At 36.9% G+C, this 144,179-nt stretch overlaps 1 protein-coding gene and 1 pseudogene across 2 annotated transcripts; both read right to left on the bottom strand.

The window, feature by feature from the left end:
• Positions 1-25,712: 25,712 nt before the first annotated feature.
• LOC109267407 (small nuclear ribonucleoprotein F-like) lies at positions 25,713-26,013 on the bottom strand (annotated as a pseudogene).
• Positions 26,014-51,250: 25,237 nt separating this feature from the next.
• On the bottom strand, positions 51,251-120,757 carry PJA2 (praja ring finger ubiquitin ligase 2). 2 transcript variants are annotated; one of them, XM_019450527.2, is made up of 10 exons: positions 120,532-120,645; positions 101,760-101,877; positions 99,613-99,813; positions 96,958-98,011; positions 87,298-87,483; positions 75,686-75,871; positions 70,318-70,429; positions 56,961-57,075; positions 56,457-56,578; positions 51,251-54,587 (listed from the first exon to the last, which is right to left on the bottom strand). In XM_019450527.2, the coding sequence occupies exons 2-10, from the start codon at positions 101,788-101,790 to the stop codon at positions 54,462-54,464; spliced, it is 2,133 nt and encodes a 710-aa protein (XP_019306072.1). In that variant the 5' UTR covers positions 101,791-101,877; positions 120,532-120,645; the 3' UTR covers positions 51,251-54,461. The 2 variants fall into 2 exon arrangements, with proteins under 2 accessions (XP_019306072.1, XP_019306071.1); XM_019450526.2 differs by lacking the exon at positions 101,760-101,877 and having other exon boundaries at positions 120,532-120,757.
• Between the last annotated feature and the right edge of the window lie 23,422 nt (positions 120,758-144,179).

Here is a 144,179-nt window from a genome sequence, read left to right as displayed (position 1 = left end):
TGGTTTATATTAAGTTTGCAACAAGGGAACAATGAACTCCTTGTCCAGTGTCACACAAATAAGGAACAAGGTACCTTAGCATAAGATGCCTTGGGAGCCATGGGGAAAAGTTTGCATTGACTTCTGCCAAGAATTTCTGCCCCGACTCCACATAAACCATCTATGCAGCTGTACAATGGGAGCCCAAAATCAAAATCTGTGCTCAAAAATACCTGAAAGGAGAGAATAAAGTCTGCTGTTTTTGGAACAATGACTTACGGTCTTGTTTAAATGATGTTACAGTTGGATTCAGATGAAATACCTTAGCTTCCCCATCCACAACCAGAAATTAAGAAGAGGAAGAAGAAGGAGAAGGAGAAGAACAACAACACACCCTTATTAAAGGTTATTTGCAAAGAAAAAAAAAATTAGGTGTCAATTTCCCTTCTGTAAAAGTCAGCACTGTACAATAAAGTGGAGACAAATATGAAAGTAACAGATAAAAGGAATACATGCAAACAACAGATCACAGAATTTCCACATTGTATGTTTCTAAATCAGTCATACTGCTCTGAGATAAACTACCCCAAAACAATGGACACTGGTGCCTGGAACTTCACAGAACAAGAACGGAAATAAGAAATCTTCAGACTGCTGGGGGCCACGCTTTTCTGGCTACTGACCAGACACCAAAAACCCACCCTATTTGCTGCGTTAATCAAGATCCAGTGTGTCACTTCACGGGACAGTGTCAATACCTGTATGGATGGAGCTGTCTTTAGTAGACCTTCTCTAGGAGTTCCCACGAGGCCTTCCTTTCCCTCCTTCTCCAGGACATCCACAGTGGCCTGTCCCTACTTTGATCTCTACTTTTGACAGGATCTTGGGAAGGATTTAGTTCATTATAGCAGCCCTTTCAGCTTTTCTCAGAGGCAAATTGATTGGTCTGTTGTGACTTAATTTTAGCTATTGCTTTCTGAGGAAGCAGAACAGCTTTTATCCTTCCTTCTGAGGAAATATCAGAAACTATATGTTTTGAAATACTAGGTGGTGTTATCTTTCAAGGTTGATGTCACCTTCAGGCTGAGAGTGGGGACATTGAGTGTTTGCCAGAAGTGCCCCCAGACCTCCAGACCAGCGTAAAACTTGGGAGCCCTTAAACGGAAAGAATGCTTTTTACCAAGATGACACAAAGAAAGAATAAAGGGGATAATTGAAGTGTTTCCTGCTAGTGAGGAACTGGATCTATAGTAGGTGCCTAGGCCTGTCACATAGTAGGTGCTTGAAGACTGTTGCTCAAATGTATCTACTGTGCAGAGGAGTTGCGTTTTTATTGCCACTTCCAACAAGAATCCCTCAGTGTCAGACCAGGGCACATAGGAGTCAGGGGTGGCCATGGACCCAAGAGCTAATCAATCTATTCAATAACACCTGGAATAGTCTATTCACTACAAGGTCTTCAGTGGAGCTTAGGAACTTTCTGACTGTTTACATTCTTCCACCAATGCCACAACCTTCACCTTTTTCTCTATTCTGACTTCATTCCTGTTGGTTTAGCTTTCTTTTTTTTAATTTTTAATTTAAATTCCTGTTAGTTAATATACAGTGTAACATTAGTTTCAGTTATACAATATAATGACTCAACACTTCCATACATCACCCAGTGCTCATCATGACACGTGCACTCTGCTTTTTTTTTAAGTTTATTTATTTCTTTTGAGAGGGAGAGAAAGAACGTGAGCAGGTGAGACACAGAGAGAGAGGGACAGAGAGAATCCCAAGCAGGCTCCAGGTTGTCAGCGCAAAGCCCAACTTGGGGCTTGAACTCACAAAACATGAGATCGTCACCGGAGCTGAAATCAAGAGTCGATGCTTAACTGACTTTAACCCATATCCCTAACCCATCTCCCCACTAGTAACCATCAGTTTGTTCTCTAAGGTTAAGAGTGTGTTTCTTGGTCTGCATTCTCTTTTTTTCCCCTTTTGCTTATTTGTTTCTTAAATTCCACATAAGTAAAATCATAAGGTATTTGTCTTTTGCTGAGTGACTTATTTCTGTCAGCATTATATTCTCTAGCTCTGTCCATGTCATTGCAAATGGCAAGATTTCATTCTTTTTTGTGGCTGAATAATGGTCCATTGTGTGTATATATATATATATATATATATATATATATACACACTATATATATATATATATATATATATATATATATATACTACATCTTCAAATGTCAGCTTGCTTAGTCCCCTTTCGCTTAATGCAGGCCCAAATCATAGACTTTGGGAGAAAAAAAGAAACATTAGTGCATTCATTTATGTATGAAAAAATCAAGGATCAATTACAGGATTTGCTCAAAACCACATAGCTGGTAAGTAATATTTATGATAGTTAACACTTGAATATTTACTATGTGCCAGGCACTATTAAAGTGATTTACAGATACACTTTATCCTTACAATCACTTGTGTTGTAGGTACTTGTGATGTGTCAACTTGGCTAGGTTACAGTTATGTTATATGAACAAATGCTAATCTAGGTGTCGCTAGGAAGATATTTTGTAGATTTAATTAAAGTCCATAATCAGCTGACTTTAAGTAAAGGGAGATTGTCATGGATAATCTGGATGGATTTTTGGAATTGCTTAGCCAGCACCCACAGATGTATAACCCAATTCCATATAATAAATATACATCCTACTGATTCAGTTTCTCTGGTTGAACCCTGACTGATACATGACAGCAATTATATTCATTTTTTAGATAAAGAAACTAAGGAAGTGTAGAATTCAATTAACTTGTCCAAAGTCTCACAGGTAAATAGTACAGTGAGGGTTGAAAGTTCAGCATCCTGATTCCAAATCCTGGGTCTTATCCACTTCTGCCTATCCAGACCACAAAATAAGATAAATAAACTCTCTTGTTCCTGATTTTTTTCACACAAAAAGGAGTTTATTAGTTATACAACAGCAAGAGTAAATTGTCCATTATTTTGAGCTGTTATGTTACCCTTTTCCTGATATAAACAGGAGCCACTTTGTCTTCACTCACTGATGAGTTTATATTTCTGCTTTCTAATAGACTATAAACAATACCCTCTAAGAGAAATATCACTGGGTTGTCTTTCATTCAATTTATTTAAAAAGAACAGATCTGAGAAGTCAACATGGTGGAGAAGTAGGGGGACCTGAAGTTTCCTCATCCCTCAAACACAGTAGTATTGAGGCCAGAAGGCTTGGAATTTCAGGAATCCAGGCTACAGAGTGACAGAAACATCTCCAGGGGTGCACGGGGACAACTTGGTGGGCCATAGATGTGTCATCGTGAATTAGGAGAGATAAAACAGGTGATGTAGGCATGGAGGCATGGAGGGAAGAGATCCCCTTCTGTGGAGAAACAAAAGGAAGACAAAGAGAGGCTGAAGAGTTATAGGATTGTATTTGGACAAGAGAAAAACCATGGACCAGGGAACAGAAAAAAAAAAAAAAAAAAACAGAGAAAGAACAAATTTCTAACTCAATCCAGGGTTGCGGGGCTTTCTCTGGACTGGGGCCTGACATCCTGTTTGTGTTGTGTGCCTGGAGGGGAGGGGAGGGGAACCCAGCCCGGGCTCATTAGTGATCTCAGAGGCACAGTCATAGAGAGAAATCCCCTCCTTTGGGAAGAAGGAATATAGCCACTCCAAGGACAAAAGACCCTGCAGGCACCAGCCAGAGTCCCTTTGTTGGCTGGCAGAGCAGGGTGGTACTACCCCAGAACTGGGGCACATAGGGAGGGATCCTTTAAGACATCAGGGTTTGAATCCCACCTGAGCACCTGGGAGGTGTGGAGACTATGGAATGGGAGAAGCCGGCTTGCTTGTGCCCATGTGGCACTGTAAGGAGCCGGAGACCCTTTGTCAGTTGGTCAGAGAGGTACTTCCCTGGAACCAGGGCGCATGGATCAGGATCCTTTAAGACATTAGGGTTTGAATCCCAGCCAACCACCTGGGAGGTGCCGGAGACTAGAGCAGGACAAACTGTATCGCTTGCACTTGCTTGTACTGTGAGGATGGCCTAGACAGACTGGTTTGGGACACCCAGTCCAGGGAAGAGAGACTGGGGTGTCACCATTTTTCTCCCCATCACCAACAAGGTGGGGTGTCAGACAGCAGGCCCACAGTGGAGGCGGGACTCGCCTACACCAAACCATGCCCCTCTGCACCTGGTAACTATGCAGTTACCGCAGCAAGATTGAGACTGTAGAGACCAGACAGCCCCTCCTCCAGACCAGCACAGCCACCCGCTCCAAGGCACCAACACATACCAGTCCAATGGTTTGGCATTTTCTGATTTCATTCTTGGTCAATTCTTATTTTATATATATATTTTTTTCTTCCTTTCTTCCCTTCTCTATTCTGATTGTTGGTTTGTTTAAGCAGACATTTTTAATCTATTCTTTTTACTCCTCTTATGTATCTCCTTCTTCTTTATTTTCTTCTCTATCTGGATTAAGTGGTATAGTTTCCCTGTTTTGCTGCCTGCTTAATTCTTTTTTCTCTTCTTTTTCCCCACCCCTGTCATTTCTCTCTTTGTATGAGATAAGGCTTCGTCCACCTCCACCCACTTTCTTAATTTTTTCCAGGGCTACTTAATGAATAAATCAAAGCACACCTGGTGGAAGGTCCAAACCACCACTACGAGTAGGGAGATAAAGCAACTAAAGTCACAACAAAAGAGAGCATGCAACACATGCCAAAACACTTCCTGAATGGCCAGGCCCTGGACAGTGTTTGACCCTTTTTTAATATAGCAGTGCCCACAGGTGTATGACACAATACAAGCTATTAAAACACGTAAAGGACAGAAAACTAGCCAAAATGATGCAACAGAAGAATTCTCTTCAGAAGAAATTCCAGGAATAAATGGCAGCTAAAAAATTGCTCAAAACAGATATAAACAATATATCTGATCAAGAATTTAGGATAATAGTCATAAGATGAATAGCTGGGCTTGAAAAAAAGCATAGAAGACAGCAGAGAATCTATTCCTGTGGAGATCAAGGAGTTAAGAAATAGTCATGATGAATTAAGAAATGTTGTAAATGAGGTGCAAAATAAACTAGATGCATTGACAGCAAGGATGGAGGAAGTAGAGGAGAGAATAATTGAAATAGAAAATAACATTATGGCAAATGAAGAAGCTGAGAAAAAGAGAGATAAGAAAATACTAGACCACGAGGGGAAAATTAGAGAACTCAGTGATTCAATGAAATGTAATAATATCCATGTCATAAGAGTTCCAGAAGAAGAAGAGAGAAAGGGGCAGAAGGTTTACTTGAACAAATTATAGCTGAGAATTTCCTTAATCTGGGGAAGAAAGCAGACACCCAAATCCAGGAGGCACAGAGAAATCCCTTCAGATCCAACAAGAATAGGTCTTCTACACAGCATATCATCGTGAAACTGGCAAAATACAAAGATAAAGAGAGAATTCTGAAAGCAGCTAGGGACATACAGGCTTTAACCTACAAGGTTAGTCACATAAGTATAGTAGCAGACCTGTCCACTGAACCTTGGCAGGCCAGAAGGGAGTGAGAGGAAGCGTTCAATGTCCTGAATAGGAAAAATATGCAGCCAAGAATCCTTTATACAGCAAGGATCTCATTCAGAATAGAAAAAGAGATAAAGGTTTTCCCAGACAAACAAAACCTGAAGGAGGTCATGCCCACTAAACCAGCCCTGCAAGAGATCCTAAGGGGAACTCTGTGAGTGGAATGCTACAAAGACTACAAACGACCAGAGACATCACCACAAGCATGAAATATACAGATAACACAGTGACACTAAATCCATATCTTTCAATAATAACTCTGAATGTAAATGGACTAAATGCCCCAATCAAAAGACATAGGGTATCAGAATGGATAAAAAACCAAGATCCATATATATGCTACATACAAGAGACTCATTTTAGACATGAGGACACCCTCAGATTGAAAGTGAGGGGATGGAGAACCATTTTTCATGCTACTGGAAGTCAAAAGAAAGCTGGAACAGTCATACTTATATCAGATTTAAACTGAAGGCTGTAACAAGAGATGAAGAAGGGCATTATATCATCATTACAGGGTCTATCCATCAAGAAGAGCTAACAATTATAAATGTTTATGCCCCCAATTTGAAGAACTCAAATATTTAAATCAATTAATCACAAACATAAACAATCTTATTGATAAGAATCCAGTAATGGCAGGAGACTTTAATAGTCTACTTACAACAATGGACAGATCATCTAGGCAGAAAATCAAAAGAGACAATGGCCTTGAATGATACACTGGACCAGATGGACTTGACAGATATATTCAGAACTTTTCATTCAAAAGCAGCAGAATACATGTTCTTCTCAAGTGCACATGGAACATTCTTCAAGATAGATCATATATTGGGTCGCAAAACAGCCCTCAATAAATATAAAAGAATAGAGAATACAAGAATGTGTATTTTCAGATCACAACACTATGAAACTTGAAATCAACCACAAGAAAATATTTGGAAAGCTTCCAAATGCATGGAGGTTAAAGAACATCCTACTAAAGAATGAATGGGTCAACCAGGTAATTAAAAAAGAAATTAAAAAATATATGGAAGCAAATGAAAATGAAAACATGACAGTCCAAACCCTTTGGAATGCAGCAAAGGCAGTCATAAGATGAAAATACACTGCAATGCAGGCCTATCTCAAGAAACAAGAAAAACCCCAAATACAAAACCTAATCACACACCTAAGGGAATTAGAAGCAGAACAGCAAAGAAACCCCAAAGCCAGCAGAAGAAAATAAATAATAAAGATCAGAGCAGAAATAAACAATACAGAATAAAAAAAAAAACCCGTAGAACAGATCAATGAATCTAAGAACTGTTTTTTTGAAAAAATAAACAAAACTGATAACCCACTTGCTAGACTTCTCAAAAAGAAAAGAGAGAAGACCCAAATAGATCAAATCATGAATGAAAGAGGAGGTATCACAACCAACACCACACAAATACAATCATTAGAGAATACTATGAAAAGTTACATTCCAACAAAGTGGACAACCTGGAAGAAATGGACAAATTCCTAGACACCCACACACTACTCAAACTCAAATGGGAAGAAATAAAAAATTTGAACAGACCCATAACCAGCAAATAAATTGAATCAGTTATCAAAAATTTCTCAACAAATAAGAGTCCTGGGCCAGATGGCTTTCCAGGGGAATTCTACCAGATATTTAAAGTAGAGTTAATACCTATCCTTCCCAAGCTGTTCCAAAAAATAGAAATGGAAGGAAAGCTTCTGGACTCATTCTATGAAGCCAGCATTACCTTCATTCCAAAACCAGACAGAGACCCCACTAAAAAGGAGAATTATAGGCCAATATCCCTGATGAACATGGATGTAAAGATTCTCAACAAGATACTAGCAAATCAAATTCAACAGTATATTAAAAGAATTACTCACCATGATCAAGTTGGATTCTTGGGATGCAGGATTGGTTCAATAGTGTAAATCAATCCGTGTGATACATCACATTAATAGAAGAAAAGATAAGAACCATATGATCCTGTCAATAGATGCAGAAAAAGCATTTGACGAAATACAGCATCCTTTCTTAATAAAAACCCTCAAGAAAGTTGGGATAGAAGGAACATACCTAAACATCATAAAAGCCATATATGAAAAGCCCATAGCTAATATCATCCTCCATGGGGAAAAACTGAGAGCTTTCCTCTTGAGATAAGGAACATGACAGAGATTTTCACTGTCACCACTGTTGTTTAACATAGTTTTGGAAGTCCTAGCCTCAGCAATTAGACAACAAATGAAATAAAAGGCATCTAAATCAGCAAAGAAGAAGTCAAACTTTCACTTTTCACAGATGACATGACACTCTATATAGAAAAAAAAAAGCTGCCAGAACTGATACATGAATTCAGCAAAGTTACAGGATAAAAAATTAATGTACAGAAATTGGTTGGATTTCTATACACCAATAATGAAGCAATAGAAGGAAAAATCAAGAAATCAATCCCATTTACAATTACACCAAGAAACATAAAATACCTTGGAATAAACCTAACCAAAGAGGCAAATATCTGTATGCTGAAAACTATAGGAAACTTATGAAAGAAATTTAAGACACGAAGAAATGGAAAAACATTCCATGCTCATGGATTGGAAGAACAAATATTGTTAAAATGTCAATACTACCCAAAGCAATCTACATATTCAATGCAATCCCAATCATAATTGCAGTGGTATTCTTCTCAGAGCTAGAACAAACAATCCTAAAATTTGTATGGAACCAGAAAAGATCCCAAATAGCCAAAGTAATGTTGAAGAAAAGAAAAAAAAAAAAACAAACAAACAAAGTGGGAGGCATCACAATCCTGGACTATAGCCTATTATACAAAGCTGTAATCATTAAGACCGTATGGTATTGGCACAAAAACAGACACGAAGACTAATGGAATAGAATAGCGAACCCAGAATTGGACCCACAAATGTATGGACAACTAATCTTTGACAAAGCAGGAAGGAGTATGCAATGGAAAAAGACGTTCTTGTTAGCAAATGGTTCTGGGAGAACTGGACAACAACATGCAGAAGAATGAAACTGGACCATGTTATTATACCATAGACAAAAATAAACTTAAAATGGATGAAAGACCCAAATGTGAGACAGGAATCCATCAAAATCCTACAGAAGAAAATAGGCAACAACCTCTTTGACCTCAGCCACAGCAACGTCTTACTTGACATGTCTCTGAAGGTAAGGGAAGTAAAAGCAAAAATGAACTACTAGGACCTCATTAAGATAAAAAGCTTCTGCATTGCAAAGGAAACAATCAACAAAACTAAAAGGCAACTGATGGAATGAGAGAAGATATTTACAAATGGCATACTGGATAAAGGGCTTGTACCCAAAATCTATAAAAAACTTACCAAACCCAACAGTCTAAAACCAAATAATCCAATGAAGAAATGGGCAGAAGACATGAATAGACATTTTCCCAAAGAAGACATCCAGACGGCCAACAGACACATGGAAATGCTCAACATCACTCATCATCAGGGAAATACGAATCAAAACGACATTGAGATAGCACCTTACACCAGTCAGACTGGCTAAAATTAACATCTCAGGATACAACAGATGTTGGCGAGGGTGTGGAGAGACGGGAACCCTCTTGCACTGTTGGTGGGAATGCAAACTGGTATAGCCACTCTGAAAAACAGTGTGAAATTTCCTCAAAAAACTAAAAATAGATTTACCCTACAACCCAGCTATAGCACTGCTAAGAATTTATCCAAAAGATACAGGAGTGTTGATTCATAGGGGCACTTGTACCCCAGTGTTTATAGCAGCACTTTCAACAACAGCCAAATTATAGAAAGAGCCCACATGTCCATCAACTGATGGATGGATAAAGAAGATATGGTTTATATATACAATGGAATACTACTTGGCAGTGAGAAAGAATGAAATCCTGCCATTTCCAACATCGTGGATGGAATTGGAGGGTATTATGCTAAGTGAAATAAGTCAATCAGAGAAAGATAGATATCATATATTTTCACTCATATGTGAAATTTGAGAAACTTAACAGAAGACCATGGGGAACGGAAGGGGCAAAATAGTTTCAAACAGAGAGGGAGGCAAACCATAAGAGACTCTTAAATACAGAGAACAAATTGAGGGTTGATGGGAGGGGTGGGAGAGAGGTGAAAATGGGTGATGGACATTAAGGAAGGCACTTGTTGGGATGAGCACTGGGTATTGTATGTAAGCAATGAGTCATGGGTATCTACTCTTGAAGCCAGGAGCACACTGTATACACTGTATATTAGCTAACTTGACAATAAATTATATTTAAAAAAGAAGAACAGTTCTGCTAGTCAAAATGCTTGTGATATTATAATTTTGGTAGTTTGATCAACTATGGATCTCATATCTAAAAATCAAACACGGAACTATTATCTATACTAGGAAATAAAATTCATATGATCATGAATTAGGGTTCCCTTAATATTTCTTTTGCCAGTGTCAATCATTTGTTAAACTGAGGTAATATATAAACATTTAAAAAAACTTTAGCTTTCTAAATAGATATTTAATTTTACAATTTCAGTTGAAAATAAAGAACCAACACCAGCCAACACTTTCAAGAAATAAGGTGTATTTTTTTTTAATTAGGCTGCTCTAAAGTGGAAATGATATGAATTTAGCCAGCTATCATTCCCTGAGATATGTTCGTTTTCTCTTCCTTGCACATTTATAAAAAAACAAAATATAAAGTATAGTCATGGTTAAGAGTTTAGATGATCCTTAAAGCCCTTGAAACTTTGGACAGTACAAAAGGGTGAGAATTTGAAGCACCTTTTTTTTTTTTTTTTTTTTTTGGAGGCTGGATGTGAAGAAAGCTTTTTATGAGTGTGACATTCAGAACAGTACTGCACAGGTAAGAGCTTTCCTTACCTATAGTGGGAGATGTGTATAAGATCTCTTTGAAGAAGGAGGGAAGCTTTCTACTTGGAGCTGGCCCTAGCTTGGTGTGTGGAGATGCCTCAAACTTAAACCAAGTTCATAGTTTTGATTATTACAGTGGATTGGGCTTGTAACTTCTGAATAAAGGCTGTGCTGAAATTTAGAATAGCTGGAGGATTTTTATGACGTCAGAGTGACCAGGAAACCCATATGATACCCTGCTTTTCCTCCAGGGAAGGAACTGGCCCTACCAAATAAACTTAAATGAAAACAAAATTAAGATGATTAAAAAAAAGAGAGAGACACTTGTATGAGACAAGTCTGTTCTATGTATCCTTTAACATGAGTTGCAACATTTCCATAAAGTTTAGCACTCATGCACAGTTTGGACATCGGATGCCTTCCTCTCCAGAGCACATAGCCCTGTTTTGTTGTTGTTTTTTTTTTTGAGCGTTCTTTTGCAGTCTTAGGGGCTTGGAGCTACAAATTCAAATACCTGTCTCTTTCTTTGAAGTTAATTCATCATCTCGTGAATTACTCTATTGACTGTCAATATGAAAGAGAAAAATGCAAGCTAACAGCTTATTCTTGTTTGTCCCTCTAACAGTGACAAATCATTAACCTTCACAAATTCTTCAGCTGTGATACTTCTCAACCATTGTTACATTTTAAACCACTTAATCTCAAATATTATTTTTGAGCTCCAACTATGAAGTCAGTACTTGTCTACTCTGCAGGAACGAGCACCATGGCAGGTCTTAAGCATGTATTGTCTTTAATCTGTTTCATGAGGAGGTAAGAGAATGGGGGACTCTTTTTTTTTTTTTTTATACACACACACACACACACACACACACACACACACACACACACACATTTAGAGGGAGATGTTTATGGATTTATACTCAAACAGAAGACTATAAAAGAAGATTGCCACTCCCCAAAGCTGTAAACCTACAAAAAATTTACTTGTAGAGATAACCTCCGATGTTTGGTCTCATCTCCCTCAAAATTTGTTCTTTTGCATTCTTCCTTTCCTCTTTCCCTCTCTCTGTTCTTCCTCTCTTTCTAAAGCAAGCAAGACTCTGTTATAATGCGAGAAGTCATGTTTTTTCCTCCTCTGTGGCAAGAACACTTTTGTTCATCTTCTGTGACAATGCACATCTTTCACTAATGGAAGTTTCACAGAGTCACTCGCTGAGAAGGATGCACTTTCCCTTTCTAACCCATAAAGGGAGATCATTGTCACATGTGTAAATAGTGAGCCAGGCAGAGCTAGTGCTAGACCAGTGATCTGAGATCTTCATTGTGCATCATTTTAAATATCTTGGCTCTCTTGCCTTCGTGAAAGACAAAAAGAAAAAAAGATAAAGCAAAACCAACCCCAAATCCCCAGAAAGGAAAATAGGTTTCCATCAACTCAAGCAGCAAAAGAAAGCAATTGTATAGGGTTATGTATTTGGAAAAGCCTCTTTGCATTTCAATAGTGTGCCACCTGCAAATATAACCAGCAAGATTGAATTTAGGTTAAACGGATAAGATGCAGCATCTAATTCAAGGGTTACAATATGTGAAAAACATGTATTCATTAGCAGATTACAGTTGCATTCTCTGTTTGTTCCAGGGAGATAGCACGAAGGTGCGGATAAGAAATGTGGTGCCCAGGGCCATCTACGTGTTTACACCCCATCATCCTTTCAGAATTCTACTAAATTCTCCCAAATTGCCTTCTATCTGAGAAAATTGTATTGCTGTTTACATGGGCTCCTTTCTCCTCTTGACATTCCTCTGTTGGCAATCACTGTCACAGAATATTACACTTTCCTCCCTTGATTCGAGTCCTGGTCAGAGGCAGGATGGAAATAAGTGACACATTCATTCAAGACAGAAATTTCTGACTGAGTTTTCTGACTGACGGCGACCTGACAATACTTGTGGCCCTAAAAAGCCACCCTACTCTTGATCAGAAGTGTCAATGATCATTTCCATTCATTTTTTAGTTTCCCCAGGTTTTTGTTTTGTTTTGTTCTGTTTTGTTTTTGATCTGTGACATGACTGACTATGAGTAGGTGGAAATCATTGCAAAGAAACCAAAACAAGCTGATCCTTATTTTTTCCATAGCCAACCTGGAATCACCTTGAAAGAACCTCCTCTAATGTCATCTGGTCAGAGATGAGCACGCTACCGGGAAAACATAGGGCTCGGGGGTAAAGGGACTGGCAATTCTGTGGACAATGCTGGACCTACAACCCAGGTTAGCAGAGCTTTCTGGGCCTTCTCCCTCCCTGGGCTTCCTGTTTGCCCATCAGAGGATTCATGGACACATCATGCATCATGGCCTCAAGGATCTCATGAGCTGTTGAACCACTTATTGGATCTCTGGTGAAGCGGAAAATATCTGGAAATGTTAGACGGGAATGTCTTTGAGTGTCTCAGTCAGTGCTCCAAAACCACTCTGGAAAGGGGGCCTTCCTCTATCTTCTTCCCTCCAGGATTGCCAGAGGAGGAAGGGACTAGGTCAGCAACTTGCTCACAGGCTCAGACCTGCCACTGTCTGGCTTTCTACCCCACACCCCCATCCTCATTTTTATTTTAATGCAAGCTTATTTATTTTTTTGAGAGAGAGCACACTTGGGGAGGCAGAGGAAGAGAGAGAGAGAGAGAGAGAGAGAGAGAGAGAGAGAGAGTCACAAGTGGGCTCCATGCTGTCATCACAGAGCCCAACGTAGGGCTTAGTCTTATGAACTGCGAAATCATGACCTGAGCCGAGATCAAGAGTTCATTACTTAACTGACTGAGCCACCAAGGCACCCCTGTATCTGACTTCTTTTTCTGAATAGAATGCTCTTAAGATTTATCCATGCTGTTGCACACAGCAGTATTCCATTCCTCCTCATTGCTTAATGTAGGTGTTCCATTGCATGGATGCTCCACATGTGTTTGTCCATTTACAATTGATGAACATTTTGGTTATTTCCAGTCTGGGGGAGATTATGACTATAGCTGCTAATACAGATATTTTTGTGGAAATGAATTTTTAGTTATTTTTAGGGTAATACTTAGGAGTGGAGTTGCTGGGTCATATAGGCAGTATGTATTAATTTTGTAAGAACTTTCTAATTAATTAGCTTCTGAAGTGCCTGCACCATTTTGCATTCCCACCAACAACCTAAGAGAGCTCTGGTTTCTTCACATCCTTGTCAGAACATGGTATTGTCTATTTAAAAAATTCTGGGGGCGTGTGGGTGGCTTAGTTGGTTGAGCGTCGGACTTCGGCTCAGGTCATGATCTCTCGAGTCTGTGGGTCTGAGCCCTACGTTGGACTCTGTGCTGACAGCTTGGAGCCTAGAACCTGCTTCGGGTTCTGTGACTCCCTCTCTCTCTGCCCCTCCCCAGCTCTCTCTCTCTCTCTCTCTCTCTCTCAAAATAAATAAATATTTAAAAAAATTCTGGCCATATGAGTGACTATATGGTGGTATCTCATTATTGATTTAAATTTACATTTCTTTCTTGATAATGATGTTGGACATTTTTCATGTGCTTGTTGCCCCACCTTCTTTTGTGAAGTATCTATTCAAATCTTTTGCACCTCATTCAATGAGTTATCAATTTTCTTGTTGAGCTGTCATAGTTTTATTTTGATTCACTCTGCTTGGCCCTCAAATGGGGGCTATAGGACCACAGCAAACAAGAGGCTGAGTGTGAGACTGTGCGTTTTTGTTTCATGATGCTTCTGACACTTTCTGGCCTTTAGGGCTCTGGTCTTGGAGGCTGGGATTCCTCCTTGAGCCTCACTCCTCAGAGTGCAGGCTCTGGTTCCTGCCTCCAGGTGTCCCTGGTGAACCTCCTCTGCCCACTGGATCTCGGCACTAGCAGCCATGGGGGCCTGGGCAGCAGTTAGGAGGTCCTTACCCTTCTACCAGATGTGAGCTAGTGAGTTTCTTTGAGAGTTTTACTTTTATTTCTGAATGCGTATCTTGGCTACCCATCCTTATGTCTCATCCTGTCCCATCAAGCCAACCCTCATGATCCCAGTACAGCCCCACAGGTCAACAAGCCCAAAGTATGTGTCAGTACAACACTGAAAGCTGTCTAGAGGCTGAGAATCCACTGTGTCATTCGTTTCATTGTATGTCTCTGTCAGTATTTAATTCTCTAAAAGAGTTAATACGTTTCTTATGTCTGTCTGCAGTACTCACCCCCCAGTGATGCCTCTCCCTCATCCAAATCCCACTGTCCTTTTGGGACCAATTAAAATCTCATTTTCTCTATAAAGTCCCCCCTGACCTCCCTCCATCCTCCAGTCCATACCAAAAGTCACTTGTTTGCTCTCTCATGCTCTCACTTTCCTCTGTAATCTTGGCAAAGCACTAATTATTTCTTAACATTCAACACTTTGTCCAATAGTTAGAGGGCTTGTGTTGTCTTTTACCTCTTGAGGAGTTCTGTGAGTTGTTTTTTTTTAATGTTTGTCCCACCTGTTTCATAGCCAACTCCATAAGAGAAAGAAGATGTTGTCTTATTCATTATCCTAACCTCCACCCAGTGCCTTGCACGTGGTCAGTGCCCAGTAATTGTATGTGTACATTTCTTCTGTCTAATCATATTTTATCTGTTTAAAGATTCTCTACTTCCTCTTTATGTTGTGTCATGAAGAGTCACCAGCAGCTGTGGGGGGGGGGGGTGGGGAGGAAGGTGTATGTGAAGGAGGAGGAGAACCATCTCCTTAGATTGTTCCAGTTGAGACAGTTTCTCCAGGGGTAACTAGGCTCTGAGTGTTTAGCTCCCCCAAATTCATGTTGAAATCCTAATTCTCAGTGTGATGGCAGGAGATGGAACCGAGAGGTGCTTAGGTTATGAGGGTGGAGCCCTCATGAATAAGATTAGTGCCCTTATAAAAGAGACCCCACAGAACTCTTTAGATCCTTCTGCCTTGTGAGAACACAGTGAGAAGTTGGCAGCATGCAACCTGGAAAAGGGCCTTCACCGAACTCCACCATGCCAGCTCCATGATCTTGGACTTCCAGCCTCCTGGACTGCAAGTAACAAGTATTTGTTGTTTATAAGCCACCCAGTTTATGTTAATTTTGTTATAGCAGTTTGAATGGACTAAGACAAGGTCTCTTCTCCCCACTGAGGGACCCAGTTCCCATTCATTTGGTGACCCATGATGCAGATATAGTCTTTGTACATACCAAGCCCCCATGCCCTCCATCACCTCTGCACACCAAAGGCTGCCTGGCTTCCAATTCCTTCCACTCTCTGTCCGAACACTTTCTTTTCCTTGCTGCAGAAGCCTGTGCACGAGGAAGCCAGAGTGCTACCCAGCTAATGCTTGAGGAAACAGCCTTCAACCAATGACAGAAGGGGAGTTGATGGACCAGTGTCCTAGCTTCCTTGCCACTTCATCCCAAGGCAGAGTGACAGGCGTGTTCTACACTGTCTCCGGAGACTACGCACACTTAAAACTCACTACTCCTCACACTACTCACACTTAAAACCTTGTCTCAGGGTCAGCTTCTGCAATAACCCTAATCAGGAAAATTTGTTTTACATTCTTTTGGACATCTTCTCCCATATGTCAAAAACAGAAGCCAAATCCTTTTCAAAGCAAGCTCTGGTTGATGCCAACAGAGGCAGAAAGACTGATTCTAGCAGCCTGGTACCAGGCTTTTCTGAGTGGTCCACTCAGCACACTCTGGGGTGCCTCCACACAATGTGCTTCCAGTAGATTCTAGGTCTGGTCATTTCTAAAATTCAGAGCTGACTATAGTAGCACCAAAGAAAATTCACTGGGTCTGGCATGATGTGCTTCATACAAAATCATGCAGCTTCAGATTCTCTGACACAAGTGGCTGGGGATAGACCATATTTTCATAAAATTATCAACAACCTTCATGTCAGTACAAACCAAAACAACTGTTTACATTTGCCAGGTTTCCTAAACTAAATAGGTAGGAACATTTTATCTGACAGATGGGCAGAAGGCATTAAGAAAATTAGAAAACATTCTTTCATTAAGTAAGGGTCAGTCCAGTATCAGAACAAACCTATTCTGAAGTATCCACTTATGAGCACAGTCCACTTTTAATACAATAAAATTTCCTTCTTCACTGGTCTAGGTCATGTTTGAATCCATAAAGCAGCATGACCCAAATTTGACATTATTTGTAGGTATGAAAACATGGTGTTCTGAAACGAATTATAAATGCTTCACTGAACATTAGTAGGAAAGTCTTCTCTTGAAAAATGGAAATCAAATGTCTGGTGTAATATGTATCACTCTTAGAAATAAGACAAATTCTATACAAGGGACAGAATCTTACCTGAAACAAGCTTGTGTGTATTCAATCCAGCCATTGTTGTCATCACTAACAATAGCTGAAGCAAGTTCTTAACAGAAGGGATTGGGAATGCTGGATCCACAGGGCAATGAGAACCATAAATGACACACTGTATTGTTACATCAACTGTTGTACTCACTGTCTAGCAGGGTTGCATATTTAGATCTACAGCAGTGTCAGTAATTATTGAGAACACTGGCCCACTGTGACTAGGGAGTTGCATCTCTTCTGGTCTGATCTTCTTGGATCTTGGAGTCTCTTTAAATGTTGTCAAGTTCTCCTAGTGTTCATCTATGTGTTGCTAATACTCTCACTACCTTCTTCTTGATCAAATTTTTTTCTCACTTGCAGAAAATTCTCAGCTTATGCATATTCAGTTGTTCAATGTTCACTTTAGTACAGAATCTTTACTGACTCTACTTTCCAAGAGTTGGCCCAACAACTTGTTGGCCACTGGTTACTCCCAACCCCATATCTGGTTGCTGGCCACTGGTTACTCCCAATGCCATATCTCTACTGAACTGGGAAGAATACTGGCTCTGTGTCTGTGTGTCTCCATGCAGCTGCCAGTGCTGCCATCATGGGAGGGTTTATTATGCATGCTTGCTTTTAGGTGGGGGCTAAGGAGCATGGAAGGCTCATAAGATTTTTAAAAATGTACCAGAATATGAATTCCAGAACTAAATATAGTCCCAATTTGCATGGTACAGAGTGATTTCCACCTGCATTTTCTGTGAGATTGTCTTTGAAAATTAAACCATTAACACAGAGATACGTTATGCTGACCAGTATGTCCCTTTGGCTCAGGTCTTTGTTGGTCAGAACTGAGCTCTCTTCAAATCACATAGAATTCTGAGTTTGAGTCAAACTAATTTATGTCTCTGTAAATGTCTTGCTTGGAGATGAGCTTGTTAAAACAATTAAAGGCAGAGCAGATGCAGTAGATCTTTAGAGAAAAAAAAAGTTCCCAGGATAATGAAAATCAATTGGATAATGTTAATGTGGAAATGGCTTTCAGAAATGGTTAGAGTGGTTTATCATATTAGTTGCAGACCTCAGAGGACATTAAGAAAATGTTATGCATGTATTGGAGTACAGGGAGTCTTTCTGGATCATATAACTTCAGATGTAGATGACCTGTCATTTCTCTTAGATTTGTTTAATTGCTCCAGTGCTCAGAATCCTACTTAGTGGTGAAACTTAAGCTTCTTGCATGTGAGGGGCCAGTCAGAAACATTTCCCTACACTAGTTTGCTGGATCTCAGCAACAGGTCAAAGGCCAGGCAAGAATTATTGAACATCTCGTATTAAAATTGGAGCCTAGTTCAAGGCCTTGTGCTATTGATTATTCCCTCCTTCTCCTCTATCATCAGCCTGTTCCTTGTATGTGGCTCCTTTCCATTAATGTTTAACATTTTAAAATGCTCGAGGTTCTCCTGCCTTAAAATTTAAATGCCTCACTCCACCCCCTTCTTTTTGTAGTCAGATTTATTACACTGGCTCCAGTTCCTTACCTCTCCTTCATTCCTCAACCCTCTGTGAACACTACTCTTGCCCAGATCACAAATGTCCCCCTTGTCCTTGAATGCAATGGACACCTTTCAGTCTAAATTTCCCTTGACCTCTTGGCCATTTTTGGTGTTGTTGACCTCCTTGGGATCTCTCTGGGATGGGGTGGAAGCTGGCAGGTTGAGGAGGCAGTTCTCCGTGACGTGAGGGAGATTAGAAGAGGTAAAAGGTGTGCAAAGGAAGTGGGAATGAAGGGGATATAAAGATACAGAGTCACAGGGCACACATCACCCCTTCGCCAGAATGCCCACTTTGATCCTAGAAACACTACTCAGCGCCCTGTGCTGTTTGTTACAGGAAGAAAGAATCACAAGTGGTTTTGTAACACCTACTTTTTTTCTTTCTCCTTAAAATACACCCAATTGAGTAAAGATAAGATGACAGTTTCCAGGCAACACACACAAATAATGGCATCATCCTTCTCTTTGAATTTCTGGTAAGTTTATCAAGCATAATACGCTATATTATAAGCAAACTCTTTTTAGCTGCCGAAACTAGTCAGGTTAGCTATCATTTTTGTGTTCCCCTCCTCTTCTCTCCAGCCACATATCCTTCTTCCACATCAACCCACTACCAGCTTCATCAAATTCTATAAATATAACTTCTTGATTTATAGACTGTGCCTTCATCCTTTCCAATATGTTTGTTTCTACCATGATACTCTAGCCATGACTTCTATCCAAGTAGCTTTCTGAGGTGCCTAGAATGGCAGTCAGGGATTTGTTTTCTTTACAGTTTGCTTTTTTAATTTCCTATACAGAGCTTTCAGCATGTAGATATAAGAGGCCATAAATGGTGTACTTCATGGTGGTGTTCTTTGCAATCTCCTTCTCATTTCCTCCTAAGCACTTAGGTAGCCATTTTGTGGCTGTGCCTTTTTTGTGTAATGCTTATCATTGAGCAGCTCTCTCTGCTAGGAAACACTTCTTACAGACACAGTGGTGTCTAAAGTTTTGGTTGAATCTCAAACCTCTCCCTACCTCTAGTGACTTTCATTCTTCCTTCCTGGGTCTGCCTTGTGCTGCTACTCAAGACCACCTGTGTGTTCATCTAGAGTGCTGTCTGATTGTTTAGATTGTTCTACTGATGGGTCACACAATAGTGTGTAAGGTGAGTGAAGACTGATGTCATGTCTTCATTTAGGGAAGGCCACCTCAAAGCACTCCCTCTTTGTTGTTACAATAAAGGAATTTTTTTTTTACTCTGATTAAAATTTAAAAAAAATCCAAAGACTTTACAATGGCTTATAAGGCCATTATCCTGTTAACCCTGCACACACCTCCTGCTACTCTCCCCTTTCACTGTTCTCCAGCCACACAGCCTTCCTCATGTCCCCAAATAATCCTGAGACTCTCCTGCCTAAGGACCTTTGCTCTCCATCCCCTTGCCTGACTGCTCTTCCTCCTCAGTTCCTACTGGGCTTACTCATCTCCACCAAGTCTGCTCAAATGTGATCCAAGTCTGCACAACCTGCACACTCTGTCTCAGAACTCCCAATGGCCCGAATTCTTGCTCTGTTCTTTTGTCCATAGCAAATGATATAATTTACTTATTTGGTAAGGTTATTGCTTATTGTATGTCTGCCAAGTGCCTTTCCGAGAGGGCAGTGACATCTGTATCTTCATGCTCTATATAGTGCATATCCCAAGTGCTGAGAAAATGTCAGGTACATAGTAGGTACTCACTTTTTTTCATTATTATGTGAATAAGTTAATGAGAGGGAATATTAATGAAGTTAATGGTTGTCTTTTCTTTTTCTGACAAGTGTCTCCAGCTCTGTCTAGTATCTTCATGCTTGTTCACAGCTCAGAGGAAAATTAGTGCTTGGAAAATGATTAGAGTTTCAATTGCCAGAAACTATAATTTTGACAAAGGATTGTGTGGTGGGGCGGGTCTGAAAAGGAGGAGTGAGTGGCACCACAGGTGAAAAAATGAGTTGGAGGGATATAGATTCAGGAGGTAGCTGTAAAGGGCAAAGCAGCAGAACTGTGCACAGATCCACTAGAATGGCGGACAAAGGGGAGGGAGCAAACCAAAATGAACTCAGTTTCTTGTTTGGAAGCATCCCAGGCAAGGAAGTTTGAGGCTGCTGCATTTGCTCGGAGTTGTAATACTGTTATGACAGGAGTGCAGACCTCAATCATGCTAGCAGAGCTAGAGCAAGAAGGCCAAGAGACCGTGTCAGAGAACAGGTCCAGAGAACAGCTGACTCACAAAGATAAGAACATAAGAGAAACATATTTGTGATTGTCACACCATGTTTCCTCCTGGAGGTGAGTGAGTTATGGTATTAACAATGAACTCATCTAAGAGTTGTCCTCACTCCTTCCACCCTCTGGGCTAGAACTCATCACTCTCAACTTCCCAGAACTGGGAAAGAGAGCTTTACTGAACAGTGAATTCAGCCAACAATTCTGGAGCAGCTTCTCTGCGCCAGGCCTGTGCTGAGTCGTGTGAGATACGAGAGGGCAATCAATGTGGTCACTGCCCTCAAGATACTTCTCATTGAGGGAGAAGACCAGTGTGTGTACAGATAATATAATGGCCACTGACAATGGTAATAAAAAGCCTTTAATCTGACTGTTGGGAGGTTTTTTCTATTTGGAAAAATCAGGGAAGCTTTGGTAGAGAAGGTGGAGGCTAAACTCAAATAGGAGAATAGGTGGGACCTTGTGGGCGATGGGCAGCACATTTTCAGCAGAAGGGACCAAAAGGGAAAAGACATAATTTTGGAATGGGAAAGTATGGACATGGCAGATTTTTATTCAATAAAGTACATATGTACTCCAGAAGCAGTAGCAGACAATAAGGATAGAGAGGAAAGGAGCATTCAAACTGGAGAGGAACCCTGGCAGCAGTGACAAGTCATTGTATATTTTTGAGCAAGTGTCTAGATGGATCAGAGTGGAGTTTTCCCTTATATGTTGAGAAGTGGAGACTAAAAGGAATCCCTTGGGAAAGAGCCCACTGAGTCCTGAATCATTATCAGGACTGAATCATTATCATGATAGACATGGGACATCAGAAGGTAAAATAGAATACTGTATTACAGAAGTGAGAAGGCTGTTCCCTGTGCTCCAAGTTCTGGATCACTACATCCAGGCCTTTCTCTGGACCTTCCTCAGGCAGGAGGCCACAGGAACTAGGGCTGAAGAAAGCATACCCAGGCCCAGGAGAAATAGCAGTCATCTATCTGAAATTCATGTTTCCTGAATAGATTTTTTACCTCACATTGTTTCTGCCAGCTTGCCAATTTCTTTTTCTGGTTTTACATTAAGTCAAATTTTTTTTTAATACAACCTTTAAAAGGAAACATAATAGACATACCAAGTGAAAAATATGCAGAAGGGAGCTGTAAATCCTATTTCTAAAAGTAGTAAGATAGAATAATCACATCCATTTGAGAATCATGGTCACAAAGGCATCATCTAATGTCTGATTAGATAGTCTTCTTCAAGAAATAAATATAGATGTTGACAATTTTGTTGCTTTCTGTGCATGCCATCATAGGCCTGACTTCTTCAGAGGTTACAGGGCATGAGTAGAGAAATTGCTCTAAAAATAATCCTCTGTCATTTTTCAATTTCTAAATAAAATTGGTTACTTGGCTCAGAGAGTGCTGCACAAGAGATAAATCATTTTTAAGAAACATTGAACTGCTATTAAATTTTTTTCTTTACGTGGTAGACATTCTCACGTTAAAAATAAATACGTACTTTACAAATTAAAGCATAGCAGGAGCATTTGTTCTATCAGAGTTGACAAGAAAACATGTTTAAAGGAGTATACCATCTGCTTCTCTGCCTTATGTTGACACGTTCCTGTTCCTTCGTATGTACCTACATGCCTCGATGTACATCATGTATTAATAACAGACAGTGTGACAGATGCTCCCATTTTGCTGCTTTTGGAAAAAATGTAGCAGATTGTATTCAGATATTCCATGATTATATTGTCTCATTTTGAACAATCACTGTAGACTTAGGCTGTTCTATAAGTAGCCAAAGCTAAGCACCGACCCATGTCTTTTCACCTTACCTGGGAACACTGGCTGTGGAGCTGTATTTTAAAACCATGGAGGTTTTGTTAGTCCATTCGGGATGCTATAACAGGATACATTTGAGTGAGTGGCTTGTAAGCAACAGAAACTTATCTTTCACTGTTCTGGAGGCTGGGAAATCCAAGATCAGGGCGCTAGCAGATTCTGTATCTGGTGAGAGTCCACTTCCTGGTTCATGGACTGCTATTTTCTTTCTGTGTCCTCACATGGTGGAAGGGGAAAGAGAGCTCTGTGGGTTTTTGTATTTTTTTCCCATAAGGACACTAATCCCATTCATCAGGCCACAACCTCATGAACTCCAGAATTCCCAAAGGCTCCACCTACAAATACCATCCCACTAGGGATTAGGATTCAACATAAATTTTGTGGGGACACCTCATTCAGTCTATAGCAAATGTATACCAGCCTTGTCTGGCCTCCTGAGACATCTTTGTCTCTCTTCTGCAGAAGGCCTTAACAGGAATTTTGGGTTTTAAAATTTTTACATATTTTGATTAACTGCCGTATGTCCAGAAATACTTCATTCTTAATTTTAAATACTGTGTATATGCTTAACACCCCCCTCCCTCCCCACACACACACCATGATGAGGTTGCATTTTTCCTTAAAGATATTTAGCTAAAGTCCATAGGGCCATCCCAGTACTTGAGGTAAAATCCAATTGGAGTTTGCCTTCAATGTCCACATTTGTTTCAGTAATACGACTCAGTTCTCCTCACACACATCTTTGTCTTTTCACAATACGTTTTTGGAGTGTTGCTACTTAGTTAAAAAGCAATGCTTAATAAGCTTTACTGGTTTAATACAATTCCTACATAGAAGCTCAGTATGTGTCTGTTGGTGAGAATCTATAGTTGGTTTGACAACTCTGCCCCTCCACAATGTGTGGATATTTTATAATGTGTTATTGGATTCCAGCTTATTTTGCAGCATAAATGCATTTATTTGCTTACATTAAGTGTTCTCTGTTTACATGCAATCAAAGTTTTATTTTCCTTTTAGTGTAAACACTTTTGATGAATGCAATGTATCCTTCAGTTAAATGTGACATTTCCCTGCTTCCCTTCCAGCTTGTCTGACCTTTTACATAGCCACTGAATACTGCTCTGCTGTAGGACATGAACAGCCCTTCCCATGGCATGATGAATCTAATCAAAGGTGTGTCCTTAGGGAACATGGAAATATTGATGCTGATGTTCCAGGAGGAACAGGGTGGTTCAGGAAGCTGAAAGGAAGCAGGAATCAGAGAGCACAGACCATTCTCAGGTGTGTGTGTACTAGGAATATTACCTGAGTAACTTACAGCCCGAGTCCAACAAACATGGCCTTCACATTTTAAACACTCTTTACCCTTCTGGGTGATGTGCAGAAGAGTCCAGAAGCTGCCATAAAGAAAAAGGGAACTGCTAGGGAGCTCCCTCTCTTCCCTCCCTCTAGCCACACACACACACACACACACACACACACACACACACACACACACACACACTAAAATGGTTAATAGAAAAGACAGGTGAAAATTGGTCCTGTGTTGTTCCTAGGAACAAGTTAGTATCAAAGTAGGGAAGTGCAAAGAGACCAATTTTAGCATTATAATAATGGTATTTAATTTGTACGTAGATTTTCTCACTAATGCATAAATGGGCTTGGGAACTCTACGGTACTGATGTTTCCACAGGAACCGCTATGTTCTTCTCTATTGGAGGATAAAATTGACTGAGATCAGTGGTTCTTAGAGCTGGCTATACAGAACTGAAGATTTCTGAGCCCTGTATCAGACTTACTAACCGGAATAACCAAGGGAAGGTCTTAAATATATGTCCTTTTATAAACGCCCCAGGTGGCTCAGATGTGTAACCCGCATTGGAAAGCACTTGTAACATAGAACTCTCAGATGCCATTCCAAACTGAATTTCTATTCACATATCCACAATGATTGCAACTGCAGTAACAATCATAAAAATAATACCTTTGTCATCAGATATCTGATACTCTTTCTATGCCCAAGCATTACTTTTCTCCATCTTGGCTTTACTTTCAGCCAAGATCTCTCCAAGGGATGATAAACCGACACATGGTTCCTAGCCAGGGTTCCTTCCAAGTAATATTCATTTGCCAAAATCTTATATTTCCCACAATATGAATAGAGGCATGAAACTAAACAGGATTTTTTTTTAAGAATTATGTGCTGATAACCTGAGAATAGTGCAGGACAAAATAAGTTTGGGTAGACACAAAGACAAACACTTTGTCACTGAGTCATCGCACCTGGAATATTCTACTGTGGATAGATGCAAACATTCCTCTCCAGGAATCTCTTGAAATCATGTGGGGTCCTACATGTCCAAGAGGACTGAGTCCTGTCTACAGGTCAGAGATTCTTGCCATCCTAAATTTTGTATTAACTTTCAACCCCCAAATGAATCTACAATTCCAACAACTTTTTAAGGGTCTAGCTTCAGTGTCTACCTGTGAGAGGGTATGTCTGTACCTGATAGCATGGGTTGTAATAGTGGCCCCAAGTCCTGACTCCAGTTTTCACAAGGAGCCTTTGTTTTCATTGTTTTTCTTTGAAAATGGCACAGGAAGGTGATTGGACTTTTGTAGTTTTTTGTTCATTCTTTTGTTTATTAGTTAACTTCCCTCTACAGAATGAGAGAATTAAATTTGTTTGATTGGTTCAAGGATGTATCTCCAATACCTATAACTTTTGTTGAATGAATAAATAAAATAATTGTTTTGACAGCTGGAAACAGAAGGGAGATCAGTGGCCAAATTGTGGATGCTTCTTACCTTCTCTGTAGAGACTTTGCATGCACTTGGTCCACCTGACCAAACACAAGGTCTCTTCCCTTCTGGGGAGAGAAACTCCAGACAGGCTACTCCCAGAATGATGAATACCAAAGAGAGTTTGTGGTCTGCAAGCTGTGCTTGCCTTGGAAAGAGGTCATTTGGTTGAGGTCATTAGTTTCATCAAACTAAGTCATGGACCACTGAATACCATCCTGCCAGGAAGCTGGAAAGGTATGAGTGGTATGCAAAGCGTGAAGGGCTGTTCACTGCATAGAATATCTAGGTGCTTCATGGAAATGCCCAAGAAGCTCCACGTTGTGAAATCAGCGAATTGAAGATAGATGTTTAGTGAGCTGGAGTCAGTGGAAAGTAATTTCCCAGGTCAACCAATTAGAGGCCTTTTCAATCTCCTCCTCCTTTGGCTTTCTTATTTATGTTTATTGTCTACAAAAAGATGCTATTCTCTCATTTCCCCATCTTCTTCAATACCCGTGATATAAAGGACATTATTACATCTTATTAAAACTTCACCCAATGTTCAGACAATGCTCTATCTAAGCATTCTTCTGTGTTTGCAAGCTGCATGTTCATATAGTCATCTATAGATAACAGGTAGCCTTTGTACTCCATTCCTCACTTGAGTTTCTCCATTACTGGCTCCCCTTTAATCCACTGAGAAAAGGCCTGGGATTGAGGGGCAAATTCACAGTGACTACATACAAATGCTGTGGGCCACTGGCCACCAACCCAGCTGCCATTCATCCCTCATAACTGGAACAGCTATGGCTGGATTCAAATCCTCCTTTTGCCTTCCCATTTATCTGTATTAGTAACATTTTCTTCTTTGGACACATCAATGTTGCAAATGAAAAATATTTCACTGCTTTTTCCTATAAAATTCCAATTTTTTAAAACTACCTTGCCATTTCTAAGATGGTATTTGACAGAGAACGCCCTGTCATCACAGGGATCAGTTGCAAGAGTGATCTAGGTGGGGGCCTGAGAGCCAGGAAGGGAGAGTTTGGAGACACCATTCCACAGGTAACCTGTCTTCCCTGGGAGCTACCAAATGGCCTTCACTGCACCAGCTCAGATATTTTTGGATCCAACATTCTGTAATTCACACTTAAACAAGAGACAATGGAATGAACATCTTGAAGGTTTTAAAGAAGAATTTCTTTTGCCACCTACCATCTAAACATGACAGACCAAATCTTCTGAAGAGTTTTCGACACCCACAGCCTGGCAACTCAGAGTAGGAAAAAAACTCATACACAATATACACTTTGAAAAGTATTTTTAGTTCCTTCCATGAAGTGACATTTGATTTTACTCTACTTAAAAACATTTAACTGTCAGCAATGGCTCATGTCTGCTAAATTCTGTAATTCCTGTGAACAACTTGCTTAGTTCTTCCAGACAATGGACAGCTTCATCCTAATTTGTTTGCCCAAGTTGTGGCAATTTGGTGTGGTTGCGAAACAATGGAAGTTTACCAAGGGAAGTGGTAGCATCTGCTCTCCGAGGACAAACAAGAGTCCAAGTCCTAATCTAGAATGGGATACATTTAGATCTACCCAAGTTGGTACATATGAGATATATTAGTGTCTTTGGGGGAAAAGTGGCAGATCCAAAGTGGGTAATTTGAGAGCAGTTTTAAAAATGGATTACTTAACAATGGTGTGGCAGAATTTGGGGAGCTAGTGAGGAAATTCCCAGGGCTAGAGACAGCAGGGAGTCACCACCCCTAGGCCTTAGACGGATGGAAGAGTTTAGAAGCTCAGAAAGAGTAGCAATATAAAAAGAACTTCCTAGTCCAGACCTCACTCTCTTGCCCATCTTCCAGTTTCCTGCAACTGCCTCTCATTGGCCAAACCTGTCAGAAGTCAGATGACAAAGGGGCACATTGATTTGGCTTCCTGCAGTGGGATGGAGAAGGGTAGACAATGGATTCCAGGGCAAATAGAAGATGTGCAGTAGATGGAGATTTAGGGAGACAAGGGTAATCAACTGAATGCTCTTATTCATCCCTTTGTCCATTCTTTGATTCATCAAACATATATTTGTTAAACACCGCCTATACTTGAAAGCACCTTGGAGAATATGGGTGAAGGATGATGAGTGATCTCTCAAAGAGCTTTTATTTTTTTATTGAATGTGGAAACAAGGCATAGCCATATGAAATATTCTAAAACAAAACTTCACCGTGAATAGTGGTAGGGCAGAGAGTATCCAAGACGGGGAGTCAGTGTGGGCCCTGAGAGAAGGTAGGCTCAAGGGAAGCATAAGAGGATTTTAACAGGGCTTTGTGGGACTCAAGGGAGAGTCCTAAAGTCATTAGTCTCCACCTCAGTACCTCTGTGGAGTGATGGACTGGCCTAGGGATTTCTCAGTGAATTCTAGGACTATACAAAAATTAAATATATATACCATTTTTTATTGAGTCCTTATAATGTGTTATGCATTTCACATATAATATCTCATGGAAGCCTTACAATGAGATTGCTGAAATGGATCTTATTTTCCATATTTTATGTAGGAGAATAAATTAAACTTCAAGAGGTAGAGTGACTTATCTAAGGCCAGACATCTGGTGGTAGAGGAACTGGGATTCAAAGCCAGGTATCTCTGACATAAAATGCCAAGCTGCTAACCTCTTTAAATCATAAGGACAATAAAGGACTCAGCAGTGGTACTTGTCTTGGGAGTAAACATTCTCCTGGTAACACCCCAGTGCATTCTCAGAAAACTGGTAGCTAGAACTTTCCCCCTATTTTAAGAAGCTGCTTGACTTGTATAATAGGTTATGTTTACACATAGGCACAGCTTGGCCTCTGAATGGACGTGCTATTGAATCCTTCCTATGGACTTCTCATTATGCTTGGAATTAATTCTATCCACTATATAGACAAACGATCTGGCCTCTCCTACCTCTGATTTTATCTCTTACAACCCACCACTGTCTCACTCTGCTCTAGCCACACTGGCTTTCTTTCTGATATGAACAAATCATGCTTCTCTCACCATAGGTTATTTGCCCTAGGTGTTCTCTCTGTCCAGAGTCCTCTCCCCACAAATCTTCACAAACTGGCTCCTTTTGTTATTTACTCTCAACAGAAATGTCAGAGATTCCTTTTCTGGCCATGTCCCATAATGCCCTCCTACTCAATCTCTAGAACATCATCTTGTTTTATAATCGCTGTAACACTCATCACTATGTAATATTTCTTGTTGGTCCATTTACTCTGTCCACAGGAGGGTTGGAAATTCAGTGCCTTATGCAATGCTAGACAACCCTGTGTCTTAGATATAGTGCCTGGATCCTTAAATGTTTGCAAATGAATGAATAAACTCAATGAGATGAATCCTGGTTCAAAAAGAAAAGTAGTAACAGGATGGTATATTTACTCATTATTTAATATCACCTGCCTTTTAGGTATTATTTCTACTTCTAATTTAAGATGAGAAAAGTGACATTTAGAGATTCCCAAGGTCAGGCCAGAAACAGAGCAGGACTACAACATACCCTTTTGATTCCAACTCTATTGACCTTTCAAAGCCACTATTGTGTTTGTATGAGTTATGGCCCCAAATTGGTCTTAAGTGAGGCAAACTCTGATTTTTTTCTCTCATGTGTTAGTATAGAAGTGATTGTCTCTGCCAGATGGAAGATGTCATCTCTGGCTCCAGCCTGGCTGTTCCATTTATTGCTATTTCCTTGCCAGAATAAAGGGGGAAAGCAGGAGGGGAGGGCCACAGCTTCCTTGTGAAGACTTGAACTGGAAGTTGTACTCATAACCTTCACCAGGGCTACAAGGAAAGCTGGTAGATGTAACAGCTGGTTTGGAGATTGTGTGCCCAATTAAAACTTGGCAAATTCTATTAATAAAAGGAAGAAAGGGAGACTGGATGTGGAGGACAGTAGGCAAACTTTTAGGCCTTATAATAACTATGTTAGATAGCCACCTGTACTATCTTCATTTTACATATGGAGAAACTGGGGCTCAAAGAGATTAAAGATCATACCATTAGTCAGGAAAAGGGAAGAACCCATGACAAGATTCCATTTTACTCTCCCATTTCATCATTATCATCTCTCTCTCTCTCTTTCTCTCTCTGACCCACTCCCCCAACACACACACACTATACCACACCACACCACACCACGGCTCAGTGTTCTGTGTTTAGATGGCATTTACTTCATTTTCATCCTTGGAATGTAATTCAGCCTTGATCTGTTGGAGATAATTCAACAACCAAGGACAAGGGAGGAAGGAAATGAGTAGAGGTGAGAGTAAAGGGTCTGGCTAGACCCAGTCTAACCCTCTCTGCAGTAGAGCTTGCCTTCTCCTAGGTACATTTGGTTCTTGGGGAAGCTGTCTCTGGGGACAGTGTGTCTTGATAAGTCAGGACCTGGATCTTGGATAGAGGGTCTTTGTAAATAATGGGCCAGGAGTCCCTGACTCCCAAGCAATAAGAATAAACGGGCCATTAGTAGGTACAGTAGGCACATGTCCTTGTGTACTGGGATAAACCTTGTTTATAGCTATGTCCCAGTGTACTTATTACAAGTGCCCCCCTCAGAAGTGCCCTAATTTTGATGATAAATTTTATGGTCCCCATACCAATACCCAATGTTACCATTGGTACCCAGCCTTCAAAATATTGGGGCAAAAACTATAAAGATGCTGGACAGCTAACTAAGCAGAAGAGGTGCCTAAATATGAGTCCCTGAATTTGATTGCCATTGTAAAGTCCCAGTAAGAAACTGATTAACAGTTCAAATTAACAGTAATTCCATTCTGCTGGATAAGCCCAAATAATCTAATTATAAAGGTTAATTGTATAATTCATTCTTAGATTACCAAAGGGAGTAAAATGTCTTGGAGGGTGTTTTATGCTGCAGAATCATTAATGATTAAAATTTCTGGGAACAGAAGCATGTATAGTTACAAATAATTCAAGCCACATAAGACTTTATAGAATTCTATCTTTAAGAGGCATTCAATAAATAACCCAGAATTCATCTATTTCATGTCTATGCCCTTTGGTTTCAATGACATTCTCATTTCTCAAAACAATATTGAGTTACACTGCACATGGACTTTCAGAAAAGTTCTTCCCAGTTAATCAAAATTTACTCAGTTTGAGGCACAACAATTTTATTGCCCAGAGGTCATCACTGACACTCCATATCTATGAAGTTGGTTGAAAAATCCTAGACAGAGATTTGCAAAATGACAGTCCTCGAGTAACTTTGTGATTTGGAATCAGAAAAATGAAATTAAAGATCAACACATAAAAGAAGTTTCTGCCTCTTGAAGTTGGAATGAAGTAAAGGACAGATTCGTTATCTAAGAATAATGGGTGAAACTAAAAAAACAGCAATCTAAAGTGAACTCACTTAAAACAGGAAACAAAATTTTACAACCAATGAAAAGAAAAAAGTTTCACAGGATTTAATAAAATTAAAACCTGCAGATTTTGGTGTAACTCTCCAACAAAACTGAACCTCAGCATATACCATATTTCATTTGATGTTTAAATGATTATAAAGAGGATCACATAACAAAAACATGTAAGGTCTTCATTGGTCTCCTCAGGCAATTCTCTTAAACATGTTCATATCCACATATTCCATTTTGGAGTGCTGAGCTGGACTGCCTCTCTGTCCTTTTCTCCTCTCCGCTGTCAATAAGTCTAAGACAGTACCTCATTTATCAGAGGATTAGCATGTGTGATTCTAAGCACTTTCCTAACATCACTTCCATCAACCTCATGAAATCCAAAATCTTTTTCAAGATTTGCCTTTTCACTTTGTAATCAATGTGCATTGTACTAACAGTGTGTTGTTGGATATTCTAAACAATAAATAATCCTGCAGTCAGATTAAAAAAAAACATTGATGTAATTAGTGGGAATCAACACTAAATTGAGCAGGATATTTGTTTTTTGGTGTTTTGTTTGTTTGTTTGTTTTTTAGAGAGAGAGCATGAACAGCAGAGGGAGAGAAAGAATTGTAAGCAGGCTCCACACCCAGCATGGAGCCCTACACGGGTATTGATCTCACCACCCTGAGATCGTGCTCTGAGCCATAATTAAGAGTCAGATGATTAACCAAGTGAACCACCCAGGCACCCCATGGAGCAGGATATGTGAATGGGGAATAACTTTATGACTGTTTGGTCTATTAGACAATATATTCCTTTGAAGGCCCCCATGCCAATTTTATAGCAGCTGGGCCTTAGATAATAATCTCCGGGGTAGACAGGACTCCCCTGTACTTTAGGCTTGAGCTCCAACTCCATCAACTTGTTCTATGGTCTTGAGCAAGTCACTTCATCTCAATAATCTTACAAGCCAAATAAACCCAGATTCTTTCTCTGGGATCTAAGAAGTTGTGCATATATGTTTTAATGTACATGTTCTCAAGGAGGGTGCTCGTATGTTTCTTCCAATTCTCATAAGAATCTAAACTACCAATCATGGAGCACCTCACATGATTTCTAAAATTGCTTTTCAGCTTTCATATTCTCTGATTTCTGATTTTCCTTGGGTAAAACTATCTGTATGGAATGAATGTAGAAGATTGGGCTAGGCCAGGTGGGACGGAAATCTGTAAGCTGTTACCTGTAATTAGTGCTGAAATGTAGGTAGGTAATCCATCAATTCTAACCAATGATCTACCTCCTAGTAACCTGAAGCTTCTTTTGAAAAACTGAATTAAAGATTTTCAAGCCTGTTGTTTTAGAGAAGGCAGAATGCTATATTTAGCGATTTGTGTGCAAATCGTTAAAGAAATACTGGGCACTCAACTGAATAAATCTACTTTGAAGGATTTGAAATATCACTAAATAGTTACCATCCTATATTAGTAATTAATTATGACTAAGATCATTGCAAATATAAGAACTAGAAAGATAGAAAATGACACATACTATCTGATGTGGGCAGAGCAAGTAGAGTTTCTGAAAGGAGTAGTAAGTGGGCTGTTAATATAGCTGTTCCAAATCTTGACATCATCATAACTATAATTTGATTAAATACTAAATGCTAAATTTATCTTCTAAACTTTAAAGAGACCTCAAAATGATATTCTTGTAATTGCAAATATAAAAGAAAACTAGGGAAATTGCTTTGGGGACATAATTCCACTTTCAAGGCTCTTTAAAAATCTTCTTGGTTGGATTAAAAAAAATCTGAGTCTCATTTATTTATCTATTCATCAGGAATTCTGTATGGGGAAATCGGGCATGACACTATTGCAGTAGTGTGTAGGCCTAAACTCATGAAATCTTGAACAATATTCAAGAGTGGAAAATAGCCTATATTTTTTTTATGTAGCATTCACAGGAAAATAGAGCCTAGCCCTCTGTCAACATGGGGCTGTAGAAATGTATGGAGAAATTCAAAGCAGTTGTAGAGACTTTTCATTCAAATATAATCAGAAACTAGAACACAAAAACTTACTAAAGTGATTTACTGATCTACTTTCTCAGCTAAAGAAAGTTTTGATTTTTAATGGGCTCTGAGAAACCAAATTTGTTGGACTCCTGATCAGACCATGATTTCTTACAGATATGAAAAAGGTATGTGAACAAAATGGTTGAACCTGTATGGAAAGACAAATGGTTTACTAATTCTAGAATATGTTAGGATTTAGATTCAAATTGGATAGAAATATTAAGTAACTGACAAAAGGAAGAAATTATTTTCTATTACCAACTTGCTATGAGGTTATTAAAATCAAAGATTTTGAGGTGTGCCTGAGTGGCTTAGTGGCTTAAGCATTCAATTCTTGGTTTGGGCTCAGGTCATGATCTCATGGTTTGTGAGATCAAGCCCTGCATCAGACTCTGCACTGACAGTGTGGGGCCTGCTTAGGATTCTCTCTCTCTCTACCCCTCCTCCACTCGTGTGCATAAGCACACACTCTCTAAATAAATAAATAAAATAAATAAATAGTTTTTTTTAAATCACGGATTTTCAAAATTGCACCCCGTGAAAGTAAATTAATAGCTTTTAAGGAGGTTTATAGGTTTTTATCACCATGCAGCATTGAACATTTTGGACATTTGTGGACATTTGCAGACATTTGCCTTCCCGGCATTCATTTCCCCTTCTTTCTCCTGCTTTTCCACCTGATTGACCCTTTGCCACAATTAGTCCATAGGTCTATGGCACTCCATCCAAAAGCTCTATGGGCGGCCTTGTGCTCAAATATGTGACTCGGGTCTGACAAATTACAGCAGCTCTTCCTTTTGATCACGGTGATTGGAAGAGTAATGAGTATGACAAAAGTTATGGTCTGGACTGCTGGGGATGCTACTGAAAACAATTCTCTTTTTCTAGACTCAGGCCCAGGAGAGTACAATAATGTAAGTTCTGTAGCAACTTTGCCAGCACCATCTTGGGAAGGCTGAGTATGACATATTGCTACCATCTAAGCCTCAGACCTCACGCCAGTTTAATCGAAAAGGTCCAGTTCTGAATCATGCCTTGCATTTGTCATGTCTGTGACTCCCCTTTAATGTAGAACGGTTTACCAGTTTTTCTCTGACCTTCCTGACCTCAAATCTTTTGAAGATTACAGGCCAGTTACCTTTGGAATGTTCTTCGACTTGGGGTTTTCTGTTATTTTTTCATAGTTAGATTGATGTTATGCATCTTTCACAGGATATCATAGAAGTTCTTCTAAAGGCCTTCTATTAGATGGCACAGGGTTTCAATTTTCTCATTGTTGACATTTGTTCTCTATGACAACTTGAAAAGGTGATATCTGCCAGATGTTTTCACTATAAAGTTATTCCCCCCCCCCTTGGCAATTGATAAGTGTTCTGTGGAGAAGTACTTTGAAATTATGTAAAATAATGTTGTTGTTTTTTTAAATCAAACATTCATTTATTTATTTATATCTGAATGGATTCACAGTTTCCTATTTTGTTTCATGGGTTTTTCATAATCATTATTTGTTTTGATGCACAAATTGTCCCAATTTGGCCTGTCTCACCTGCTTCTGAGTCTTTATGACCCATCTTCATCATTTGCTGATCACTTATAATTCTGGTTCTGTTCTGTAGAAAGATCCTGAACTCACCCCCACCATGGACACACTGAATCTACTGCTACATATGGAATAATTTCCTGTGAAAAAGATCTGAAAACTAGCTGAGCAGCTCCTACACAGTGGCAAACAAGAAGAAGGCCACATGGAAGTAGGCAGGAGAGGCTGAGACACAATCTCACCATAAACCACACCCTCAGCACCACGACCCACAATTGGGAGGGAATTTATAAACCCTGAGGAGTGAACTGTTCATAACATCAGACACTCCATATTTTGAGACCTATACCCTACAGATGAGCCTCCAAAACATGAGTCTTTGAAAACCAATGGGGCTCACTTCCAGGAGACCCAATGAGCTGTGGTGAACTGAGCAAGGCCTCTTAAGGGGCTTGTGTGTGGACTCACTCACTCCAAGGCCTGGTGCAGAAGCAGCTATTTGAAAAGTGCCCTGACTTTATGAAAAAGAGATTCATTTGTTAACCATAAAGCATCACCCAGAGGGGCAGGGGCTGCTGGGGATACTCTCCAGGGATGAAGGAGATGGTGGGCACCATTTTTGTGCTCTCCCTTGACCTTGCTAAAGCTGACAGATGTTTTTTGGTTTTTTTTACTCTAACTCCCTTTTCCCCCTTAGTGGGTGCCATCTTTACCCTCTAACCAGCAGGCTCCATCTTTGCACTCTCCCTCTGCATACTCTGCAGGGGAATTTTTAGAGATGTCTGGTGCCCCAGTTCTTATGTCGTGCCCTGGTTTTTGCAGCTGCAACCCAGGGGACATCCCTTGATTATGTGGCTCTGGAGGTCAGGGGACCTTGCATTCCTGGGTCACATGGGAATGTAATAATCAGAAAGAGAGTTTTTAGCAGACTACCACCCCCAGGGCATTGTACAGGTAGCAGACAGAAACACAACCCCAGTCCTTCAAAGAAAGATGCTTATTTGCTTATTCTGGAGCCTGAGGGGCAGGCTTCAGGTTTGATGTATATCTAGAGGCCTAAGGAGGGGTTCTCAGGGAACACAGGCCAGGTGACATGCCATCTCTGTGCTGTCTCTCTGCCACACTAGAGTTTACCTGTGTCTCTAAGAATGGAGCTTATATGATTGCCTGGAGCCAATTTTTGTGATTGTTGCCCAGGGGATACCTCCAATTACTTGTCTGCTGGTCAGCAAGGCTTATATTTGCAGTCCCACAGGGCTGTATATATTTGCTTACTTTAAAAGCTGCTGCCTGAGATCTGACTTCCAATCAGCCTGAACCTAGGTGTTCACTGAGATCCCCCTCTTTGGGACACTGACAGATCTTAGCACATCCTTAACAACTAGGCGCTACTGAAAACAAAATAGGCTGCTTGGACAATCACAAAAGCTTGAGAGACAACCAAGAGCTAGGACATGGTTGATGATAAGGTTTATCATGAGGCCACTCCTTGAAGACTAGAAGAGGTGGCTGTTTCATCTAGTACATAAAAATAGTCAAGCAAAACGAGGAAACACAGAACAAGATAAAACCTCAGAAAAAAAATTTTTAATATAATGGAGAGAATTATCTACCTGATAAACAGTTTAAAGTAATGGTCATAAAGATATTGACTGAACTTGGGAGAAGCATGGATAAACAGTGAGAATTTCAACAATAAAATAGAAAATATATGAAAATACCAAATAGATGTCATAGAGTTGAAGAAAAACTGAACTGAAGATAGACTAGAAGTGTTCAATACAAGACTAGATAAAACAGAAGAAAGGATCACTCAATTCAAAGACAAGGCAGCTCACCCAATCAGAGCAACAAAAAGAAAAGAGAATTTAAAAAAGTGAAGATTGCTCAAAGGATGTATGGCAAAACATCAGGCAGACTAACATTCACATTATAGGAGTGCCAAAAGGAGAAGAGAAACAGAAAGGACAGAAAACTTATTGGAAGAAATAATAGCTGAAAACTTCCCTAACCTGGGGAAGGAAACAGGCTTCCAGATCCACGAAGTCCATGAACCCAAAGAGACTCACACCAAGACACATATAATTAAAATGTCAAAAGTTAAAGACAAGAAGAGAATCTTAAAAGTAGCAAGAGAAATGCAACTTGTTACATACAAGGGAGCCCCCATAAGACTATCAGTCAATTTTTTAGCAGAAGCTTTGCAGGTCAGAAGAAAACTAGCACAATATATTCAGAGTGCTGAAAGTAAAACATTTGTAACCAAGAATACTCCACCTGGCAAAGTTATCATTCAAAATTGAAGGAGAGATAAAGAGTTTTCCAGACAAGAAAAACCTCAGGGAGTTCACTACTAAACTGGCCTTACAGGGAATGTTAAAAGGACTTCTCTAAGCTGAAAGAAAGGGTGCTTATTAATAATAAGAAAACAATGAAAGTATAAATCTCATTGATAAGGATAAATATATAGTAAAGGTAGTGGATTAATCACTTATAAAGCTAAAATGAAGGTTAAAGAAGAAAAGTAGTAAAAACAACTATAACTACAATAATTAAATAAGAGATACAAGATAAAAATAAATAAACTGTGTGTCAAAAACATAAAACATTGTGGGGAAGAGTATAAATGTAGAGCTTTAGAATGCATTCAAACTTAAGTTGTTATCAACTGAAAATAGACTGTGATAGGGGAACTTGCATGACTGGGTTGAACATCCAACTCTCTCTCTTTTTTTTTTTTAAACATTTATTTATTTTTGAGACAGAGAGAGACAGAGCATGAACGGGGGAGGGTCAGAGAGAGAGAGGGAGACACAGAATCTGAAACAGGCTCCAGGCTCTGAGCTGTCAGCACAGAGCCGGACGCGGGGCTGGAACTCATGGACCATGAAATCATGGCCTGAGCTGAAGTTGGCCGCTTAACCAACTGAGCCACCCAGGTGCCCCTGAACATCCAACTCTTGATTTCAGCTCAGGTCAAGGTCCCAGGGTCATGAGATCAGGGCCTGTGATGGGCTCTGAACTGAGAGTGGAGTTTGCTTAAAATTCTTTCTCTCCCTCTACTCTCCCCTTCTTGCACTCTCTCTTGAAAATACATGTATAAAAAAGAAAATAAGTGATAAATATAGGTTGTCCTATGTAATCTTCATGGTAACCACAAAGCAAAAATCTATACTAGATACACTAAAGATAATGAGAAAGTAATCTAAGAATACCACTAAAGAAAGTCAACAAACTCCAAAGGAAGAGAGCAAGAGAAGTAGAAAGGAACAAAGTGGAACTATAAACAGCCAGAAAGCAATTAATAAACGGGCAATACACTGTTATTCAACATAGTATTAGAAGTCTTAGCCTCTGCAATCAGACAACACAAAGAAATAAAAGGCATCCAGCTCAGCCAGGAGGAGGTCAAACTTTCACTCTTTGCAGATGACATGATACTCTATATGGAAAACCCAAAAGATTCCACCAAAAAACTGCTAGAGTTGATCCATGTATTCAGCAAACTTGCATGATATAAAATCAATGCACAGAAATTGGTTGCATTTCTATACACCAATAGTGAAGCAACAGGAAGAGAAATCAAGGAATCAATCCCATCTATAATTGCATCAAAAAACATAATATATCTAGGAATAAATCTAACCAAAGAGGTGAAAAATCTATACACTGAAAACTATAGAAAGCTTATGAAAGAAACTGAAGAAGACACAAAAAAAATGGGAAAAGATTCCATGTTCCTGGATAGGAAGAACAAATATTGTTAAAATGTCAATACTACCCAAAGCAATCTACATATTCAATGCAATACCTATAAAAATAACACCAAAATTCTTCACAGAGCTAGAACAAACAATCCTAAAATTTGTATGGACCAGGAAAGACCCCAAATAACCATAGCAATCTTGAAAAAGAAAACCAAAGCAGGAGGCATCACAACCCCAGACTTCAAGCTGTATTACAAAGCTGTAATCATCAAGACAGTATGGGACTGGCACAAAAACAGACACTCAGATCAATGGAACAGAATAGGGAACCCAGAAATGGACCCACAAACATATGGCCAACTAATCTTTGACAAAGCAGGAAATAATATCAAATGGAATAAAGACAGTCTCTTCAGCAAGTGGTGCTGGGAAAGCTGGACAGAGACATGCAGAAAAATGAACGTGGAACACTTTCTTACACCATACACAAAAATAAGCTCAAAACGGATGAAAGGCCTAAATGTAAGATAGAAAGACTTCAAAATCCTCGAGGAGAAAGCAGGCAAAGACCTCTTTGACCTTGCCCACAGCAACTTCTTACTCAACACATCTCCGGAGGCAAGGGAAACCAAAGCAAAAATTAACTGTTGGGATCTCATCAAAATAAAAAGCTTCTGCACAGCGAAGGAAACAATCAGCAAAACTAAAGAGCAATTGACGGAATGGGAGAAGATATTTGCAAATGACATATCAGATAAAGGGTTAGTATCCAAACTCTGTAAAGAACTTATCAAACTCAACACCCAAAAAACAAATAATCCAGTGAAGAAACGGGCAAAAGACATGAATAGACATTTCTCCAAAGAAGACATCCAGGTGGCCAACAAACACATGAAAAAAATGCTCAACATCACTCATCATCAGGGAAATACAAATCAAAATCACAATGAGATACTACCTCACACCTGTCAGAATGGCTAACATTAACAACTCAGGCAACAACAGATGTTGGCAAGGATGAGGAGAAAGAGGATCTCTTTTGCACTGTTGGTGGGAATGCAAACTGGTATAGCCACTCTGGAAAACAATATGGAGGTTCCTCAGCAAACTAAAAATAGAACTACCCTAGGACCCAGCAATTGCACTACTAGGTACCTATCCAAGGGATACAGGTGTGCTGTTTCAAAGGGGCACATGCACCCCCATGTTTATAGCAGTGCTATCAACAAGAGCCAAAGTTGGAAAGCCTGTTTTTGGAAACAATTCTTCTTTTTGTAAAGAGCCCAAATGTCCACTGATGGATGAATGGATAAAGAAGATGTGGTGTGTGTGTGTGTGTGTATACACACACACACACATAAACACATAATGGAGTATTACTCGGCAATCAAAAAGAATGAAATCTTGACAGTTGCAACTACATGGATGGAACTAGAGGGTATTATGCTAAGCAAAATTAGTCATTCAGAGAACGACAAGTATCTTATGACTTCACCCATATGAGAACTTTAAGATACAAAACAGATGAACATAAGGGGAGGGAAGCAAAAATAATATAAAAACAGGGAAGGGGACAAAACATAAGAGACTCTTAAATATGGGGAACAAACAAAGGGTTACTGGAGGAGTTGTGGGAGGGGGGATGGGCTAAATGGGTAAGGGTCATTAAGGAATCTACTCCTGAAATCTTTGTTGCACTATATGCTAACTAACTTGGATGTAAATTAAAAAAAAATTAATTAAATAAAAAAAATAAACTGGAAATAAGTACGTACCTATCAAAAATCACTTTAAATATAAAAGGATTAAATTCTCCAATCAAAAGATGCAGAGTGACTGAGTGGGTAAAAAACCAAGACTCACTTATGTGCTGCCTATAAAAGCCTCACTTCAGATATAAGGATACACACAGACAAAAAGTGGTGGAGTGAGAAAGACATTCCAAACAAATGGAAACCAAAAGAAAACTAGAGTGTCTATATTTATATCAGACAACATAGACTTTAAAACACAGGCTATCAGCAGAGAAAAGGAAGAGCATTGTGTAATAATAAAGTGGTCAATAAAAGCAGGATATAACATTAAATACTGTAAAATGTAAATACTTATGCAGCCCACACAGGGGCACTTTAATATAAGAGGTAAGTATTAACAGACCTAAAGGGTCTGTAGCAGTGCAGACAGCAGTGCAATAAGAGACTTTAACCCCCCATTTGTATCAATGATACATCATCCAGACAAACTTGGTAAGGAAACACTAGCCTTAAACAACATATTAGAGTTAACAAAACATTCCATCCAAAAGAAGCAGAATACACATCCATCTCAAGTGCACAAGGAACATTCTCCAGGATAAATTATATAGGCCACAAAATAAGTTTTAACAAATTTAAGAAGACTGAAATCATTTCAGGCATCTTTTCCAACCACAATGGTATGAAACTAGAAATCAATTACAAAAAGAAAACTGGAAATTTCACAAATATGTGCTCATTAAACATGCTATTGAACAACTAATAAGTCAATGAGGAAATCAAAATATACCTTGAGACAAATGAAAATACAACATACCACCAAAATTTACGTGATAGAACAAAAGTAGTGCTAAGAGGGAAGCCCATAGTGATAAATGTCTACCTCAAGAAACAAGAAAAATCTCAAATAAGCAGCCTAATTTTATACCCCAGGGAACTAGAAAAAGAACAAATGAAGTCCAACGTAAGTAGAAAGAAAGAAATCACAGAGTGGAAATAAAGAAAGATTAAAAAGACAATAGAAAAGATCAATCTAAGAGCTTGTTCTTTGAAAAGATAAATAAAATTATAAACCTTTAGGTACACTCACCAAAAAACAGAGAGGGGTTAAATAAATAAAATCAGAAATGAAAGAGGAGACAATACAACTGATACTGCAGAAATCCACAGGACCATAAGAGACTTCTAGAACAACTATATACCAGTACATTTGACAGCCTAAATTCTTGGATAAATTCCTGGATACATTCGTAGAAACATAAATATTCTACATAAATCTTCTACACATCAAAGGAAACCATCAACAAATTGAAAAGACAAACTACTGAGAGAAGTATTTGCAAATAATATTTCTGATAAAGGGTTAATATGGCAAATGTATAAAGAACTGATACAACTCAGCAAAAAACAAATAATCTGGTTTTAAAAATGGAAATGGACCCAAATAGACATTTTTCCTAAGAACATATACAAATAGCCAAAAAGTACATAAAAAGATGTTTGACATCACTAGTCACCAGGGAAATGCAAATCAAAATCATGAGATGCACCTCACACCTCCTGTTAGAAATACTGTCATCCAAAATATAAGAAATAATAAGTGTTGGCAAGGATTTGGAGAAAAGGGAACCCTTACAGTTGGTGGGAATGTAAACTGGTGCAGCCACTCTGGAAAACCGTATGAAGTTTCCTCAAAAATTTAAAAACAGAACTACCATATGATCCAGCAATTCTGCTTCTGGGTATTTATCTTGAGAATATGAAGGCGCTAATTCTAAAAGATACATCCACCCCCATGTTTATTGTAGCATCATTTACAATAGCCAAGATATGGAAGCAATGTAAGTGTCCATCGATGGATGAATGGATAAAGAAAATATACAGAGAAACACACACACACACAGGAATACTATTCAGCCATAAAGAAGAAGGAGATCTTGCTATTTGCAACAACATGGGTGGAAGTTGAGGGCATTATGCCAAGTGAAGTAAGTTAGACAGGGAAAGACATAAACTGTATGATCTCACTTATATGTGAAATCTAAAACAGTTCAAAAACCAAAAATCAGGAAATCCCCAAGCTCAGAGATACAGAGAAATGACTGGTGGTTGCCAGGGGTGGGAGGATTTGGGGGATATAGGCAAAAAGGGTACATGAGGTCAAAGAGTAGAAACTTACAGTTATAAAATAAATAAGTCCTAGAGATGTAATTTACAGCATGGTGACTACAGCTAATACTGTACTGCATATTTGGAAGTTCCTGATAGATCTTTAGAGTCCTCATCTCAAGGAAAAATAAATTTGTCACTACGTATGGCACAAATGTTAACTAGGCTCATTGGGGTGATCATTTCGTAATATATACAAATACTGGGTCGTTATGTTTTACACCTAAAAATAATATGTCAGTTTAAGCAACCCAAATGTTTAAAAAATGATAATAGGCAACCTTTATTGAATGCTTACAACTGGGGACTTTGAGAGGGTCTGAATAAAGAGCATTCTTCTTTCCTGATCAAATTCTAAACAAACTGAGAAATAAGACAGAAGAGTGGCTGATAGTGACTCAAGTAGCACCTTGTTACCAATAAAGGCTAAGGTGAGGGAAATGGCTGTTTCTATGGGCAAATACTTCTCTCCAGGATCACCCCTAGAATGTGCAAGACTCTGAAAAATATTTTTGTTGGGCTCTTGTCTATATAAACAATTTGAATAAAAAATATTATAAAACCCATGGGTCCAAGTGAAGTACTGTGATTTACCAATCAAGATTGAGAACAAATAATGAATGAAGAAGACGTACTTACAACTTGTTTGTGGTCCTATCAGTTCATATGAAGATTTTTCATACTATTCAGGCATCACTTCTTCCTGTCCAGGTCCAGGAACCAGTTACTCATGTTGTTTATTGTAATTTGCAATGTTCCTAGCTAATTTTTTATCTCCCACACTGAAGAAATGATAACAATAGCATTATTACTCATGATGTCATGGCCTTTCAGGGTCTGTTTGTATCGAAACAATACAGGTCTTCTTCCCTCTGCAGTTCCCTAATTCCATTTACTTAATGCTGGTTACATCATCACTTCTGACACTTTATCACCCAAAGTGTCACCTGTGAATAGCTGCATCCAATGACTGACTATATCAGAGGTTGTTATTGTGCTTTGTTGATGATGACCACATATGCAAGTCTCAATAGGAATATACAGGAAAATGTGAGTAACTTCAATTTCTGGATATGTTAAATGTAGTGTTCAGAATCTTATAGCATCAACATAGCAACATGTCTTCCAACGACATCCGTTCTTGAACTCCTTAGGCTGTAGTCTCCGCATTTCTAAAATGTCATCTCTTTCCATGGAGACAGCACCCCTGCCTCCCACACACCATTAGCAGAGAGGAGGGGTGATGAGCAGTTCCTTTTGCACAAGAAATGCCAACCTCTGATCCAGCACAGCTTAAAAACAACTTGTGAGAGAATGATGTCACCACAATTGGAGGCAGGAGAGGACATGGATGGAAAGGGCCTATTGGTGTTGTGAAGTAATGCTCTCAAGTGTCCTCAGAGGGGATGGGCATAGCCACCCTGGAGCCCACCGGCTGGGGGTTGGCACTCTGGGTGCTAGCAGTAGGGGTGGAACACCTGCTGGACATCTGCCAGCCCCCACCTTGAGTCTCATAGACCAGGTGGCACATGTAGCTCAAGCCAAGACCTGAGCTTGCTTTGTTTCTGATGTGCATGAGACACACTTGAAATGGGCGTGATTCCAGTGGCCTAATCTTGCCCACTCTTGCAAAGGAAATATGCTGCCAGTCAGCAGGAGAATTGCTGGCCAGGATGCCTTCCTAGAACCAGAGCCTGGCTATGGAGCCCTAGAATGACCGCATGGACATCAATGTTGGCACCCCCTGGAGCGTCTGCTTGAAGGTACCACTTACAGGGTAGATAGAGGGTGAGGGGGCACCCCAAAGACAGACATAGGTCTGGGGTCAACACTCACCCTCCACCCAGATGTCACTGCCAGTCAGGCCACTCTCATGCTCTGAAGGGGGACTTGGAACTTTTTGAGAAAGGAACTCAGAGGCGCAGGACCCCAGTCTGTGGCGACAGGCAGGAGGGTCTGAGGACTGTGCTCTCCTCTGTAGTGAACTCTGGAATTCGCCTGACCACCACGCCGACATTGCAGTGTTACCTTCAATGAGGGCTGCCCTCGGCAAAACAGAGGCAACCGCTCACTTCCAAGGGAGGAAAAGGCTTTAGTTTTAGTCACCCTAATTCTAATCAGAGTAAGTCACCCTCCAGCAAGTGCAGAGTGGGAGAGCGTGGGAGGGGGAGTGGGAGGGGAGTGTCTCAGCAGTAGGCTTCCCTCTACATGGAAGGAAACAAGGGAAATGCAGACTAAGGGTTCCCACCCAACACTTACTATGTACCTGACGGGATTCTAAGTACTTTACACGTATTAACTCACAGTCCTACGAGAGAAATGCAGCCTGTCCCTGTTCTATAGATGAGGCAACATACACATGGAGGTCAAGTAAGCTACCCAAGATTTCATAGCTAGCACACAGCTGGACTTGGGATTGAAACTCAGGCAACCTGGCTGATGAAGGAAAGAAGGTGCAAACAAAGGAAGGAGTGGAGGGACGGAAGAAGCGACTGAGAAGAGTAAGAAAAGACTAGTACCTGTCATCTCCAGAGTAATGGGCAGGATTGAGGGGTTTTCCTTCACTTATGTTTGGGAGTGTGTAAATATTGCCTCAGCTTCCCTCTTTTCAGGCTCTTTCAAGAAAGTCTGCAGAGAACACCCCTAAATTTGTACTTCTACTTATAAAGAAAAACTATTCTCCCTGGGTGCAAAGAAGCTTATCCTCGCTTTTGTAGACATGTTTGACATTAACAGGTCACAGGGGAATGCTGTTACTCAATTTACAAGACAAAATGTTCCCTTCATTGTGATTTTTTTTTTTTTTTTTTTTTTAAACGCAGCAGGTTTTCTACTTCAGGACCATGAAGCAATCACCGGGCTCCTAGTGATTACTAATCAGTATTGCCATACTTAAAAAGCCCCAAATTTCACCCTCTACTTTCATTTTAATAGTGGGCCTGCTGCAGGGCAAGCTCTCAGGAACGCAAAGGCCGCCTAGACTCCAGTCTGGAATAGATGAAATGCGCTTAACCTCCAGGCTCAGAGCTGAAGAAATGCTGTTTCCCATGAGGCCTCCTGCAGACTTTGCAGGGGTGAATTATGGGCCAGAGGTTAGATGGTAGAATTTTCTGCAGAGAGAATCCAACCCAAGAAGGACAAACTAATGCTTTGAGACATGAATTATGGATGTCTTCCTGAATGCAGTGCAACTAAACTTTCTCAGTGATTTGGGAGCAGGGCGTTTACAATAACGCAGTCTCTTAGAGCCTGCAGGGAGGGAAGCTTACCTTGCTGCTGGGCTGACCGACTTTGGCACATCCCACAGGGAAAGGAGAGGTGGTGGGCACACAGTGAAGGAGAGCTGTGGACTGTGGACGGAGACAGCTCTCAGGCCCCATCCCCACCTTTCCTGCACCTCAGGCAACATTCATTCCCAGTCTGGCACTCTCTGGGCCAGTATTCCACGATACTGCCTCCAGCCAAGTGATCACAGGTGATGAGCTAGGCAAAGCCTAGCTATCACCTTTGACTGTGGGAGACCCATAGGGCTTCAGGAGGGTGTCTGAGAAGGAGTCTGTGTATGCAGGTTGAAGTCAAATTTCCTAGAGGACGCTGCCTGTTTTTGAGGAAAAGGAACAGCTATATATACCTAAATATACATATGTGGTTTGTTTGTTTTTTTTGCCAATATGGTAAAATGTTAATAATTCTTAAATTTTTAAAGCCATGAAGATAGACGATGGGGGTTTGTTGTATCTTCTTTTAATTGCACACGTATTTTTGAAATGTTATTGAAATATGCTTTTTAAAAAATATCGACATATCTTTATAAAAACCCCTTAGACGGTTAACATGTAGCAAATACCTGTGGAGAAATTCTCGATTGCCAGAAGCTGGAGAACTGCTAACATTTGCTTTTATTTGGTCTCATTCTGGAGACCAGCTCTTCCGCTCTGCTTCCCCACACTCTCTCCCTCCCCTCCCCTCCTCAAGTTTTCCTAACTTAAAACTGACCTGGGAGGCTGAGTGGTTCAGTTGGTTAAACATCTGACTCTTGATTCTGGCTCAGGTCATGATTTCTTGGTTTATGGGATCGAGCTCCATGTTGGGCTCTCCACTGATAGCATGGAGGCCACTTAGGATTCTCTTTCTCCCTCTCTCTGCCCCTCCCCACACCTCAAAATAAACAAACAAACATAAAAAAACTGACCCAAAAATGGAAGCAGAGAAAAAGCAACTCACAAGTAAATGGCTTGATCTGCTTACTTGCCACTATTTTCCCACTCTGTCTGCTTGCAGCTGAGGACCTATGTACAAAGCAGGTTTGTAAGCAAATGCAACCGATTTCTGATCTAGCCTTAGCTGTTGCCCTGGCTTACCAAAGAATTACACTGGGCAAGAAATCAAGAGAATAGCTTTTGGTCAACCAGTAAGAAAGTTTGTGGTCAAAAAAACCTGAATTTAGGTCCTAGCTCCAACATTTGCTGGCTGTCCGGTCATGGGCTGCACCACTGCCTCCTTAAGTGAGGTTGTATATTGGTGATGTAATCATTAACTTTTCATTGATTCTAAGTGCAAAGCAGTCTATGAATAGACAAGCAACTTCTGCGAAGCTGCTCTGGCAATGCTCTCTCGGCCTCCTGCGGTATCTGTTACTGGACATGATGAGGCCATGGGTTTTCATTAACCAAAAGGCTTAGCCGTCTGGGACTGAGACTAATTAGGACAGAACAAGACCATGTAGAGTGGATTTAGTGTAACAGTAGGGACTTGACATTTACCCCTAATCACAACTTGCTTTCTACCAACTTGCCTTACCATTCTGTAGAAATACGGCAGGTTTCCTTTGACTACATACATCATTGATCTTGCTTATTTAGAGATGTGGATAGTGGTCACTGGAACTGTGGGTGCCGCAGGGACTGACAAGAGAAAAATGGTGGAGGCAGAATTCTCTCCGCAGTGGGTTTGAGAGTTAACATACACTTCTGCGTCTGGTGAGATCGTTTTGCAGGTAGGAGAATAAATCAATTTAATGTGTTTAGGCTCCTCTCCTTAGCCTCTTTGGGTTTATTCTCTGTGTAACACTGGTAGTTACCAACTTCTGAGTCGTTGTGGGTCCCAATGTTTACTGTTTTCATCTCCACTGAAACAATGTTATAAGGGGCTACTGAACTTGTGGGTGAGTGTGTAAGAACTACCAGTACTGCAGCTGGAATTTACCTTATTTATATTTAGCTTGAGTGTTAACTCACTTACCTATGCAGAAAGCAATACAACAGAGCACCGGTCAAATCCTAACTCTCTTATTTACTAGATATGTGACCCTTGGCAGCTACTGAACCTTTTGATGCCTTTTGGAGATTAGAATAGTCTACCTCTAAGAATTTTTGTTAGGATTCACTAAGATAATGCATATAAAATTACCTATAAAAGTTCTGGGCATATAATATGCACTCAACAAATGTTTGCTGATTTACTCACTACCCTACATCTTTCTGTACCTCCTTCTGTTCTTTATAACCCAAACAGCATTCAGCTGCTTTGAGTTACAATGTAGTAAATTTGGCAAGTTGACAGTGGTGCTTACTCCCTGTCAAGCCTTTAGTAAGATAGTTTTTAGGGTATGTTAGTTCCCACATGGTTACCAAAACGTGTAAGGTATCTTGCCCCAGAGGCTACACAGCCAGCAGGAAAGCAATGCTTCAGAAACGCCTGCTTTATGTACCAATTTCAGGGTAAAAACACACTGGATGCTTACGTGTAAATGCCACAGAACACATGGAGTAGGAGGGAAAAGTAATAAAAGTAGAGCACGGGAAATAAGGTAAAACACTTTTAGGTTTTCTTCTTTCCTCCATTCTGCTCAGCCCCATCTCTGGAAGATCAACTTTCCAACTTCCCTGGTTGTGAGATATCACGATCTGCTGGGAGTCACAGGGCCAAAACCTCCTAAGAGATCTTCAACCTACAAACATAGCAACATAACTATAGATTCCTCAGGCTTGAGGGTACTTGGAATAGCTAGTCAAAAGGAGGAATTATTTGTTGAGGCCAAAGACTGGTTGGTCAGGATGATGGTATGTAGTGAAGCCCCTTATAATAGCCATTAACACTTGGGTTCTATTAACAACAGCAACATAAGTAAAAGACAAATGGAACTAGGGCATAGCTTAAGTGCCTGGAAAGAATTTAAAATAGCATTTAAGGATTGAAATCAAAAGGAAACGCTCTGTCAAATGTCTATTCCTACTGATGAAACCATTTGTGGGTAGGTTCTTTACTCTGACGTGATTACAATTGTTCAGGGAATTAAGGAAAAAATCCAGAGACTTCTGAAAAGGGTAGGGCTAAGTCACTTACAGACAGGTGTCTACATTAGTGAGGTCGCACTGGCTGAAGAGACAAGAGCATGCCATACATCTCAGGCCAGAGTCTCGGCAGGATAATTTAAGGATCCCAAACTGTCAGGCAGCTAGGAGGTTCTCATCAGATCTTAATGATGACTAAAAAACTTTACTAAAGAGGACATTAGAGCTTTAGTCAGCAGTACATTACTTAAGGCAAAAATATCTCTCTGTAACAATTTACCAAAATAATATGGCAAGGAAAAACGAACAAAATACTTTCTAGAATTTTCAACAGCTCCCCCACTCCATTTTTTCCCTCATTTTTAAAACTCAGACTTCATTTCAAACAAATTACCTAAATATTAACAGTGATCAGATAGGTTGCTCCTATCCAGGAAGATGGCATGAATTATAAAGAATCCTTGAGCTCTTAAGAACCAGGATTCAATTTTTTAATTTGTAGAGTTGGAATGAAACAACCTTCCCTGCAGATTCATTATGAAGATGAACTAAAACAGAGAGCCTGAACAATGTCTAATACTTAGCATGTCGTAAGTGGGAACTAGTTTTATAATGTAAAAATGCATTTTTTCCAATGAATTTTGTTAACAAGAAATGCTGCGTTATAATGAAAAGAAATCATAATGGCTTGCAGAATTTCTCTTACTGACAGTGACTAAGAGGTGGAATCTTCCTGAAAAGATAAAGACCTTCCCATCTTCAATTTTCACTATAAAAACTGCATATTGATTATAAACTAAGAATACAAGATGGAGGAAACTGCCATATCCAGGCATGAAGCCTTTTAGTAAAATTATTATTCTATTTAATAAAGTTCCCCTGTCAGAATCTTTCAACTTCTGAAAGGTGATTAAGACGCTTGTAAGATTTTCATCTGAAATGTTCATCAATCCTAAAAGGTAGTACCAAAAATCGAACAGTGATGGAAAGCAACCATATTTCCCCATGACTTTGCGTATCAACAGAGAACATTTTTTTCAAACCTTTTCCCATGCACAAACAGTAGTACTGAACCTATAATTTAGATTCATTACTTTATAGAAAAAACAGAAGCAGAACAATTAAGTGACTTGTCAGGGTCATGTTACATCAAATATCACAATTTTTGAGAGGAAAAAATGGTAGGTTCTAAAAATTATAAAAATGAGCTTGACACTTATCAAATTCTAGGGCAGATAAATAAACAGACAGTCTGTGAGCAGTTGGAAAAGGAGGTACTGTGGTTTCACTAAGAATATGGCACTTCCTTGGGGCACCTGGGTGGCTCAGTCAGTTAAGACTTCGGCTCAGCTCATGATCTCGCAGTTACTGAGTTTGAGCCCTGCGTTGGGCTCTGTGCTGACCGCTCAGAGCCTGAAGCCTGCTTCAGATTCTATGTCTCCCGCTCTCCCTGACCCTCCCATACTTGCTCTCTCTCTCTCCCTCTCTTTCCCTCTTTCTCTCAAAAATAAACATTAAAGACATTAAAAAAAAAAAAATAAGGCATTTCCAGCTAACTTCATTTCCTTTCTTGATTTAATGTATTAGTAAGTAGATTAGGCTCCTTCCATAGACAGTGCAATCAGATTGTCAGCCAATTTCTTATGGTGTCCTTTTAGGCAAGATGAAGAACCATGAACACCTAAGTGACTGGTAGGCACTTCAACAACTGTAAAGTACTGATTAATGGATCAAAGTCGCCTAGAGTACAGTCTAGTGGTTTTCTTAAAAGGGTCTGTATTTCATCTTGTTCTATTTAATATTTATGAACAACTTTGAGAAAGCCACTAAATAACTAAAGGCATGCTTCATCAAAAACTGAAACTGACACAAGGCTAAGAATCAGAATTCATAAGGATTTTATGAGTTAAATTTAATAAGGATGAATGCAGTCCTTCAATTAGGTTAAGAAGAAATTGTGTGAGTAATTTTAGGATGGACTTGGCTTATTAGCAATGACTATAAAGTCAGCAAGACAATAGATATGCTTGCCTAATGATGATGGTGATGATAATAGGTAACATCAACATATTCCAATCATAACAGTCATGAGAATCACTTTGAAGCTGGCAATAACGCCTCTGGACCATACTCTCATCAGACCACAGAAGAACTGTGTTCAGTGCTGAGCAACATATTTTAAGAGAGCGATTGAAAGAGCCAATGCCAGGTTGGTCTGGAAGGGTATCATGTTAAGAACTGAGAAAAACACGAAGCCTGAGGGAAAGTATGAAGAGGTGACCACACAAAAGAGACAGGACCTTTCTGTCTAGTATCACACGTGTGCTGTTTTAGGAACATTTGGGTGACACTCTTCTAACAATGAAATCCATCCCTTGTAGGAGTGCTGAGTGGCTCTAACTCTGGAGGCAGTGGGTGAATGAAAATCATATGACACAATTATAAAATGATTTGGCACTAACAAAGAGATGTAGCATTCCTTTCTTGCTCTGAAACTGTATTTTTCTAGCACACGTTTATTCTATTAAGGGAGAATCATAATTCTAAACATTCTAAAGCTTCTAAAAAGAATGATTAGTTTTCTAATGTAATGTGTGCATATCTATCAGCACTCAATTTACCTTTCTGAAATGGGTGAGGTCTGTGAATCCTCGGGAAGTCACGGGGAATGTTCCTAAACAGGTAGACTTGGTAACAGTCCTATGCCTGATTTGGAGGAAACCACTGAGGAGAGGTGGACCTCTGTCCTGAAACTTTGAGGGTTTCTGCAGTCCTGAGTCAGTGTGGAAATCAGGCTCTGCTGAACCCACAGGATTGCTAAGATTATTAGGCAGGAGAAGGCAGACACTGCTCCTTCAGAGCCCGTCCAGAAGTCCACCAACTACTTCTGCACAGCTGGGCTCTCTGTTAGGGCCTTCTTAGGTCACAGTTCAAGGACTAAAAAATCATGTGCCCAGGAGCCTATTCCAGACTCTCTTAATAGCTGTGTTCTTTGCCATTAATGCTAAATCCTTCAGGGGTTAAATTATAGAAGTGATGTGACTGCACAATTAAATATTAGAAAGGACCACTGAGTACATCCTGTTTATTGTTTATGATTTACACGGAAAATGATGGACTGGGGTTGTTGAACAATAAACCAATCATTACATTTAGACTTGGGCTTTTGAAAAACTTGCATTCCATTTTAACAGTTCATACATATTTAACAGCTTATATATAAATCCAAATCACAAATAATCTTAAGAGTTAGTTAGCTCAGAGATAAACAATTAAGAAACACAACAGAAAACCACATGGATCTACCTTTAAATATCAGCATTCATATTACAAGGAAGAAGAAAATGTTAAAAAAAATTATTAGGTCAAGTCACTTAACATAGAGAAATAAGAGAAACAATACTTTTATCAATATTTATACTTATTCCTAATTTACCTTCATATATTCCTTAACTTTTCCAAAAGGATCCAAACAGTGTTTCAGAGAATCAAACTGTATTTTGGTATCTGAACTTTTCTGCCTCAGCCTGTATCAACTTGTTACAATGAAAATCCTAAAATTCCAATTTTCTTGAAGAAAATTTTTAAGCCAACTCTAATTCAACTTTTCTCCTTCATAGCAGCTGTTTACAGATAGTAGGGAGCCAAGAATGAAGGATAGGAACAGATGGAAAGCAAAAAGTACAACAGTTATCTTAAGTTCAGCTCTCAACACTGCTGGTTGAGTTTGGAACCAAAACCTCTTAACAACTGGCAGATAATAGCTAAATCTTAACAGGCAAAGAAGAAATATTTTCTTTGGGACAGCTGCTATCTAGGAGAAGAAAACTGACGTCCCTTAATACTGCCTAAATATAATGTGTGGCTTACTTACTACAGAGGAATCTGTAGCAATGTCAGTTTAACGAGTGTCACAACTGATCAATATTACTTAAAGGAAGGAAACAACAAAAGAGAAAACAAGAAAAAGAAAAGAAAAAAATTAAAAATCACACCAGCCACAAAGTTCCACAATATACACATGAGAATTAATTTTAATCTGATTTGACTCTTTGACACTAACTGATCATCAATGAAATATGGTATGGAAAGATCACAGAGTAGAAAACAAGCAAAGATTAGTTTATACAACAGTGACTATATACATCAGAAGGAAAACATGCTAGCTAATGCAACATTAAGGCCTGAATGTAAGCACTTCCAAAGTCACAGAAGCCCCAAAGAACCCCTAAATTACAAAGTCACCACATTACATGCATGCAATGTTCAGTTTTGTTTTACCCATAAAAGGATACACAGTATTTTGCTGTAAATACCAGACACACATTTACAATATATGCAAAAATTAGAATGCAAGTGTTATGTTCCTTATATTTAAGCCTCAAATGTGCCAACAGTGAAAATTCATTTAAGAATGGAGAAACGAGATGGAATATAAATACTCAGAGAAAATTACACAAATAAAATGTAATTTTGCATTTGGGAAGCCATAGAAATACTCCTTTTATGTGTCCAAACTAAATTATCAACGTACTACTCAGATGGATGTACACTCATGACGTGCTTTACAATTTTACTTGCTCAAATGTGGCATTCTAACACACATCATTCTCTGGTGCTGATAGCAAATCACATCTGTAAGTTAAATATTATGTCCTTGTTTGTACATTATTTGCCTACTGGGTGTGATCACCTAAATGGAAAACTGTGCAATCTTATTTTGCGGTTATATAATTATGGATGACCCCAAGTGTCAACTTTCCCATAAAAACAACTAAGGAAAGCTCATTTCCTCACTTTTATAGAAATATGTGAACACAACCCTTTCAGAGGGCAAATCTGGGGTCAGGATCTTCTTTTCTCTATTTTAGAGAAAGACAAGAAAGGAACTGTGTTACATGTTCAGTCCTGCTCATAGTCACTAGGTGATCATATAAATCTACTTCCTTTTCACCCAGGGCTCATTGTGGCTTACTCTGAAACTACCTATTTTTATCATTTATTTCCAGGTGAATAATTTTATTAGAATAAATTAGTGTAAAGAAATAAATGCTAAAAATGTAGTATGAATAATCCTTGTTCAGGAATTCTCTAAAGGAATAAATTATAACACAGTAAGGTTTAGGTATATTGTAAAAAATGTGGCCAAATCTTTTCTGTACCCCATCAATTTTATCCTTTATACAAGTTGGTACAATTAACCTTCTAGTAAGGATCAGATTTCCCCTCAGGATACAACAGAATGGATGTTGAAACACTTTATGCTTGTTTTCAGACTTTCTGAAGTATTTCAGAACCAAGGTTATTTTAAACTATAATATTTATAAATTTATAAATAAATACATATACTTAAATGTATTTACACTTACACTTATTATAAATGTATTTATTTATAAGTTTATAAATTAAGAACCAATATTTATTAAACAAAGGTGCCATGTTCTCAAGTATAACTGTAACCAAGTAGAAAGGATTTCGTAAGGCCATCTAATTCATCTCATCACACCAAGCACTAAGCACGCCAGATTGTTCATAAGCTTTACTAACCTTACTTCAAGCACCAACCACCGTAAAGCACTCACGCTTTACTAACCTTACTTTTAAGCACATCCGCCATTTAGGGAAAAAAAAGTTCATTTTACTACCTAACCATTCCAGGGGGATTACATTTAAGATTTAAACATTTTGTCATATTCTAGCTAAAACTCTGGGTTTTGTTTGGCATTCTAAAAAGTCCTAATTTTAAACAAGGATGAAAGAGCAGACACCTTCCTAAAAAACCACTCAGTATTATGAACCAAGAGGTTCTGATGTAGCAAAAGCAAAGGGACCAATGAAAAAGCATGTTTTAGAATTCTCTTTATTTCCAATGAAACCAAATTTTACTACTGTTGTGATCACAGTTTTCACATTTGATGCAAACAGGAGAGCTTAATTACAATCACTTAGTGGCAGTACTTCAGACAAAACCAATAATGTGTGCCACATACGTGATTATTTCTTCCGGAGAGGGTTAATTGGTAAGCTTGACTTTACAATTAATATCAACATATGCAACTAAAGAAAATGGATGCACTGCTTCAACATTCAGCTTGAAAATGTTTAGTACTTTATGCGAACCTAAATTTAGTTTAGAAAGGTTAATATTCTTCTTTCTAAACTATGGCATAGACTATATATAGCATTTTAAATTTATTTATATATAATTATTTGCACATCAGATTTAGAAGGAATTTGCAGATTTACTTTGATAGAATGATCTCATTCAAGTGTTGAGATTTAGGGGGCTTCCGCAGAACTGTCGTTTGAAGGTGGGGCATCCTGGTCAGGCTCGGAGGAAGCAGAGGCAGATGCTTCGATGACGGCAGGTGGGAAATGGCGGCGGCACACGGGGCATGTTCCGGACTGGAGGGGAAAGAAAACAAGTTCAGAGCCAAAGGAAAGGTCTTACCTGCCACACAGTATCTTCATCAAGTAAAAACAGTATCATTATCCTAAAAATAAACCAAATAACTTAAAAACAAAACTTCAAATCCACACAAACCAGAGAGGCAAAATTGTGATGCAATTTCCTCTTCATCCCAATCAGATTCTAATTTCTTTGAGGGTGAATAGTGTCTCCTAATCATGTTTGTATCTTTCAGGTCAGTCATATTTCATTCAGTATTAACCAAGAGTCTACTACCCTCCTTGCTCAGCACTGGTGCTATGGCAGAAAGTGAGCAAGAAGTCACAGGGCATGTCCTCACCTGAACTGAATTAACTTTATTATTTGATCCATGATGCCTACATTAGAGAAACCACGGACCTAACTAATCCACCTATTCATGACACCAAATCATCTCCCAGGGCTTCCCTTACATACACTGAAGCCTTACTTTAGTGCATGTCAAAACACATGGAGCTCAGACCTTCTTTATTAGCCATATAATTCCTTTTCAAAAAGATACGGAGAGTTAAGTGCCTTTTAAATGATAAAAGAAATCTAACTAGGAGGTTAGATAGGACAGGGAAAGCAGTCATACTAAGAGTACATTTTTGGACCAAAGATTATAGGGATGTATCATCTGGTGATAGATTATCCCCTCACAAATCTGTTTTTTTCCCCCCAAAGAGATACCCTGATAAAAGTAGGCTGAAGAAATCATGCTGATGAAGGACAAAAATTTGTATCCTAGGGATCTTCTCCCCAGAGGAGAGGCTTCACACAGAAGCCTCTTGACAGAAAGAGACCAAGGAGATTATTACCTTGGGTTATAGCCAAGTCAATGACAATTCAAGGCTGTACAACATATATATATATATATATATATATATATATATATATATATATATAATGTTTACAATTCAAGAATTTAATTTAGTAAGCATTTATTGTTCTTGTTCACTTGCCATACAGACTGGGACCTAACAACAACATTTTATTTATTTATCTTTTTTATTATTGTTTAACGTTTGTTCAGTTTTGAGAGACAGACAGAGCATGAGCAGGGGAGGGGCATAGAGAGGAGACACAGAATCTGAAAAAATAAAAAAGAGAGAAAGCAAAGAAAAGGAAGGGAGGAAGGAGGCGGAGGAAGGGGGAAAGGAAGGGAGTGGTTGTAGGGAAGAGAGGGAGCTATATCCTTAAGTAAATAAGCTGTGAAAGTGATTTGGCAATTTCTACCTTACTGTCTATAAATGTCCTTATGCAAAAATAGAGATCAGAGAGATCATTTAAGTAAAACTCTTTCTTTTTTTTTTTTAAGTAATTCAAATATCGTTAAAAATTTTTGGGTAAATATTTAAGGACAGTATATAAAGTTGGAATAGGAGGTACCTGGTAGGTTATTATACCATATTTCTCATATACATTTTCAGAGACATTGATCTGTATTAGCAGAATATCTCTACATTATTACAGTACTTTGAGTAATGCCAAAGGCTTTTTGCTTGCAATACTTTGGAAAACACAAATTTCAGGGATATGATGGGAGATCTAATTAGCTTCAGCATAAAATAATTGCTTGACATATTTCATCATTCTTGGAAATGATGAAATATGTCAAGCAAGTATTATCGCCTATATTGTTTTTTAGACAATGTTAGTAAAGTAAAATAGTTTCATGTTATCATTAAACTCTAAATGTTAAAAGGTAATAAATTTTTAACACTTAATTAAAAATAAATATAAATATGTAGCTGACTAAAATAGGCTTAAAAGATACTATCACCAGTAACTTTCGGGAGGAACTATTAAAATATTTTTTAAAAATGTAAAAAAAAACACCTCACCTTCTGTAGCCAAATTGAGACACAAGGTTTGTGAAAGAAATGGTGGCAGGGTAGCTCTGTTGCTATATCATCCTTAATATACTCACTGCAACAGATTGGACAGCACTGCTCTTGACCAATTGCTGAAAACAACAAACGATCTGATCAATCCCACAGAGTTCAATTTTAATAAAACTGAAAACCAACATATTAACTCACAGGTGATACCAATGACAGACAAAAGAACCAGACTTTGATTAATTGGCAAACATGTTTCTGCAATACATGACAATTTGGAATTTAATAAATACTGGTTTTGTAGAAAAGCTGACTGGGAAACATTTATTCTAGCCCATCACTTAATAAATTAAAAATACTCTTCTACTAGATGAAAGTTTGTCAGAATCTGGTTTCACAAAAAACTAATGAGTTTCTAAAGGTCAGTATTTTATCTTTCAGGTGCATTGATAATATACTTACACATGTAATGTGTCATATGACATTAGAGACCAACTTTGCCCTTACCAGTATGGTCTTCAAGAACAAGGGTCTCTGGAAGGCCATCAATGCTTTCCTTACTGGCTGGTGGATTAGCCACCTCAACATCCACTGCAAGAGACTCTAAATGTGCCAGTGCAGTCTGAAAAATAAAAGTCACAGTTCCTTGTTAGAACACACTTAATTGTTATTATTTTTAAATTTCTCCCCCCACCTTTTTAAACTTACATTTTAGTTAACATACAGTGCAATATGGGTTTCAGGAGTAGAATTCAGTGATTCACTACTTACATACAATACCCAATGCTTGTCATAATGAGTGCCCTTCTTAGTTCCCAAGACCCATCTAACCCATCCCCCACCCACCTCCCTCCATTAACCCATAGTTTGTTCTCTATCATTAAGAGTCTCTTTTGGTTTGTTTCCCTCTCTTCTCTTTCCCCTCGCCCTTCCCATATGTTCATTTGATTTGCTCCATCAAATAGCAACTAGCTCCATCCACGTTGTTGCAAATGGCAAGTGTTCATGCTTTTTGATGGCTGAGTAATATTCTACTGTAGGTATGTTTACATATATGTATAACATATATGTATATACATATATATAAGCATACATACATACATACACATACACCACATCTTCTTTATCCATGTATTAGTCGATGGACATTTGGACTCTCTCCATAATTTGGTTATTGTTGGTAATGCTGCTATAAACATTGGGGTGCATGTACCCCTTCAAATCTGTATTTTTGTACCCTTTGGGTAAATACCTAATGGTATTTGCAATTGCTGCATCATAGGGTAAGATCTATTTTTAGTTTCTTGAGGAACCTCCATGCTGTTCTCCAGAGTGGCTGCACCGGTTTCCAATCCTACCAACAGTGCAAAAGGGTTCCCCTTTTTCCACATCCTCACCAACACCTGTTGTTTCTTGTGTTGTTAATTTTAACCATTCTGACAGGTGTGAGGTGGTATCTCATCATGGTTTTGATGTGTATTTCCCTGATGATGAGTGATGTTGACCATTTTTTCATATCTGTTAAGCCATCTGGATGTCTTCTTTGGAAAAATGTTTATTCATGTCTTCTGCTCATTTCTTCACGGATTGTCTTTTTGGGTGTTGAGTTTGAGATGTTCTTTATAGATCTGGATACTAACCCTTTATCACATATTGTTTGCAAATATCTTCTCCCATTCCATAGGCTGCCTTTTATTTGTGCTGTTTCCTCCACAGCACAGAAGCTTTTTATCTTGAAAAAGTCCCAACAGTTCATGTTTGCTTGTTTCCCTTGCCTTTGGCAACATGTCTAGAAAGAAGCTATTCTGACCAAGGTCAAAGAGGTGCTGCCTGTTTTCTCCTCTAGGATTTTGATGGTTTCCTGTCTCACATTTAGGTCTTTCATCCATTTTGAATTTATTTTTGTGTATGGTGTAAGAAAGTTGTCCAGTTTCGTTCTTCTGTATGTCGCCATCCAGTTTAGAAAACACTTTAAAACAGTAATAGAAAACTATTTTTTAAGGTGTTATCCAACGTTATATGTACCACAATTCTCTTCCTGTTAATTTCTACTGCTTCAGTCCCCTGCCCTTTAGCCTCCTTCTAAAAGGAACCACCATCAAACCAAAACATCAAAAAACAGCAAGAAAAGCACCCTACTTTTCACAAGAATGGCAAAAATCTATCTTGTCTCAATAATATCTACTTGCCCATCATATTTATATTTTCAGAAGAGTGGTTACCTCTTTCAATTTATCAGTTCCTGTGTGGAATCAGTAACATGAAAGAAAGTAAACATTTTAGACAAGCTCAACATATGAAAGACAAAATATGATTAGGGTTACCAGATCAATATTCAAGGTATAGAAGCAAATAACGTATTCCTGAATGGTTATATCTACTACTGGCATAGAACCAGCACACACACACATGACTAGCTCACTAATATTACTAGGTTACCCGGGATGTAAACCTTATTTAGGGGTTCTGTGTCTACATAAAGTTACTATTCTAAAGAGGATGAAAGGAACAACAGATCATATGACCACCTAGTATAATCCTTTTGTGCCTTGATTAGCCCTTCTGGCTACAATAAGATTAGAACTACAGGTGGGACTTGTAGAAACCCAAGTATCCATCAATAGATGAATGGATAAACAAAATATGGTTGGAAAAGGTACGTACAGAGTCAAATTCAGAATATTCAGTGATTACTCTAAATGTAAATGGACTAAATTCTCTAGGGAAAAGGCACAGAGTGGTGATTGGATTAAAAAAGCAAGACCCAATTAACTATATGCTGCCTACAGAGACTCACTTCAGCTTTAAGGACACAGAGGCTCAAAGTAACGGGATGGAAAAAGATATTCCATAAAAATGGAAACCAAAGAGAGCAGGGGTAACTATACTCCTATCACAAAAAATAGACTTCAAGCCAAAAAAGGTAACAAGTGACAAAAAAGGTTATTACTTAATGGTAGAGGGTGAATTCATCAAGAGGATATAGTAATCACCAACAAATATGCACCCAACATTAGAGCACCTAAGTATATTAAGCAAATAAGTGTAGATCTGAAGTGAGATTACACAACAGTAAATAACAGTAGGGGACTTTAATACCTTACTTTAAACAATGGACTATCCAGATAGAAAATCAAAAACAAAATATTAGACTTGAGCTACACTTGAGATACAATGGCTCTAACAGACATACAGAACATTCTATAAAACACAAACAGACTATACATTCTTCTCAAGTGCACACAACATTCTCTAGGATAGATCACAGTACAGGTTACAAAACAAGTTTTAGCAAATTTAAGAAGACTGAAATCATACCAACTATCTGTCTGACAAAAATGGCAAGAAACAAAAACATCAACAGGAAGAATATTAGAAAATTTACAAGTACATAAAAACTAAACAACACACTCATGAACAAACTTACGGGTCAAAGAAGAAATCAAAAGATATCTTGAAACAAATGCAAATGGAAACAACAACATGTCAAAATTTATGCGATGAAGCAAAAGCAGTTCTAAGATGGAAGTTTATAGCAAAAAAATGCCTACATTAAGAAAAAAGATCTCGAATAAACAACCCAATTTATACCTTAAAGAAACAGAAAAAGAAAAAAAAAAACTAAGTAAAAAGTTGGCAGAAAGAAAGAAATAATGAAGGTCAGAGCAGAAATAAATGAAGTAGAAATGGGAAAATAAAAAAATAAACAAAAAGCTGTTTTTTTGAAAAAATAAACCAAAATGATGAACCTTTAGCTACACTAAGAAAAAAAGAGACTCAAATATAATCAGAAATGAAAGAGAGGTTACAACTGATACTATAAAAATACAAAGGATCAGGAGACTACCATAAACAATTATACATCAACAAATTGGATAAACTACAAGAAACGGGTAAACTTCCAGAAACATATATTTACAGCATACTGACATGAAGAATAGAAAATCTGAACAGACTAACATAAGAATATTGAATCAGCAATATAAAATTTCCCGACAAAGAAAACCCCAGGATCAGATGGTTTCCCTGGAAAACCCTACCAAACATTTAAAGAATTAAAGCCAATCCTTCTCAAACTCTTTCAAAAAATTGAGAAAGAGGCAATACTTTCAAACTCATTTTATGAGGCCAGCATTACCCTGATGCCAATGCCAGATTAGGACATGAAAAAGAAAATTAGAGCCCAATAACCCTGATGAACACACAGATGCAAAAATCCTCAATAAAGTACTAGCAAGATAAACTCAACAGCACATGAAAAGGATCATACATCATGATTAAATGGGATTTATCTCTGGATGCAAGAAAGGTGGTAACACACAAAAATCAATAAGTGTGATATACCACATTTAGAGAATGAAAGATAAAAATCGTATGATCATCTCAATAGACGCAGAAAAAGCATTTGACAAAACATATCATCCTTTTATGAGAAAAGCTCTCAACAAATTAGGTACAGAAGGAACATACCTTAACATAAAATTAAGACATCCGTATTTGACAAGGCACAGCTAATACTATAACCAACAGTGAGAGGCTGAAAGCTTTTCCTTTAAGATCAAGAACAAGACCAGGGTGCTCATTCTCACCACTCCTATTCAACATAGTATTAAAAGTCCTAGCCAGAGTATTCAGGCAAGAAAAATAAAAGGCATCCAAATGGGAAAAGGGGAAGTAAACTTGTCTTTATTTGCAGATGTGATTTTTTTATATAGAAAATCCTAAAGACTCCACCAAAAAACTGTTAGGAATAATCAACAAATTCATGGAAGCTATATAGTACAAAATCAATATACAGAAATCACTTGTGTTTCACACTAATAATGAAATATTTGAAAAAGAATAAAGAAAACAATCCCATTTGCAATAGCATCAAAAGCAACAAAATACTCAGCAATAAACTTAACCAAGAAGGTGAAAGATTGTGTATACTGAAAAATGAAAGATAAAAGAGACTGAAGATATAATATAAAGATATTCCATGTTAAGGAATTGGGAGAACTAATATTAAAATGTCCATACTACCCAAAGCAATCCACAGATTTAACGCAATTCCTATCAAAATTCCAATGGCATTCTTCACAGAAATACAAAAAAAAATCCTAAAATTTGTATGGAACCACTAAAAACCCTGAATGGCCAAAGCAAAGAACAATGCTGGAAGCAATACAATTTATTTCAAACTATACTACACAACTATAGTAATCAAAACAGTATGGTACTGGCATAAAAACAGACATACATACAAATGGAAAAGAATCAAGAATCCAGAAATAAATCCCAGCATATATGGACAATTAATATTTGACAAGGGAGCCAGGAATATTTATTGCAGAAAGGATAAGGTCTCTAATAAATAATATTGGAAAACCCACATAATCACATGCAGGATAACTGCATGCATGAAACTGGACCTCTAACTTAATACCATTCACAAAAATTAACTCCAAATGGATTACCAACTAAAACGTTAAGACCTGAAACCATAAAATTTCTTTGACACTGGTCCTTGATACTGATCATGGCAATTAATTTTGGGTATGATAATAAAGACACAGCAACAAAAGCAAAAATAACTAAGCAGACTACATTAAACTAAAATGCTTCTGCGTATCAAAAGAAACCATTAACAAAAGGAGAGCCCACCTACAGAGTGGAAGAAAATATTTGCAAATCATGTATGTGGTAAGGCACTGATATCCAAAACATGAAAACTCATACAACTCAAAAGTAAATAAAGAGATAGACAGACAGATATAAAAATGGGCAGAGGGACTAAATAGACATTTTCCCAAAGAAGACATTAAAAGAGTAAGTACATGAAAAGATGTTCAACATCACGAATCATCAGAGGAATGCAAATCAAAATCACAATGAGCTATCACTTCACAACTGTTGGAATGGCTATTACCAAAACAATAAGAAATAAGAAGTGTTGGAGAAAATACGGAGATAAGCGAACCCTTGTGCACGGTTGGTGGGAATGTAAATTGGTACACCACTGTGGAAAACAGTATAAAAGTTCCTCCAAAAATTGACATAACTGTCCTATGATCCAACAATCTCACTTGTGGGTATATATCTAAAGGAAATGAAATCAGGATCTTGAAGATATCTGCACTCACATGTTCAATGCAGCATTATTCACAATAGCCAAGGTATGGAAACAACTTACGTATATATTGACAGATGAATGGATAAAGGAGATACACACACACACACACACACACACACACACACACACACACACGAATATTATTCCAGCCATAAGAAAGAAAAAAATCCTGCTAAGTGAAAACAGAACCTAAGTACTATATCATATAATTTATATGTGGAATCTAAAAAACCTGAACTCAGAAACAAGAGTAGAATGGTGATTGTCAGAGCGTGAGGAGTAGGAAGCAGGAAGATGTGGTTAAAGGGTACAAACTTCCAGTTATAAGATGAATAAATCCTGGGGATCTAATGTATAGCACGGTGATTATAATTAATAATACTGTGGTATATAGCTGAAAGTTGCTGGGAGTAAAAATCTTAAACGTTCTTCCCACAAGCAAGAAACAGAAATTATATGAGGTGTCACTAGCCCTACAGTGATAATCATTTTGTTCTATGTAAGTGCATCAAATCAACATGCTGTACATCTTAAACTTACACAATGTTATATGTCACTTATACTTCAATAAAACTGAAAAAAATGTGGTATATACATACAACGAAATATTACTCAGTCTTTAAAAGAAAGGAAATTCTGGCATATGCTACAATATGGATGAAACTTGAAAGCGTATGCTAAGTGAAATGAACCAGTCACAGAAGGATAAATACTGTATGATTCCACTTATATGAGGTCCCTAAAGGAGTAAACTCAGAGAGATGGAAAGCGGAATGGTAGTTGCCATGAGCTAGGGAGAGGAGGAACAGAGAGTTATTGTTTATAATGTACTTGATGCGAATTAACTGTATTATGGTTAGAAGGGGTAAATTTTACACTATGTGTGTTACCACAATAAAAAGCAAACTGGGCCTCCCTTATAGGAGGAAGATTCGGTTAACCCTGTGTTGTCTTGGATGGCAAATGTTAACCTTTTGTATACTCTTTAGGATTTAGCCCAGATAATCTCACAATGAATTATGTCTTTCCAAAAAAGGATTTGAGATGACTTACAATAGAGGGTAGGGCCGAGACAAAAGCAAAAAAAAGAGAACGCAAAAAAGGTTCATCGTAAGAGTTAGTAAATACAGTTAATAATACTGAATGCCAATTTGACTCTGGGTTTGCAGAGAGAGCGAAGAAAAAGTGTGCCAGAAATTCAATTAACTCTTAGCTCCCAAGTTCACTTTTCATTTCTGTTCTGTGAAATAGATCTGGGCCTTCTGAACACTTTTCCCTTGTCAGCTGGCATGACCTTAGGCTTTGTCAGTAGAGAGCTCTGGACAGACATCCCAGAAGAACTTTGCTGCTTCTTCTAGTGGGCTTCCTGGGCAGGCCCCTGTAGTGTGTAAGGGTTCGCTACTGTGGGCTTCTGCATCACAGATGGCTTCTCCAGTGCCAAGGTCCTCCCGTGCAAGCAGCTTCTCCAGTGCCTGGCTCCAGAAGTACATGCAGTTTCCCCAGTGCCTGACAGCTGCAGTGTAAGGTAGCCAGCAGCTTCCCCTGGCACCCATCTTAGGTGGCTTTGCAGGAGTGTGCTTCCAGTTAGTCACCTCCCTGTGAACAGTTTCTCCAGCACTCCAGTGGGCAGATTTTGCCAAGTTCCATATGGTAGATTTCCAGCAAGTTCTGCCAGCACAGTAGTACAAACATTTCTCTAAGCGCCATGGCTGTGTCCTTCCCAACACAGTCTGGATCTCAGCCCTGGTAGCGGGGGTTGCACTCTATCTCAGCCCTAAGGGTTATTCCTTAGATCTGCTATTCCTGCTCCTGGCCAACAGGAATGGAATGTTATCGATACAAACCCTGATTACAAATAATCTTATTAATCACAATCAAACTACCACTGTGATCCACTGCAATGAAGTGCCAACTAATACATGTGTCTTGGGAGCCCAGGTGGTTACTGCACTTGACCTTATGGCAATAATGATGACTGTAAAAACTAACGTGGGATGGAACCTTTTTGAGTGCACTTGCTCGCATACAAAGAGAAAAGGACAAACTCAGGCCGGTTAACTCTCAGAGCAAGGTACTGTATAAGAACCAGAAAGTATCCCTGACAGCCCTAAAACAAACATATTATTTCTGAAAATCAAAAACAAAATTTAATTGTGTGAACTGCTGAATTAAAATCAGAGTTTAATTATGTCTTGTGAAGTTTCTTGAAAGTTGAATCATTGACTGGTTAAATCAGGATTCTGAAACTCAGAAACGGGAATATCTGATTGGACTCAGATGAAACAGTGGACTATGCTGAATCTCCAAGCCACTCTGAGCCTCCTTTTACCAGAAGTAGTGTATCCTCCACAGACCAACCTTCCTCCACTTAAAAATCCCGTGATCATCTCACTTGGAGTGTACATGTCTTATTACTTCTATACCCACAGTAGTTATCAGGTAAGGACATCTCCCAAAAAGGCATGATGACCAAGTACACATACTCTTCAAAAATGTAGATTTGGGTCACTCCACCAAGTAAAGAATCCTAAGCAGCTGAGATTCTTGCTGAAGGTACAGAAAATATGGAATGGGTGATGGATGAAGGAAACCACAGCTATCAGTTATAGCCTGTGACCAAATATAAAAACAAGGACAAGTAGGCTTTGCATATTTTCTGTTTGTTATGTGTTTATTTGTATCTGCTAACCATTGTCTTTTTCTCTCTCCTTCCCATTTTTATTTCATATAGCAGTTAATTTTACAATTTAATCTTATATAAGAGAATATTCATTGTGACTGAATGAATTTGTGGAGTGAATATTTAGTGATGGACATAATGACTCTTGGGAGTCCGTTCACATTTGTTCATTCTGGAGAAAGGGTGAAAACTTCATTTTAAGACTAGCTGTGGGGTGCCTGGGTGGCTCAGTTGGTTAAGCACCCGACTCCTGATTTAGGCTTGGGTCTCAGTTCATGGGATCGAGCCCCGCATCAGGCTTTGTGCTAAGTGTGGAGCCTGCTTGGGATTCTCTTTTTCTCTCTCTCTCTCTCTCTCTCAAAATAGATAAACTTTAAAGAAAAAAATAACAAAAACTAGCTATATCTTGTTAGGTGGAAATAAAGTTGCATTGCTGTTGAATAGAGTTCAGATGTGTGTAGAAAGGTGTATATGGGATCCAAGTAATCAAAGGGATGGACTGTTCTCCAGTTATTGATTACTGCTCCTCAAATCCAAATTAGCTATTTTTGTCAGCTCTGTGAAAAAGGATTTGGGCTATTTTTTTCCTCTGATAGCTGTCACAATGTTAATTAAGCTTTGTTCACAGAGGATGCTGAAAAGACACTGCAGGAGGAAAAGGGCTTTACTTCTAATCCCAGTGAGCCTGTTTCACCCAGGCTTCCATGGCATGCATGGTTTTCTCCAGCAGCAGACTTTCCGACGCCCACAGCTTCTCCAGCATCTTGCTCTTGTAGTGCATGCGGCCAGCAGCTTCCCCCAGCACCCACCTTGGACAGTTCTGGAGCAGAGTGCTTCCAGTGAGACATCTCCCTATAAACAGCTTTCCTCAGCAGCACCCTACAGGGCTGATTTCCAGCAAGTTCTGCCAGTGTAGCACTACAGTGACTTTGTTGCCATTCAGTGAGCCACAGTTGTGCTATCTCCATCAAAGTTTGAATCCGAGCCTTGGAGGCGGAGACTCTTTCTTAGGTGATCTTAGCCTAACGTGTGGGAGCCATTCCTTACATGTGCATTTTCTGTATTCTTTAGAAATATCTTTAATCCTTACTAAGCAAATCTTTGTTACTTTAATCCCCTATTATAGTTTATAGTTCTTTATATTAAAATTTCCCCTCAGGAAATAGAAAATAGAAGGTAATAGCCTATTATTTGTCCCTCCTTTCTCATATAACTATAACCATAAATCTCCTCCAATTCCTTGTGTACTTCTCAAGACAGACTGCAAGAACTCCTCTGTGCTACTCCACACATAAAAAAAGAAGGGATATTATTTACAGTAAGTTCCATTTGGGGATGCTACTTATGCTTCGACACATGTTTGTTGCAATAGGTTCATTATTCATTTCTGATGATGATTTGCATGTCTGTAGTGCTAATAAATACCTGGAATTTATATATGTAAAAATAATTTATTGCCTTGATACTGACAAATACTTAAGGTGATCTGGAGTCACGTACAATTAACAAGAGTTAAGAGAGACCATTCTGAAACCACTGCTATGAAATCTGTAAAAATATAAAAATCTATCTACACTTTAGGCAGTATAGTGTATTTTCAAAAGTCACTCCAAGTGTCAGAAAGACAATTAAATAGGCTAAAGAGCACAACTGGAATATATTTAGATTTAAAGTAGCATAATCCTTTGTCAGAACAAAATTTAGTTTTTAAAGAATAAAACACAATTCAGTTTTTAAAAAGTGAAGATTTATAACAAGTGACTTAATACTGATTTTCAATGATCACTGAATCCACATGTGCTAGATGATTACCACCTGGCTGACTGCTGATTTGAATAAATCTTTGAATACAGCCATTTATAAGAGAGCTTATCACTGCACCAGCTATTTCGCTAAGTGCTTTATCACAGTGTCACAATCCACAAGGTAAATTTTATTACTCCCATTTTGTAGATGAGGACCTGAAGCTTAAGGAGGTTAAGTGAAGACTGCAAGGTCACAAACCTAAAGTTCATGTACTACCTTCCCAATGTCTATAACCCAGTGTATAGGCAGTGTTCTGTAAGTGTGTAAAGACTTTCTAGGGAGCCAAGGGCATGGAGTCTTAAGAGACTAAATTTCAATTCATTTAACTTTCTTATGTAACCCTTCCTCAAACTGACCTTCTGAAGAATATGCCCGCAGTCAAAGTACCGTGCTGGTTCTCTGTTCCCATATTCCTTTTTATACTAACCTTTTCTCCACTTTATAAATAAAAGCATACTTCTTACCCATTCAAAGGGGCACTTTCAAATACTGGGGTCACATTGAACTAACAACTAAATAACAAATTTTGTAGGTGGCTTCCAGTCATCTGCTTTCAAAAAAAAAAAGGAGGATCTAAACAATCTTGTCAAGTTGATGTGATTTGGGCAAATATCTCAGAAAAACTAAGTGACAGTGCTATGATAAACTCCTTCCATCCCTATCAATTTATTTATGTGAACAAGGTTTCTCAAGTTTACATTTATAAATATGAAAAACAAATAAAATTGATGCTCGACTAGATCTCATTCTAGGAATAAATAAAATTAACTCATAAAATAATAAGGAAGGAAAAAGTCTCCCTCTATCTTATTAAGAGATATATTTCCAGTAAAATTTTACATTTAAATATTTATCAACATTTAGAAGTCTGTTTTTGATCAGTTAGATGCTAACAATTTTAAATCAATCTAAACTACTTTATTTATATTTAAATTCTTGAACATACTTTTATTGCAAAGAGGTATAATAAGGTAAACAATATTACTTAGGGTTTATGCTAAAAAACTTTAAATGTGAACATAAATGTGCAAAGGGAAGTATTTTTCAAAACTTGTTCAAAGTAAAAAGCTTTAATATCATTGTTTCAAACAGTTAAAGATCTTAAGTATTTTGTCCTTTTCTCACTCAAATTTGAGACAAAAGTATAGGCAAATATTTGTTGCCAATATTTTCACCAATAGCCACTACCTGAGATAACAGATCAGTCTGGTATTGGGAAAATAAGAGAAATGAAAACAACCAGTGCTGAAAAGAGATCAGGCTGCTTGAGAGAAAAACAAATAAAAGCACTCAGTTTGTCTTATTGCTTTTCTGTCATTTAAAGAATGCTGTTAAATTTAAAAGAAAATATCATAAATTATAAATTAATACGGCCTCACTTTTCAAAATGATTAAATAACTGCATAGTAGGCAGAAAAATAAAGATTTCTAGAGAGTGATAGGAAGATGGAACTGTATTGATTTTCAGTCAAATTCAAATAAAATAAAGAGCACTAAATCTGAGGAAGCTGCTAAGCTGTAGGGAAGGAAGACACAACACCACTCATTAGTCAGAACAGAAGGACAGATGGTTAAGAGTGACAAGTGGCAGTGTCACTGGGTTCCCAAAGAGCAGAAGTCATGTGGGGACTGTAAGTTCCCTGGACATACTAGTCTTTCTTGACTCTGGTCTTTGCACACACTGCTAGTGCCTTCACACGGTATGATGCCCTGCCCCCGACCAATCCTTCTGGTGCTTCTTTCAAGACACCAATCAAATGTCACAATTCCTACTGGTAACAAGAAAACTTCTATTTTAATTTTCAAAATATGGACCACTAGCATAATAATGGGAAAAACTATGTAAACACTGTGAAACTAGACTCTAGAATGGATATATTCCATTGTGGTCACTTAAAATTTATTTATCTCAAAAAAGTTAGTGATTCTTAATCTTTACATATTATATTCCTGACACAAGTTATCACACTGTGCCATTATTTCATGTGTCAGAATTGACTAAGGCAAGTTAAATAATCTGGGAAAAGTCCTAAATGTATTGTCTTAATATGTTCTTTCTGACTTTCCTCCTACTACACAGTATTTCTATGGTTCCTTTAAAAAAAAAACACACCACACAAAGCATAATCAATCAGTGATCTCCATGGAAGATTACTCAGATGTAAAAAAAAAGTGATCTCACAGCAAAGCTAACTTAAGTGTGTGTGCGTGTACATAAGTGTGTGTAGACAGGTCAGTCTGTCTACCTACCCACTGTATACTTTATGAATCTAAACTGTACTTTCTAACCTCAGAAAATTTCAAGATAAAATGCTGTTATAGTCCCATAAGTTCTCTCATTTATTTTTGTTCTCTCACTTTTGACTCATTCACATTATTACTGTTTTTCTACTTTGGAAATCACTTCAGAAATAGTAATTTAAAGAAAAGATTTCTAACAATGAAATCCACAAATGCAGTGAAAGTTCCCAAACACGAAAATGCTTGGGCTTTTGACCTTAGGCAAATACAATCATGAGTATTTGTATTGCAATCAAATAAGGAAAAGAAAGCCAAACAAAATTATGTGCTACATTTATTTAAGTGTATTTGTATATGGAGATAATGGAAATAAAACTGCTATATTCATTAAGCAGCAAGGTAGTATTTAGAAACTATGAGGACAAAAAAGTGGAAGTGATGTATAATATATCCTTAGAGATCTTCAATTTCATTTACAAATATACCTGTGTCTGTGTAAAGCAATCAGATTCAGGGGTGCCTGGGTGGCTCAGTCGGTTAAGCGTCCAACATTGGCTCAGGTCATGATCTCATGGTTCGTGAGTTCAAGCCCTACATTGGGCTCTGTGCTGACAGCTCAGAGCCTGGAGTCTGCTTCAGATTCCCTATCTCCCTTTCTCTCTCTGCCCTCCCCCATGCACTTGTGTGCACTCTCTCTCTCTCTGTCAAAAATAAATAAAACATTAAAAAAATATTCAGATTCACAGACCCAGATAACTTAATAAAGGAAAAGTCGATTTTCTAAATGTAAGCAAAACATTCTCTATTCTGCAGTAAAACCTGGGAAATAATGCAATTAGGCAAACTGGCAGGATGTCTAGTGTGATTTATATACACAAACTAGTGGCAATCATTAATCAGGAAATGCTATTAAAGTGATGAAAAATTATTCACCTTTTCCTAAAAGCAATTAAAAAAGCCTTTAATTTTTATCATTTTGTATCCCACCAACTTATATATAGGCATCAGAGTCACTACAATACCTCCATAGCCTGAGCTAAGCGTTCTTCTAGAGCCATGTAGGTGAGGAACTGAGGATCCACATAGGAAATAGCTTCAGCAACTCCTAGTCCATCTGCAAAGCCGTCAAACAGGCTGGAAAAAAAAAAAAAATACAACCATGATTAGGGAAATCTTTATGGTGAAGACATAATTATATTAGCATACTGATAAACCAATAAATATACTATAAGCAGAAAACCTTAAAATATTTTAACATAAATCTTATGTGGTGAGAGGCAGGATGAACCCAACAGAAAAATGAAATACTAAGCATAAGGAGCTAAGACACCACTACCTCTCCTAATAAGCTGTCACAATCACACACAAAATTTGTGGGAAAATTCTTTTTATGTTTCTAGTTCTTAGTTCCAACTCGGGTGATTGCTTAAGGCTGGTATAAAGGTAGTATTTTTCTCCCCAATTCTGTCTCATATACTTTGTTTGTTTGAGTTTCCAACCTAAATTTAGAGGAGAACATGGTAAAGACAATTACTGCATTTATTTCAATTCTATCATTAGACAAAGCCTCTTTTCCTTCTCTTACCTTGTACTGCTTAATTATTTTGGGCTTAAAAATATTTTATTTTCTCAAATCTTTCTTCTTAATCTCTCTTCTATTCTTCTGAAAACTAGGCCTCCTCCATTATTATTCAGATTGAAAAATACTTAGCTCTTGACTGCTCATTTTTATTGTTTCTTTTTACTAAAGGATTTCAATCCCCTTGAAGAAAACATTATGTTTTATTCTGGTCCCAATCTCCTTCCTCCACCGCTAGACATACACAGATTCCTTCTTTTCCTCTAGTCTTGGAGATACCTATTTCAAAATTCAGAAACCCTAAATAACTCCTCAGTCCTCTTCTTTCTAATCTTGCCTCCTTGGCAATGACATTCAAGTCCACGTCTTCAGTTATCTAAACCTCCACCTAATTCCAAACTCCCTCTTGAGCTCCTGACCTACATTTTTAGTTTTCTATGGGGCAGTTTACCTCATTTAACACCCACCACCTCAAATCTAGTATCTCCAAAACTGAGCTTATTATGTCTACCTAAAGGCAACCTTCTGTTGACTTCTACAGTCCTATCAAAAGTTGAATACAGTCAGGAACATCCAGTTACACAAACCAATTCAAAATAATTTTGATGTCAACTTTTGTGCCATCATTAAAATTATAAATCTACTGCCAAGAAATACAAGAGTGTTATTATGAAGATAATAGCTTAGTACCATCTAAAAATCAGCAGACACCACATAGTGCGAAGAAACATCCTCATACCATCACAGATTTTAAAATTAGAATTTAAACCACAAATTAGCAAATCCAACCTTCCCTGCGACACTAGAACCCCTTCACCTAGCAGTGAGACACAAGGCAAGGAAGGAGAGCCCTGGAACCAGTAACACAGGGATTTACCTCTACATTGAACTGAGTCAGAGTCAGATAATGTGAAAATTTTATTTAACTGTTTTTTCAGCTATAAAACAAATGAAATGCATTGATGCACACACACGCCTGGCACAGAGCTGGCACCATGGTCGTGGCATCCAGGAACCAGCAGGACTCCATGTGGAAGAAACACTGCTCTCTGGGGTGGTACATGCTGTGCGGAAGAGCTCTATCAGAAGTATGAAGCTTGTGTGAAGTTAAGTGCTCTAGTTCTGCCTGCTGAAGCAGTGCAAACTATGTCCCCTTTTCCTTTGCAGAAAACTCCTTCAAACGGTTAGAGTCAACCATCTCTAAATTCTTTTCTTCTCTAGACTAAACAAATGTAGACATTCAAAGAATATTATCTGCCTGTAATTTGGTCACTGCAAAATAATCAGCTAACATTAAAAATTCTAGCATCATTCATCTGGCAATCACATAGTAGTAAGTGTTTGAGACAAAAATCACTAATGATACTAAAACCAGTGGATGGAAGTTTGATAGTTTGAGAAGAAACAGGTTATTTAACGTGGTCTCAAAATATCTTCCCACTAAATGCCTATTATTTGTTTTAAAAAATGGCAACAGTACAGTGAGGAAATCTGAAAGATATCCCCTCAAGCAAATGATCGCAATTAACATCACAGAAATGGGACAATTTGGCATCACGTGTCTTCTGATATGAACAAAGAAAAATAAAACACCGTTTCTGTGGCGTTCCTGCTAAAAAACTTTTAACTTGAATCTAATCATGACATCAGGAAAATCTACACTAAGAACCATTCTAAAAAATAAATGGCCTATACTTTTTAAAAATGTCAAGGTTATGGAAAACAAAAACCGAGAAATGTTCCAGATTAAAAGTGACTCACGAAACATGTTAACCAAGTACAATGAGTAGCCTTGAACTGGACTAGAAAAAAATTTCTCTGGTGACATCAGTGGGACAACTATAGACATCTGAATAATGTCCGTAGACTAGATAACAGTACTATTAACAGTGTTAATTTCCTGATTTCGAAAATTTTACTGTGTTATATAAGAAAATGTCCTTGTCCTTAGGGACTTCATGCTAGACTATGGGTAAACAGGCATCTTGTTTGTAACTTACTCATAAATGTGGGGGGGGGGGGAAATACCATAAAATAAATATAGGGAAAGAAAGGAAAGACAGAATGATAACAGAAATGTGGTAAATGTTAATATTTGTGGAGTATTAGTGAAAGACATATGGAAATTCTTTTAAATTTCTGTTATTAAGGGGGGCACCTGGGTGGCTCAGTCGGTTGAGTGTCTGACTTTGGCTCAGGTCATGATCTCATGGCTCATGAGTTCGAGCCCCATGTCAGGCTCTGTTGACAGCTCAGAGCCTGGAGTCTGTTTCAAATTCTGTGTCCCTCTCTCTGCCCCTCTCTCGCTCATGCTCTGTCTCTCCCTCTCTCAAGAATAAATAAAACATTAAAAAAAGACATTTTAAATTTCTGTTATTAAGCCATGGTTATAGCCACAGGGAATTAATTTCTCACAGCCTTAATAGGTTAATAATTATAACCCCAATTTCTTCCAGGAAAATAGAGAGTTAAGTAGTTATCAAAAAATAAATAAATGGTACAGTTGAGATTTGTCTAAATCTGAAACTCATGTTTTCTCCACATCACCTCCCACCAGGCCATTTTATAAAATATTCTCTGGGTATTCTACAACACTTCTGTGATGTCATCAAAACAAATAAGTAAACTTTGATAAAGCATTTTTTCCATTTCCTTTTTTTTTTTCCCATTTCCTTTTAAAGAATCAAAAAGCTTTGCCTTTTTTTTTTTTTAAGTTGTGGTAAAACAAACCAAAAAAAAGGTCACGTTTTCGCTCTAGAGATAAGAACTGCTGTTTGCCATGACTTTTCCTTTTAGTTGTTAAAATGACATGTTACTTTAATATGAAAGTCAAATCCTATTTTACTTTATCAGTCTGTAGCTACTGCCATATAAATTGACATAGTACCATATAAGCAATAATGAGGTGTTACATACCTACATAAAATTCAAAACAGTAACCTTCAAAAAGTCTGTCTTAAAATTAATGCTAAAATGCTTTCTATGTTAAAAACAAAAAACAAAAAACAAACTACTGAAGCTCCCCAAATTTGGAGACAATCACAAACATCTCTAAAATCTTAACATAACAGATGTATCCAGAAAGATCATCAATGAATTAGAACCTAAAATCAAGTTTTCAAGTTTAAGTTAAAATTATATTCAAAAAAGACCTCATTATTTCTTCAAATTTTTATATGGAACAACCTTTTTTGAAAGTTATTTAGAAATATATATCAAGATCTTAATAAATACCACTTATCTCAGTAATGTCACCTCTGTTAATCTGTCCTAAAGAAATAACCTGAAGTACAAAACAAGTTATATGAGGGGAAAGGTTCACTGTACTATTTCATTGGGGAAAATGAACAATTAAATTTTAGTGCAACTACAGACTGGAGCATCTACATAATGGAGCTATAAAACATTACTCTGATAAAATTTTGAAAATGTCCAAAAGAAAACATTTCTTCATATTAAACCCTAATTGCCTCCAGACATGCACAGATGATGTTACCTAAATCGACAATTCCGTCATCTGCTGAGCATTATGAGGAATGACTTTGCATAGTGGAGGCATCAGACATCATCAGCATCACAAGGAGTTCAGAAAGAGGGTAATAGGCAGACATAAGAGAGGTGGGGGAGAGCTAGTGGTACCAAGATCAGCAAAACTGGGATCTGGTGAGCCACTGCTCTTCCATAAAGTTAGGAAGCCAGAAAATGGGTTTTGGAGGTAAGAATGTTTAAGATGGAATTACAAATTGTTTGTGTGGCTGTGATAAAACACCACTTCTACTTCCACAAATGGGCAATGAAAGTCTGCTTCGCACATCTAATTTGCTCCCCCCTAGGGAGTGAGAATAGGAAACAGTAAGGAGGATTTCAATGAGATGCTGAGTTTCATATCTGGAACAATTTGGAGAAGCACAAACAAGTAGCTAGACACATGGAAAGAGACTCAAAATCATAACTTCTAGAAATCTGCAGAGTTATCAGGTGATGTAAATGAGTTTTTCTTTATTTTTCTCTATTTTCTGTAATGGAATTTTAGCTGGAAAACCAAAACAAATTCTTAAAAATATTTCTGGGTAGACATGAAAACAAAAGTAGTACCAAGCCATTATTTTCTCCAGAAAAAGTAACAAGAGATCTGTTGAACCATATATCCTTTCTACATCTCAATAACCAGCTACTTCCAGAGGCCGACTGCATGTTTGAAAGATAAATCTAACTATAAGCCAAAACAGTTAAATTCTGACCTTTATATCATGAGACCTAACAATTCAATAATCCACTTAATTGTTATATGCTGCTTTTCCCTGAAGCTCATTATTCTTTGTCAGCATAAACCGAATACTTTCAGCATATCTGGGAAGATATAATTGTCATTTTCCATATTTTGCATACAGAGAAGGATAACTACATTCTTATGATTCTTCTGGTTTAATCACATGTTTTGAAATTCCTCAAGTACTATTTATTAAAGACTCTTCCTTTTTTTTAAAGGATTATACCAAGTGCTATATTTACCATATAGAGCTAAACTTACAGGTTGGAAACCTCAAACCATGTGTTTATAAATAACCAGGATATAAGGTGGGCTTCAAGAGAGCCAAAGGTCAAAGAGGAAAAGAGGTCACTGCCTGGAGTAGTAGGAAGGAGTCCATGTAGGAAGTGACATCCAGAATGAGCTCTGAAGGAGAGGAAGACTACTAACAAGATGGGAAAAAACACTTTTGAGAGATCAGAGATTCAGTTTTCATAATTTAGAATCATGAACGAATTCTACTCAGTGAACAATTAACCATGGTAATAACACTGCTACATACCTCCAGTCCACATCTAAGTCTTCACTCACACTGGAGTCATCCTCAAGGTTATTGTTACCATCCAGCATGAAAGCTTCTGGCTGTGCAAATTCATTGGCAGGCTCATTTCCCTCATCACTGCTGCTTTCATTGACTTCATTGTACTGTAACCAAGGAATTTCTCCCTCTTCCAAGGATGTCTGTTCCCTAATACAAACATTTTAACGGAAGAAAAAAACATTATTTTAGAACACATCATAAAATTGTTCTCTAAAAACAGTTCTAAATATTTAGTGCAAACAGATTCTTTATTCTTTAAGTTCTAAACTCTTGGTACTTACATGATTCTAAAAGTCTGCTTTCTTTAACTGTAAAGTTATTTAAAAGGGAAGCAAATTTGTTATAGGGTCATATGTATGTAGAAATAGCTCCCAGTTACATAAGAACCTATTTATTTGATATACAAATTACCTATGCTCCTATACTTCCTCTTTGTGCAGAAGAAAAATAAGAGAAGTTCATTCTAGACAACTTTAATTTTAAAACACTGCTCTTGAGTAGTTTCCCTTCACAGTTCAAATAAAATCAAAATTCCTCAACCTGGCCTACAAATCCCTACATCATACATGCTTTCTCCTTAGCCCTCTTCTCCAATTGTTACCTCCCACCACTCTTCCCCCTATTTACTCTATTTCCTATAATTCTTTCTACCTGTGGAACACATAGAGATCATTTCCACCTCGGGGCATTTCCTCTACCTGAAATGTTCTTTCACCAGATTTTTGCTATTCCCTTCTTGATATTCAGGTCAGAGTTAATGGCAGCTCCTCAGAATGCGTGGTCTTGACAACTCATTTTAAGGAGCTGTCCAGTCACTACCACATAACTGTTTATTTTCATTATAGAAATTACTTCACTTATCATTTTCTTACTCGTTTATTGTTAGTCTTTCTCCCACTAGAAAACAATAAGGTCACAGGAACAGGGACAGACAAATGGTACAAGGAAGAGAAAAAAGAAGCATTTCAAAACACCAGAAAAAAATTATTTCATAAATGATATCAGGACAACTGAGTATTCATCTGGATGGAAGGAAGTTAAATCTCTATGTCATTATTTACCCTTTAACAAATTCCAAATCCATATTTTAAAAATGCATGTGCACCCCACCACCATTTCTAAAACAACATGTACATGACTCTCAAGAATCATGAGAAATTTTTACAAAAATCTGTGTCATTGTATGCATGATGCAAAATCTAGAGGCCATAGACAAGACTGTTAACTCATACAACTTACACATTAGAGTTAAAACACCAAAACTTTGGACACAAAGATCAAATTGAAAATAACTCTTTGTAATACATGAGAAACAAAAGTCAAGGCTTCAATGACTGGACAAAAGGTACTCTATGAATTTATAAATAAGACATACTGGTAGCATTTTCTTTTTTTTTTTTTTATTTAACAGAAATAGTATATCAAAGTATATCAAAAGGAAGTTAAATATGACAGCATAGTTTTGGCAAAGCTGAATTTTAGTCTGGGTTTTAAGAAGAAAAATAATGTTATACAATAGCTTACATATTTCAAAAGCAGGTCTAATTAGAATTTTATTCATTCTAACATGCAAATTTAACTTTGGAGATAAAAACATTTATGCAAGAGATGTAGATGATATCCACATATAAGAACACATTTAAAAAAATTTTTTTAATGGTTATTTATTTTTGAGAGAGAGAGACAGAGAACAAACAGAGAAAGGGCAGAGAGAGAGAGAGAGAGAGAGAGAGAGAGAATCAATCTGAAGTGGGTTCCAGGATCCAAGCTGACAGCACAGAGCCTGACGTGGGGCTCAAATTCACAAACTGCGAGATCATGACCTGAGTCGAATCAGACACTTAATTGACTGAGCCACCCAGGCGCCCCTGAATCAACACATTTTACATACACAAAAACTGTAGCTCTCTACACACCTAAACCCATAATTGTTTCTTTAATCTCAGGTCCTAAACAACACCTCAAAATAACAGGTTTGTAAGATTTAGTATCCAGTATCACTTGTCTAGTAAAATCAGAGAAATTAGAATAAAATATGCTTAATTTGTTGAAGGTTTAATATCTACTATACACTTGATCTCAGCCAAAAGGCTGAGAAGCGATTAATATCTACTATATAAAGTGACTGGATATTTTCCTTTCATGCATCATAATTAGGTCCAATGAAAAACTAAACCCAAAATGGATTCAAAATTCAAAATCAAAGTAAAAATTCCTAAGCAACAGTTCTTTGTTTACACCATTATGAGAACACGTGCCATACTGTATTATAACTCTTCTGGTGACTCATCTGTGTCCTCCTAGACGGGAGCTTTCCAAAAGCACACACAGTGCTGTCTCTCAACATCGTAGCTTCACCCCTTGTAATAAGTGCCTAGCACACAGTAGGTACTCTATTTGTGTTGCAAATGTTACCAATAAATCCTTGAAAAACAATCTTTTAAAAAACAAATAATTTAGAGATCAAGCCTGAAATAGCCCTTAGGAACTTTTGTTATTTCTGATGTACTCCTACAAAAAAAATGCTCTTCTTTTTCCTATTATACAGATAGCAAATAAGTCAGTTACTACTCTGTACTCAGATATAGAACATAAAACTCAAATATGTTGGTGAAAATGATTCAGTATAAGAATAAATATTAATTTTTGGGTTTTAATTCAAAGAAGAATAAAACTAAAGAAATTATTCTGAATATAAATAGTTTACAACATGTCATTAATACTTTTACTATATAAGGAATTCTTGGCTACGTATGTTGCTTAAACATTTGATTCTGTCTATAATGACTCATAATAACAGTTATAGAAATAGAAAATAAGTCACATATGGTATATGCTTTCAACCTATTACATAAAGTTCACATAAATTCTTACCACTTAACACAAAATTTACCAGGCTAAAAGAGTGGCACTGTGCTGGGCCAGAGTTGGCTTGATATTACAACAAAACGAATTCTGCTCTTTAAAAAAAAAAAAAAAAAAAGATTCTCAACAATAATGTCAAAAGAATCTTTTATTTTCTGTAGCTAACCAAAGAAACAAATATCCCCATGGGAATGTAAGACTATAATGTAAGTTTAAATACTTCAAAAACCTTGGAAATATTTAAAGCAATAGCTCAGTCTTCTTTCTCTCTCCTTATACATACATACACATTTACACATATACCAGACATACCATGTATAACAACAAATTCACAAAAATTTAGACCTTCAATGTCCTTTCTGAATCATTTTGGTAATTCAAATATTAACAAGATGCCATTATCATGCTGCACAGTAATTTATGAGATTTAAAAAGACATATTATCTAATCATGTCTCCAATGGTCTATTCCAAAAAAGTATTCCAGTAGATGGAAGACGTGGAAGCCTGTGCCTGCCACAACCACCACTAAAGTCACAGGTATTTCAACTGCGAAGGGAAATTGCCAAGTTGTCCTTTCCTTCTGAGCACTTTCAGCACCGCCTGGAGGAAATCAATGCTGCTGCCCTGAGAAGAAACTGAAAATGCTTCTTAACTTAGCCCCACAACCTACTCCCAGTAGGTGAAAATCTTAGAAAGCCATCAGCATCATCTAATCTCCTGACTACAGGCTACACCGTTAACTCAAAGCTTCAGACAAACAGACAGAAGTTCCCTTTACGATATATGATTAAAGATCCATAGTCTTCAATAATAGAAACTAAATTTAATATGTGAATAGCAATATTAAAATTATCAAAATATACAATAAATTAATATGGAATATTTTAAAGAAATTTTCATTAAAAAGTTTTAGAATATGCTATCATATAACCATGCAACATAGAATTTTCTGTGAAATGAAGAAAATGAAAGGCAGACAAATCACATAAAACCGAGTCGTTTCCTTTAGCTAAATGATAAGCAATTTGAGTATCCATTATTTGCAGCACAAAATTTTAGACCTTTGGGTTAATGCCAACATTTTAAAGAGCTGAGGCTTTCATAAAATAATCTAGCTATATTATAAGAAATTTTATAAAAATCCTGGACAGCATGGTTAAGATTCCTAATTAACTGGTATTCGATTAACCAGTTTTCATTTTATAACTCAAGACACATGTAAGAAACTGCTAAGCTTTAGGTATAAGCTCATTTTTAATAATTCTAATTGTATAGCAAATGGTTAAGATTTCAAACCCCTATCTTGGAGGTAAAGCAGTAAGAAGGGTACCTGGGTGGTTCAGTTGGTTAAGCATCAGACCTCAGCTCAGGTCATGATCTCATGGTTCATGAGTTCAAGCCCCACACGGGGCTCTGCACTGACAGCACAGAGCCTGCTTGGGATTCTGTCTCCCTCTCTCTCTGCCTCTTCCCACCCTCAAAATAAATAAATAAACACAAAATAGTAATGAAAAAAAGTAGCAAGGAAAGTAACAGAGGGGCGCTTGGGTGGCTGAGTCAGTTGATTCTCCGACTTCCACTCAGGTCATTATCTCACCATTCATAGGTTCGGGCCCTGCATCAGGCTCTGTGCTGACAGCTTGGAGCCTGGAGCCGACTTTGGATTCTGTCTCTCCCTCTCCCTCTGCCCCTCCCTCACTTGCACTCTGTCTCTCTCTCTCAAAAATAAACATTAAAAAATTTTTTTTAAATAAATAAAGAAAGTAACTGAAATTTTAATTAAGAATCAAAAAAGCCTCAAAGGGAATTACAGCTTATAAAATCAATGGTACTCTGGTTCCATGTCATCCAGTCACAAAGATGGAACCCCAGCACCTAATTTGAAGAAATGTTTCCTTATCCTAATAAATTCAGTGTTAACAGGAAGGGCAAAATATTTATTAAATTTTTAAAAAAAAATTTTAAGAGTAGTTACATAAAGAGTTTGTAAAGTTAACAAAACAGTGGCAAAAACTTAAAAACACGTGTGATGTATTAATTTAAATTCAAAAACACAAATTTTAAATGGACATTGAATATTGTCCAGTAATTATTCAATGTTTACCTAGTAAGTTTGTTGTCTACCTCTCTGAAAGCCTATTCCCAACCTTTTCTTCTTTCCTTCAATTTGACAATCTTCCTATCCTCCCCATCCTCAATATCTAGTAACAATGAGGACACTGAAGTCACCAGAGACTCCTCTTTTCTTCCCACCAGCAAACCTACAGATTTACCTACACTTGTACCTACCTGCTACCTTCCCACTTAATTACACTGCAAGTCTCACCTCCTAAAGGTTCTCTCTTTGAGATATGGAGCCTAATCCTTATCTTCTCAAGGACTTCAGTTTATCTTTCCTATAATTATTAGTCAGTTATTCTCTGGAACATTCTATAAGCAAACAATCACGTGTCCAGTGTAGCGAAGTGAAGACAACATTTTCTTAGGCCCAGCATCTATCTATGGCTCCTTCCTTTTGTAAAGAGTTAGGTTAGGTATGATAACTGTCTCTGCTCTATTACCTTCAATTCCCTTCATTTTTTTAGTTCTTTTCCCCAAATGAAAAAGATAAACAATCGATTTAAGTTATAAAGTACATTATATTGAATATCCATAAACCTAGCACCCAAAGCAGAAACTAGAATATTATCACTGACTAGCATACATCTTGTGCCCCATACCTATCCTATCCCTTTGACTTCACCCCCCCAGAAAAAAAGTACTATCTGAATGCTCTTATCATTCCATTGTTTTCTGAAAGAAGTTTTCACTAGTTTTGTATAGTTTAACAAGATATTTAACTTCTTGTTTTTAAACTTTGTGAAACAGAGATCATACACATTATTTTTCTAGAAATGGTTGCTTTCATTCAATATTGTACCTCTAAGATTCATCCATGTTTTGCATATAAGTGGGGCTCATGCATTCCCACTGCTGTGTAACACTCCCTGTATGAATACACCACTAACTTTTCTCCTGTTAAGTAATATTAGGGTAATATCCAGTTCATAGCTTTCATGAAAAATACTGCAACGAACATTCTTGTACACAACTCCTGGGCCACATGAGGAAGTTTCTCCAGAGTATACACCTAAAAGTGGAACTGCTGATAGTGCACGATGCAAAATGTTAAAATTATTATAGCATTTTAGTTAATATGACCTACTTCACATCTCAACAAGCATTCATATCCTCCAAAACACCTGATATTGTTAAATTTCCTGTTTGTTAATCCAATGGGTAGCTAAAAAATGATACCTCCTTGTGATCTTAATTTACTAATGATCTATGTATCTTTTGATATTTTTATTCATTAATATTTCCTCTTCAGTGAATCATCTGCTCAATTTTTTGAACATTTTGCAATTAGACTATCAGTTTTTCTTCCTGATTTCTAGGAATTCTTTATATCCTGCACATTAACACTCTGTATTCTATAAATACATTCTACTAGTTTCTTTCCTTTTCATTTTCAGTTCCTCTTCTTTTATCTTCCCATCATGCCGTGACCATCAAGATCTCCACGACAATGGCTACTGAAATGGTGCTATGAGCAACACCCTTGCCTTGCTCCTGATTTTGGGGGGCGGGGGGGGGGGGGAGTTAATGCTTCATTACTAAAAATGATATCTACTGATTTATTTTGGGAGATACATTTTATCAGGTCAACTGTTCTGATCTTAGTTTCTGAGTTTTTATCACGATGAGGTCTTGAACATTACTAAGTGATTTTTTTTCCTGTATCTACAGAATTTATCATATGAATTTTCTCCTGTATTCTGCTAATGTGGTGAATTACATTTACAGGTATTCTACATTAAATCACTTTTGCATTTCTGGAATAAACTCAGATTGGTAATTGAGTTTTATCTGTAAAGAATATACTTACAAATTCAGATTTCCAATAATTCTGTTTGAGATTTTGACATGTATGTTAATGAATGATATAGGTTTATAATTTTCTTCACATACTCTTTCGGTATTAGGGTTATACTGGCCTTAGAATGATTTGGAGAAATAGTTCTTTTTCTATTATCTTGAAGAGTGGATCCTTGAAAGTTTAGTTTAAGAGAATCTGGCTCTAAAACCATCTGGATTGGGTATTTTCTCCACAGTAAGATTTTAAACTACTAATTACATATCTGTAATACGTATAATATTATTCAGGCTTCCTACAAGTTTTGGTGAATTGTATTTTTCTAAAAATTTCTCAATTTCTTCTAAGCTTTCAAATTTACTGCTACAAAGTTCATAGTACTATTCTTAGTCTATCCAATCTTTAATGTACTTGTGGCTGTATACACTTCGTGGCTGTATACACTTCTATATGTATTATCTATTTGTGCCTTGCCTTTATTTTCTTGTTCACTATCCAAGTGGACTGTCTATTTTTCTTAATCTTTTCAAAGTATCACCTTCTGATTTCTTTGATCCTCTCTATCCTGTTTTCTAACTTATTGAGTTTTGCTTTTATCTTTCCTAATTCTAATTTTTATTCCCTTATTTTCCTTATTTTAATGTTTCTTTTCCATTTTAAGTTAAATGCATGGCTTCTCCATTTTCAAGTTTTCTTCTTTTCTAATGTACGTATTTTATAAAGATAAATTTCCCTTTACCAATTTCACTCCAATCCGTCAAATTCTGATTGGTGGCATTCTCAAAACCGGTAAGTTATGAGCATTTTAGACTTCAATTGTAATTTCTTTTTTGTTTTTTACTGGTAATTTAGAAGGATGAATAATTTTAAATGCATGGATTTTTAAATTTTTTATATTTTTGCTGGTCTGTAGGATATTGATTCTTTGAAATGTGTTAACCTGTGCTCTGCAGCCTAGTCCATGCTCAGTTTTTGTGTGTTTGTGTATTCCATAAACTGGACTGTTCATTAAACTGGGCTTAAATCAGTTGTTCAAATCTGCTAAAGACGGATGAAGTTCTTATATCCATGAATTACAGGCAGTTGAGAAAAGTATTAAAAAGTTTCCCAAAATGATAGTAAATTTGTCAATATTCTCCAGTTTCGTTACATTTTGACTTACATATTTTGAGTCTATTTTATTAGATGCATTCAAATTTAAAACTGTTACATTTTACTGGTAAACTGGACTTACTACATACTGACCCCTCATTCTCGTCAATAATGAAGTCTACTTTGCTAATGCTAATGTAACTGTTCCGTTTTTGTTTAGTTTGCATTTGCTTGAAATACCACTGTCTATCCTTTTATTTTCAGTTTGTATACCTATGCTTTAAGTTCATCTTTTGTAAAACACATTTAACTTAAAAAAATTCCAACTGATTTGAAGCTTTGATTTTTATAAGCAGAGATTAGGCAATTATATTTATTACAGGACTTGTTCCATATTACTTTTACCATTTCTTTTTTTTCCCCGTTTTAATGATTTTTTCTCTTTCTTTACTTTTATTTGGATTGACTGTAAATATCTTTTTCCATGTCTTAATTCCTTTTTTCCTCCTCTACAGGTCTCTAGTACATATACTCTTTATTCTTATGTCAAAAGTTAACTTTGAACCCTCTCCCAAACAATACAATTCAACTTTGATCTTTCCCCTTTCAACTTAAATACCACTGCTGTCCACTGTTTAGTTCTGTCCCCTCACTTTTACTTTTTTTTTTTAAGTGTATTTATTTTGAGAGAGAGAGAAAGAGCAGGGGAGGAGCAGAGAGAGAAAGAGACAGAGAGAGAGAGAAAGAGAGAGAATCCCAAGCAGGCTATGTGCTGTCAGTGCAGAGCCCAATGAGGGGCTTGATCTCCTGAACCTTGAGATCATGACTTGAGTAGAAACCAAGCATTAGACACCCAACCAAACGAGCCACCCAGGCACCCCAACTTCTATTTTTTTTTAATGAATTACTGGGCTTTATTACTGTAGGGTATCAGTGCAAGTAGTTGATGACCTCCACATCACATATCTATATATCTCTATCTCAATCTCTATATATCTCTGTATCTATCTATATCTAATTACAGTCCAGGATCTTTTAAACTTAAATATCAAAGTGTCTACTTACCATCTACACTGTATGTCTAAATAGCACTTAAAACTTTCAAAAAAAGTTTTTACTTCCCATTCCTCTCCCACACCTTCTCATCTCAGTCAGTACAGTAATAACTACCTAAGGCTCAAACCAAGAAAACCTGCCATAACTGATTGCTCACTCTCCCTCATCTCACACCCAATCTACCTTATTATTGATCACTCAAAAACATGCTCAAACTTGTTTACTTTTTTTAATCCTCACTACCATCCCCCAGTCTAATACCCTAGGCCAACCTTCCCCTCTTTTGTACTTCAATCTCCACAAAGCAACTAGAGTGATCTTATATAAATGTGTGACAATTAACTCTTCACTTAAAATCTCCCTGCTCTATGAATAAATTCCAGAGGCTATCTATCCTGCATAGTTTGGTATCTGCGCACCTCATCTCATGTCACTCTTCCTTTCACTCATTCACTTCAGTCCCACTACCTTCATACATGGCAAGCCTTTTCATTTTCAGTATCTCTGCTCTTACCTTTCCTTATGCCTAGAGAGCTCTTCCTCAACCACTAATTCTCATCTTTTAGAGCCCAGCTCAAAAGTCAGTTCCTGAGATAAGTAGCCCATGGCCACTCTAATTAATGTAGGCCCTACCAGTTACCTTCTCTGACACAAGGTTTGCTTTCCTTTACCGTAACCATCGCAGTTTATAATTTAGCATGTTTGTATTTTGTTTAATATCTGCGTCTCCCACCACATTGTGAGCTTCAGGAGGGAATTAGTTTGTCTTGTTCATGGATATAATCATGGGATCCAGCACAATGCTTGGTACATATTAAATGCTCAATAAATATATGTTGAATGAATAATTGTATCACAAATTATATATAAAAAATTTACTAATAGTAAACTAATAGTGATTCAAGAAGATCAAACATAAAATCAGAAAAGAAAAATAAACACCATTTCAATCACTGTCAATATCAATTATGTTTGTAAACTTCTTTCTTTACAGATTTTCTAATGTATTTTATTTCTTACAGAATTAATTTCAAGCTGGAAACTTAAACCTTTGAGAACAAACTTTACCATTAGTCCAAGTTGAAAGAGTTAAGAAAACCCATTTACCAAAACAGATTCCATGAGAGACTAAAAATTAGAACCAACCAATTATCAGGAAAAAAAATTTAAATTAACAAAGACAAACTACCTCAGAAAACACAAAGCCAAGGTTTCACAATACCAACAACCTTTAAAAGAATAAGCTGTTTAAATTTTTAAACAACCTTTAAAGGAATAAATAAGCTAAACATCAAAGGGTTAAAAAAAAAAGCACACATTGTTTTAGCAAAGCAAGTATTAAACTGTTTTTGAGACAAAAAATGAGACAATCTGCACATATGAATCTCAACATAAAAATCCTATGTCAAATATTAGCAAGCAGAATCCAGCAGCTCAAACATTTCATGACTATATGATCATGTTTATGTCAAGAAGCAAGGGTAAGTGGCTATTAGGAAATCTAATAATAAAATAATTCCTCATGATCATTAGGTCAAAGGTGAAAAATCACTATGATCATTTCCACTGACACTAAAAAAACTTTAATAAAATTTAACAAACATTCTTGCTAGAAACCTATAAAATAGTAACGGGGGATATTTCCTTAGTGTGATTTAGAAGAAAACAATTGTGTGTGTGTGTGTGTGTGTGTGTGTGTGTGTGTGTGTGTGTGTATAAAATCAACCTAAAAGCCAGAATCATTCTTACTTGGGAAATATTAGAGCAAGGGTTGTGAACCCATGGGTTATTTCCAGCCTGCCACCTGTTTTTATAAATAAAATTCTACTGGAAGACAGCCACACTCATTCATTTACATACTGTCTATGACTACTTTCACACTACAACACTGGAGATGAGTAGCTGCAATAAGACACTGGCATATGAACTGAAAACACCATGCAGCCCTTCACAGTGTAAGTCTGACAACCCCTGTAGTAGAGCATTCTCATTAAAACCAAGAAAAGACAAAAGTGTTTACCATCAATCACTGATTTCAGAAATACCATCTGATGCGATTAGGCAAATATTAAAACCTCAACATTTGTAACTTTCTCTGTTTCTGTGAATAAATCACCGATTTCCATCTTGAGGCTGCCCTTTCTCCATTGTTTGGCAACGGCAGCTCTAAACTCATACCTAACTCAACCAAAAGAATCTTTTAAATGCCCTAATTTTCTTTAAAGCAAAGTAGAAATGTATACTGTATCTCAATAAAAGATAATTAAATTACTAAAATTTTCAATTTAATTGTTCTTTGTAAAACACCAAAAGCACTGGGGTGCATTGATCTCACGGTTCGTGGGTTCAAGCCCCATGTCAGTCTCTGTGCTGACAGCTCAGAGCCTGCAGTCTGCCTCAGATTCTGTGTCTCCCTCTCTCTCTGTCCCTCCCCCGCTCACACTCTCTTTCTGAAAAATAAACACTAAAACAAACAAACAAACAAACAAAACACCAAAAGCATAATGAAAAAACTCAGTAGGACTTACTGGTCCTACATAGGGCTTGTATATGGGATCAAAAGCATATCCAACATTTGGAAGTGATGTATACCATTCTTGTACAATACATATAAATAAACCTCACTGTTAAACAAAACATACCCTTCCTGTAGAGATAATTCTTGGTTTTCTTCTTCAGGACCACTGCTATCACTCTGTAGTTCAGGTTCATTCTCATCTTTTCCTGGCAAAGTCTCCCAGCTTTCATCACTTGACGACTGATCTTTTTCAGTACCAGAAAATCGATGAGGCAAAGAAGCAGACCACTCTCCATCACTGCATTCTGAACTGCAAATTCAGAACAGAAAGAAAATAAATTGTCATTATAATCGTCATTATATGTGCATTTACCATTTGAAGACATCGTGGTATCGAGTGGATGACTGATGCCACACGATTCATCAGGTGCTAATTCAATTTAAAAAATATTTTAAAAATAAATACATTCAGCAGAATGTAACTTTTTCAAATGAATATAGCACATGGCAAGTTACAGAATTATCGATTTATGATTTTCTTCACTAAAGTAAGTAATTCCATGTTGCTTAGATAGAAGTTCTTCATTTATTAGACATATTTCTAAATAAAAATTTAAATATAATTTGGCAACCATAAATTAAATGCTCTGGAATAAATAATAATAGATTTATTACTCATCTGACCTGACTAAAACAACTTTCTAATTACATATTGACAATGGAAATCCTATCCTCTATGAACAAATTTCTATTACCATCTTTTAAAAGCTTAACTATTTTTTCCTTCCTTTTTTACACAAGATTTTAAAAGGAAATTCAAATTCATAAAAAGCAGCAGAGACAAATCTTTACTGAAGTCCTTTGGTAGGACTATGAACACAAAATAAATTTCAATTCAAGAGAACATTTAGATAAGGAACCAAAGGGATGATAATAGGGTTAATGAAGAACCTCAGAAAATGACTTGGTTGTATTTAACTTTGGTTAATTTGGTTTCATTTAATGACTCTTTAAGTACTAGTCATCTTGTACTACAAAGGTTAAAATATTATTAATGGTGAAAATAAATCTTAAATGCCCCTTCCAACCGTATCAACCATTCTGGTCAAGAATCCCCTTAAAAACTTCCCTTTGTGCCTTGATTTTTGAGAAACAAAAAATTAATAAATTTTAGTTTCTGAAAGAAGTGATAATCGGTAAGAAATTACCTTTTCTTTATGATGATATATTACTAATGGTTATATTATTGATATATTAACTAGTCTAATGAGTTCCTCCTTCTCTGAACAGATGAATCCAGGAGATCAAGATGCTATTAAGAAAAAGCGGCAGTAATGTAAGCTCTGAGGAGTTAGAAGTAAAAAAAAAAAAAAAATCAACTTCCAATTGTCAGCAAATGATGGGCAGCAGGTCACGTTCTCGAGAAGGAATTTTACATAGCTCTGGCATAGCAAGTAAAAGGTGTTCTTTCAGTTGGATAGAAGCCCAATTGCTTATATTTTGTTAAATTTTCTCTAACCCAAAAAACAATCTAAGATCAAATAAATCAGTTCTATACTTGCTCCAGTATAAAAATTTAACATAGAAAATAGTTCAAAAAGACTTTTTGAATGAAGTTTCCTGGCCTATGAAACCTCTCAATTTTATTTAAAAAATTTTTTTTAATGTTTATTTATTTTTGAAAGAGACAGAGCACAAATGGGGGAGGGGCAGAGAGAAGAGGGAGACACAGAATCTCAAGCAGGCTCCTGGCTCTGTCAGCACAGAGCCTGATGCGGGGCAGGAACTCACAAACCGTGAGATCATGACATGAGGCGAAGTTGGATGCTCAACCGAATGGCCATCCAGGCACCCCAAAACATCAGGGGTAAGCTCTTACTTTTTTGTTTTAATGTATATTTATTTTTGAGAGAGTGAGAGAGTGCAAGCCAGGTAGGGGTAGACAGAGGGGGAGATAGAGGATCTGAAGTGGGCTCTGCACGGACAGCACAGAGCCTGATGCAGGGCTCCAACTCATGAACTAAATAAACCTTGAGATCATGACCTGAGCTGAAGTCCGAGGCTTAACTGACTGAGCCAACCAGGCGCTCCTTAGACTGTCATCTTTAAAGCTAAATTACTAGCTCCAATTTTGACATCTTTAACAATTCAGCTAAAATTTATTAATTTATAGCAATTTTACTTAAACAAAAACCTCATATTTTAAACATTTTATGATCCTGTCCAGCAAAACAACACCTAAAAAGTTTGTAATATTTTTTTTTTTTTTGCTTAATGAAATAACTGATGGAGTATTTACAAATTTTAATATAAAAAGCATGCTTATGATCAATAGTCAATATATTTAAGAAGCCTATGTCACAGACTGGTGACATAGCCTTTCAGACAAATTTGGTCCTTCTACCTGTTTTTTTATGGTCAGTGAGTTACAATTTTTTTTTTACAACTTTATCTTTAATTTTGCCTCTTAGCAAAATCTAAAATATTTACTATCTGGTCCTTTAGGAAAAAAGTCTGCAGATCCCTGGCCTGTATTATTACTACTCATTATACATAACCTTCACCTCTAAGTAACTAACTTTTAATATATCCTCAGCCCCGACCACTTGGCTTTCATAATCACTAACTGTGCACCAAACATTTTTAGATTTTCACCCTTCTTTTCAAAAGTTATAAAGCAAAACTCATCTGACAGGTAACTCCTTTCTTGAGTTTCTTTCTAAGGGTATTTCCCTACTCCCAAGCTGAAAATCACAGGTCTTTGACTCCTCACAAAACCCCATGTTTAAGTCCTTTTTATTTTCCATTCCTTCTGTAAAATGACTCCTTTTTCTCCATTTCTCCTAAAAACCCTGGCTCAAGTTATTTTCCTCTAAACCTACACCTAGACAGTCAATTGTTAATCGTTGTCCCTAAGTTTAATCTCACTCAACTCACTTAAAAGATGCATTCTGGGGCGCCTCGGTGGCTCAGTCGGTTAAGCGTCCAACTTCGGCTCAGGTCATGACCTCAGTTTGTGAGTTCGAGCCCCGAGTTGGGCTCTATGCTGACAGCTGAGACCCTGGTTCGGATTCTGTGTCTCCCTCTCTCTCTGCCCCTACCCCTGCTTGCACTTTGTCTCTTTCTCTCAAAAATAAATAAATGTTAAAAAAAAAAATTTAAAAATGTATTCTGAATTATCGCTATTGCTTCAATTTATATCAAATTACTCCAAATCCTTCACTTTTTTCCTAAAGCAGTATTTCACAAAATTCAGCCATCTGCCTACTGCCCTCACAATTTTTGCTCCAGGTGTCCACTAATGCTGTGTCTTGAGGTTCAGTAGTTGAGGACACAGGTTCTGGATTCAGTCTGCCTGGTTGTGAATACACCACTTACTAAAGCTGTGACATTACTTAACTTTTCTGTGCCTTTATCACCTCACACATCAGGTGAATTTGATAGTAGTATCTAATAACTCCCTGAGTTCATATAAAAAGCAAATGAGTTAATATACACACAATGTTTTAACAGTGTCTGATAAATGATAACCCATCAATAACTGTTAGCAAATCATTTTTAATATTTTTTTAATTTAAATGCTATATTTCCTTTTCAGATCTACAAAGGTATTTAAGTGAACAATGTAGATAAAATGTTTAGCACAATTTTTGGAAAATGGTAAACATTTAATAAAGGTGACAGTTACTTTATTATACAAGCTGTGTGCTTCGACATTTCAATCGGATTTCCAACAGCACACCACCATTTTTCTTTCTTCTCTACCGCAGAAAATCTACTCTAAATCCTTGGTTTGTCTTACTGAATGGAAATATCAGCTTTCTGGTCACCCAATCAACTTTAGTTTTAGTGTCTCTTTATACCAGGGGTCAGCAAACTATGCCCTGACCCACGAGCCAAATCTGGCCACCTGTCTGTTTTTTAGTGGCCTGGAAGCTAAGAATGTTTTTATTTTGTTTTGTTGCATTTTTAAGTGGTTATAGAAATACCTGTATAATACCCTTGATTTTGCCTTTCGGTCCACAAAGCCTAAAATATTTGCAGACCCCTGTGGTCCATCCAGCGAAGACACAGCAAAGAAAAACCAAACACAGGTAAATGGAAGAGATATCATGGAGCAGGAAAGGGTGAGCAAATTGCTCAGTAGTAGCACTAAAGTAAAACAAACAAACAAAAAAACAAAAAATGGTACCAAGAAAAGTCAATTGGATTTGAGAAACAGGAGGTCACTGTTCACATTATAGAATATACAGATACTACTAGGAGTTAAGATTTCAATGCATTTAAAAGTGCAGAGTGCAGAAATAGAGTGGGTATAGGACATTTATTCTGAGAATTCAACAATGGAAAAGAAAACAAACAGGCAACTGGTTAAAGGAAAAGCAAAATCAAGTAAAGGTTTCCCCCTCAGGATTTAGAAAAATTACAGAATGTGGTAGAAGGAAGCAACTTTGGCATAAGAATAATAAATTCAGGGGTCAGATATGACTACAGATGCAGAATGAGAAAAGTCACCACCCTTCACTGAAGAAAAAATTAAAAACAGAAATGGATACTAACATCGTAATATGGAGAAGAGGAAAACAAGAAAGTTCAGATTTAATTTTTTTACTATCTCTAAGAAAGCAAGAAACAAAGTTATCTACTAAGGGTGACAGGAGTATATGGAACTGAAAGCAGAAAGAGAAAAGATTTAAAAATAACTTTTCAAGGAGAATAAGCAACAGAATAAATAGCACAAAACAATCATGGAATAGTGAGAACCCTTGTCCTGGAATATAAATGCAAATTAGTTAAACATTTTTAAATTCTCAAGTACCACTTTGATTTTTATACAGTTTTTCAATAGGATTGTCTCCTATTAGCATTTAGAGCTGTATTCAAAAGCAGACAACTATTAACTTACTCAAATGTTACATTTCACACATTCAACTGTGAACAAAAAACCCACCTCTTTTCACATATTGGATACAATTACATATGATTTCTAGACAAAATAATTTATGTAGTATAAATCTTAAGTAGAAATAAGATATAGAAGTAAAAGCATCCAAAAGCAAGCTCTTATTCCTCAAATCCCCCAAGGAACTGGTTTGTTAGTCTTCCCTGGCATTTTCACATCGATAAAAAATCAACTATATAGAAGCTAAGAGAAAAGTGAATTTTAGATAATTTTGTTATCTGAGGATCAAAACCACCTTTTGAATTTTATTGAAAATACTCTGGATGGACATTATGTTAAGATACATCATATCTGCATTTTCAGACAGTATACTGAACATAATCTAAGCAGTCTGGGACATCTTACCCCTATTAACAGTGAACTGTTACAATACAGTGATACAAATGGTAGTTGTTCAAATCCATAAGGCTGCTTAATTTAGCAAAGTCCAGATGGTTCTTTCTGAATTGTGCCTGCCTTTTACAGTTTTCCGGTCTTTTCCCTAAACATCAGAATATTGTAATCTATAACCCCTTAAAATGCCTGAGGAACAAAGCTATTTATGCCTAATATGCTCTAACTTTCATGAACTTGGAAACAAGATAAAAAGCTAAAATGTGGGGCGCCTGGGTGGCTCAGTCGGTTAAGCGTCCGACTTCGGCCCAGGTCATGATCTCGCGGCCCGTGAGTTTGAGCCCCGCGTCGGGCTCTGTGCTGACAGCTCAGAGCCTGGAGCCTGTTTCGGATTCTGTGTCTCCCTCTCTCTGCCCCTCCCCCATTCGTGCTTTGTCTCTCTCTGTCTCAAAAATAAATAAACGTTAAAAAAAAAAAAAAAGCTAAAATGTTAAAGCATATGCTTTCAGATCTTTGCTTTGGCTGCTCATAGTTGCTTCATTTGTTGGGAATACATGGATATCAAAGGAGCTCCTTCTTCGTGGCTCTCAACTAACTTATATAGAAGAGGAAAGAAACTTAATTCAGTCTCATGATAATTATCTGTATATTCTGTCTTCCTCATAAGGCTGGTGAACAGCCAGGGAACAGGGATCATTATTATTTGCATTTACAGAGTACCTGGGACAAAGTCTGACATTTAGAAGGATTTCAATAAATCCTTTTCGAATATATCAAACTGAAATCAACTAATTGGCAAATATTCCTTTTATTTTCCCAACATCATCAATAACAAAAAGTTGTCCTGACATTTTTATCTCAGGTAAGGTTTTTAACTTTTATTCAATGTCAAAAGCTCTGAAAGAAACCTCAAGTGGTATAAGAAATAGTCAGCGGATGGCATGCCTCTTCCTTCAAACAGTTAGGTCCAAGGTTAAAATGTGCTGGCATGGTTAAAAGGTTCTTTTAAACTCAAGATCTTGTCCTCAAACAGTCATTAAAGTTCTCAGGGTATATTTCAAAAGAGCAGGATGTTAACCTTAGCTCTTTGGTCTAATTCCAAGTCTGGTAATTACATACTGCCTATTAAAATTCCCCTCACAATTCTAATTTAATAAGGTGGTGTTCAGTTACTATCAAACAGCTCAGAGCAATTCTACCAGCTGCAATGTTTATTCCATAAAGTGTAATGTTTCAGGTATGATTAAGTGATCAGTTAAAAGTTTTCAGGAAGAAATGGATCATGCATTCATTCAAATACTTTTCACTTTTAAAGAAAGTATGAGCTATACATATTTTTGAACTGTATTTTTTAAAAGTGGCTAAAATTCCTATAACTAAAAACGTCACAGTGATTTTAGTTATGTTCTGGATAAGAGGGTTCTATTTGCAGCTATTATAATACAAACATGGCAAAAAAAATTTTCAAGTAAAGCATCTTTAAGTTTTACAAAGCAGAGAAAACTCAGAAAGAATCTTACAGACTCAAGGGAAAGGATGTTTATACTTTCCTTCTCAAGACACTTATTGTAGAATCACTATTTCCCCATTTTTGCAATCTGCTATTATCAGAACTCAGCCAAAGTATAGTAAAACATCTAGTAGATGAACAAGTGGCAAAATGAAACTAAGTTGGAATGTATGGTTATTAGACTTCAACCTTTATCTGAAACCATATTAAAAGGCATTCTGGCAATTGTGATCCTTTGCAGGGAGCTGAGAGTAGAGGAACTGGAAACAGTAGCACAGAAATAGAATTACTCCTCAAAATTGTCCAGACTACTGAAGTGAGGTCCTAATCATATCTCAAGGCTTGCAGATGCAAATGTAGAGCCATTTTCCTTGAGAAGTTATTCTTGTGATGGTAGTTTTCAAAAAACAAAAACAAAACAAAAACCCCTAAGTATTTCTGGTATTTCAATGTGTCTTAAAGATTGCCCCCAGGGGTGCCTGGGTGCTTCAGTCAGTTAAGCATCCCACTTCAGCTCAGGTCATGATCTCAAGGTTCCTGGGCTCGAGCCCCACATCAGGCTCTGTGCTGACAGCTCAGTCTGGAGCTTGCTTCAGATTCTGTGTCTCTGACTCTCTCTGCCCATCGCCCGCTCATGCTCAGTTTCTCTCTCTTTCTCAAAAATAAATACACATTAAAAAATTTTTTTACAAAGAGGTGCCTGGGTGGCTCAGTCAGTCCAACTTTGGCTCGGGTCATGATCTTGCAGTTCGTGGGTTCAAGCCCTGTGTTGGGCTCTGTGCTGACAGCTTAGAGCCTCGAGCCTGCTTCGGATTCTGTGTCTCTCTCTCTCTGCCCCTGCCTCACTCACGCTGTCTCTCAAAAATAAATGGAGAAAAAAAGAAAAGATTGCTCCAAAATTAGTTCCATCTTTTAAGCACACCCTAACTTCAGGCTCTTTAAGTCAATATAGTACTAAAAAGTCAAAAGAAAAAAAAGTTTCCATTAACTGTGTTTTTCTCATCTGTATATTGTTTGTAAAGACCTATCATTGTTTAGAATATTGACATATCACTTAAGGAGACAAATTATAAATAAACATACTAAAACAATACCCTATAACTGTTAAAAGTCCAACCGTCATTCCAGGCAAATAAAATGCTAATGCTACTGACCAGAAAAAAAAACAAACAAACAAACAAACAAAAAACCCAAAAAACAAAAACCAACAACTTCAAAACCAAGAGCCAAGAAAATTACTCTTGAGGTTGCAATGCAAAAATTTCATCAACTGAATTAGATGACATTAGGCCTGACTATAAAACGCACACACAAAAAAGAGGTTTTTATTATTTTTGATCAGTGGTGCCAATGATGAAGGAATGGCCATATAAATTAGTTCCTTCAGGAAAGCAGAAATGTAACTGCGGGAAAAAAATCTTATACTTTCAAAAAGGTAAGTTATCTAAGATTAAAAATTGATGTTATTATTTTTTTCAATAGTAACCTAGAGGTATACCAAAGGTTTACAATCAAATCCAAAAATCTTAGGACTGAGTATGTTTTGGAATTCAGATTCTTTTTCTCCGAGATTTACAAATACTACTTAATAATTCCCAGTGGGGTCCAAGTCAAAAACTCAGTAATCAAACACTTTGATATTTCTGCAGCAAACTGTTATGACTGCTTCAAAAAAAGGCCTTATGTTAGTTCAGATCCAGATCTGCATCAAATTAACACCAATTTAGGTTTTGTTGTCAATTTCCATTTTAAGAATTTTGTGGACCTTAACTGAAAAAACAGAATTAAGTTAGGCCAAAGTTCTTAACTCATTTTACCTTAAGCTTAAAAAATAGTAGGTTATATAAATATTGTCTGCCAACCCTTGAAGTTTACAAACTTAAAAAGACAGTAGAAATTACGTTTCATTTGTTTCTACAAGTCACTTACACTGTATTATAGAAGCTTTATCCATCTGCCCAAAGAAACCAGATATATTTTATTAATTTTATGATGTGAAATAAAATATATAAAATGTATTCATATTCAAAAGGAAAAACTTCTTTTGTAGTACTTTCTAGTTGAAAAAAAAGTAATCGTATTTCTACAAGTTAATAAAATCGTGAAACTGCACTGTAACTGAGCATAGGCAGTTTCAACTAGCTCAAAAGGTTATGTGAAAGTTTGGACTCTAGGGTAATGAAAAGAAGATGGACAAAGAAATTTTCCATTTCTCTCTTCTTTCTATGGTCTTACAGTTTGGGGGGAAAAAGGGATTCTATGTAAGAAGAACCAGAATGCTTATTTTAAGAAAGGTTGTATGTTCTCTTAAAAACTGTAAGTTTGGATTGGGCAGTAAGCAGATATGCAAATTCCAGCTCCAAAATTTACTAGCTTTGTGACCTTGAGAAATTAACTCTCTTGTGCTTCAGTTTCCTCATCTATAAACAGGGCAAATAATAATATACACCACATAGAGTTGTGACCAAAAATCAAATGCTAAATAAAAATAGGTGAAAACAAACAAACAAAAAAACACAAGTGACAAAAGGAGCAACAGGAGGAACAGAGAAACAGGTGACATTAATAAATATTAACAAAGTTAATCCAATATTATCAAAATTTGCTGTGATCTTACTTTTTAAACCCAGAATGGGTTAACATAATTTTTTTTAAAATACAATAAATGTTTCCCTGCATTTTATTAGCTGAAATACTATGAACTAAAATAATTAGTATCTGTATCCTTTGTAATAACTAATTATCATTATCTGAACTTACAATTTCTATGAACTCCTAAAATGCTTCAAAGAAAGTTTCTGTGAAAAACTAACCAGTAGTTTGCATGTATGGTTAGCATTCAGTAAATAGGCATATTTGCTAAGTCAAAATATCTAATTCCCTGACCATGTCAGAGCCCATCCATCAAACATAATGGTACCAGAAATAAACCACCTTGCTTATTATGCAATCTGACAAAGCACTGCATGAAATCTTACCTATCTTCATCTTTGTCATACAGTTGGTAATAATCTCCACAACCATTCCAAAAGGTGTTATCCACAACTTCTTGCCTTCCTGCTGTGGCTCCACTTTCTGCTGTAATTTGGTTATGTTCTGTTTCCCTGTGTGTAACTCTTGAGTAAGGTGGATCCAAGAACATGCAGTCATGTTCTCCATCGTAGTCATCACATTTTATTAAGAGGTCATCTGAGCCATTTTCCTCAACTTCCAAAGCCTCCCTCCACCTCTGAACACTTCTTTGTTTAGCCTCATGCCTATTAAAACCTGTTTCTTGGTCCACCTGGCTTGAACTTATCAATTTCCTAACTTTGGGTCTCACTACCTGTTCAGGAGAACTTCCCTGGTTCTTGTTCTTATCACTAGTATTTTGTTCACTGCAAATATGCCCAGGAGCACACACTGAATCTTCAGTTGCATTTTCTCTCTGACTCTCCTGGCTAGTATTATTTTCTTGTTTCTTTCTAACAACGTCATCTTCAGAAGAGGAGCTCTGAAATTCCTGATTGCTCTGATTGACAAACTCAGTATCACCAGTAGAACTTTTGACTAACGGTGCTGAATCTAACTCTTCAAATTCATCTCTTACTTCACAGTTAAAAGAGGGAACTGGTGGTGAAAGACCAGTGTATGCCTCTACCTCTCCATTTGCCAATTCAAATACTGTATTGCTCAGTGCTTCCTGATATCCACCACCTTCCACAACTTCTGCAGAAAGCTGAAGACGGTCATTGGCCTCTCTGTGTGTACCATCTGGGTCGTAAGAGTCAGTATGAACCAATGAAATTCCATTTTGTACACTTGAAGCATCACAAGCTTCTGGAGTATATTCTCCCTCAGGGTGATTATGAAGATTTGTACTGCTTCCTAAAGTCTCCCTGCCTTCCTCACTATGATGTACTGCAGCAAAGGATGGACTGCTCTCAATGGTTTGATTTAATGTTGTATCACAAATGGGAATTTCTGTTTCACTTTTTTCAAACAAAGGGCCGTTGGGTAAAGAAGAATGAACTTGATCCGATGGACTGGAACCTTCATAGAGAACAAAGAAAACATTTTTGGAAACATTAATTTTAGATACAATTTTATTTAATAATGACTATTTAAAAAGATATTATGCCAATCATTACTCACTTGAATATGAGTGAATTTCTGACAGGTACTTCTATGCCCCTGAACTTAACTGAGAGCGCCCACTGGTCACCCTATGAGTTCATTTATGCCATTGTATAGCCATTCAATATCCTCTCTCAGATGTCTTTTGGAAGTCTTTTAGCTAACTGCTGATACCTAAAACATTCTGTAAAAGACATTAAAAGGAGAGGCTACTGAAAAACTACACAGTGAGAGGCATAAGTCAAGTCATAGGGTAACCAATGTGCCCTTCTAGTTGTTAAGGTGCACAATTCAAACTTCATTTCTTTTATTATGTGCAAGTAAAAAAACTTCACAAGTACTTTTGATAGATAAAGGAACAGGTTACACATCTAACAGAAATGAAACTCTATTGTGTTTGATGTCAATTCAGAAAATTATATCTCAGTCTCTAGATATATTAGATTTCTACCCCAAAATGGATTTTTTAATACACCTATAATGAGTTACCCTTAAATTATGTTACAGCTATGATTGCAAAACAACAAAAAAATCACCATGTTGACTCTGCCATAGTTTGTCAGAATCTTGAGAAAAGAATAAAATCAGATTTGTTTCATAAATCACTTTAAGCCTATCTTTTATCACTACTAATGTAATAATAAATAATGAAGACATCTGAGATTTGCTGGAACAAAAATTTATAAAAGAGCAGTCTTGTCATATCACAGAAAGGCTTCTTTAACAGAGTGAACTCATTAACTAATAATTCAGATTCTTACTTATAAATGACAGTAAAAATAATTTACAATTACCAAATTTTCTCAAGACCAGAAGACTACACTCTAGTCCAAAGATGTGTAATTACTACCTGGATATCTGCAAAGTACTTTTTTTTTTTTTAAGCTTATTTATTTACTTTTTGAGAGTCAGAGAAAGCATGAGTTGGGGAAGGGCAGAGAGAGAGGAAAAGAGAGAGAATCCCAAGTAGCGTGGAGCCCAATGTGGGACTCAAACCCACGAACCATGAGATTGTGACCTGAGCTGAAGTGATGCTTAACTGACTGAACCACCAAGGCACCCACTGCAAAATACTTTTTCAAACTACTGAATAAGAGATTTTAATTAAATAACTATTACTCGACACTTGTATTTCATAAAATGGTTTTAAGAGATTAAATTAGCCAAGCTAAATTATTTAGGGATACAATTAACACAAGAAAGCTATTAAACATAATATGCAGAGAAAAATATATTCAGTTCACATTAAAAAGTTTTTGATTGAAAAATAAATCTCCACAGCAGAAGGATGTCATGATACAGTTATATTTTAACAACTAGCTGTATTCTATTTTCTTCCATATTTAAATGTATATATTGTTCATATTAAATTTAATAAAAATATCAGAATAGAATTTCTTGATAGGATATGTATATTTGTATTCATAGACACATAAAACCCACACATAATTTCTAATATTATAAGATAAATTCCTACATGCTTATTAATAGCTCTTCTATAACTCCATGTTGCATACCTGAGGAATTTTCCTTTGGAACATCATCTAGTTCCAACACTTCATAGTCATCACCAGCCCGACCTAAACTTCTTTCATGCCTGGTCATACATGGTTTAAAACTGACATATGCATGTCTTCTTCCGTATCTCCTGCCTGTGATTGTCTGATATCCTCCTGCTGGTTTGGGCCAGGCAGCCTTGCTGGATTCTTGATCCATTACTGAAAAACAGAGTTAAAAATAAGAGAGGCATGAAATGACCTTTACTCCAGTGACCAGTAGAGGTAATGTTTAAACATATATGCTATTGCTTGACAGATCATCTGCTACTGAACATTACATGCACCTTACTAACATTGTAAGTGTAAACATGAATATCAGGTTATGAGAATTAATTGGCCTCTTTACCCCCCAAATTAGCTTTTAAAGTTTGGCACTTTTAAGATGTCTCAGAGTTTTATAATATAACCTACCCAAAATGATTTTTCATATGCCAAATTCGTAAGTCATACTGCAAAAGCTCATTAAGAATTAGACAATGATCCTCCAAATTATCTAAGTAAAGTACCTTATGTATAAATGCTTAACACATATTTGCTGGATTAATTATTAGCATATTACATTAATTAGCACATCTGCACAATTACATTAATTGTGAATACATTTCTATCCAAGGTAACATGCAACTTCTTTAAATGGCATCTGTACTATCAGGAAGAAATAACTGGACCATAATAAAACATCCCAAAGACTAGGGTCAGATAAAATTATCCACAAGAAAACAGCAATGAGCCAAGTCAAAGACATGCTACCTCACCTTTCAAAACTACAGTAAACATTATGGTAGCAAAACCCATCAACACTTTAACAACTATTTAAATACTAAGTTCTGACAGCTGAGGGATACACAGTAGTAAACAGTAGCACCTGTAACTAAGTAGAACATTACCATATCTATATATATATATAAAAGTGTAAGTTTCTTTAATCAATGATATTTTACATATACTATACAAGAACTAAACATAGTATTTAGAAAACAATTTTTAATGTTATTTTTGAGAGAGATATAACATGAGTGGCGGAAGGGCAGCGAGAGGGAGAGACACAGAACATGAAGCAGGCTCCAGGCTCTGAGATGTCAGCACAGAGCCCAATGCAGGGCTTTAACCCACTAACTGTGAGATCAGGACTTGAACCGCCATTTGGGATGCTTAACTCACTGAGCCACCCAGACACCCCTAAACAAAGTCTTATCTCACAGTATATGAAATAGTCAGTTAATGGAAAAGTTACATATTTTTGTTTTACTGCATTAAGTAAGTAGAAATGCTTCCAAGCACAAATAAAAAACAAACATGTATTTATACAGTTATCAAGTTTTACATTATATTATTTAATCCCTTCAAAAGCCTTATGAGGCAGATACTGTACTTCATTTTAAAAATCAAGAAATTAAGAGTAAAATTAAGTATTTAGTAACTTGTCCAATAATCAAATAGTATGACTCCAGAACTAGTGCCCTTAACAACTCCTCCAAAGGAATAGTCTCCAAAACGGAAAGCACAACAGAAGCCAAGGGAGGGTACAAAAAATATAACAATTTTTATTTATACTTATTTTCATATCAAAAATTAGAAATTAAGCTTTAGAAATATTCAATAAATGGATCAAAAATGGCCTTATATAAGCCCATGATCCCAAATGGAGGGTATTACGCTAAGTGAATTAAGTCAGAGAAAGACAGATATCGTATGTTTTGACTCATATGTGGAACTTGAGAAACTAAACAGAAGACCATGGGAGAGGGGGGAAAACAGTTACAGAGAGGAAGGCAGGCAAACCATAAGAAACTCTTAAATACAGAGAACAAACTCAGGGTTGATGGTGGAGGGGAGAGGGGAAAATGGGTGATGGGCATTGAGAGGGCACTTGTTGGAATGAGCACTGGGTGTTGTATGTAAGTGATGAATCACGGGAATCTACCCCCAAAACCAGGAGCACACTGTATACACTGTATGTTAGCCAACTTGACAATAAATTATATTAAATTAATTAATTAAAAAAAAAAGACCATGATTCCATGTCATATATGGTACTTAAGGTATCCAGGGAGAAAAATATAAAATCCTTAATGTAGAGGGACTGACAAAGACACTCTGCTTACCTGCTGGCTCTTTTTCAGTATATTGTGACATATATGGCAGTTTTTGTGTGCCCAGTTCAGTGCAATTATGGATGTGAATTAGTTTTTATTCACACAACGAATAAGCTGCAGAAGATTCCTACAAGGAAACCGCAGATTAAACAAAATATTAATAATATAAGCACAAAATAAAAATGACAAAGTAATACTTCTGGTGAAGCACTGTGTTAACCCTGTAATATCAGAAAAATACAATCAGATCTGACAATCCATCAAAAAAACCTTAAAACTATCAAGATAGCTATTTGAAAAGTTACATCTCCTCTTGAAAAACCTCTTGCTGTAACCATGTATCATCCTTAAGACTGACATGATTAACAGTACATTTATAATTTAAAAGTAAATAAGCAAATATATTGGAAGAAGTGCTGACTGAAGTATGTGACCAAACTATCTGGGAGTCTACTACACTATGCTATCTTTGCTTCTGCATCAAGCGCTAGTTTCTTTAGCTCTGGCATTGTTAAAAGAAGTCAACCCTAGGAATACAGACCGTATTTTCAAAATATATAATGGCTTATGACAATTATAAATTAACGTGTGTAAGGGCACCTGGGTGGCTCAGTCAGTTAAGCATCAGACTTCAGCTCAAGTCATGATCTCACGGTTCATGGGTTCAAGCCCTGCATCACGCTCTGTGCTGACAGCTCAGAGCCTGGAGCCTGCTTCAGATTCTATGTCTCCCTCTCTCTCTCTGCCCCTCCCCCATGCACACTTGCACACATGCTCTCTCTCTCTCAAAAATAAATATTAAAAAATATTTTAAAAATAAAATAAAAAATGTGTGCAAATAATAATATACTTATTCTTTACAATAGTCAATTAACTATTCAAATATTTTGATTCCAAATAAGAACCTATTCTACATTAGAAAAACTAAAATTTGTCATGTAACAAATATAAAAAGACCTTCTGGTTTGAAATTAATCCATTTACTACTTCAAAAGTTGCAACCTAGGCTCTTTTAAAAGTTTGGTAAGGGTTATGTTTTTATTTAAACAGCTTATTTACTTAAATACTGAAGCTATTGCTAATTTTATACCACCACTTATTAGAAGATGATAGTTCTGCAAATGAGGTTAATTGTATTGTTATCTGTGTAACCACAGATAGCTCTATATTAACATACCTCAGAGTACAAACACACATTCTCCCATATAAATTATAAATTCAGCAACATGTTATGATCCTCTAATATGTCTGAACCAAATGAGACTGTTAGCAACAATCTTACCAAAGAATAGCTTACCAAAAAATATTCTTAACATGGAGGCAAAAAGATAAGCTCTAATTAATACTGTTTTAATACTAAGAAAAATGATCTGAAATAACTTGAATCCTCAGTCATAATATAGTACATGACAATCGTAAAGGATGACCATGCATTTAAATTCATAAGTATTTCACCCAAAGTCTTTTCTTTAGAATAAAGCTTTATTTTACTATGTTCCCGGCATTATTTTCAGTGTTGAGGCTTCAAATAAATGAACAAAGTAGACAAATATCCCTGCCCTCCTAAAATTACAGTATGTGGTACACACACTAAACAAAACAAGGAAGTAAATATACGTTAGACAATAAATACAATGGAGCAAAAGAAAGCAGTGAATAAAGGGTTGCTGGGGGTGTGCAATTTAAAATAGGGTGGTTAGGGAAAATCTCTCTGAGAGGGAAGCATCTGAGCAAACACCTGGTAAGGGAGACAGCCATGTGTAAACCTAGGGAGAGAACATTTCGGGCAGAATAAATGAAAGTTCCTGAGATGACAACTTCCAGAAGTGATCATAGCAAGAAGTGTGGGATGGAATGAACAAGACAGAAAGCAACAGATGAGGTTAGAAAATTAATTAGGGTGAGTGATAGGGGGTGAGATGGAACAGGTCACATAGGCCTTTATAGGTTAACACAAGAAATGTAGGTTTTATTCTGAGTGAGCTGGAAAACCATTGAAGAGTTCTGAACACAGAACAGACATTACCTAACTTCTGTTTTAACAGGAACACTCTGGCTACTATTTTGAATAGAGTGAAGGGGAACAAGGTCAAAGGCAAGGAGCCTGTTTGCAAAGCTATCGAAATAATATTGGCAAGAGATCACAGTGGTTTAGACCAGGGTAAAACTAGAGGTGGTGAGAAATGCAGATTCTGAATATACTATGAAGGAAGTGCCAACAAAGTTTTCTGATATAGATTATAAAAGAAGGTAAGGAGTTGAGGCTGACTCTAAGTTCTATAGCCTGAGCAACTGAAAACAACAACAACAACAACAACAACAACAACACAGTTACCATTAACTAAATGAAGTAGGAAAATTTGTGAAAGATGCAGGCTTGGAGAAAGTATCTTCAGTTCAGTTTTACATGTATTAAGTCTGAGATATCTATCAGACATTCAAGCAGAAATGTTAAGTAGAGGGGCACCTGGGTGGCTCAGTCAGTTAAGCGTCTGACTTTGGCTCAGGTCATGATCTCACATTCATAGGTTCAAGCCCCATATCAGGCTCTGTGCTGACCGCTCAGAGCCTGGAGGAGCATGCTTCAAATTCTGTGTCTCCTCTCTTTCTGCCCCTCCTCTGCTCACACTCTGCTTCTCTCTCTCTTTTTCTCCCTCTCTCAAAAACAAATAAACATTAAAAAATTTTAAGAAAGAAAGAAAGAAAGAAAGAAAAGAAAGAAAGAAAGAAAAGAAAGAAAGAGAAAGGTTAAGTAGAAGCCTGGAGTTGACTAAAAGAATTCTGGGCTGCAAGTATAATTGGGGAGTTACCAGTATATAGATACATTCAAAAAGGCATGAACTTGGACAGGACATCTAAGTGTACTTGGAGAAGGAAAAAGGTTCAAGGACAGCCTTGAGACAATCCAACATTAAGAGACCAGGAAAGGAGTACCAGAAAGCTGACAGAGGCCAATGGAAAGAAAAGGAAAATCCAGGAGTATGGATGCCAAATGAAGAAAGTGCTTCAGACAGAAGAACTAATCCACTGTGCCAAATGCTAAGAAATAAAGTATAAGAAGGATCTGTAACTGGCCACTGAACTTAGCAACATGGAGGATACTGAAGATCTCTGACAACAGCAACTTTGGTAGAATGGGAGGTGTAAAAGCCTGATCACAGATAGTGAGAAGAAAGGAACTGGAAAGAATACATACATCCTGAAAATCACCGTTTCTTAATAATTTTCTTTAATGTGATTCCACTTGCTTTCTAAAGGTGTTCCAACAAAATTTAATCTACTTGTTTTCAAGGCCTGTGACCCCCGCTGTGAAAACTTTTGACTGTACTTCTGAGCTCAGTCCCCTGATTTGAATCCCGTGTTCTTGTGTGTGTGTGTGTGTGTGTCTCTTTACTAGAAGATCAAGTATTTGTTTCAGAAATTTTATGTAAGGAGGTAAACTTTGGGTCCTTGCATGTCTGAAAAAATTTTCATCTATCCCTCAGACTTTGGGTATAGTTCAAGAAAAAACATTTTTTTCCTAACTCTGAAAGGCATGGTTTTCCAGCATCCCATGTTGCAATATGGCATCCCATTCTGCCAATTTATTTCTCAGTTTTTGGTAAGTAAACCAATTTTTCTCCCTGGAATATTTAGGATATCTTCTTAATAAATGGTATTCTATAATGCCACAAGGACTTTTTTAGGGACAGGCCATTTTATAATTTCTCCTACACTGCCACTATTAGGCTGTTTTAAATAAGACTCATATCAGTTTGTCTCAAAGATGTCCTTTTTTAATAATGGCTATTTTCACTGTATTTGGCCTACAAAGATTAATCCTTTGTCTGTAAACTTTTCTAATTTTCACTCTATGAGATGGTAAATTTCATCCAATTTTACTTTGAGCCTTTCAGTATTCTCTGTAATAATCTTCTAAATTTCTTGTAGTTTCTTGTTTTCTGCTTCTTTTATTATCATTTTTAACAGTGATTCATGCCTTATGACTAAAATGTAGACTAGAGTCTCTCTAGTAGATACTAATTATTTCTATTTCATTGAAGACCAGCCATGCTCATGTATCTATAACAGTGGTAGATACTTTCTCATTTCCATATAAAAAAAGGTATAAAAAAGAAAAAAAAAAAAAGCAGAACAGAGAGGGGAGAGGATGAATAATAAGAAATAAAAACCACAGTGGTATATCAAGATTAAAATGGTTAAATCATTAGTCCCAAATTTGTATCTTAAGTGAATCAGAAACACTGTCTCTGAGTTCTCTCTGAAGAGATGTTGCTTTGCTGAATTAATCTCTTGCTCCTTGTACTATTCACTTAATAAGTAACACATGACTTCTTTCTATTTGTGATGATTATTCATTTCAAATGCAATTATTCATATTTCTTACTAATTGTCATAAAGTAAAATATATAAATGTGTTGTTGTCTAAGAATTAAAGAAGTAAATCAATGAAATATTAATTCTAGATCTTATTTAACCTACAAGTCATCACTTTATCATTTTAATAAGCCAGCAGCTATAGACAGGCAATAAAAACAACCTTCAAAACAATACAAGGGAAAATGTGCGTGTAGGACATACACCTCCAACAGCAGAATTGAAAGAGTTGTGATTTTAAAGACAAAGGCCTTATTTTATTTGTACTTGCATACACTAGGTCTATTAAATGCTTGTTTCTACTGCACTAACACAGTATGTATGTAAATGATTGGACAAATGAATCAATGAACAAACATGTGCTCCTTTCTCTGATGGAAATAAGGAAATATAATGAAAAGAGAGGGCTAAGTGTTGGGTACACTTGGATCTAAATCCCAACTCTGATACTCAGGCAAGTTAAATGAAAGCTAGTGGTAGTTTAAGTGATTTAAAAATATATATATATATATAAATAGTAATGAATGAAAGGAACTTAGGCAAACAGAGTAATGAGTGCTCATATTCCTATATGGACACAATATATACTAATACTGGTACACAGTAGACCTACATCTTGAATTGTCTTTGGTATCAACATATTTCTACTCCAGTGAGTAATCAACTAATAACAAAGCTTGTATAATATTTAAAAATAACACATTTATTATTTTTGCAACACAGCCTACCTACTTCAGTAACATCATCGAACCTCTATGAGAATAATACAGTAGAATAATTAAAAAATAATTCTTTGATAAAATTTTTTTAACACTTTTCCCTTCAAAAAGCACAGCCTAATCTGCTCCCTATCAGGGTGGGTTGTACTTAGACACTTGTTTCTATTGAATACAATGTGACAGAAATGACAATGTATAATGAACAAAATTATGGCATAAAAGGCATTGTGGCTTCCTCCTTGCTCTCTCTCAGCTCCCTCTTCCTGGGAAAAGCAAGCTGCTACATCATGGGATCATTTAGGTAGTCCTATGGAAAAGTCAATGTATTCTGCCAAGAGCAGAAGGAAGTGAGGTATTCTGACAACAGCCATGTGAATGAACCACCTAGGAAGCAGCACCTTAAGTCACGATCAAACCTGCAGATGACTGCAGTCCCAACCCACATCTTCAGGGTAACCTCATGAAAGATCTTGAGACAAACCACCCAGTCAGGTTGCTCCTGAATTTCTCACCTACAGAAACTATGGTCTACTGAAGCATAACAAATTATCCTGTAAAAATTAACAAACACAAATAACTTAAATTATATTATTTTATATAGAGAGATAGATATGGATAGATAGGTATGTGGATACTGAATTTTGCTATATTTCCACCTATTATGAGAACGAAGCTCTTTTAAAAAAATGTTTGAGAGAGAGAGAACGAGCAGGGGAGGGGCAGAGAGAGGAGGGAGGGAGACAGAGAACCCCAAGCAGGCTCTGTGCATTCAGCACACAGCCTGACACAAAGGGCTTGAAACTCAAGAATTGTGAGATCATGGCCTAAGCCCAAATCCAGAGTCAGACTTTTAACCGACTGAGCCACCCAGGTGCCCCAAGAACAAAGATTTTCTAATGCCATCTCATGAAAGTATATTTTCTCCCTTTGAAAGAGCTGCTTATTCTCAGCATAGAAAGTGCCAGGTTATGGCTTACAGAATTAAAATGAATTATACTTATGTTTTGTTTGCTGGCAATCTCAGAACTGTTGCTTAGCTCTTACATTCTACCTATCACCTAATAAATATTCACTAACTAGCTACTGAATCAGGAACACTTACTTTTAGAATTTAAATCTGATTTAAATGAAGTTTTAGGCAAAGTGAGGGAGAAATCAGTTGAACCTCCAGAAGAAGAGCTTCAACTGAAAGCTTGGATCTATACACCTGTGACCCATTTGCTGGGAGCCAAAAATAACTCACTTTTTTTAAAAAAAAGCTGAGACATAATTCATATATATTAGATCAGGTATACATCATAATGATCTGATGTTTGTACATAGGGCTAAATGATCATCAAAGTAAGTCTAGTTAACATCCATCACCATAAATAGTAACAAATGAGAACTTCTAACTTGTATTTTGTTAGTAACCTTCAAATATACAATATGGTATTAATAACTACAACACCATGCTATACACTACAACCCTATGACTTATTTATTTTATAACTGAAAGTTTGTACCTTTTGCCCCCTTGCTCAACAATTTTGCCTGCCTCCCACTCCCACCTCTGGCAACCACTGATCTGTTCTATGTATGAGGTCTTTTTTTGTTGTTTTTTTTTTTTATTCCACACATGAGATCATACAGTATTTGTCTTTCTCTGATTTATTTCGGTTAGTATAATGCCTTCAAGGTCCATCCATATCCATATTGTTGCAAATGGCAACATTTCATTCTTTTTTATAGCTGAATAATACTCCATTTTGTATGTATGTGTCTATACACACACAACCCACATCTTTTTTTTTTTTTTTTTTTTTTTTTTGGCCTGAGGAAAATCAATCAATCTTCCTTCTTTTTTTGTATGTGTGTGTGTGTGTGTGTGTGTGTGTGTGTGTATGTGTGTGTGTTGCCTAAAACAACAGAAATTTATTCTCTTACAATTCTGGAGGTTAAAAGTTCAAAATCAAGGTGCCAATGGGGTCATATTTCCTCTCAAAGGCTTTGGAGGAAATTCTTTTGTACTTCTAGCTGGTGGTGAATGCCAGCAAACCTTTGCATTCTTTGGCTATATACCACATCTTCTTTATCCATTCACCCATCAATGAACACTTAGGTTGTTTCCATATCTTGGTCATCGTAAATAATGCTGCAGTGAATATGGGAGTGCGTGTGTCTTTTCAAGTTAGTATTTTTGTTTTCTTCGGATAAATACCCAGAAGTGGAATAGCTGGATCACATGGTAGTTCTATTTATTAATTTTTTGATGAATCTCCATACTATCTTCCATAGTGGCTGTACCAATTTACACTCCCCCCAAGAGTATACAAGGTTTTCCTTCTTTCCATATCCCTGCCAACACTTGTTATTTCTTGTCTTTTTGATAAAAGTCATTCTAACAGATATGAGTTGATATCTCATCGTGGCTTTGATTTGCATTTCTTTGATGATTAGTGATGCTGAGCATCCTTTCATGTACCTGTTGGCCAGGTATATGTTGTCTTTGTATGTTGTCTTTGGGAAAACGTCTACTCATTTCCTGTACCCATTTTCTAATTGGATTGTTTCTCTGCTATTGAGTTTTATGATTTCTTAATATTTTAGATACTGACCCTTTGTCAGATATATAATTTGGAAATATTTTCTCCCATTTATTAGGCTGCCTATAAATAACTCACAGTTAAAGCATCTTTTCTAGAAATAAAAAAGTTGAGACACAAATACAATTTAATCCAACAATATGAAGAGCAAAGATTCTTGATTATTCTTCTCAGCCCTCTGCAAAATCTGTTTTATATTCTCTCATATTTCCCTTTATATATATGTGCCTGCAAAATGCCCTAAAAATGGCTCTTAAAATTCCTTACAAAACACAATTCTAAAATTATCTGGCCTGCAGTTCCTTTCAGTAAAATATTTATTTATATAGAACATTGGTGATTATTATCATACTTGAGCTATAAGTTATAGAATACAAACTTCATGACAAAATGACTTTATGATAAACTACAACAAATACAGCTAGAAAGCTGTTCCATATATGCTGGAACTAATTACACTTTACCTTAGTTTACTAACATTATCTTTCTATTTTCAGCTACTAAGGCAAAGCAAATATTCCAAGAGGTTAAAAAAGTATCTCCTCTGAACAACAATGTAAGCTTGCAATTAAAGTACTTCTCACACTTATATATTCTTTTTAATCTATCTCTAGATTTATCATGTCTTCTAGTCACAAGCACAAATGGTTTCTTTTACATATAAAGAATGCACAATATTCCACTAGATGTAATTAATGGATACACAATTAATAAGGACAGAGGTGATATTATTCCTATATATTGCTATAAACAAATAGACACATGAATAAAATCAATTGCAGTAAATCAAATAACATATTACCAACCACTGGACTTCTGGTTATACACAAGAAAACTTCCAGGATATGACTACCAGACTCTGTACGTGAACAACTGTAGAAATGATAAGAGTACCTAAATCAGAGAGAACTTTTAAAAGTACAACTGTTAAACTTCTCAGATCAAATGGGCTTGCTATCCCTAGTAATGTGACGAGATAATATGATAAAAAGTTAAGCGTATTTAACTATTACCTTTCTTGACAATGTTTCTGTAAATTATTGTAAAAGAGGAACAATAAACTCAGCACTGATACAGTGAAAATTACACTGAAAAACATAAAATATATGTAATCAGAAAGAGACCATTTGATAATCCGAACTTTTTGTATTTAAGTAGTTATAAAACTGTATTTCCAATTTCTGTTATGGTAAAGCCTCTATCTCACCAAATGATTATAAACTGTTACTCTATTTAAAAAAATTGTTACAAACTGCTATTTCTAAAAGGCTAACCATAGAGAAAAACCTGTGAAGAAAGAACTGAATGAGAATATAACCAACACACTAGAACAATAAAGATTTTCTCTGGTTTACTGGCAATATAACTGGCTAAGGGGGAAAAAAGATTAAAGTCGAAAACAAATTGAGATGGAAGAATAAAATATCAATCCATCAAAAAATAGGATGAAGAATATTCTTCAAATTTACCTCTCATTTAGATAGGAAGATCTGATTCAGATGTGGCACAAAAAGGGCCCTGCTCAACTCACCCTCCTATGGGATGCCAAGAAAAATCAGTTTCAAATCAAGAAACAGCACAGATTTATTTCCATGTCAATGAGTGAGCCAAGAAAAGAAATAACAAGAGTACAGGAAAAAAAGGAAAATAGAAAATTCAATGTTATGCATACCAAATGTAGCAAATTTCATTTGATGATAAAAATTCACAAAATGTGCTCAGAACAAATTAATACACCTATGATATTTAGACACTTGGATGCCTGCTAACCACAAAAAAAAAAAAAAAGAGCTTATGTGTGTGGGTTAAAAACAAGCATGACAAAACGCTGATGCAAGATGTTGTGTAAGAGTGGTTCCTTATACTTCACAAAAATTTGTTTAGAAATTTTCATGATAAAAACTTTTCAAGTATTTTCCTTTTCTCTGCAGTCATTTGTTGAAGAACTATTAAGTGCAAAACTCTTAAACATATGTTACAGTTCAATGGATTTTTACATATATTACATATCTGAATAACTACCACGTGGTTCAAGATATAAAACATTACCATCATTTCAGAAGGTTCTCTCTTACCCCTTCCAATTTATTAACTCCTCTCAATCCAGAGGCAACCACTTTCTGGACTTCTACTCCCCCAAATTAGCTTTTACTGTTTTAAAATACACAAGTGGAATTATACAATGTGAACTCTTTTGCGTCTGTCTACTTTTGATCAACACAATTCATTCATGTTGTTATAAATGTTCCTATACATAAATTCTGATGCAATATTTTGTTGTTTTTTTAGATCGAAATGTTTTCTAATTTCTACTGTGACTTCAGATTAATGCACTATTTAAAAATGTCTTGCTTAACTTCTAAACATCTGGAGTCTTTCCAGTTATTTTTCTATTACTGAACTGTAATTAATTCTACAATGATCAGAAAACATGCACTACATAATGTCAATCTGAAATCTGATGATACTTCTTTAAGAATTAGAATATTTTGTCAAATGTCCCAAGTGCACTTAAAAAAAAAAAAGGTATAGTCTTCAGTTGTTAGACACAATGTTCTAGAAATGTCAATTAAGTCAAGGTGATTAATCATGTCATACAAATTTTATTCCTTTACTGATTTTTTTACATAACTGTTCTATCATTTACTTAAACATGTATTTAAAATCTCAGCTATGAATACATAACTATCTTTCCTGTTAGTTATACTAATTTTTCCGTTCAGAATCTATATTATTAAGTGAACACATACTTACAATTATATTTTCTTGATGAAGTGACCCACATATTATAATATATTCTTCTTTACTTATTATAATACACCTTGTCTTACATCTGTTTTGTACAAATTAATACGATCAGCTTTCTTTTGGTGTTTGCAGACAATACTCAATTTTATCTCTTTACTTTGATCTTACATGCATTTTGCACTTAAAGTGTTCTTTATAAATAAAACATACATGAATCTTATTTATAAGGCCTAACAATATTTGTATTGCCACTGAAGTGTCTAAACCATTTACATTTAACATAATTACCATAATACAGATTAGCTTAAGTATCACCTTTCTATGTGTTGTTTCTTTAGTCTTCCTTTCTTGACTTCTTTGGTACTGGTCAATTTTTTTTTTTTTTTTTTTTTTTACTATTCCATTTTATTTCACCTACTAGCTTGTTTGAAATACCTTTTAGTATCAATATTTCAGTGGTTTCCCTTGAAATCACAAAATGCATCTTTTTTATTTGCTGAATGTTATTTCCTAGAGGCTCAGAATAATTTATCTTCCTCTAAAGAGTGTATTAAATTTTCTCATCTCAAGTAATTACACTGCAGGTAAAGACAAAGTGTGGGTTGGATGAAAGTACAAAATCTCTGAGAACTGCAGAAACAGAAAGTTGGTACCCACTCACAGGTTCTTATCTATGAATCTCTACTAGGTGCTGAAAAGATTGGAAACAGGCTGGAGACTAAAGAGGCCTTCTTTCAGGGTGAAAGGAAGGTACTGACTGCCAACAAGTGAATAAAATAAAGTCCTACCTACACCTTTCACACATACAGAAAAAAAAAAAAAAAAAAGCCTTACCCTACTGACAGAATGACACCAATTACTGTCCTCCATTGTGGCTAGAGGATAGGTAAAAGAAGAAAAACAAAACAAACCACCTTTACTACTGAACAGTGTTAGGAAATAGATCAAGGATTTCAAGACATGGAAAAACAAATGCAAGAAATAAAAGACATTGACAAATAACAAAAAGGCATTTATGGGCTCATCAAAGGACCAGGGGGAGAAGGTATAAATGAACTTCAAGACAGGTCATGAAAAAGTACCCAAACTGAAATACAAATTAAAAAAAAAAAAAAAAAAAAATGTGTGGGGAGGAAATTAAACAGAGCCTCCAAGAAATGTAGGACTGTATGAAATGAACTACCACCTACATACCCGGATTCTCACAAGCAGAGCTGGTAAGTGGTACAGATGAAATATTAGAAGATATTCTGAGAAATTTCCAAATATTATTTAAGAGATTAAATATAAATTTAAGAAAGGCTCAGCAAACAATCACAACAAGCACTATATATAGAAAACACAAATACCCCAAGACAAATCATTTTCAACCTGCTATAAAAACCCAACAATAAAGGAAACATTTTTGACGCAGAGAAATGAAGAATTACACCTGACTTCTTGTCAGAAACCATACAAGCAAAAAAACAATATAAATGGCATCCTTAAAGTAACATAAGAAAAACACTGTGAACAAATAATCCTATACCCAGCAAAATACTGTGCAAGGAAAATAAAAAGTAAAATAGAGTATGTTATAGGCAACCCAAGAGACTTTGTTACCAGTAGACCTGAGCTACAGAAAGAGTACAAAACAGACATTTGATTCTACAAAGGAATATGGAACTCTAAAGATAATTAAAGTGAAGGACATGAAAAATTTTTTTTTCCTTATTTTTAGTTACTTCAAACCAGAACTGTATAAAGTAGCACTCACTGATAGAACTTTCTGAGATGATGAAAATGTTCTGTATCTTACACAGTTCGATCTGAAAACTAAAAGCTACCTGTGGCTACTAAGCACTTAAAAAAAATGGCTAATATACAGAAATTAATTTAAACTTAATACTAACTACTTGAAATTCAAATTAAATAGTCACACTGGCTAGGACATACTAGACAATGCAGGTCTAAAGCAAACATAGTAGCAAGGTATTATGAACTTATGGCATATATAAAAGTAAAACGTATGACAATAGTAGTGCTAACAATAGTAAGAAATTGGCAATATACTGTTAGGAAGCACTGATACCATATAAAAAGTGGTGTAACACTGCCTGTATAAAGACTGGAATTAAAGATGTATAATACAAATCACAGAGAAGCCAGTATAAATTTTTTAAACAGACAAACTTAAGTATAAGTAATGAGCTACTAATGAAGATAAAAATAGAGAACCTATTTTTATAGGTTAAATAAAAAACTAAGGGAGATTTAAATGTAATCACATTAATAATTACATTACACATAAACGGTCTAAACAACCAAATTAAAAAGCCATATTGTCAGGATGGGTTAAAAAGAAAGTGGGTTTCTATACCAAACCTACTTTAAATATAAAGGCATAGATGTAAAGTAAAAAGACATACTATGCAAACACTAACCAAAAGAAAGGTAGAGTGATATTAACGTCAGATAAAATAGACTGCAGAAAATGGAATACTGTCTTTATACAAAGTATGTTATTGGTCTACAAAAAAAGAGAAACATCAAAATCAATTATAAAGATATTATTTACGTATACATTTTACGTATTTATTATATATATATTTCCAAATATTTGGAAACTGAGTGATATGGTTTTTTTTAAATATGAAATTTATTGTCAAATTGGTTTCCATACAACACCCAGTGCAAGAATGATATACTTCTAAATAACCATGGGTCAAAGTGAAAGTCACATTAAGTATTTAGAAAATATCAACAGAACAAAAGTTGTGGGAATATCTAAAGTAGTGTTTAGAAGGAAATGAAGGTCTCAAATCAATGGCTCAAGTTTATACCTTAAGAAATCCTAATAGACTGGATTTAAACCCAAAAGCATACAAAAAGAAAATAGTAAAGAGCAAACATCAATGAAACTGGAAAAAAAAATTTTTTTTTAATGCAATAAAACAAAAAACTGGATCTTTGGAAAAATTAATAAAATTGATAAACCTGGACACAAACTAGTAAAGGCAAAAGAGAGGACACATTGTCAACATGAGAAATAAATGAAAAGACATCATTACAGTAGCTATAGACAGTAAAGAGATAATAAAGAAACGACTTTATGGCAATGAATAGATGAAACAGATGAATTCCTTGAAAGACACAAAGCACTAAAATTCATATAGTGAGTAAAAGTGATTCATGCAAAGACGAAAAACTTTCAAGAATAGATAACCCTAATCATCTTATACCTATTAATTGAATGTATCCTTTAAAACCTTTCAAAAAGAGAACTCTGGGCCCAGAGGGGTTAGCTTGAAAACTCCAGCAAAGATTTATCAAACAAAGACCACTCTTATCGGAAATTTTTCAGAAAATTTAACACTTTCAAATTCTGAAGCCAGCATGATCCTAATACAAAGATTTACATAAAAAGTTATCTTTTGTGGACATAAATACAAAAAAGTACTCAACAAACTATGAGCAAATCTAATCCACCAATTTATGAAAATGATAATACGTCATGACCAAATGAGATATCTAGAGAATGCAAGGCTGATTCAACATTTAAAAATAAAATATTAACAGACCATATGATCATCTCAATAAATAACAGTAAAAACATCTGACCAAACTCAGTGTCCACTTGTTAAAAATTCTCAGCAATCAAGGAACAGAATGAGAACACAGTTAACTTCATAAAAGGCCTAGTATACTTACAATGGTAATACAGAATATATAGAATATATAATAATTTGATAAAAAGGCCCTATTATACTTAATAATAAAAGACTGAAACCAACAAGTCACTTCTAAAAAAATTTTACAGAAAAGCAAAAAACTACAACACCGAGGATGATTTTGAAAAAGAGTAGGTCAGGTGGCACCTGCATGGCTCAGTCGGTTAAGTGTCCAACTCTTGATCTCGATCTCGGCTCAGGTCATGATCTCGTGGTTCATGAGTTCGAACCCCGGGTCAGGCTCTGCACTGACAGTGAGGAGCCTGCTTGGAGTTCTCTCTCCCACTCTCTCTGACCCTACCTCACTCATGCTTGCGCTCTCTCTCTCTCTCTCTCTCAAAATAAATAAATAAACTTTAAAAATTAAAAAAAAAAATAGCAAGTCAGTCAAAGAAAGACAAATACCATATGATTTCACTCATATGTGGAATTTACAAATGAGCAAAGGGACAAAAAAGAGAGAGGCAAGCCAAGAAACAGACTCTTAAATAGAGAACAAACAAAATAGAGAACAAAAGAGAGGTGAGGAGGGAATAGGTGAAATAGGTGATGGGGGTTAAAGAGGGCACTTGTGATGAGCAATGGGTGTATGGAAGTGCTGAATCACTATATTGTACACCTGAATCTAATATTACACTGTAGGTTAACTAACTGAAATACAAATAAAAACTTAAAAATGAAGTAAGTACTGCAAATAAACAAAGTTGGGAGTACTCACACTACCTGATTTCAAGATTTACTGTAAAGCAACAATAACCATGACAATGTGGAACTGGCAAAACGACAGGTATAAAGATCAAGGAATTAGTCCAGAAATAGACCCACATATATGGACAACTGATTTTTAACTAAGTTAATTCAATGAGGAAATCAAAGGTTTCCTAACAAATGGTGCTAGAACTGAGAAAACAAGCCTTAACCCTTATCTCCCACCATATATAAAAACTAACTTAAAATGTATGATACACCTTGTCATAAAAGCCAGAACTATAAACTTGTAGAAGAAAACATAATCTGTACAACTTTCCACTAAGCAAACTTAGAACACAGAAACACAAATCCTAAAAGGAAGATTGATGAACTGAATTTAATCGAAATTACAAACTCTTCTGTTCTGAAAAGTTAGGAAAATAAAAAGGTAAGCTTCAGACTGTATTATGTGTGTATGTGTCTGTGCGGGTCAAAGGACTTCCACAAAAAAACATACAAAGAATACGTACAACTCAGTGAGATAAACAATGTTTACAAATAAGCAAGATTTGAACCGATACTTCACAAAGGAAGACACACAAAGGACCAAAAGCAAATTCTCAGCATTATTAATCTTTAGATAGATGTAAATTAATATTATAGTGTGATATTACTACATACCCACTAGAAGGACTAAAATGAAAAAGTCTGAAATAACCAACTGTTGATGAGGGTATAGAGCAACTGGAACTGTACCTCGGAAGCTGTGTGGCAGGTTTTTACATGTAAACATTCAGTTACGCTACAATGCAACAGATGCATTTCTAGGTATTTACCCAAGAGAAACACAAAACTTCATGAACGGATGTTAACAGCGATTTATCAATAATACCCCCAAACTGGAAACAATCCATTTATCCATAAATATGTGAAATAGTCAAAAAACTGTGGTAGATCAATACCATGGACTACTACTCAACAGTTAAAAGTCATGAATCAGTTAAACACAGAAAAGTATTTAGGATTCTCTAACCCATCATGCTAACAGAAAAAAAAGCTAGATGCAACAGAGTATGTAATTCCATTTATATGAAACTCTAGAACAAATGAAACCAATTTACAGTGAGAAAGAGAGGACAATGGTTTCCTGGGGCTGAGGGGTAAAAATGTCACTGCGTAGGGCAGAAGGGAACTTCTGGGAATGAGAGAAATATTCTCTATCTTGATAGTGGTAATGAAAACATTCTACTGTTGAATGTGGTACTGGTGATAGGGGTGTACGTGTTCGTCAAGACATACTCAACTGTCTATTTTAAATACACACATTTTATTGTATGTAAATTATCCTCAAAAAAGGTGACTCTTTAAAATGGAACTCTTTTGGGAAAATATAAAACAAGGAATATTGGTAATGCCCTTATATAACCACTAAAAAGAAGTCAAAAACATCAATAAAATTCAATACCCACTATGGTTTTTAAAAATGTCATCCAAAATTAAAAATAACAATAAAATCACCTTGGAAAGCCAAGAACAGAAGAAAATATTTTATCTTAATATTCTCTTTATCAGAAAGTTTCAGCAAACATCATAACTGATGTTTAAAAAATCAGAAGCATTCCCCTCAAAGACAGAAACAATATGTTTTTAGCTATCACTATTATTCAAAATTATATAGGAAGTATACCAGCCAAAGCAATGAGGAAAACACCTAAGTTATAAAAAAAAAAAAAAAAACGAAAAGAAAGCCACAAATCTGTGAAAACTTTGAGACAATCATCAACTCAAGTGATTAGATACATGATAAACAAAAAAAATTCAAAAGTTTTCCTATAACCAGAAAGAGAAAGAGAAAATTTTACTGAAAGTTTCCATCCACCAGAGCAAATCAAATCATAAGATAGCTAGGAATATTAGAAAGGAATGTGATACATATTGGGGGGGGGGGGACGGGGGACCTATAAAACTCAATACTTAAGAATATAAAGCAAGATGTGAATAAAAGGGAAAGACATACCATACATACATACTTTTCTGAGGGGAGAGGCTCAGTATCATAAAGATCAGTTTGCCCAAAATCAATCTAAAATTTCAATATGACATCATTCAAAAAACCTAAGGATTTTTCATTTAATTTATAAATTGAGTCTGAAGTTCATCTGGAGAAGAAATGCATAAGAGTCAAGTAATTTTGAAAAAAGGGAAAAATAGTTATCAAAATTTAAAATATGCATACCCTTTTACCCAGCAATTCCATTGACAGGAATCCATGCTCCAGAAATAATCACATACAGAGGAAGTTTCCCTAACAGTTGACTTTTAGGATAAAGGTAGGACTACAAGGGGGGTGGGAACACACTGTTTGAATTTTTTTTTAATTTTTTAAGATTTAAAGTTTGTAATTAAAAACTAATCAATACATGAAAAAGTTGGTTTCAAATAAAGCATTATTTGTGATTGCAAAAAAACTAAATGTGTTCCAATAAAGGAATGGTTAATTACAGCTCATTCAAACTAATGAAATACCTCTTAACCTTGGTCAGTATCCGAAAGACCTATATATAACAAATAAACATGTCCAACACATAAAAACAAGTGAAAGAAGCAAGTGTATACCAATGTGTCTGGTATTCCTCCCACTTCTCCCCCCAAAACCCAACTTTACATGTATGTAAATGTGTTCAGAAATGCATTTAGAAAGATGCACAGTAAATGGTTAACTTTAGACAGTGGAGTGGGGCTGGGGGATGAAAAATGTTCACTTTTACCTGACAGTCCTTTTTCTAAATTGTTAAATTTTACATCAAGTTTGCATTTCTACAATTAATTTTTAACACTTAAAATTATTTTATATAAAAATGACATGAATTCTAGGAGAAAAAAACTAAAAAAATAGTTTAAACGTTTATTTCTGTTATCACCATGTTTATTTACATACTCTTCCAATGATCTGTAGTCTTCAGCAGAGGTGACTGCCATTTTAAGGAAATTCAACTGACCAAATAGATTATGATAAAAAATAATACAGTGCGCCTTTTTTTTAAGTCGTAAACTTCACAGAAACATCAGACTCAAAGCAGGGTCCATGCATACGCAAAAAATTTTTAATGCCTTGGAGAGGGAAGTCTCCTAAACAGATTATTCTTCCTCCTTGCAAAAAAGAGTATTTACCTCCTCCTTTTTTCTTCAACTTGGTCTGGGCGACTTTAAACTCACCATTTTGAATGTGCGCAAAATGATTTACAAGCAGTAATCTTAGGGAGGCCAAAACTGAAGGTGGATCTGCGAGAGGGGGGCTCAGACCTGACATCGCTAACCGGCAGAAGCATTGATGGAATGGCGGTAATATCTGGAGAAAAACGATTGTTGTGATTTGTACAGGGTGTGCTGCGTACCCGAGCCTTGGTGACAATCGGAGAAAATGCAAATACAGCCAGGAGAGCGACCGCAACGGAAGGCTTCCTGGGGGAGGGGGGGTGCAGGCCTGTGGCGTAAGATGGATCAGCTCTATGTGGGGTGACTGGAAACGGACAGAGAAGGCGGCTGTGAGATTTTGGTGGGGGGCACACTCATACAGCCGCCAGTTTCGGCAGAAAGGCAGCGGGGTCCTTGGCCAAGGCACCAAGGACAGCAGAAGCGGCAGCAGGGAAGAGCGGCGGGTGGACACCCCGAGATCAATCGATGCCATTCGCTGGGGCCAGCAGGCGCGGTGGCCACGGACTCGAGCGCGGCCCCAGGTCCGGGTTGGACCGGGCCCAGGAGGCGAAGAAGGCCTCTCACAGCCATCAACCCCACCCACCATGGCCGGCGCAGCGGGCAGGGACAGGCCCCACTCCTTCTCGAGGAGAGAAATTAAGAAACGGAGGGGGTGAAGGCAGCAATTTCCTCGCCCCGACCCTGATATTCCTGACATCAGAACAAGCCAGATTAAAAAAAAAAAAAAAACCCTCACCGAACTGTGCAGCGGCTCCGGAGCGAGAACAGCGCTCGATCCTCCACCCGCCACCACCGCCTTCTTCTCCGCCTCCGACTCCTCCCCCGCGGAACGCGCAGCGGCAGGCGGCAGCGGCGGCGGTGGCGGCGGCGGCGGCGGCGGCGGAAGCAGAGGCGGTGGCGGCGCGTCCCGCCCCTTGCGCCGCGGTAGAGGCGAAGGAGGAGGGCATTCAAGCCCCGCCCCGAGGCCAGCACCGACCAATAGACTCAAAGGGCCTCTGCGGGAAAAATCCACATGTCCAATCGGAACCCGAGGAGTGGGCTCACGTCAATGGTTGGGACGTGGCAGAAAAACGGAAAAATACTTGGACCGTATGTACTCCCTGGTACTCCCTTCTCGTTCAGTAGGACTTCACCGATTGGCCGAAGAGCGGAAGGATGAAGGCACACTCCCCCCACTCTCAACCCAGTCCGGGTCTGGGCGCACCTCCTTTCCCTGCAGCACTGCGACGTTCGGGCAGGAGGCGGGGCACCGTGATGGGGCTGGAACGGCAAGGCCTTTTGTGGTTCGGGCTGGGAGAAAAGGCGGGGTCTCAGGGAAAGGGAAGGGGGTGTGGAGAACCAAGGGAAGAACTGGCGCAGCTAGACTTTTTCAGAAAACCCGAAGCAACAACCAAAATGGAGGCGTTAAAATCAATCCTAATTCCACTGGAAACCTGACTAACAAGGTTAAGGTCTCCTGACACAAAGTTCAAAGCGTTGCAGTTCAGATATGAGTGGGACAAGAAAAAATAGATGGAAGAAGGACACATTGGCCCATCCTGACTCGGCTTACTATCTAGTGGGTTTTCCCCTCCCACCCTACAATCACACCCTTGCATCCTCATTTCTCATTCTGTTGGAAGCGGAGTATAGCGGACGCCTGCTTTCGCTCTCTATAGACCTTGCCTAATTAGAACCTTCCAGTTTGCATCTAGAGGCTAACCGGCTGTCAAGGCGAGAAGTAACAGCTCCCATCACATGTAACCAAAATAAATACAACAGCTGTAGTCCCTGGACATCTTGCTTAATTTAAACACGGGTAACAGTTTACTTAATCATGTCAGTGATGCTAAATTGTTTCTTTGTCCGGCACATGTCCTTTCTTTTTCATCCTGAACATGTCCGCTTCTCTGATTACAGTCCTGCTTTCCTGCCACCTTATTCCCCAACCCCCTCAACTCCTTTCACACATATGCCCAGTGCCCAGGATATATTTATCGTGTCCCCTCCCCCAAGGATTAAGAGCCCCACTTCTTGTGCTGTCCCTGGCAACTGCAAAATCTGCCAGTGATCTCAGACTTTTTTTTTTTTTTCCTGTTGGTTAAAACAAATTATCCAAAATTTACTATGGGAACTTAAGTTATGAGATTTGCTATAGGCATTTTGTGCAATCAAATCCAAGTCTCAGCCCACCCATGTAGTACATTTCTTACCAAGAAACCATTTCCCACTTGATATTTCTCTCCTTTACACACGTTGTTCTAGAAGCTGTGGCTCTTTTTCCATCCAAGTTTTCCCACTTTGAAAGATAATTCATACTTTAATCACATTTCTTTAATCTCCCTTAGGATGTTGCATACTGATCCAATTGGATATACCAACATGTTTGTTGGGGCAGGTTTCTCAACTTCAATCTTTTTCATACTTGTGTATACTACTCACAGTATTATTTATTATTTTCTTTAAATGTTTTTTTTTTTTCAATTTCTTTAGAGGGAAAGTTTATAAAAGTACTATGAATGGAAGAAAACCTCCATCATCGATTCTAGTTTGAAAGTAACAGTAAGAAAAGTGAACAAAACAATGTTTTTAAATGATGGCTAGAAACTATTGCCTACTAAAGTCTCTGAGCCTAAACCCCACTTCCTGTTAAAAGGGTCTGTTACCCAGCATTAGACACATATTAAAGATCAAGCACACAAATGGCATTTTTATCATGATGTAATCAAAGAATAGAAAAATAGAGCTAAAATAGGAATCACTTTCTCACTATGAGTCATTATTTTTAATCCTGCATGCATGCCCCAAGTAAAGTCATCCAAGGCATCAGAAGTGATCTGTGTTACTTTTTGGGAAACACTGCTGTGGAGGCTTAAATCATGTATTCTATAATCAAACAGACCGTATTCTCATAATAGCTTCTGCATTTATAGCTGTGTGCCTCTGGACAATCTATTTACCTCTCTGGCCTCTTATTTCCAATTTAAATATGGGAAAAGTAATAATATTTACTCATGAGTCACTGAATACATTAAATAGCCTAATAAAGGTAAAGCATATCATACCTACCATGTTGTAAGTACTAAATACATATTAGCTGATGTATTATATTATGTGTAAATAGAGATGATAATAATATGTATTATTGCCTTGTACATATAATTCTTATTGACTCCAGAGATGAGAAGCATTCCCCAAAGCAATGAGTTAAGATATGATGTAAAACAGTGGTCCTTAAAGAGTGATACAGACCAACAGCATCAGCATTACCTGGGAACTTTTAAAAATACAAATTCTCAGGTAGGTCCATCCTCAGACCTGAATTGGAAACTCTAACTGTGGAGTCCAGCAATCTGTAGCTTAGCGAGTCTTCCAGACGATTCTGATGTATGTAAAGTTTGGTGACCACAGATATTGTAGAAAGAGGACTGACTAGTCAAGGAGTGGGAGGGCCTGACTTTTAATTATAGTCTTAAAGTGACATCAGCCAAATGGAAGCATAAGGACCTCTGAAAATTCTTTTCTCCACAAAAGCAGTGAGAAAACTGGCAATTTTGTCAGAGTCAACTTTTTCCAAATTCTAGATATTAACCAAAGGCTTGCAGCAATCCAGGAAGCATTTATGCTGGGAAACAGCTGAATTTCTCAGTAAGAACAGTAAGCTTTGTGATGTTTTGACTTATTCTACCCCAATCCGTCTAGCTCCAGTTCTGCTTTTGCACTGAAAAACAATAGCCCACAATCATGGGGAAAACCAGCAGCCTGGCAGCCACCTGATGAGGCAGAGTGAGACTGGAGAGCCTTCAAAACCTAATTCTTAGAGAATAATTTCACCTACCTGTGCTTCCCTAGAAGATCTCACTTGCAAGGCTGTCTTCATTCGATTTGATTCAGAGCCAAACCAGTGCAAAAAGCCTTCTCCCCAGAAGCATTTGTCAAAAACAATGAGAGGGAATCGATTAACTTTCCTGTCACCTTAGGTAGTAGAAACAGCTGGGACAAAAAACAGATTAACCAAAAAGCTTAAAAGGAAAAGTTGGAGAAGGTCCTATAGGACTTTGAAAAACTCCAACATATTCATAGGAATCTAGAAACCCAAACACATTAGAAACCCACACACATGCCCCGGGGCTGCAGTAAACTGTGCATAAGATCAGGCAAGACCTGAGGGGGCCCAAAGCATTCACCATAGGCTGACTTTGAGGCTCTGTAAAAGTCAGAAATGAAGGCTAAGGGAAAATTGGCAATCCCTGGCTTAGTGTTGAAGCGATGACTCAGCACACACAGACTCTCAATAAACACTGGGAGATATATTGGTTCCAGACATTTAAGGAAATCTATCTAATTATTAGCTGAGCCCTAAGCTAACCAAGCGGAATCTTCCCTGGCCACACATGACAAAGAATACAGACTGTGCAGGTAGTTCAGCAATGTCACTGAACAAACAAAAAGCATCTATAACAAATAGCAACAACAAAAAACCCCAGGGGAGGAAGAAGAATCTGATTGTTCCAGAGTTTCCACATTATGTTTTTTAAATGTCTAGTTTTCAACAAAACCAAAAGTTGGTTCTTCAAAAAGATCAACAAGATTGACAAACCTTTAGCTATACTGAATAAGAATAAAAAGAGAGATGACTTAAATTACTAAAACCAGGAAAGAGGACATTACTACTAATGTTACAGAAATAAAAAAAAAAATTATAAGAGCAAACCAAATATTTGTATGCTAACAGTTTAGAAAACCTAGGCAAAAATGGACAATTTTCTAGAAAGACACAAACCATAAAAACTGACTCAAGAAGAAACAGAAAATCTAATCTTAGCCTTGTCATTTATGAACTGAATGACCTTAGTTTAGGTTGGTCATTCAATTATCTTGAGTCTTAGTTTCTTCAACTAGAAAACAGATATAATAATCCCTATGCCATATATTTAAATCAGGTGATAGAGAGGTTTTATTAGGTATATATTAGGTATATTAAGACACTTTAGCCACTCTGTGCTGACAGCGTCGAGCCTGCTTGAGAGTCTCTGTCTCCCTCTCTCTCTTTGCCCCTCCCTTCTCCTGGTCTCTCTCTCTCTCTCTCTCTCTCTCTCTCTCTCAAAAATAAATAAACATTAAAAAAAAATAAGATACTCTAGCCACTGAAACAACTCTTAAAATCCTTAAGCCTCAGTAGCATCTACACAAGATTATTTATTATTAAAAGTTCATTCAGTAGGATTGGTGGGAAGCTCTGCTTCACATTTTGGGACCTGAGCTCTATCATCTTTAATACATGGATTTCATTAAAAGTCTGAGTACCAACAACCAGCCAATAGAATAAAGGAAGCATGAAAGGGAAAATGTGAAGGATATCAGAGATTTTTATTAGCCTACCGTAGATATAGTCTAGCCATTAGTGATCATGATCTTCCAGGAGATCACCTTGAACTTTTGGAGGCTTGGTTTTAGGCTCTGTTAGACTATATTTTGGTTTTGTCCTTACTATTAGTATGTAGTCCTTATGCCTAGGGTGTCGTTCTGACTCTTAGAATATCACCTTTCAGGGTCTCAACTGGAAGCCTGGGATATTTACTGAGATCTCTCACTCTTGACAGGAGTTAAATTCTTGTTTTTGACTCCCAGACTGTACAACTACTGAAACCTCTGCTTAGTTCTTCATAATCAGTCACTGTTTCCTGCTGGGTTTCTTGGAGTTTTGCTCTTTGCCTGAACCATTTACTAGTCAGCCAACAACTTAAAGGGAATTTATTGGGAGGTTTTGAGGTTCCTTATTTGCAGTTCCTTCCTCTTGGGAAAGTTTCCACTATAGTTCAGCCATTTTGGCAACTTTGTACTCTGACCCCTTTCTCCTCTGTGTACTAAGAATACCACATTCTGCTTGAACTCTAGTCCCTGATTCCACAATTTGGTACATATTCTCAGGGGAAAAGCCACAATAATGTGAAGCTCACCTTGTGTTTAACTTCTCTCAAGAATAATAGGCTCTCAAGTCCTACCTGCACTGCTAACTATTCAATGCCTTTAAATATTTGTTTTACATATTTCCCCAGTTTTTATAATTGCTTTCAGTGGGAAGGTTAGTCTGATGGATGTTAATTCATTGTGGTTACAACCAGAAGTCCACTAAATGGTTGTTTTAAAGTTTGACAGGGAAATGTATTTCTAGTCTAGACTCATAGTTCTTTATCAATATAATTTCTTTAAAATCTTAAAAGTTCTGATATTGTTTTATTTCAATAAGTTTTATGATTTATTAGCCATATGCAAATCCCAAATTTAATTCTTAAGTCTGCTTTAATTCTTTGCATCTTAACCTCCATGCCTCTCTTTCAATTTAATGGTGACTACCATCAAGCTTGGTGGAGAAATCTATAGTCTTTTTTTAAACATTTTTTTAAAGCTTCTTTGTATTTATTTTGGGAGAAATAGCAAGCAGGGGAGTGGAAGAGAGTGACAGAATCCCAAGCAGGCTCCACGCCATCAGCACAGAGCCCAATGTGGGGTTCAAACCCACGAACTGCAAGATCATGACCTGACCCAAAGTCAAGAGTCAGATGCTTAACTGACTGAGCCACCCAGATGCCCCAAGAAAGCTATAATCTTAAACTGAATTTTTTTCATAAATATTAGTCATAATTGGCCTGTGTTGATCAAAATCTTTCTTAGTCTTTTATCCATAGTATTAGGTCTGGTGGAAGTCCACTGTTCCAGTCATTTGCAGCCCCGAAGTTTTTTAGAATTTCTCTATTTCATTTCTATTTGCATACAACCCTTTCTTGTCTGAGTTCACATCTTTAATCTTATATTTTGCTAAACAGTCAGTGGCAACAATATACACCTCCAACATTCTGTTTTCAAAACTTTTTCCCTGGAGTTACAGACTGCAGGCACTTTATCTGCTCCCTAATACCCTCAGTGATGGAGGTGTTTTAACCAAATGCTTTGGTATTGCATAGCATGGATCTCCATCTTTACAGAGTCTGAAATAAGTTGCTTCACCATTCATTGACCAACTGCTAAACCAGTGTCCTGTATTTACAATATTTTGTTACAAAAAAATCATGTATTAATTAGGCAACTCTAGATAATGTAACAGATAAAGACTAAACTGTTATGAAACAATCATTGGAAATCTATTTCCTGAAGACATAAGGTCCACCTAGTGGTGAGGGAGAGAGTTAATGGAGGAGAGGTACTTCTTTATACTGTAATTCAGTGACCCATGCTGATAGAGGAAGAGCCATCTTCAATCATGTGTTCCAAGTTTATGCTGAGAATCCCCACCAAAGAGTTAAAGAACTTTGACCAGCTGCATCCTGGTTAAAAGCAAAAGAACATGAAATGGGTAATTGAAAAAAGAAGGTATAAATACTCAACCAGTTACAGCCTGTGACATAATTTACTCTATTGGTTACACCTGTGGTTCTCATGCTGCTGAAACTTCACAAGTAACATCAACATCACCTAGGAACTAAATGCAAATTTTCATGCTGTATCCCAGCCTTACTGAGTCAGAAACATTGGGATGGGCCCAGTACTGTGGTTAATGAACCCTCTGGGTGATTCTAATGCAGGCTAGGATTTGAGAACCACTAGGTTTCAGTACATCAATATTGGGCTGAGAAGCGGGTGTGGTGATTGATAAGATTTTGTTTTTCTCCTTTCCTAGACAAACTAAATGTAGTTTATAGTAGCTGGTTTCGTGTGAAAGTTTAATCGTGACAAGAGTGTGATGGCTGCACTACGATAGACAATACTGACTGGCTTCTTCAGCCTTCATTAAACCTTATAACATAACTTCCTACGTTGGAGAAACTAGAAAGTTGACTTCACTTCTTAGATGTTATTGTTGCTAGGTTCCAGATGTGATTTAGGTTCTGCCAATTAGATACATCCATGTGAGATTTGCAAGGTGAAAATGAGTGTCTCAAGTCAATGTACTCTTTTACGGTTTTGGTTATTTCTGCTGCAATCCCAGGTTACAGGAAATAGAATTACCTCCATTAGCTGTGGCAGAGATACTAGTATCTGGTGTCCAGTTTTGTGGCAGTCCTGTTAGGGTTTGAAATATTCATTTTGTTGGCGTGGATTGTGGTGGAGGTGATGGGGCTCTGGAGTTGGGAACTATAGTCACCGTTTCCTTGCATTGCTGAACAGCTTTTGATTCTCTGTTTTTCTGGTCATGGCAAGGGCACAAGTTCTCTTGGTGACCCAGTTTTTCAGTGCAACTTGGGGGGTCATACTTGGATGACCAAAACAGAGCCTATTTCATCAACTCTACCAGCCATTTTGTATATCTTTTTTTTTTTTTTTTTTTTGCTTAGACTTGAAAGCATGTATTAAGTTTTCTGAAACTGATTCTGAATGATAACAGTAAGGTGATCTGTTTTTTCTCTCTGGAAGCTTTTGGCACATTTTCCTTATCTTTTTTGTTCTAAAATTTTATAACAATTTGTTTTAAATGTGGAGTCTGTTTTGATTCATGTGCTCAGGCATTAAGTAAATTTTTTTCTGTATAAAGAACTAAATCTTTGAGCCCAGGGAAATTTTTCTATATTATTAGATAGCTAATTTCCTCCTCTCTCTTTTCTTGGCTCTTTAGATATATTCCAGTTCTTTTCTTTCACCCTTTCATCCTATTTTTCTCCAGATTTCTTAGAGCTCTTAAACTCTATCTTTAATTCCTTCCATTGAATTATTGTTTTCAGCCATCATATTTTTAATTTCTAAGTTTTCTCCCTTCTGGTGTTATACTGCTCTTTTTTTTTTTTTTTTTTTGGGTATAATCTTTTCTTGAATCTTTCCAAAGTTTCTCCCTCTCCCCACCTTTCGTGAAATATGACTGACAAAATTATATACATTTAAGGCATACCATGTGATGTTTTGCTATACATACACATTGTAAAATGACTACCACAGTGAAGCTTATTAAGATATCTATCGCATCATATAGCTATGTTTCCTTTTTTTTTTTTTTTTTGAGATATACCCTCTCAGCAAATTTCAAGTATACAATACATTGTTATTAACTATAGTCACGATACTGTACATTAGGTCTCTAGAATTTATTTATATTATAATTAAAAATTTGTACCCTACTACAATTTTACTCCCATTCTTCCACCCCAATAACCACCCTCCTGCTCTCTATTTTACTGAGTTGAGTTGAGTTTCTACATTTAAGTGAGATCATGCAGTATTTATCTTTCTGTGTCTAGTTCATTTCACTTAGAATAATGTCCTCCAGGATCATCCACATTGTACAAATGGCAGGGTTTCTATATTTTTGATGCAAATATATATATACTTATATATACTTATGTATATATATATATATAAGTATATATATATTTGCATCAAAAAAATATATATATAATGGAATATTATTCACAGGTAATCATTCACTATGTTCTCACTTTCCCCAATGGGAGAAATTGTGGATTAAACAGATCTCTCTTGGCCCTAAGATGTGCTGCCTTGGGGGAGGGACATCATGGGTAAAGTGAAACTGTTCTTCTGACCTTCTTCAACACATGCATTCTTGGATTTTTTGCTCCAATGTTTCCATTGGACTCCTGGACTCCCACAAAGGTGCTCTGATCTGTGGGTGGTTGTCCAAAATCAGTGTTCTGTGGGGGAATGATAATAGCATACTCCTATTCTGCCATCTTACTGATCCCAAAGATTCTAATTAGAGGTTTATTTTATTGATTTTGAAGTTCCCTTCTGTTCTTTGAAGTATTTCTGTTTCCTTCAGTGTTGAATTTCACAGTATTTTAAAATCAGAATTCCTCTTTCTTGGGGCGCCTGGGCGGCTCTGTCAGTTAGCCGTCTGAGTTCGGCTCAGGTCATGATCTCCTGGTTGGCGGATTCAAGCCCCACATTGGGCTCTGCACTGACAATGCAGAGCCTGCTTAGGATTCTTTCTCTCCCTCTCTCTCTCTGCCCCTGTCCTGCTCTCTCTCTCTCTCTCTCAAAATAAATAAACTTAAAAAATCACTATTCCTCTTTCTTAATACAAACTTTCTTCACATATATGATAACCCTTGATTTGAAAATAATAAATTATAAGTTCAGGGAATGTGAATGAAGCTTGTTGAGTGGAAGACCTCACCTTAAGAGGCACTAGCTCTTTTGCTGAGAGAATCATAAATACTAAGATGCCAAAAGTTTGCTCTAAGGCCATCCAGTTTCTTCAGAGGAATGAAAACATATTTAACTTCTCTGTCTTCGAGAGACACTTGACTGTTTTATTTTTCTGCACAGAATTTCATATAGAACTACAATATAATAGCCATTAGCCACCTGTGGCTTAGCACCTGAATTGTAGCTCTTCTGAATTAAGACGCACAGAAGTGTAAGATACACAGCAGATTGTAAAGATTTAGTTCAGTAAAAAAGAAAAGAAAACATGTCAAATAAAAAGTCTTAAATTTTTATATCGATTACATGTTTAAATAATATTTTAGGTATGTTGGGTTAATTAAAATATATCAACATTAATTTCACTGTTTCTTTTTATTTTTTAATTTGACTTTGATAGTATTTAAAATATACATGTGGCTCGAAGTATATTTCTGTTGCTCAGCATTAATATAGTAGAGCTTTCAGTGATCTTTCTTCAGCTCTGTATCTTCTGCTTTTCATACTACCAATACCTAGCTTTCTGAAATATCAAGTATCTCTGAGATTCTTTTCTTAAGTTTATTTATTTATTTGGGGTGGGAGGAGTGGAGCAGAGACAGAGAGGGAGAGAGAGAGAGAATCCCAAGAGAGAATCTGTACTGACAGTGCAAAACCAAATGTGAGGCTCAAACTCACCAACTATGAGACCATGGACTGAGCCAAAATCAAGAGTTAGATGCTTAACTGTCTGAGACACCCAGGCACCCCATCTCTGAGATTCTTTTAGTTTGCTAGTTTCCCAAGTCAGCTATACCTCCTTCCAAGTCTCCTTGAATTGTTAGCTTTTTTTCTGCTTAGCTCCAATCAGTCCATTCCTCCCTTTGATTTCTGTTATCTAAAATTTTTGAGATCTCATGTGCTGATGTCCTTATTCCCATTATCTTTCTAATTTAGGGTTTACATTTAAATTTAATATTACTTTCATGTAGATTCAGGAAGAAGAGGAAAGAACATGCTGTTATGAACGTACTCTTTGACACAATAGATTATTCCAGTCTAGAGGACATTCTCTGGATATATACTGTATGTGTCTTCAGCATTGCCTGGCACAAGCACTAAAAACAGGAGAGATTCGGTTAATTTCTAATGAATGTCATATTTGTAAAAGAAAGAAACTATACAGTTAAATGGAAAGTGATGAATTCTGTTTCCTTCTGATGGGGACTGTATCAGATAAGGTTGTAATTGACCAAAACTGGTTAATTGAAGAAAAAAAAAGAAAATTATGGAAAAGATACTCAGTAGCTATAGAGAAGTATAGAGAAGTGTAGAAAAGACTGGAGAAGCAAGCTTGGGAAATTGGTGGGAACAAACACAGGCTAGACATACAGAGTTATAGCCTGAGCCATGCTACCCAACCAGGCTGGTGAGAACACTGCTGTGACCCCACTGAGCACTGGATGATACAGACTACATCAGTACAGGATGATGCTCCATGGCAAGTCTGCCACTCAGAATTGGCTGCTGTTGTCACCAAATTCTTCCCTGCCTGTGCTTCTTTACAATTGCTAGCTTCTAAGTCCAAGTCCCTGGAGGGGCCACCTGATTACTAGAGCCCAAGTCATACGCCAGTAAAGTGTAGGAAAGCAAGTATCTGGCATTTTCTGTGACTATAATGGGAATCTCTGCCTCCCCTTAAGATCTGTATCACAGGGAATTCCTCAAACAGGAAAGAGGTTGAGATTTGAGGCAGCCAGAAGAAATGATACAGATGATTCAAAAGAAATGACATGTCAGAGCAAATAGCCAATATTCAGAACCAACATTCAATATGACTTTTAGAAATGTAAATGCTTAGATGCCTCTAGAAAATATATTCTTCTAAGTATAGTAGTTGCAAAATGAACAAATAGGCTTTGAGATCTACAAAGCTGTCAGCCAATTACTGAAAATATAAAAGATCTGAAGATTTAGAAGGAAGAGTTGGTACCATTTGGTTCAGCTTCTTACTTAATGTGGAAGTCCTTCTTCCCCAAGATCCATTTCAACATTTATAAAGTACTGGGGGAGCTCATTGAAATAGGGTTTCATTTCAATTCTAAATTGTTAGAAGTGGAATGTTAGAAATTTCCACCTTATATAAGATGAAAATTTCCTTCTTATAACATCCACCCATGAGACCTAGATCTGATGCCTCTAGTTACTTTGAACAGAGCACAGTAGTTAAAAGTTTTATTTTAACTACTGGAGTCAGACCCATATTTGATCCTGGCTTTGTTTCCTGCTGGCTGAATGACCTCTTTAATTCTTGTTTTCTACATCTCACAAAATAGGATTATAACAGCATCTACCCTAAAGAGTTATTGTCAACTATAGGGAGATAACTTGGTGCTTAAATGAGTAACCAGCACATAGTGAGCATTAAATAAATATTAGTAATGATAATGATTGATTGATTGACAACAACAGCACTTCTGAAGTTGAAAATCAGCTGCCATGGAAATTTAGAATGATATTGGAGAAAGAACAATGACCTGATGTGAGATTTCAATTGTAATCCTGATTCTACCACTAACCAATTCCATAACCTAAAAGAAATTACCATACTATTCTTTCTGCAAAATGAAATATTTGGCTTAAATATTTTTGTAAGATCCCTTTCTGCTCTAAATTCCTGAAACTCTATATGCACTTACGTCATTTTTATTACTGAACATTACCAGTTTCCTCAACTGTACCTCATATAACTTGATCAACCGATTCATCATAGCCTCTGTCACTTTTCCTCAGCAATGCTTGTTAGTGTTCAGGCTATTATTTTATTAGCATGTTTGTTCTACAGAATCCTTATCCATATTTAAAAAATTGAAAGCATAAAGCTATATATACAAAATACAGCAATATAAAGCTATGAACCATATGGTGTACACACACACACATATATACACACACACATATATATATATATATATATATATATATATATATATATATCATATAGTCTATATGTTTGATCCCACTTATTTATAAACTGTATGGGGGCGAGATATGTTCACCACTGTACCCTGGTATTTAGAGAGTATATATGCATGTACACACACACACACACACGATGAATTGAAAATGTACACAAGGTACATACACTGTACCTTGTATGGGGGCAAGATATGTTCACCACTGTACCCTGGTATTTAGAGAGTATATATGCATGTACACACACACACACACACACACACACACGATGAATTGAAAATGTTCAGCATTTGAGCAACTTTAACTCTACCTCTAAGCAAAGACTGGCATTTTCCTCTTCAAGTGTGACCTTGCTTTTGAGGAGTGGTGTTATTTAGAATTTTGAATGGCACTTCAAAAAAATATATGGTGCTACATATTTTGCTAAATTAATTTAAGCCAAACTTTTCAGCCATTACCAAATCTCTGAAAAGTCATTGTTGCCTGGACTATCTGTTACCAAAAGTTTGGAAATGTTGACTTAGAACTGGGAATAAGTAGTCAGAAATTGCTTTTGTAGAATACCCCCTAATTTTGTTTTGGAGAGAGACTAAGTGTGGATGAGGACACTGAGAAAGAGAGATATTTTGGACCACAGGGCCATCATTACGCAGATAATATTCAGCTTTATTCAGCCATACATCTCCCTTTCCTCTAGCCCAGATGGTGAAATGACTCATCTATTCCACTGGCCAGAAAAACAAGGGGGATAGAAGAGGAGCTGTTATAATCCAGATAAAAATGGATGATGCTTCAGAAGCAAGGGGAAAATATTTCTAGGCAATGATGATGGTACATTGATAGTACTTGTTAATACTTTACATTCCTTTTCAGATTCACAGCCTGAGTTTCACATTGCTTCTAGGATTCCTCAGTAGTTCTGACCAGGAATTATTTTATCCTCATCATGTGTGCAAGTTGTAAACATATTTGACTTCCACATAACTTACTTTACTGATCTCTCTTTTTAAAGCCTAAACGTCAACCTTCAAATGTGTGGCTTTATTACTTTCCTTGAAAATCATCTTCAATTTTATGTGGAACATATTCTGGTTAAAGATATGATTAAGATGAATGTGTAATTCTTTTACTAATTAACTGGGGGAAATGGCTACTGGATAGGATGAAAAATAAGGTAAATAATTATGAGATCTGATAGACAAAAATGAAGAGAGAAAGATAAAGAATGCTTGTGTATGCTTGCCTTTGTGGTTGCTATTATAGGGGATTATGCTGAGTCTGTGTGCAGGGGTTTTTAGATATGTCATCACAGAAATTCTTGAATCTTGCATCCTTCTCCAAAGATCTGAAAAACATTTTGATTTCCAGGAAATCAGACTTGTCTTTCATGAGAAATTCAGCTTCTAATACAAGAGAGACTAGAAATTACTAGGTAGCATTTGTTCTTAGCTATTAGGGGCATACCTGTATCTCTGAATGTGACTTTCTATTTCATTTGTTTGCAAAGGTATTAACATGAACTTCCTTAACTAGTTTCAGTTGTATTATTCCTCAATCCAAAAACATTTTATGGCTGCATATTCCCTGTGACACTAGGTAAAATCTTTCACTTGTGCATCCAGGAGAAGTGCTACACAGCTGAGCCTACCTTCCTGTTGTTATTCTGTGAGTGCTATTTTCATGCTGTATGCTAGACAAACTTTTTCATAAAATATATACATTTTTATGATTCTATAACAACATACCTGACACTATTATTACCTTTTCCTACCACAGTGAGCATCTCCTGTTTTGTTTGTCTAACATATATTTCTCCTTCTTCTGGTAATAATATCTAGATTTTTTTTGGTGGGGGGGTGGGGAAGAGCCTCCTCTCATTGTGTAAAATCTTGGTGGGTCCGTCAGTCAAGATAGTCATCCCAACTCTGTTCAAGGAGTGGGCACACTGCTTAAGGTAAACCAGTGAGATTCTATCTTTCCCTAGAATTAGAATCTTTTTTTTTTAATGTTTATTTATTTATTTGACAGAGAGAGAGGGAGAGAGAGTGGGAGAGAGAGAAAGAGAGAGAGAGAGAGAGAGAGAGAGAGAGAGAGAGAGTGTGAGCAAGGGAGGGGCAAAGAGAAAGGGAGAGAACCTCGAGCAGGCTCAAGCTGTTAGCACAGAGCCCGATGCGGGGCTCAATCTCAGGAACTGTCAGATCATGACCTGAGCCAAAATCAAGAGTCAGACGCTTAACCGGTGGAGCCACCTAGATGCCCCTGGAATTTGAAACTTGAGCAGCATGAGAGTAAAACACAGTTGGAGCTAATTCATTAAGATAATAGTGTCTATTAAGAAGATTATCTGTTATCTCCTTCTTTCTAGATATCCAAATCTGCTATTTCACATCTTTTCCAACATAAAATTATGTAGCTTCTCTGTAACTTGATTAGCTAAACCTTTATCCATCTAATAAATTCCCCATCTGCTTAAATTAGAGATATTTTCTATTGCTTGTAAACAAAGAATACACGATGGACTTTGTGGTAGGCAGAATAATGGCTCCTCAAAGGTGTCCATGTCCTAATCCCCAGAACCTGTCAATATACTATTCCACAAGGCAAGGGGGAATTAAGGTTGCAGATGAAATTAAGGTTCAGTTTACTCTAAAATGAAGAGATTATCCCAGGTGAGATTACTGTAACAACATAGTTCTTCATTGAAGATGAGGGAAGCAGAAGAGTCCAAAAGAGAGAGAATACATCTTCAGAAAGATATGGCCCACTATTGCTGGCTTTAAAGATGGAGGGGGACTATGAGCCAGTGAATGTGGGCAGCCTCTAGAAAAGTTGGAAAATGTTATAAAATGGATTTTCCCCCAGAGCATCCAGGGAAACACAGCTTTGCTGACATTTTCCTTTTAGTCCAGAACTATTTTGGACTTCTGACCTTCAAAATTGTAGGATAATAAATCAGTGTGGTTTTAAGCCACTAATTTTGTGGTAATTTGTAACAGTAATAATAGGAAATTAATATATACTGATAAAACATGACTCTGTAAATCCTATATATCTTTCAAGGCAAATAATACTTTCTCCATGAAGTCTTTTATTTTAAATTAATTTTTAGTTGTGAAATGTATCCAACATTTGTATGAACTTAGAGAAATTTATCATGAATATACATGTTTAGGTCCCATGGTGTAATGGTCAGCATTCTGGACTCTGAATATACATGTTTACCACCCAGTTTTGCCAAATTCTAAAATTTGCAATATTTGCTTAATGTTTCTAAATAAATAAGATACAACAAAGTCCCTTGAATGTAGTTTACCCATCTTCCATAAATGTATCTCTGAAACTGAATGTATCATTCCTGTGTATACTTCTCATAATTTTATATATATACACATGTATGTATATACACACGTATATACATATGTGTATATATACGTATATATATACACACATATATATATGTATATACATATACGTATATATATATATACACACATATATATATCAACAATGTAACTTTCTCTTTCACATTTTCACTTACACAAACCTGTATCAATCATTCAGCAACTTACCTCTTTTCACTGAAAATTGTATTTTTGACTTTTATTCATGATGAAATAATAAATCTAATTGGCTTAAAGCTAGATAAAAGTATAATTCTCTCTCACATAATAATCTAGAGGAAGGTGGTGCAAGGCTAGTCTTCTATCTTCAACATGTGGTTTCCATCTGTGGGATGCAGACACCTCAGTTCTAGTTCTTCCCTCTTCTCAGACAAGTAAGAGGGAATGGAGAAGAGGAAGGTAGTTCCATTGTTGTTTGGTATAACTAGGAAGTCAGATACATTACCTCAGCTCATATCCCATTGCTGGAACTTAATCACAAATTCACACTCAACTGCAAAGAAGCCAGAAAATGTGATCTCAAGCTAGGAATAAAAATGCCCAACTATAATTTGGAAGTTTTGTTACTGAAAAAAGGAGAAATCTCAACATTCCCCTCTCTCATTAAGATATACCTAGTAGAAAGGAAATTATCAAGGAAGGACAGAAAGAACCTGAATCCTATCAACTGACAGAATCCAGTTGTCATTGATAAAGCATTTTACCCAACAATAGCAGAATACACTTTTTTTTTTTATTTTTAAAAAATATTTATTTATTTTTGAGAGAGACAGAGCATGAGTGGGGCAGGTGCAGAGAGAGAGGGAGACACAGAATCTGAAGCAGGCCCCAGGCTCTGAGCTGTCAGCACAGAGCCTGATATGGGGCTCGAACTCACAGACCGCGAGATCATGACCCAAGCCAAAGTTGGATGCTTAACCTACTGAGACACTCAGGCGTCCCTGGAATACACATTCTTTTGAAGCACACAAACACTTACCAATAAAATCATATCCTGGGTTATAAAACACTATTAACAACTGTAAAAGAGTGGAAGTCGTGCAAGATGTATCCTCTAGCCATAATGGAATTAAACTAGAAATTAGCAAAAGAAAAATGACAGGAAAATCCTTAATCATTTGGAATTTAAAATACACTTCTAAATCCATCTATTTAAAAATATTTCGTATTATCTTATTCTTATTCTCAAAGGAAATTAAAAAAAAAAGTTGAACTAAATGAAAATGCAACATAGCAAAATCTGTAAGATGCCACTAAAATAGTACTTAGAGGTAATTTACAGCATTAAATACTTATATAAGAAAAGAAGTTTCAAATAAATAATCAAAGTTTCCTCTTCAAGAAACTAGAAAAAAACCAAAATAGCTCAAAGCAAGCATGAGAAATTAGTAACAAAGTTAAGACAAAAAGTTAGTGAGATTGAAAACATAAGACAATACAGAAAAATCAAAAAACATAAAAGCCATTTGTTCGAAAAGATTAATAAAACTGATAAATCTCTAGTGAGGCTGACAAAGAAAAATAGAAGACATCAATTACCAACATTGGGAATTCAAGAGAAGAGATACTTAGAGTCCTTGCAGAAATTAAAAGGACAATAAAGGATCACTTCAAAAAAGCCTCTATACACATAAGCTCAATAACTTGATAAAATGGACAAATTCCTTAAACTACAAGATGAAATAGGGGCGCCTGGGTGGCTCAGTTGGTGAAGCGTCCAACTTGACCTCAGGTCATGATCTCACGTCCCATGTCCGGTTCTGTGCTGACAGCTCAGAGCCTGGAGCGTGCTTCAGCTTCTGTGTCTCCTTCTCTCCTTGCCCCTCCCCTGCTCATACTCTGTCTCTGTCTCTCTCAAAAATAATCAAACACTAAATTTTTTTTTTAAACTAAAATATGAAGTATATAATGACTAGTCCTTTAACTACTAAAGAAATTGAATTCGTAGTTTAAATAATCTTCCAAAAACAAAAACAAAACAAACAAACAAAAAAGCAAAAGTCCATGCCTAGATGATTTTATTGGTCAAAGATGGAATAATGTAAACAACAAAATAAAGTAGTAGTGGTATAGTTCAGAGTATGAAATAAATATCTGAGCCCAAACAATGTAAGTAAATGATTAAATAAAGTAATAAATAGTGGATAATAGACAAATCTATGCAGAAGAATTCCAAATAATTTATGTAGCTACTCCGCTCTCAAGGATGGGTAGCGTAACTCCCCACTCTTTAGGTGTAGGCTATGCACAGTGACTTCCTCCTATAGAGTACTCTACAGAAAGTGGGGAATAAAGGGTAGCTTTACAATGGAGAAACCTGACAAACACTAACTCAGCCAGATAATCAAGGTCAATATCAGTATTCATAAATCATTTGCTGACAGTAGGCACCCTTGATAGGATGTGATAAAAATGACTCTTTACCTGGGTGGTCTTCCTCCAAAAAGCCCAATCACCCCAGTCTTATGAGTAAAATAGAAGACAAATTATAATAGTGGGGCATCCTACAAAATACCTGATGAGTACTCCTCAAAATTATCAAGGTAATCCAAAACAAGCAAAGGCTGAGAAACTGCAGAGCTAAGAGGAGCCTAAAATGATATACAACTGTTATGTTGTAACCTGGATGTGATCCTAGAATAGAAAAAATGGACATTAGGTAAAAACTAAAGAAAAATGAATAAACAATGGGCTTTAGTTAATAATAATGGATCAATATTGGCTCCTTAATTGTAAGGAATGTACCCTACTAATGTAAGATGTTAATAATAGGGAAAACTGGGTGTGGGATGTATGGAACACTCTGTGCTATCTTCTCAAGTTTTCTGTAAATCTAAAATTGTTCTAAAACATGATGTCTATTTAAAGAAAAAGATAAAAAATAGAGGGGAAGAAGATCAAAATCACTAGAAAATGTGGGCAAGATAGAGACAGGCAACTCTCAAAAAGGATATAAAAATTTCCCTTAATTACATGAAAAGCTGTTCAATTCCATTCACATTTAGAGAAATGCAAATTAAAACATTTCTTATTTTATCTTTCCGAACGCTTTTTCTCTTCTGGAAGCTTTGCCCTCTTTTGTTAAAAAAGTGCTCTTCTACCCAGCTCCATCCCTGTGGTTCCAGTTAAATCTATCAAAACCACTTGAAACATACTAAGCACCCAGTCATTGTTAGCTAACAAATGGTTATGTGGCTTGTAGCAAAACTCACACTTGAGAAAACTTCTATTCATGGATGTCTTGAAATTGAAACACGGTCCTCCTCTAGGTCTGGGAGATTGGAAAGAGGTTAATAGTCACTCTAGTGGTCATAATAGAGGCAGCAATGTTGGCAGTGGAGTTATAGGAGTATCAGGACATATTTTAGTACACATATGTCAGGATGCTATGTTGGGTCAAGGTCAGGATATATGATATGCAGCTACATAGGGAGGCACCCAGATTCTGCTCTCCCTTTCCTACTTGGATGATGTATATCTATCACATTGGCCACCACAGTGAAAAGTTACACTGGTATTAGTTTGATTTATAGGCTAGCCATCAGGAAAATCTATTTTGGGATTTCCTCCTACCCTCCTTTCTCTCTATGTCTGTCTCTGTCTCTCTCTTTCTGTCTCTCTCTCTCTCTCATACACATACTCTTTGTTCATCATAAACTTAAGAGATATGTGGGCAGAATATTTCACTTCAAAGGCTGCTTAAGCCACATTGATCTCTGTTCCAGGCTCTGAGAAGATGCACTTTTGTAGGTTTCACATGATTGGGCCATCTACCAGTAATGGATATTGAAATCCAACTTGAGGTATCAGCTATCCACAGTTCTTTTTTTTCTTACTAAATTATAATTTCTCACTTTGTTTACAGACCCTTCTTTGATTCATAATATTGTAGCCATGGTGGCTTAGTTTTAGATTCCAGCATAGTAACCTCCAGATAGATCAGCATTTGCAAGTGGGCCCAAGGAGAGGCCACTAATAACAGTCAATTTCTAGAAATCCTGTGACACTAATTAAATCTAAGGTACCCAGGAGGCTGAAGGAGATATCAGAATGTGAATTTATTAACTTCAAATGAAAAAACAACTGTCCTAGGAAATAGAAGACCCATAGTCATAATGAAGAGCTTATTCTCTCCCTGTAATCAAGGTATAGGTATATGTGATTAAAAGACTGTCTGGTGAACACAGAGATTTTAATAAGAATCATTAGATCAGTCAAATGTTTGTTACTATCAGGACTGAAGTGTCCATATCTCTATGGACATAGTTTTTCCATAGGAACTGGGGTCCTCAAAATAAGATGCCTAAAACTCCCTCTCATCAAGAACCTGTTGAGATGGATACTGCCAACATTATCTGCTATAATTCTCCTTTGCGTGTGCAGAGAAGGACCCCAGACCACCTTCCAAGACTCTCTTTGTCCAGGTTATCTGGACTGATATCAGTTCAGGCTGATCTGACATGTATGTATGTAAATATCACCTTTACATTATATCTCTGAAGGCCTAGAAAATTGTCTATTTCACAGGAGACTTTGCCCATTAAAGATATGGTAATTATGCTCATTTTACAGTTTGTCTCATGAAGCAATCTATTTCCTTTATTTCTAAGTTCTTGAGGGCCACGTCTATATATAGCTCTCAATACACACCACATCCAGTTTCTGACAAGCACAGCACTTTCAATTTGTTGCCATATGGAGAAAAACTTGTAAGAAACTGATGGATAATAGCCTTAAAATTTTATCTTTATATCATGAAATGCATTAGACAGGTGCAAAAATGTTGAGTTGCCAAGTTAAATGAATTACAAAAGATATGTATGTTAAATAATCAAAGCAGACATTTGTTCTTAGCCTAGATGGCATGCAATCCCTTTGGATCATTCCTCATGTTTTTCTGTGGTTTAACTGATTTTTAATATTAGATGCATTTTATCTTACTAAGTGTACAGAAGAGATCAGCATCAGATGAGATTAAATTTGTTTCTAGAATGAGTGAACAATGTCCTAAAACCCTTTTGTGAAGACCACAGTTCATATTTGAGTGGGAGATCCAAATGCATTAACAATACCTAAGGAATGATATTATCAACTAAAATCTATTCAGATGCTGTTGTCTGCATGTTATTTTTCTTTTCATAAATGTTCGTGTAAGAGATAGTGATAAATCTCAATTATTTTTCAATTAGTCAAAGCTTAGAATTATGAAATGTCATCAACTCATTTGCAATTTATATTTTGACTATTAGCCAAGTTAACTGCATTTCTCACATGGCTTTTATTTTAGAACATTTTAAAAAGCTCATAATATGTTAGTTGTATGAAATAGCTTGTCTGCTGGAAGGGTTCCTTCTGTCTTGTTTTTGGTTCATACAGACCAAAATTCTGACTCTGCAGGCTACAGCAAAACTATGCTTTTGTGTCCAAATAGGGCAATTCGTTCTGAATTTAAGCCAGTAACTCCTAGACGGTCACTCTGTGGGGCCCCGGGTAGGGAAGAAGGAGTGATTTCATTGATGCAACAAAATGTCTAAAACTTTTATGTAGAAATTAAGTCCAGTGAGGAAACAGACAGGTGACCTAGATGAGTTCACCAATCACTTGGTCATGTGAGACTCTGGGAACTCAGCAGCTCAAGGAATGAAGGTCTGGGACCCTACTTGGCTGGTGAGGAGAGTGACTGAGATATATGGCTTTTGGGGTGGCAGTAGTTGCATTGTTGAGTTTCTGGACCTGGATTGGCCCTGGTACAAGCAGCATTGAAGTCTTTGGCACCAGTGCAAACAAAGGCCCCCAGCGTTGCTGGTGGCAGTGGGAGAACTAGTGGTAGTTTCTTTACACCATTCTTTTTTGGAAGTTTGGCTGTCGGTGTAGTTTGCCAGCCTTTACAACAATTCTGTAGCCCACAAAGCAGTCTTTTAATAAACCCTCTTTCTGTTTAATCCTCGGAGTCAGAGTCTATAGTTATAAGTAAGAACTCTTGGCTATATTGTAAAACTGGTAGATATAGACCTGGAATTTCAGGGGTTCTGACATGGAAATAGATGTTTGAAAATGAAGTCAGCATAGAAGAAAGGAAGGCTGAGAGAGTTAGAGACTGGCTGAGATTTGACGAGTGCCTGGATCCAGCCTTTCCTGATGCTAATATGAATAGATATGTAAGCCAATATATACAATCTTTTTTTTTTTACACAAATCATTTTGGTTTCGATTATCTGTCATTGTAATTGAAGGCATTCTGATTAATATAAGTTCTTGGTTAATAACTATGTCTTTATATTTATGGAGTGTCAAGGAATTTGTGGGTGTTTTTAAAACCATGACAGTAGAATGGCTGGTCAGTGACAGAGCTGGGATTCAAACCCAGGAAGTGAATCTTCCCTACTAACCCAAAAGGGAACTATGGATCAGAATATGATACGTATATGTGTGCCAAAAATTACAGACATTAAAAATGATATAGACCAGTGATTTTCAAGTTTTCTATTTTATCACCAGAACCCTTTAAACAAATGACCTTTTTTTTTAAGGAAAGCATATTTTTCAAAAAGCTGCCATTAATAAAGGTGGGATCCAGGCTGGAGAGGTAGGGATGGAACTCTGTCCACTCAACCACACTCTTAAACCTGAAAACCCCTCCTGCATCTCACAGGAAGCTCTCGGTCTTAGCATGCCAATTTGAAACTATCTCTTTACACGATATAAAAATCCAGGGATAGGTAACAAATGTTCAACACATAGTGTTGATAAGAAAGGCAAGTTAAAAAGCAGTAGGTGCCATGTAGTTCTATCTTTGTTAAAAAACAAGTATCCCCATTTGTACATGAAAAAGAAATTAAGAAGACTCATAAAAATATGAATGCACTAATGGGCTTGCAGGTGATTTTAATTTTGTAAATTTGTTATTTCTTGTTTATCTGAATTTACTATGATTACCTTTGTGTAGAGAAAATCAAGGCTTTTTTGTTGTTAAATTTAACCTTTGTGTGAGATGACTTCCCCTGTACTGAAACCCTGATCTCATTATCTTAAAGTAAATCTTTGATGCTAAAGTAAATTAATTTTTCAAAGTTATGCGCAAACTGAGAGACACGGCGATGTCTGGAAAGTCATGCATATAGCAATATTGGTAGCAGGCTGAAATTCAGCGGTGTTCCAATTCTGAACCAAACTTAGAATTCTTGGTTCTTGCCCTTTATTCTATTGAATAGAAACCCCAAACTGCTTAATAGTTCTCGAACCAGCCAAGGAATATCTGCCCCTTTCAGAAACATGGCATTTGAATAGACACCATGACTTTTTGCTGCAAATGGATGATTTATTCCATACAGAGACCTCAGCCCCTGTCATCTCTCTTATCAATGCCTTTTGCAGTCTCACTGAGATAGACATTCAGACAGAGTCATTGGATCTGTTCTGGTTCAGTGGTGGACAAAATTAGCCTATATGCAGATTGCATCCTTCCACATTTGCATGAAGAAGAGAAAATCGTTATCAGGCCTTTATTAGCACCACTAAAGATTTTGCCTCTCTGTAGTTTTTAAAACTCATTGACTCAAACTCCATTCTGTTTTCCCCTTCAACACGTGACATCAGGATTCATATATTTAAAGAAAGCTGTCATGAGAAAACTCATGGCATGTTGGAGTTGTAAGGGATCTGGGAAATCCTACAGACTTGCTTTGCTGGTGAAGAAACAGATGGTGAAGAAACAAATAGTCTGTGGTTTGTCAGGGTTATGCAGTACAAAGTGGGATTACCAGATTTCAGCTTTTCTCAATTTGGGGCCATTTTGTCCCATCATGCCACACTACTTGTTATGAGAGAGCTTCCTGAAAACTTCCAAATGGGCTCAAGACCTTTGGCATTTCTTTGTAATGATATTTTTTTTCTTATG

The sequence above is a fragment of the Panthera pardus genome, unplaced genomic scaffold (genome assembly GCF_024362965.1).
Source record: "Panthera pardus isolate Hobbes unplaced genomic scaffold, ASM2436296v1 HiC_scaffold_2, whole genome shotgun sequence".
In the NCBI taxonomy this organism is placed as follows: Eukaryota; Metazoa; Chordata; class Mammalia; order Carnivora; family Felidae; genus Panthera; species Panthera pardus.
The sequence above is the reverse complement of the archived record's forward strand: the minus strand, read 5'-3'. Positions and strand labels throughout refer to the sequence as shown.

Coding starts and splice junctions, on each gene's coding strand:
- PJA2 (XM_019450526.2), bottom strand. CDS start 120,742: ATGCCCTCCTCCTTCGCCTCTACCGCGGCGCAAGGGGCGGGACGCGCC. Junction 98,012..99,612: donor TCCAAAGGAAAATTCCTCAG/GTATGCAACATG, acceptor TTCTCTATGAAG/GTTCCAGTCCATCGGATCAA. Junction 87,484..96,957: donor TATGACAAAGATGAAGATAG/GTAAGATTTCAT, acceptor CTGAATTTGCAG/TTCAGAATGCAGTGATGGAG.